Here is a 142,153-nt window from a genome sequence, read left to right on the forward strand (position 1 = left end):
TTAGGCTTTCTCAACAATACAGCAGAGACGTAGACATACACGGGTGAGTACAACAGATAATATTTACTGTGTTTAAACAGTGTAGTGCTGAGTAGTGACACAAAATTGAGCGGTATCCAGATAGAATGTTTCCCTGTTTTCATTTTTGGCTAATAGTACAATAATCTAACCTTTGACATTTTTGCATACGGATATTCTAGAATTATGTATTTACAATATTGTCATTTCAAACTTTCACCTTCAGGTCTCAGTGTGTAGATATGTCTGCTGCCAGCAGTCTCCTATCTGAAGAGCAGTTTCTGTGTCCCATCTGTCTGGACGTGTTCACTAATCCAGTCGCCATACCATGTGGACACAACTTCTGCAAAAACTGTATCACACAGCATTGGGATATTAATGCCCCATGTCAGTGTCCCATGTGTAAAACACGTTTCCAGAGAAGACCTGTGCTGCATGTCAATACTTTCATATCTGAGATGGCTGCTCAGTTCAGAAAGTCAGCTCAGATGAAAGCCAGCAGCTGCCCACACCGATGTGCCAAAGCAGGTGAAGTTCCCTGTGACGTCTGCACTGGGACCAAACTGAAGGCCCTGAAGTCCTGCCTGGTGTGTCTGGTCTCCTACTGTGAGACTCACCTGGAGCCTCATCAGAGAATCACAAGCCTGAGAAGACACAAACTGATCGATCCTGTGGAGAACCTGGAAGGCAGAATGTGTAAGAAGCATGACAGACTGCTGGAGCTGTTCTGCAAGTCTGACCATATGTTTGTATGTCAGTTCTGCACTGAGACAGACCATAAGCTACATCACTTTGTTCCTCTGAAAGAAGAATGTGAAGAAAAGAAAGCTGAGCTGGGGAAGACAGAGGCCTTTATTCGGCAGATGATCCAGGAGAAACAACTGAAGATTCAGGAGATCAAACACTCAGTAAAGCTGAGCAAGGAAGATGCAGACAGAGAGATAGCAGACAGTGTGCGGGTCTTCACTGCTCTGATGCAGTCTGTTGCGAGAGGCCAGGCTGAGCTCACTGACATGATTGAAAAGAAGCAGAAAACAACAGAGAAACAGGCTAAAGGCTTCATCAAAGAGTTGGAACAGGAAATCTCTGAGCTGATGAAGAGAACCACTGAGATGAAGCAGCTCTCACGCACTGAAGACCACCTCCACCTCCTCCAAAGCTTCCCATCCCTGAACACTCCTCCACACACCAAGGACTGGACAGAGGTCAGTGTCCATCGCTCATCATATGAGGGGACTGTGAGGAGAGCTGTGGCTCAGCTGGAGGAGACTCTCAGTAAAGAGATGGAGAAGCTGCTTGAGGCTGAGCTGAAGAGGATCCAGCAGTATGCAGTGGATGTGACTCTGGATCCTCATACAGCACAAACCTATCTCATCTTGTCTGATGATGGGAAACAAGTAAATCATGGTGATGTAGAGGTGAATCTCCCACACCCAGAGAGATTTTCTCCTTGTGCCTGTGTCTTAGGAAAGGAGAGTTTCTCTTCAGGAAGATTTTACTATGAGGTTCAGGTAAAAGGGAAGACTGACTGGGATTTAGGAGTAGCCAGAGGGTCGATCAACAGGAAGGGACAAATCACAGCAAGCCTTGAGAATGGCTACTGGTCTATATGGTTGAGGAATGGAAATGAGTACAAAGCTCTCGCTGGCCCTCGTGTCCTCCTCTCTCTGAAAACGAAGCCTCAGAAGGTGGGGGTGTTTGTGGATTATGAGGAGGGCCTGGTCTCCTTTTATGACGTAGATGCTGCAGCTCTTATCTACTCCTATACTGGCTGCACCATCACTGAGAAACTCTACCCATACTTCAGTCCTGGTCTCAATCATGGTTGTAAAAACTCCACCCCTCTGATCATCTCTCCTGTCAATCACACAGATTAAACTAATCATCAGTTTTTCTCAGACAGGATTCATTATCATTTACGTTAACATATTTACATATACCTTGCTTTTTATCCAGGTAACTTTTATAGCCATTCTGATGTTAAAGAAGTGTAATAAAACTAGAGCTGCAACAATTAATCGATTAGTTGTCAACTATTAAATTAATCGCCAACTATTTTGATAATCGATTAATCGGTTTGAGTAATTTTTAAGAAAAATAAGTCAAAATCCTCTGATTCCAGCTTCTTAAATGTGAATATTTTCTGGTTTCTTTCCTCCTCTATGACAGTAAACTGAATATCTTTGGGTTGTGGACAAAACAAGACATTTGAGGACGTCATCTTGGGCTTTGGGAAACACTGATCCACATTTTTCACCATTTTCTGACATTTTATAGACCAAACAACTAATCGATTAATCGAGAAAATAATCGACAGATTAATCGACAATGAAAATAATCGTTAGTTGCAGCCCTAAATAAAACAGAAAAAACACTTCACAGACTTGTTTTAAGCACATTTGAAGATGATTTTCTTCTTTCAATAGAGCTCTCCAGTGAGAGACGAATTACATAAACTTCCTGTCGGTGAAAAAAACCCAGTAACTACTAATGTATCTTGCCTCTTTACCTTTCTTCTTCTTGACAAAATTATTACATTTTTAACAATAAAAAAAACAATGTTAGTTAATGTTAAACACCAGATTCTGGTTAATATGGTAATTACTGAATTTTCCTTTATATCATGTTTTTCTTTTATGTATGGTATTACTACTTGTTACAGCAAACGCAGGGATCATAAAAACTTCATAGAATCTAATCACTATTGCAGGAATATGAAAACTACCAATGTTCCAATTTCATTGTAACATGTCCAGGTGATTAACTAATAAGGTGTGGTAACTGTCAGAGCATTGTACATATACTGAGCATTTTAATAATTCTACACAATTACTAATGAGCATTTTATTGAAAAAGAAAGAATTCTGCAATCTACAATATGTTTCTCACATGAAAAGAATGTACTGAAACAAATAAAAGCCAATGGAAAGAGCTTGTATGGTTACATGTCTGTTATTATCCTGCATGCTTGAATTATTTAACGTTTGACTGATATCAAAACTTGAAAAATGTCTTTACTTGAAAGGTAATCAACTCATAGAGAACAGAAATTAACCATGTCTATTCCACACTGATAAAACCGACATGTCATAGCTAAGATTAGAAATGCTATCAGGTGTTCGCAGTCATTGTTGCCATGAGCTGTGAGCCTCCAGTATGGCCACCAGGGGGAAGGATCCATCAGCTGATAGTCTCTTTCTGGCTGGCCAGAGGTGTGTGGCTGTATGAGCTGCACAGGAAGAGTGGCAACAATACAGTAGACTAATACTGTGATGACGACTGGGAAATTTTCCTTGCCACGTTCCAGGGAGGTCAGAGGGGTCAATGTAATCATGCTCAAGGCTGACTGAGGAAACCAAGCATAACCAGTTTACCTGTAAGAAGAGGTGGAGCAACACTGAGAAGAAAGGAGTGTTTCAACGTCACATTTCTGAAGTGAAACTTGAAAGTAACTCAGAGCGACGACACTACTGCAGATGAGAAAAGTCTCTTTCTTTCTCTTGAAAGAAAAATAAAACTACGTTCATCAGGCCTTTCTCAAAAATACAGCAGGGTCTTACACAAACACGTGAGTATAGCAGATAATATTTACTGTGTTTAACAGAGAGCAGTGACACACAATTGAGCTGTATCCAGATAGGATGTTTCCCTGTTATCGTTTTGCACTGATGCTTGTCAAATGAAGGTTTCAATGAAGTGCAATTGAAAAATTTAACTAAAATCACTTTTGCTAGTCTTCCAATGATCTACCTTTGATGTTTTGTATGGTAATATTCAAGAATTATGTATTTACACTGCTGACATTTTACACTTCCCCTTCAGGTCTCGGTGTCTAGAGATGTCTGCTGCCAGCAGTCTCCTATCTGAAGAGCAGTTTCGGTGTTCCATCTGTCTGGATGTGTTCACTTATCCAGTCACCATACCATGTGGACACAACTTCTGCAAAAACTGTATCACACAGCATTGGGATATTAATGCCCCATGTCAGTGTCCCATGTGTAAAACGCGTTTCCACAGAAGACCTGTGCTGCATGTCAATACTTTCATATCTGAGATGGCTGCTCAGTTCAGAAAGTCAGCTCAGATGAAAGCCAGCAGCTGCCCAGACCAACGATGTGCCAAACCAGGAGAAGTTCCCTGTGACGTCTGCAGTGGGACCAAATTGAAGGCCCTGAAGTCCTGCCTGGTGTGTCTGGCCTCCTACTGTGAGACTCACCTGGAGCCTCATCAGAGAACCACAAGCCTGAAAAGACATACGCTGATTGATCCTGTGGAGAACCTGGAAGGCAGGATGTGTAAGAAGCATGACAGACCGCTGGAGCTGTTCTGCAAGACTGACCAGATGTGTGTGTGTCTGCTCTGCACTGTTTTAGACCACAAGCTACATGATATTGTTCCTCTGGAAGAAGAATATGAAGGAAAGAAGGCTGAGCTGGGGAAGACAGAGGCTGAAATTTGCCAGATGATCCAGGAGAGGCAACTGAAGATTCAGGAGATCAAACACTCAGTGGAGCTCAGCAAGGAAGATGCAGACAGAGAGATAGCAGACAGTGTGCGGGTCTTCACTGCTCTGATGCAGTCTGTTGAGAGAGGCCAGGCTGAGCTCATTGAGACGATTGAAGAGAAGCAGAAAACAACAGAGAAAAAAGCTGAAGGCTTCATCAAAGAGCTGGAACAGGAAATCTCTGAACTGATGAAGAGAACCGCTGAGGTGGAGCAGCTCTCACGCACTGAAGACCACCTCCACCTCCTCCAAAGCTTCCCATCCCTGAACACTCCTCCACACACCAAGGACTGGACAGAGGTCAGTGTCCATCGCTCATCATATGAGGGGACTGTGAGGAGAGCTGTGGCTCAGCTGGAGGAGACACTCAGGAAAGAGATGGAGAAGCTGCTTGAGGCTGAGCTGAAGAGGGTTCAGCAGTATGCAGTGGATGTGACTCTGGATCCTGATACAGCACTTCCCTCTCTCATCCTGTCTGATGATGGAAAACAAGTAAATTGTGGTGATGTAAAGAAGAATCTCCCGGAAAACCCAGAGAGATTTTCAGTTTGTCCCTGCGTGTTCGGAAAGCAGAGCTTCTCTTCAGGATTTTACTATGAGGTTCAGGTTAAAGGGAAGACTGACTGGGATTTAGGAGTGGCCAGAGGGTCGATCAACAGGAAGGGAAAAATTACACTGAGCCCAAATAATGGCTACTGGACTGTATGCTTGAGGAATGGAAATGAGTACAAAGCTTCTGCTGGCCCTCGTGTCCTCCTCTCTCTGAAAACGAAGCCTCAGAAGGTGGGGGTGTTTGTGGATTATGAGGAGGGTCTGGTCTCCCTTTATGACGTAGATGCTGCAGCTCTCATCTACTCCTATACTGGCTGCACCTTCACTGAGAAACTCTACCCATACTTCTGTCCCGGTAACAATGATGGGGGTAAAAACTCCGCCCCTCTGACCATCTCTCCTGTCCATTACAATGATTAGACTAATCATTTGTTTTTCTCAAGAGGATAAGGATTTACTTGTATTCAAAGTTAGTGTATATATTTTACTATATCTTCAAGTAACTGTTATAGTCATTATAATGTTAAAGGGTTAGGGTTAGTTTTAGGGTTAGGGTTAATTTTATTAAAACAACAACCAAAAAAAAAATCTTTGGGCTCACTTCAAACTGCTTACACACAACTGAACATCAATATGTTATTTCAATGGAGCTCTCCACTGAGAGAGGAATTAGACATCCCAGTTGGTTAAAAAAAATCCAGTAACTAACTTATTTTCTCATTTCTTTACTTTTCTTCTTGGCAAAATTAATGTCTTATCATAAAAAAAAAACAATGTTTGTTAAAGTTAAATACAGGAAACGTTAGACTGGAGATTCTGGTTAATGCTCTCTCATTTATATCTAGTTTTCTTTTATGTATCGTATTACAACTTACTGCTGCAACAGATCAATTTCCACACAGTGATCGTTACAGTTCAACATAATATAATCTAATTTAATAGTTGCAAAATAATGTCATATTGGAAATCAGAAGTATTTCATAAAATCACTTAAACATGTCTAGGTGACAAATTAAAAATGTATTATTTTTGTCATGTTGTACATATTCTGAGAATTATATGTTGACACAATTACTGAAGAGCAGGTTATGAATAAGAAATAATTGTGCAATCTGATAAATTAAAAGATTTTTTCAATAAATATAATCAAATTGAACACTCTTGTATGGTTACATGACATTTACCTGAATGCCTAAATAATTGAGTGATATCAAAGCCAGCTGTTGCTGCTGCCTCCCAATCCATCTGCCTTTTACTTCCATTCAAGGAGGACGAACTACACCGAAGTATGAACGTCAATGGTGGAGCAATATCCTCGCTTCTGGCACCGCGCCATCAAAACACACCTGTCCAAAGCCACACACTGTATGTTGCTATCTGGTCCCTGCAGGCTGCTGCATTGTCTCAAACTGCACCTTCAACATACTTAGTGTGCATTTCAAAGTGTGCTTACTAATCAAGTGTGTGTGTGTGTGTGTGTGTGTGTGTGTGTGTGTGTGTGTGTGTGCGTGTGTGAGAGAGAGAGAGAAAAGAGAGATCCCTACCTGTGGAGCAGCATACAGGTAGAGGACCTGTGGTTCAGTCCTTGTGATAACAGACCAGACCCTTTGCCAGGTCTTGGGGTCGTCACCATACTGCAGGAAGCCACTCATCACAGCGCCACTGGACACTGGGGACGCCTCCATCTGGGAGAGAACACACAGGGAACAACATTTCATATAACACTGGAACAGAGTTACATATTGTTATCACCTCTTTATACTTTTTTCTATCATTTATATCCTTACTATGCTATATTTTATGTTGCCGACGACACCTAATTCCCATTTTCTGTGCATCCATTTTCTGTGCATCATCAATGGGCATCTCCTGGTGTCTTTACTACATCACATCCCCACACTGCAAACAGTCTGAATGTTGACGTCTGCTCTTGTTTATTGGAAATATGTAGAGAAAACAAGTCCACATTGCATGGTGATATGGGCCAACATGGAAATGAGCAAAACAAACTACAACTGCAACACACTAGACGTTTCCAGCATTTAAAGTCTATTATACTATCTGTTGAAGGCTGCTGGTTGCATCTAGTGATGTAGTTGTAAATAAAAAAGGTGGCTAAGCTATGTCCTCAAGTCAGTGACCATCATAAGGTAAACTACCAATAAAAAGCCAAAAAATATATTTTTAGAAAAGCATCCTTCGTTCCCATAAAGAAATAGTTCACCCAAAAATGAAAATTCTGTCATCATCTCCTCCCCCTCATGCCAGTTGAAACACAGGTGAAGTTTGTCCATATAACACACAGGGAGGCTGCAGCACAACTCCATAGCAGCCTTCTCCAAAACAACTGAAGTCAGTGGGGACCAGTTCTTCAGAGTTCCAAAAAGTCCTACAGTATATTTACACCATAATTTAGTGCAAATCTTAACTACAGCTGATTGATTTGCAACAAATAATGGTGTATAGGTCTTTCTATTCACAGTGTGATTGTTTGGCTGTTTTTGTTTTGGAACTCTAAAGAACAGGTCCCCATTGACTTCAGTTGTTTTGGAGAAGGCTACTACGAAGTTGTGCTGGCAACCTCCCTGTGTGTTATATGGACTAACAAATTTCACCTGTGTTTCATTTGGCATGAGGGTGAGTAGATGATGACAGCATTTTCATTTTTGGGCGAACTACTCCTTTAAAAGACTCAATCCTCATAATTTGCATGAGTTTCACTCAATTAATGTCAGCCTAAAAAGGTGAGTTTCCCTGGTTGCATTTGGGAAGCAGCCTCTCATTGTGACTTTCCAGTTAGTGTGAATAAATAAAACTTTAACCTTTTCTTATTTTCTTAGGAAAATCAGAAAAATGACGTTTATCTCCTCTCCTGATTTAAATATTATGTGTACAGAATTGGATATTATATCATTTATTAGGATTTATTGGTATATTTCTGTTGATATGAAAGCTAAACCCTGCTAATGACTCTTGACCTTTAGAAAACACATCGCAGTAGGGACTGTTGTTTGCAGCTCACCTCCAGTATTCCTCTCTTCTTGCCCTCGACTTGCTCCCCTCTGTCCTGGCCCGTCAGGATGGCATAGCAGGCTTTACACACTTTGTTCAGCTTGTTACCGTCGTACTCTAAAGCCGCCTTGTTGTCTGAACACTTCCAACACACCACCTGGGACAGGAGAGGAATATAAGTCACATATAAGTGCTTGTCTCTGGGAGAATAAAGTAAACTCCTAATTAGGCGCCGTACAATAAATAAATAAATAAATAAATAAATTCACAGTCTGTTATTCACACACAGTCTCTCACATACTTATGCATGCTATGTCCCAGGCTGTTTCTTTTGTACTTTATCTGTCCATTTTCATTCTCTCTTTTTAAATCTGATGTTGACTATAGTGTGTTCAGCACATGCCACTCACACAGCCACAGGCTCGGCAGTGATGTCTCCTTCTGGTGAGGGCGTTGAAAGGCTCCTGGCATTTCATACACATGGTTACCTCGTTGTCCCTAATCCAGCGAGGGGCACGGCGGCCAAGCTCCTCTGTCTGCAAAAAAAAACAAAAAAAAAAACGACATGCATGTCAATTATGACCAATCAAAAGACTGCAAAGACGCTGATTCCATACTTTCCCCAGAGCAAATACTCTCCAACTTACTGAGACTTCCACATCCAGCTCCTTCGAAGCCAATTTAAAGGTTTCATTTTTCCTCTGAAATACATCAATGGCTTCCTGAATCACCTGGAGATTAAAAGTTGATTTAGAAAACATGGAGGTGGAACTAATACATCTTTAGATGTATTAGTAACGTTACAGCTGGGCTCTAATGTTGGATAAATTTAATTTATCCAACATTAGATGTGATATATCAAACAAAAAAACTGAAAATATTCTGGTACCTTTATCCACTCATCTCGGTCTTGTTCAGAGCTGGAAAAAGGAAAGAAATGAAAAGTATTTTATTTGATATTAGATTGAATGTGTAAACAACCAAATTGAAAAGGTGTGATCTTTAGGTGGCATCATCAAAACATTAAACATTTCTGGAAGGAGGTGAACGATGGATATTGGGGAGGCTGATACAGATTGAATATATGTGAGAATTAAATAGCCTAAATATACTTTTTAAAATTCAGTATGTATGCAGGTCAGTTGGCATTATAGGGCCTCCACATTTCCATTTGCCTCTTCCTATGCATCCATCCACACACACACACACCTGGCCTGCAGCTCCAGGGTCCTCTCCTTCCCAGAGACCTGGAAGGTGTGTGGGTGGTCTTCGTTGGTGGTCTGCTGCACCTGCATGCCCTCCACCCCGACCCGGGCCCGCACAGTAAAACGCTGCCCCACCAGGCTGAACTTGGGAGTGCAGCACAGCAGGAAGTTGTTGAACTGCAAGGAAAAAGTTAAAGACCAAAGTTTACAGATGGGCTGAATCCAAATGTCCAGACTTCGGCTGCAGGTTACCTTTGTAACCTTAGAATGAGATGATGATAGAGACGTAAAAGGAAAGGAAATAAGAGATGAGGATAAATGCATACAGTTTTGTTTTTTTAAATGTAGGACAGGAGCATATTAGAACAAGTATTACAGTATTACATTATTGAAAGCATTACATTTTGACAGTAACCTTGCCAACTCTGGGGTAAAAAGGAGCTTTGGTCTGACCCAGGGGGCATGCACTTGTAGCTAAGACTCAGTGGAGGAATGTTGCAGTAATGGCCACACCCAACACACACACTAATGCAAGTCAAAGCTCAAATTAATGAGGTAAATATTAGATTCTTTTTTGGGGTTTACGCTTCATTATCTCAACAAAATGCAACAGACATGCAAGTAGTAATGAAAACAGTCATCAAGCCAGTGCTTTAGGAACAAACAACAGAGGCTGCATCGATATCTTTATCTATGATCAGTGGTCTGACCAGGAAGAGGTGTCTCTCCATGGCGGACGTGTTCCTGGCAGCAAGCTTGAGGAGCCGACCTTCCCTCAGAAACTCATTGGCCGGATTGACCACCTCCTCCTCCCCGACCATCTCATAGATCTCCAGCAGCCGCTTCAGGCTCTCCTACAGTCAACAAAAAATAGATAGAAAACTATAAACTCTCCAAATGGAACAAGAATATTAGCATCCACTAAGGCAGCACAATTAGTTCATTCAGAATTTCTGCTGTAGTTTGAAACAGTCAAGATGCTGATATAAGATGCATAAGGTTTAGTAAAATAATTTTGTCCTGCAACTCATTAAGAGTAACAAACCTAATTAAAGCAACATAATTCGATTATCAGTCATAATTGTGCAGTTGTGGCATCCTCAATGAAATAATCCTTTAAAAAAAAAAAAAAAAAGCAATAGCTAAATGGTTGAAAACCAGGACATTAATTAGAATTCATTTGTACAGTGTAACACAGTTACAGTGAGGACTTATCTGACTTAGTAACAAGATGGTAGCATGCAGCTTTGCCAACAATATGCACTTTATACATTGATTTAACAATATATTGCTGTTGTCATGTGAAAACCTCTGAACCCCAATTTTGTTTTGTTGTCAAGCTAAAAACAAGTTTTTTAGTTCCCAAAAAGTCTGCATTTTGGAGATACAAGGTTTTCACCCGACAGCAACAATATGAAGATCGTCTAGTATGTTCATTAAGGCAACGTACAGCTTTGTGTATGGCACTGTTTGAGTGGATGGCTGCCATGGAAATGGTCTGCAAGGATTCTGTGGGAGGAGACAAAAGGAAGAAACTCTTACTGCTTATCACCAACAAAATGAGCTTTCAGAGACAGGCAGGCACTTTAAAGAGGGAAAGAGAGACTTTTAACACCTGACAGACAAACTAAAACCATGCACTTTGGTAGACTAAGCTACGAAAAAGCATATTGAACAAACATATTGATAGTGCACATGATGAATATGTCAATAATATGGTGTTTTCAGCTATAGTCTTTGAGAAAGCGAGTCAAATAACACAGGGACACTGGTTGTCCATCTTTAGCTCTTTAAGGCGGTATTCTTGATTAACACATTCATTTGTGGATATTGAGTGTCCAACTAACTGTGAGCAAGGCTGTAGTCTGGGTTATCCTCAGGCAGTTTCTTCAGGTAATCCCTCAGCAGCATCTCATAGCGAGGAACCCTCTGGACTGGCTCCAACATGTGGTGCTGCAGGGTCAGGCTGCCACACACCTCCTGACTCTAAAGGACAACACCATCAGTCCCACTCAAACCTCTGTATTGTAGTTGCAGAGGAATACAGTAAGTGCTTTGTTATTGATCTGTGCCCAGTTGCATATCTATAGTGAGAAACCTAATACGAATACTCAACATAGATTATTGTTTTATGGTAATTTTAACACTAACATTACTGGTTACAATGGCAATGGATTACATTTTTGAGCTGCATGTTGCATCACTTGGATGGTCTCGGTTCCATCCCACCCATGCCCATCGCTCCCATACACCCAAATTTTGGCCAATGTTGGCCATTTACAGATATAAATTGGTATTTCCCTCAGAGGATGCCCTGATTAAAAGCAGCAGTAAAAACTAAAAGTTCTACAGAAAGCTTAGTAGGCCTATATGATGTTAAATATATTACAGAATTCTGTTCAGTTTTAGATACACTTATGGGTGATATTTGTCAAGCAACAACAACTTTTATTAGTCCAATAACCATTGTAGCACATTTATACAAATGCGATTTGAAAACCAAAATCTGTGCGGTGCCCTTTGGGATATTGGTAACGGACCCCAAACGCCCCCACTAACTGGACACTGCCTTATATCTTAAGTAAATGTATACCTGGACAGTAATACCTGTATGTCCTGGATGATGTTTCTAAAGGCAGGAGAGCGCTCGGTCCAGGTCCTCACCAGCTCCATGGCCTGGTCAAAGTTCCTAATATAGTCGGCATACATCCTCAGAAAGGGGGCGTGCTGCAGCATGACATTACCCAAGCCTGGTTTCTCACACCTAGGTTTGGCGGCAGTGGAAAGGTCAAGGGTCAAATCATGCTAACCAGCTTGGACTGAAAACACTGCCAGCCCGGCTGTAAATATTTAAAGTTCATTTGAATTAGAATCCTTTGGTCTTTACCCTCTTTCCACTTTCAGGCAGATACAGCAGTAGACACCGTCTAGTCTCCCAAGATATATTTCTTCTGCATCTACCATGCATTAATATTGCTGATAATTCTTGGTAACTTCCTTTGACAGTCACCCTACTAAGTAATTGGTATTTAGGTAATACATGAAATAGTAAGTTACCAAGTAATTACAGCAATAACCAAGTATGTTAAACCCACAGCTGCATTACTTATAACACCTCTGGTATTATTATTCAGTTTGTAAATCACAGGTTTCAGGTGGTAACGAGTTTAACAGCTTAATTTCTAAGCAACCAGGCTACACTTTCCTCAAAAATAAGTTTTTGTTCCCCATGGAGTGGGGAACAAAAAGTATAGTAAGTATAGTGAAACTGGATTGTAAAAGGAAGCAACACTTCAATCTATGTATACCACATCCCTTTCCCAATGCAATCTGCTTTATTTACATGGTGCCCATTCATTTGTCATACTCTATGTGTTGGAAACGAAATGGAGGGAAACTCAACAGCAAAATTATCCTTCAACATCATCAAGAAACGAGCAGAGCAGGAGGCCAAATTACCTAAGAAGGTCCAAATCAAAGGATGATACTGAACACTAACTGCAGTTTAAATTGTCACATTGCACGTTGATTTTCATATAGTGAATAATAGCACAGTAAGTACAGATAGTGCATACTGTTAGGATTGTTTAGGTGCCTGTTGTTTATGTTTGTGATATGAACACCCACCAATGGCCTATGCAGTTTTCCAGGTCAGGTAGCAGGAACTGGCTGTGGAAGGAGTGGATGGAGGAAATGTTGGAGAAGATGTTCCTCACCACCTCCAGAGGAAATGAGCCACGACCCGACTCTTCCGTTAGACGTAAGCAGAACACCTGTTTTTGGGGTTCAAGAAACAAGATATGATGATCATGTTTTTGGTTATTCTGCTTCTACCTATGTAATATGCTGTCATTTTCAAGGAAGGAAAGTTTATTTGGCACAGTAGCAATTCCTTCCCATTCTATGCCTCTAGAAGTCGATGTCATGGAAAAAACGTTGATTGCAATGGCAAACTGCAAGGGGAACAGGGGGCATCCTTGTCATACGCTATGCATCAGTGACAAGTATGCTGACCTGAAGCTGTTGGTACAGACACAGGCTAGGAGGGAGGCATATAGTCGTTGAATCCAAGAAACATATCTTGAAAAGCTTTCCGATACCGACTGATAATGACACTGCCAAATTAAATCCCATCTGCTCCTCTGCTATAATATCAGGTAAAACTGTTTCTAATTGATTAGAAAGTTGCCCAAGTAGACAGCTGCAAAGAGTTGCTGGGAGCAAGAAATGTACAATTATGTGGAATGTATCTACGGTAATTGATGATAGTTGTCTATTGACAATATATGCATTTTGATAACCTTTAGATATGACATGGAGCTGCTCTGGATACAGGCAACTTTCAAAATGTGACATTAAATCAACATCTGATGCTCATTTCATCCCATCAAGCCCAAAGCCAACAACACTGACCTGGTCTAGCAGGTGGAGACGAGCCACGTAGGCCCTCTCTGTCTGCAGCAGCTCATTGGCTATCTTGAAAAGTTTCTGCTCTATGCTCTCCTCGTCCTCTCCTCCTCCTCTCTCCTTCCTCTTCTCCTCCTCAGTCTGTTCACTTTTAGACCCCTTCTGAATCCTCCCGTCCTCTGGAGTTGTCTCATTCCATTGGGAGGATGACAAGGACTCAAATCCTGTGGATCTCTCTTCTTTTCCTCTATCACTTACTCCCTTCCCATTTACAGCTGCACACTCTCTTCCCAGCACTATGCCATTAATATGGCCTGGGGAATGCCCTTTGCCATTGCTCATTACATGAGCCACTGCTCCGTTTGTGGTATGATTGATTCTATGACTAGCCAGTGCTTTGATACTCATGGTAGACACACTGCAGTTGACTGATGGCAGTGGTTTCAGTGGAGAACGCTCAGGTTTCTCAATGGAAGGGCTGGGAAAACAAAGTGTATTGGTCATTGTAAAAACAAGTAGTCATTCATAAATTGTTTTTAAATATAGGGTGGTCCTGTAGAATGAGTATGTTTTATGCATGTTACAGAGAGTTATGAGAGTATCCATGGTGCAGAAGTGGAACAAAATGAAAAAACCAACCTGCTCTCATCCAAGTAAATGATCAACTCAGGCACACTGTAAGATTTCCCAGCCCTTCTCTCCTGTCCTTCCATTTTGGGACCAGATTTTTTGTGTTGTCCAAGCCAGGATTTGGGGCTCTTGGCTGGGCTGTAGGTCCCCGTTCTTCCCTGAACAGGGCTGGGGGTCCGCAGCCTTCCTCTGAGAGGGCTGTGGTTTCTTGGGGACAACTTATTAGGGCTGTGCCCTCCTTCCCTGAATGGGCTACAACTTTGAATGCCCCTTTTGGCTGGACCGGGGGTTCCTAAAACTGGACTGCCTGCTGGACTAGGAGTCCCCTGACCATTTCTTGCAGGGCTGATATAGGTTCCAGATACTCCATTCACAAAACCGCTCCCTCCTGCCCTTCCTATAACAGATCTAGGGGACCCTAGACAGTTCCTTCCTGGGCTGATGTGGGAAACAGATACTCCATCGTCTGTACTGTTGGCTCCTATCCCTTCCCTGTTAGGACTCTGGGTTGCCGCTGTGCCATTAACTGGTCCGATTAGTGGTTCTCCTCTAATGGGACTGTGGACTTGATCTTGTCCTGCCTTCAAAGGGCTCTGGAGGTGAGCTGGTTTAGGAGGCACTGCAAGAGGATAAATAAGAGTGTGGTTGGGTAATTTATAATAAAAGTCCATGCAATGTATTGCAAGTATAGACCATAGACAAACATGTTAAGTGAAGACATGCTGTGCTTCTCCACATGCCATAAGTGGGATCTTCATTTAGCACAAATAATAATGCAAGTTGGCCTAGGAGAAATACAATCCAGGAGGATATTTCAATTACAGAAGTGAAATTGAGTAATTGACATGAATGTGTTATGGTGTGGATACTGTACCTCCAAAGAGTTAGACCAAGTTGGACTAGCCAGGGCCAAGTCTCTCACAAGTTATAAAGGAGCGCCTGTTTATTTCAAACTATTCGGTTTGATTTAGGGTGGACAACAGGCTAATGTCGACCAACAATACACCCCAAAGCCCCACACATACTCCAGTGCATTGTGTAGTACCTGCTGATCAGTAGGCTGATATTACTGAATGGTTTAGAAGCCAAGATTAAAAATTAAAAAATGCTGTGCAACATGTGATGGTAAAATTAAACAACCATGCTATACAACAGTGTTTGGCTTATGGTTTGAATCTAAGCTGACGTTTCCATCTAGGCCTACATCACGCTACACTATATAATACAATTAGCATGAGTAGTAATTATCGTCTGGATTGTTTTATGTACTGATTGGACAAAAGGGACTGCCAACCTTGTGGTTTGAAAGGAGATCTCTTGGCCGGGCTTCTTTCATTGGTTCCCTCTCCATTTACTGTGGAGCTCGGCCCTGACCCACACACCCTGTCACAGGCATGACCACAGCTGTACGAGCCACACACACCACTGCTCACTACTGGAAGAAACACACACAGTAAAAGTGATTTAGTGAGTCCCATCATCTATGCTACATGTACATGAAATATCACATTTCTGAGTAACCTGTTTTGCTGAAGAGGGAAACCACATGCACCACTTCTTAAACTGCAACCATTAGAGGGTATGATTCAGAGGTCTTGTTCCTTTTCTGAGCACTCAGCTTTGGCTGACAAATATGTTACATATACACATGCAGAAAACCCATGACCATACTGCACATAGTATCACCAATGTATCATTAACGGCCCACAATACCAGTGTTTCCCTGATAAGAGTTTAGCATGGATGGTCGGACATCTGCCCGAATATTGCCCTGTCTGCTAGGAAAATGTTGAGAAAAAAATTATATCTACCTCTATGCATGTACACACATTCAAGTATAGGACCAGCAGTTAGAAAAATCTCTTAAAAAAACAAAAAAACAACCAACTCTTAATGGCTGGTCAGTAACTACAGTCAATGTACAGTGATCCAGGTAAGGATGCATTTTTGTCCAACAGCCCCACAGATCATTTTGGTTTTGGTTTCATGGTTTCTTTTTGACTAGTTAAATAAAACCAAGGGAAAAATCTGAGTGTGGTTGAGATAATGCCACAAAACATAAGCATAGAATTCACATCACAGTATTCAATGCTGCTCCATTATTCTTGGAAATTTCTCTAAATATAGTCTCCCATGCATTTTGTATGTAAAAAAAAAAACAGAGGTATGGGCGTCCTTGCACCTGATAACTTATTATTTTCAAATTGTGTAACCAGTTCTTTTCTTACCTGAAGTCTTTCCTGAGCTTATTTAAGATTATCCAATACTTGGAGGAGAAAGCAGACATTACCGGCTTACTTATGCTGAAGAGTGACCAAGTTATGTTGGTCATGTGCAGAAGGCTAAAGCCTACTTTCTCAATAGCCTGATACTTCTGCTTTCTCACTTCTGTTTTTTCTGCACACTATCTCTAAGTCTAACCTTTGCCAGGCCTACAAGTTCTGTTATCTTGCTGGACAAGAGAGATTAAAAAAACAAATCAAAAATCACAATCCACTTTCATGAACGCAGAATAGCACCTCAAAGGCTGCATTCAAGACTTGTCTGTTTGAATTAATAGAGTACTGTCACTACCAATTAGCAGCTTCTAGACAGCAGACATACAATATGCCTTTGACTTCTGGGTAAGGCACAAAATCTTAAGAGACACAAAGAGAGAGAGAGAGATGCATGTTAAACGGCTACATGTCAGCAACATTCTGAATTATTCAAAGGCCTTCTACCCTAGAAGTTGAATTTCTAGTGAAATTCTAGTGAAACTTATTGTCTACTGAAACTTTGACCAATAGGAGAATCTATGATTCTCATCTACCTTAGGCAGTGAGATCTGACGTAAATATCAGATCAAGAGTAGAATCAGGAAGGACAGGGGATAAGAAAATTAAAGAAACATGGGGTTACATATGGGTTCACTCACAATGTGCATCTAAAAGTGGGAGTATTTATTGTGTTCTTTTATCTTTATATTTTACTTGATTTGATTCTTTTAATGCAATACATTTAGCTTGTTCTTTATGAATTTTATCTTTTTATCTGTCTTTTATCTGCCTTCTATTTATGTAAAGCACTTTGAGCTGCATGTTGTGTATGAAAGGTGCTACACAAATAAAGGTTATTATTATTATTATCATCCTTGAGTATCTGTTGGTCAAGAATCAGGATGATGAACCGTTGTGAACAGCCACACCGAGCAAAGACGTAATTTGATAACCACACTGTAGTACTAAATGAGACCTGCACATGGCACAAAAGGCCCAAATATCATCATGGACAGCATATCATCAACAGCAGACTGTAGAGCCTGTAAAAAGGTTGGATGAAGATGCCTCTAGAAATAATTTCATATTTTGGCAGTATAGGTCAGGATTAGCAATGAGGAAGATGATGCATCATTGGCAGTCAAGATTAATTTCAATTTTTGCAGGTATATCAAGATCATCCAGTTAGCGAGATAACTGAAACATTACAATTCTCAATGTTTTGCAAAAAATGTCTGTTACTGGATCCAGTGGATATCATGTAGACACAGCAATAGCTAGCCTCTATATAAACAACACTTGAGAAGTTCTGATAACTAAATATATTTAAGCAGAGCAGTCTTGCTTCTTTAAATCCTCTCCTGGTCTAATCTGTCGGTGTTAGTGTCGCTCCATCTCAACATCAGACCAACTGAACATGGAATTATAAGCTTCAATCTGCGTTCAGTGTAGTTTTCAGATGTCAAAGTTTTCACATCCCTCTTGCCAAACCAATGAGGGAGGGGTAATTCACTTCTACAGCTCAACTTTATCAATCAAAGCAAACAGAATGATTCATTAGACAAGTATTGGTTCCATCGGACATGCAGACAGAGTAGGAACAGAATTATAAGCACTGTGATTTCGTAATAATCTGTCACAATACACTTTAGATACATGTCTGTACTTTTCATCTACATTTTGACATTCTGTCCTTTAAATGCATCACACATTTTGTTTCATTTATTATGCTTCACTGTTGCATGTTTCAATAAACTGTACACCAAGCCAAAGAATAATTTCCATTATATTTCTTGTATTAATGGACAGCAGTGTTGAATCCAAACAGTACCATTGGAGCAAGAGAGACCGATACTTCTCCAGTGAAGTAAAATGCCTCCGTGGGGAACAGAAAGTCTTTGTGTGTGGGGTTACAAACGCCGGTCTCAAGACACACTAGGCAAAGTCCAGGCTGAATCAGGGGAAAGAGATTTCACTCCAGTAATCCAACAAGCTAAGACAATTGCTTCATGAAAAAAAAAAAAAATACACACACTACTGACATTCAAAACGTATGCACACCAAGTGGGCTACATACAAAAGCATTATTATCATCATTTGAGCATGTGCAATAGAAACAGAGTGGGGAGCTTAGTTAAAATAGCATTTAAGACTACTGGTGTTAAACCCTACACAAGTCAGTGAAATCTTTGAGAGGCGTGTGGTGAGGAAGGCTGATAGCCCTGATCACCTCTTAGGACTGATGCGCTCTGGGTGATGCTTTAGAGCAGGGGTTCCCCAACTTCTTTCATGTCAAACCACCAAACAGAACAGATCACAGACCCCACATTTAATAAGCCCTAACCCTCTTTTCATGTTAGGTGGGGAGATAACAGCAGTGGGTTTAGTGAAACTTTGACTAAAACACTTGTTATGATAACTTCTAGGGAATTAAATAAAAGTGAAATTAAACTATTCTTCATTTTGTTGGGGCCCCCCTAGAGCCTCCTCAAGGACCCTTGGTGGTCCCGGACCCCACTTTGGGAACCACTGCTTTAGAGGGCCTAAATTCCCCATGGTTTCTTCCATTTCCCCCCCCCCCCCCCCCCAAACTTGTTCTCATTGAGCGTCTAAGGTTGGGGGGGGTTTGTTGTTTTCTTTTATCATTTCATAATGTGGGTGTTGTGAAGCAGTTTGAGACTGTAACTGTGATTAAGGGCTACACAAATAAATTTGAATTGACTAAACTCAAGAATAAAAGAACCAGGGACTAATGTATCGGTGGTGGTTGGTTTGCATGTGTAATAATGTGGCCTCTTGTGCCTGTATACAAGATTTCCACACTCACTTGGACATCAACTTTGAGGACTTTTCAGTGACTTTCAAGATATTGTTTGGTGCATTTCAAAGAAATTCAAAATATTACGACACTTGTTCTTTTTAATGAAGCACACTGATGAATCCAGGTAAAAGCCATTATCCCTTATTGATTTCCCTTATTAAATCTAAACCAATCACAAAGGAGGAGATGCAGATAAAGAGAAACAGATGAGCTAGAGAAGGATTTTTAAGATTTGAGACAATTGAGATTGTTTGGGCTGCAACTCAATATCAGGAAAATTTCCCTAACATTTTGTACATTTAGTGTATGCGCGCTTAAACCCAAAGCCTAACATAAACTCTACAAAACGTTAAGTCGACCATTAGCACAAACCTCCTCCAAAATAAAGGTATCTCACCTGTGTGTGAGGCGTGGCCGTCCGCACCTTTCACCTTCCGTCTCACCGCCACTCGTCTGAACTCCTCTGTCTCGTGGGAGCCGGAGCTCAGAGTCAAGCTATTCCTCTTCTTCAGGTCAAACATGGCGAGAAAGATACCTCACTTACACCGGAGCCTGTGGTCTCTCTGACGGGGAGAGGAGTTGGTCCAGAGACGGAAAAGTGTTTTTGGAGTAATTTTCTGCTGTTCAACAACTCGGTGCGGTGAGCCAACCAACTTCACCATGAACAATTAAGTTGTATGAGAAGCACCGCCCACTATTTAAATCCCCACACGCCCATTGGAGGAGGGACAAACCAATAAACAGGCATATTCACACAATGTCGATATTCTGAAGGTAATATGTGCAAATAATGGCACTTTGACCTGCTTTTAATGTTTAACTGTTTACATGGGCAAGGCAAGTAGTAACAAATTACATTTACTCTCCTTTCTGTAATTGAGTTGCTTTTTGTGTTTTTGAAGTTGGTAATTTTACTTTTACTGTAGATTATGTTTTGTCTTAAATATTGTTGGCTACTTAACCTCATTTTAAATTGTATCCATACTGAATACAAATTATAGGCTTTTCAGAAACTGTCCGTTGTAAAGTGTTGATTCAGGCTTTACTGTGTTTATGCATTTTATTTTGTAGTTTCTTTTTAATTAAGAAAAACGTAGGTTGAACTCTGTCATTTTTGTCCGTTTTGCGTCAAGATCAACAATGTCTGTTTATTAAAAGCAACTCTTAACTTTTTACACCAGTAATTTCACTTGTACTCAAGTAAAATTTCAGCAAACAGACATGCTATCATAGCATTCCCCTATTGACTAGGAGTGATTTATTTCTGTATTTTAATACTCCTAAAATAATGTTTCAAAATAATCCCACTGAATGTTTGGACTGGCTTTTAATGTCTGAACTGGAGGACAGCATTGAGGTGGTGGAGAAAACAAACACATAACATAATTACCCTATTGACAAGGGTTCGTTTATTTTTAATTTGAAAGGCAGGCTCTTAGAAAACAAAAATGGCTGAAACAAATAATATATAATATTGCTGATTGGTGTTTCTCTTCTTCAGTGTCATTTTGTATTGTGTAAATCACCAAGATATACAATCTGCTGCCAGTTCAGCATAGTGATATGAAATTGTGCAAAGAAATAATTACCTTTCACAGTTGAGACTCAGTTACATCAACACATTTCATCCTGATTTCTGACTCCCCCTTGCTAATATAGAGACTAGCTGTAAATGCCTCTTATCAATATCCACAGAAATGTGCCAGAAAGTGCTGATTCATGCCATATGCTCTTGTTTCAGAGCTGATGCAAGGAAGACTGCACTACAACACACTTCCAGATCATTTGCATTTCAATAATACTGTACAGTGAATTCAAGAAAGGAGATATCCCCCCTCATTATGTAAAGCTTACGTATAAATCCACTCACCATCAGCTTTATGCCAGCTATGACAAGTAGAGATTGATCAGAGCTTCAAAACTTTGTGCCTGGCCCGACCTGAAAAACTGTTCAAATTGTTTTCTGTGAGCCCAGATTCAACTCAAATCAAATGATAAATTGCTAGAAACAGTATTTTTCCAAACCCAGGCAATTGAATAAAAAAAAAAATCAGCTCAGCCTCAGATCCTGTTGCGTCTTGCTGGGTTTGGGCACAAACGTCAAGCTCTAATGAGAAGACTGTTGTCACTGAATGTTTGGCAGTTTGTTGAGTGGATCCTAGAAGTGAATCAAGACTAAATTTGTGTTGTGATGCTGCCATATCTTACACTGTTTCCCTGTTGCATGCAGTGAAAAATCTTGGGAGTGGAACTTGGAGTGGTTCGATAACAAAATCCCACTTCACTGCAAAAGAGCACAGAGTTTCTTGACTGTTACCACTACTTCTACAGTTCATCTACACTATTTACTACAACCATCACCGCACTGTAGACTGATCCAAGCATTGTCAAATAAATCTGAGGATATCTTGAATATGGGTCTACTGTCAGCTTCTTGCAGCATTTGATATGATGGTAACAGTCACTCACAACCAGTTTCTGGAATGCATTGTTTGAGCTTGTGCTTGTTCTACAGGGGATAGTATTATTTGTTGTTGTTTTCTTTAACTGGAAAGGTGTATTTTAGATGGGAAAAATACTAAATATGAAAGGGTCAAAAAGATAGGGATGAGTGGTGTGTAAGGCCTTTACAGTTGTGTTAGAAAACATCCTCCTGCAAACACACAAAGTGCAATAGAAATATTCACAAAAAGCAGTGTGACCAGCAGTTCCACAGAATGCACAATCCAGTTTGAGCAAACTCATTGTGCTACGGATGAACTACGACTAAATGTTGAATCACCTTGAATCCAGTGTGATACTGTAAGCGTTTGATTTCAATCTCTTACACGAATTATGAACGCTGAGTCCAGAAGGTCCAGAAGTCACTCTGGGTACGACATCTGCTTAACGCCTAAAATTTAAAACTGCAAATGAAGCTTGCCATAGCAGCTACATAGATGCACAAATACAGATGATCTTTGTGTGAACGGCAAAATAATCTTTGGTGAAAAGCCGTGAAGAAGCATTACATCATAGCAAGCTAGAAACCAGGCCACTGAAATAAAGCCGCCATTATTGTCCGTGAAGCTAAAAACGTTTACAGCCGTACATGCTTTTCAAAATACACACAAGGTCAGTTCATAACATACTTATGGCGCCACATTGAGTGTACAGTGATACATTCAGAAAAGCATACATTTTGTGACTCTTCAAACCAAATAATTACACTTACACACACGATAACCACTTTTCATGACATGAAAGGTTGATTTGATAATTCAAAACACCATAAATGAAGGGATGAATACATGGATAACTAGCTAGGTAGTTCTGGTGATTACTGTGAGTCAGTTACTGAGGCTTTGCTTGCAGCAGCTAGTGTCACATCTCAACCCGAAAGTTAGCCAGGCACTCCCTCTAGAGGCATTGTGGGAGGGTTTTCTTTCCTGGTGAGGTACTGTTCTGGCTTTGCCCTGCAGAAGCCAGTGAGGGGAGGTGGGAGAGGGTGGGGGGAGGGGGGCAGTGTCCTGGGTTGACAGTATCAGGGGTCAGGGGTCGGGGGTCAGTGAGGTTGTTGGTCCAGGGAGATGGAGGGACCAGAGCGGACTGAGGAAGCCAGAGAGGAGGCACTCACGGCAGGCTTCTGTGGAGCAGGCGTGGGGCCGGTGATCCAAGAGGGTCGATACAAAGCTACAGTGGGAGACAGAGAGCAAGGAGAGGGGATATTGTTCCTAGCTATGATTTGAGACCTAAGTATATAGGAATGAGTAAACTGGTATGGTCATGGTAAACACACACACACACACTCACACATACATAGACCAAGGAACCCAGTGACAAGCATAGACACAGACACAGACACACACAAAAAACATACAAACAAAAACACAAAGACAAACAAAACACACACACCCAAGACTCTGTATAAAGCAGGATTGGGGTCACAGATTGAAGTTTTAGTCATAACCTAAGAACATGAACATGAACGCCATGGTCATGAATGAATGAAAAAATAAGTCTTCACCATTTATATTTTATACTTTTTACCAGAGTTCCTTCTTTGCCATTCTAGGTTGCCAGTTAGCTAACATGCACTCTGAAAAACTGTGGTTCTTTGGCTCCGCCCACTGAGGTTTAGCTCCAGAGCAGCTGTGCTGGAGAAACCTTTGTAAAACTAAAACTCCAATCTGTGTTGGTGTCGACTCACTTTCAACTGAATCAATTAAAAATGGAGAGTGAAGCTGCTACACATTGGTTAATGATACAACATGCATTGTCAATTATTTTATCCAAGATTTAAAATATGAGCCTTTTGAAAAAGAAATCTGTTTGCCGAATTGATACTGAGCAGTGAACCCTGGTAAAAGCAGAGGTAAACATCTATCCTGAACCACTTTGGCTGCAGAAGGGACCAGCAGGTGGTCGGACTGAAGCTGCTGTTACCTGTGAAAAGAGCTAAGGAGGCTCTAACTCTCAGCTCTGTGGAGGGTACGAGGAACGGCACTGTGGCAGAAGGCTACTGACAATCTGCAAGAGACTGACACTGTTAGATGGATACATATTGTAAACAACACTACAACAACACAAATCATAATGACTTGTCTGGAAAAAAAAAGAAATAATTAATACTTACCCAAACATCAACAAGCGTAATGGATTTGGTATTTTCAAGTGTCGTCTTGTTTCAGTAATTTGTGACAGTTATCCAAATTGAATAGGGAAACTATTGGCTGGAAACACTGAAAACTGTGTAAGTGTCTCACAAGTCTAAGGAGTGAGGCGATGAATACCACCCAATCACAAAATACAAGGACACACAAAATACTGTTAATTTATACATGATATTTACAGTATATTAACATAACACTGTACAGATTAAGCTTTAAAATACTCAGTATGTACACGTGCATATAAAGTGCTCAAAAAGCAAACAGGCATCTGACACATTCAGTGGTATGACATTAACAGTCTGCCCTGGATGGAGGTTTGAACAGCATGGCATTAGCACAGAGTTGTTGTTTGTGTTTACAGTTTGCTAGGGGTGGAGCTCCCGATATGATCAATGAACCTTGGGCCACGATACAGTAAAACTGTGATTCTTAATATTCCTTGATACATTAAGTATTGTAATGCGATACTGTAAATGCAGATTGGAGTTTTAGTTAGACAAACATTTCTCGGAGGCAGAGCTGCTCTGGAGGCAGAAACAATCTCATTGGTTGAGTTAAACTTCAGTGGGCGGAGCCAGAGAACCACAGTTTTTCTCGCTAAGTAACGTTAGACTGAAGTCCAGTGAAAAAGACAAGAGGTAAGAGAGGAGGAAGCTAATATTATGAAGCCTAGCACTCTTGTTACTAACTGAAAAAAATGCAATTAAACTACCAGTATACTATAAGTTATCTAGGTTAGCTAGTTAGCCTAGCTATCCTTTTTTGAAATTCAAACTAGCTATACTAGCCTATAGCTATTTAAATAAGCTAGTTAGCTAGCCTGCTGACTTTCCAATATCATGAATGCCATGGTCATGAATTAATGAATAAATAAGTTTTTTTTTTTTCATTTTATATTTTTTATTCATATTTTGACCAGAGTTCCAACTTTGCCATTCAAGTTTGGCTGTTTGCTAACTTGCGCTCTGAAAAGCTGTGGTTTTCTTACTCCGCCCACTGAGGTTGAACTCAACCAGTGAGATTATTTCTGCCTCCAGAGCAGCTCTACTGCTAAGAAATGTTTGTATGATGTTTGTTACACCGATGAGAAATGTTTGTTTTATTTGACTACAGTATTAAACTGAAATAATATTATGGCAATTGAGTGTCAACATGATTTACTTAAAGCAAAAAGCCATTTATCAATTACTAGATGAAGTTCAAAGCCTTTCAGAATACTCAAACACCCAATGACTATTTTCTTCTATTTTCAAGAACATCATCATTGAAACATCCTTATGACAACATTCTTTTAAAGCTTTGTAATGGATGACAACATAGCAATACAATATTATACCTCGACATCTGACTGTATCAATACTTTTCATACTGAAATATTTTACCTACATTTAATTTGTAGAGCTGATACAGCTACCATTGCTAGTACACCAGTAACGGATGTCAGGCCAGCCTACCCATTGACTTCAACACATGTGCCTGTTCTTTGAAATCTATATCTGTGGGTTCCTATCCAAGAGAAAGCCCACACAGATGATCCTGAAGCAATGAGCAGCAAAATATGAAACTGCTCTACTGATATTTCAAGCGAAATCTTCGGTGTATTGTGGGGCAGAAAACCACATTTGACAGACTTGAGGTCCTCTTTCAATGGTTGAATTTTAATCTGGTGGAAATTTAGCAAAATAGACCTTGGACAGAGAATGGGTTGATGTTTTCAGTGTGTGTTTGTGTGTGTGTGAGTGTGTGTGTGTGTGTGTGTGTGTGTGTCTTTAGACGGAGTGGGGTATCACAGAGAGGAGATCACACTGGTTTCCTTCCTTTAGCTCAGCCAAAACACAAGTTTCACCCACCAGAGATATCTAATATTGCCATTTCTACCCTGAGCACACTTTCTTTGCTTCACCTCTAACACAAATATAATTTCGCCTGAACTAATAAAACACTGGAAATCCTGTCAAGCTGTCCATGAAGGGAAAAATAACAGGTCAAAGCAAAACTCAGTTTTTCTCAGTAATAACCCTGCAGTATCATCGAGTAGCTGACAGATGACAGCACTAAATAAGATGTGCACAGAGAGGGTGACTAATTAGATTAATCTGATATCAGATGTCCTTCTTAGCACAACCTCCAATTCCGATCAGCTGAGGATGTGTGTTAAATGATAATTAAGCGAACAATTTTCTCCAAGCACTATAAAGGGCCAATTCCAAGCAGAAACGTGTGCAAATCTGACTGTCAATGCAGTGCAGGCCAGGGAGGGACACAATGTGAATGACCATCCAGTCCATCTTTGACTGCATATAAAACATTTGGGATCATATTTCTCTCAGGATGTGCCAGTAAGAAATCATTAATCCAGGCAGTGGCATACAGCAAGTGTAAGGAGGACTCCTGTTTGTCAAATGCCTCCATTCTGCATATAAATCAAAATGTATTAAAGCCACACTGAAAAGATAAATGACTTTTTTGCCTTTTTATCTCATTCTATATATCATACCAAAAAATTATTTGAATGTATTTTTTTTATATCAAAATCTTAACATCCCACCCCTCTGGCCTTCCAATTGGTTAAAACTGCCTTTTCTCTGTAACTGATATGCCATTGGTTTACACTTTATCCCTCCCCACGTTATGTCCTGCCCCAATATCCTGTTTCAACAGGACAAATCGCATTAATTAATCACATTAAGGAAGCAAGATGCTCGCAAAATGCTGTTTCATTGTGACATGAAATGAGAGTGTATCACTTGGTGAAACAATATTGGCTGTTGGGGGATTAAGACACAAAGCTGCAACTGCCTAAGGCAAAGGAAACAAAGGGAGGGGTAGGAAAAAGATGTGGGCCAGTGTTGGCAAAGCCAAATTTCAAAGGAGCCAATCAGAAATCTGTAAAATAAAGATGCCTGTCAAATGTGTTTTGCCCCATTTTGCATATTGAAAAGCATTTGTGTTGTAGGCAAGAGGGTGTGGCCGTCTACAGTATAAGACAAGAGTCAATAGTCACCAGACAATAGTAAAACAGTCTCCATTAATGGGTGAGGAAGGAAAGAAGGCGAGCGGTCATTAAAGGTTCCAATGATGGAAAAGGAAAGAAAGGAAAGTGGACATTGGAGGGATGGAGGAGGGGGAGTGAGCCAGTATTTGGCAAAGCCTGTCTTCTGGACAACACCCAGACAGCGTGGCAGGCCTGCCATCCTCAAGTACCGTCCATCGACAGTAATAGGTATTATCTGGCAACACAGAGTCATTATCCAACCCACTGAGAGCAATCCAGGCCACAAAACAAACACACAAAAACCAAGATCAAAACTTGTGGTGCAGGCGTGGAAAAGGAAAACAAAGGAAAGCCATTCAGAAAAAGGTTTTTGTACAGACGAAGACAATAGTGATCAGCCACAGCAGGCATTGTTATTACACTGTGCAAGTATAGTAGATACTGTAAGGCACACACATACACAGGGAATACGGTATCATGTGTGCAGGACTGGTAGGATCTCAGCTGTGAAGTCGGCCTACAGTTAATGTACACTTGAACTAACCCCTTGCCTTAAGTGTAGTCTAACTAGGGAGATAACACTGTCATGATGCTAGTAGTCGTTCTGATTTGGTTGATAACTCATTCCAGGTTGAATGAGGTGTGTCACATTCCCTGAGTTTGGTGCAGAGCCTTCAGATCATCTGAATACATTCATTCTATGTTGCCGAACGTCTGCAGATGCCCTCAGAGGCACAAGAGGGTGCTACAGTATTAGTGAACCAGTATAACGCTAAAGTCAGTCACAATGGTGAGTCATAATAGTCTTAAATAGCTTCCTCTCCTTCTCAGAGTGTCAGTGTTGGGAAACTGAGTCAGAGATCGGTGGACTTTGTGGGTAAATATGTTGCTTGGACTATAGCCGGATATCGGGAAAAAATATCCAATTCACCGTCATTTGATGTTGAATTCAGTCTTATTTTTCTTAAACAATACTGCAGGGTGAGACAGCAAATTAACTTGTTTCAAGAATTTTCTTTAATCAAATGACATTATGTTGAATGATTTGCCTTATTTGAAGATAATGCTCATCTCATTCCATTGACAGATTGTTTTCACTTGTTTTGAGAAAAAATATAATTTTAAAACTATTAACTACTAACGTTATAAGATTAAATCAGTCAATAATATAATAGAACCTATGTATTGGCCATCCTCTAGTTTGGGATTTGGATCAAGTAATAATAACAGTGAGAGTTGGCAATCTTGTTTTAGAACAAAATATTTTACACAAATTAGAAAAGAAATATGCCAGTCTGTGCTGGTTTCAGATCATTTGTTTATCTACATATTAAGTTGTGTGGGAGCTGGACTAGCTGTCAGCTGGGTCAGGGTGCTGCAGGTCCAAAAGAGGTCAATTACAAATCACTATGAGATTCATACTCTCCTTAAAAAACAAGATCTATTTCTTACTTGAACCACATAGCAGCATTCCTAGAGCTAGTCAGGATTCAGTGTCTTGCTCAACGACACTTCAGCAGGGCACAGGTTTGCTGTAATGGGGAGTTGAACTGGGGTCTTTCAGTTGAAGAACAGCCTCCCTACTCACCATTCTACCCTGCTGCATCTGGGTAAATATAGTGACTATCGCGACTATAGGCAATATGATGGAGGAGTTTGGCCTGTTGAGGATTTCATGTCAGTAGTTTGTCTACTTCAATCAGGTGCAGATAAGGACACTAAATGAGGGGAAAGCAACTTCAGACTATTGAGACACACCCCAGAGTTAACTCCAAGTCATATTGCTTACTTTGCTATGACTAGGCTGCGGGATACAACTGATCCTAAACTGGTCATGTGCCATGTTTGAGTGCTCTCAACCTTCCTTCCTTCCTTTTTTTTGGGATCTAATCACGAATCAAGGTTCTCCTCCGTCTCTTCCATTCTCTTCCAGCACCAGTTCATACTGTATCAGATCAGCAACTTCTCAAATTGAAGGGGAAGGAGGTCTGCAGTATAAGAGCATCCAAACGTGAACATGCATAGCTGAGTATATGGCTATATTAAAGAACCACTGGGTACAGCTAGAGATGGACCAAACGCTAAAGGCTGAGCTGAACCTGGACAGGGAAAGAGAAGACTAGTCATCGCCCAGTGCAGACTCACATTTAGAGAAGTGACTGGAGAAGAAATGCACTGACGGATTCTTTTGCTGGAAATAGTCACCGTGTATCGTCATGTAATCATGTGTCAGACCCCCGTGACTTATAATATACATGCCAATGACTAGTCCTTCATCCCTCGTCCACAGCAGTCACATCACTCAAGCGCGGTGTGTGTTCAAGATCAACATAGAGTGAGAAAAATCAGAATTGTAACATTTGCTGAGCATCCACTGTGATAAGTACCTCATCCACAACTGTGAATACTTGCGCTGAATGACATTTGGTTTACAGTGCTGTGTGTATATATCATAATTATTACCATTTAAAACAGAGTGAATATTACGCTAAATATAGAATTAAGTGTTTAATGTGTTGCGGCCCTCATTCAAACATGTGAAATCAAAGTATCCACCAAACGTCCAGTTAAATGTCTGAATGTCTCTATGTGTTTTGATCACTTCATGCATGTGTGGTGTGGACCTGAAGGGCAAAACTAAATGCTAAAAACCCTCATTAAAAAGTCTCTATTAACGTCCTGTGGACCAATCAGCAGTCTCAGAATAAAAGGAAGGCGGGGCCACTTGTGCTCCTTGTGTCAAATCCCTGAGCAAAGTCACTGAACATTCAAAACCCATTGGCCGAGGCTTAGGCACAGGAAACAGGTAATGGGAAACAGGAAACCACTCTGTCCTCCTCTCTGTGAGCCCCACTCTCGCCGCCCGCCCGGTGACAGAAAGAGAGGCATGATGGGAGCTGCAGTTTTAGTATCAGTAAGGAGCCTGATGGAAATGCCTTCATGTTAGTTAAAAGGCTTATAGGAAATGAAGTTTTGGGGGTCAGTGACGGGGCCGGTGGGAACTGTAGTATCTGGGGTAGAGCGGGCTGTAGTTGGTGGAGTGGCTGTAGCTGGAGGAGGTGCTATAAGAGCTGGAGGGGGTATAGGCAGGAGGGGGGTTGTAGTAGGCGGAGGAGTAGCCGTAAGAGGAAGAGGGGGAGTGAGAGGAGGAGTAAGGGGAGGAGGAGGAAGGAGTATAGAGGGCAGAGGAGCGTGTCAGGCTGGAGAGGGGCCGTGTTCGGGGCGAGGAGCTCCACGTGGGGCGCCTGGGCCCCAGAATAGGTGAACGGTACGGGGAGGAGGGGGCCGAGCCCGGCTGGGTGGGCCTGGTGGCGGCGGCGGTGGGGGCGGCGGTGGAGGCGGCGGTGGAGGTGGCGGCGGTGGTGGCGGAGGGAGACGGATGCGAGTCTGGCACGTAGTGCCTGGAGAGGCCTGAGCTACGGGGCAGAGCGGGGGAGATGTTGAGACTGAAACTCTGGGAGTCGACCACGAACGTCCGGACGCCCAGGGTCCACTGGGAGTGAGCCAGCCTCAGAGGGGTGGACGGCGGGGTCCAGGCCGAGGGAGAGGAGGGGGCCTCCAGAGATGGGGGGCTCCCCGGGACCGAGGGGCCCGCCGGCGGGGCGACCGATGACGGACTGCGAGGGTTTCTGTGGGACGTAGGGGAGGTGAGAGAAGAGGCCAGAACTGCAGCGGCTGCACTGACCGAGGATGGGCTAAGGGGCGTGGCGGAGGGGTCATCAGGGACGCCCGAGGTGGGACTAGTGAGGCCGGAGGGGGGGACGCTACCGGGGGCCATAGCCGAAGAGGCGCCTTGGGTGGAGGCTGAGGCTGGGTGACTTACTTTGGGGGTGCTGGTCTTCATGCGGGTCATCCTGCTCCCGCGGGTGCGGTGGGACAGCTCTTGATCGAAGGCCAAGTCCTCCAGCCGCTGGGTGAGGGCCAGCTTCTGCTGGATGGCCATTCGCAGGAGGGAGTTCAGCGTCTTCTTCTCATCCTCGGCCGCAGCCAGCTGCCTCTGCATCTCATCCAGCTGGGTCACGTACTCGTCACACCTAAAGAGAGGGAAGTTTGAACAGATGGATGAGAGAGAAAGAATATTAAAGAGAGTTGGGAGGGGACGGGTTTGCGAGAAAGAGAGAGATTGTTGGATTGAGACAAAACACAGCTGCAACGCACTGACACATTGACAAATGTGACTCTAGGATAAGTACTATGATTTAATCTGTACTATCTTGAATTCAATTTGAGAGGCCTTGATTTTACAACTTGATCTACTATATTTCAAAAATACAGATGATCCCATTAACATAACATAATATCGCTCAAGCTTATAACTTAAAATGATACTGAAGTATGAATTTAAATAAAATTTTTGTGCCAACAGTCGTCTTTTTCTGGATGGGATCAAGAAAGCTTGTTTGGTAACAGAAGTCTTGTGTCTCGTCTCTAACCTGGTGGCGAACATGGCTCTCAGGGAGGAGAAGGTGGCGGCGTCCTCCTTTAGGGCCTTCAGCTCATTCCTCAGCTTCATCATGGTGTCCGTCACCATGGACTTCTCCATCTCATACTTACTCTTCAGGTTGGCCAGGGCCACCTCTGCCGTCTAGGCGAACACACACACACAATAAAATTGACACACACCCATAGACCAGTCACTGGCAGTGATATTTCATACTCAGAAAAACAAGTTACTTGTAACATTGGTGAGCTAGAAATCTTACTCTACTGCTGCACTCACTGTAAGTTTCTCTCGGTAAGAATATCAGCTAAATTCCTGAAATGTAAATGTAAAATCTCAATAGGATTCGTTCAATAAGACACTCTATTCTTTAAGTGAACCAGAACATTACTTGTAATTCAATGTGCTGCTGTGCCTGGATATCAGTTTGTAAAACCTTCCAGGAATTTATCTTTGCCATTGATCCAGCATCCATTGTGAAGTGTTGAGCCACATAGAGGAAAAACAGTAAAGCTAGTCAAGTGAGAAGAGAACAACATGGGCATGGCTCAGCATTTTTCTTGAGAGCAGCTACTGAACCACAGTAGTTTCAAATGATCTATGAATAATTGTCTGAGTTTACTGCTTCTGAAACTATCCAGCAGCTCCAGTACCTCAGAAGGGAATTGCACTGAATAGATAATGAAACCTTTTATACTCCTAATTTGACAGAATTGAGCTCCCTTGTCTAGAATATATTACTTACATACATGCATTACACTAGTAAAATTATAGTCCTATACTGTGTTTAAGAAAGAAGTAACAGTGGAAGTGCAATTTGGAGTAGGAAAAAATAAATAATTTATTTAAAAGTGAGGCAGAAAATTTTAAAAACCCAGACATGTTCTATAAACAATTAAACTGCTACACGGGACATAAAGACTATACTGTACAAACCTGCCCCTATAACAATCAAACCACATCAGCACAAAACCTGTGCTGGCTGAATCACGTGGCATCATATTCGTCATTTTATTGAGTACAGTGTGTGGATTCCAACCAGCTTGACCAACACTGAAGCATCTATCTATCTATCTATCTATCTATCTATCTATCTATCTATCTATCTATCTATCTATCTATCTATCCTGTTAGTAGTGCACCAATGATGCACACGCACCTTAGGGAGGAGCCGATTGAAAAGGCAATATGAACTAATAGCAATCGGGAAAAAAGGTTCAGGACGGCAACTTGAGTCCTTCAATCATCTTTATTGGCCTACGCGTTTCGGAAAGCGCGTAGTAGGCCAATAAACTGTTGGACACAACCTGACAGTCACATAAACTGCTGGACTCGCTCCCAAAGGGCATCATTAAACCTAACACTGGTGGTCATGTTGTTGTTATGAGAATATGCGTTGATTTCTTTTGTGTATCTGCCGCTGAATAAAACGGAGACAGAATCATCAACCACAAACCACCATCTCATGTGTTCTTACCTCCCAAAGAGACTGAACAATCATTAGAAAGACACCCTTATTAATTATATATAGGTCCAGAATCGCTGAACTTATCCTTTAAGTTAATAACATTTGATTACATCACAAACATACTTGCTGCTTGCATGTCCTCCTCACCTGTTTGTTAGCCTTGAGGACCAGCCTGAGCGTGGCTATCTGTTCTCTCTTGGTGCTGAGCAGAGACTTGAGCTTCAGGATCTCCTCCATGCAGCTCTCCTTGTCCTTGTCCAGCATTGGAGCCAGCTCCCTGGCTGCAGCTCTCTGTCTGGACAACTGCAGCGACCTGTCCACTGCCCGCTGGAGGTGCTTCACCTGTGGGAAGAGAGGAGAGAGGGAGGGGAGAGGATGTGAGGAGGACAGGTATATGAGGCCCAGTGGAGGTGCTTCACCTGGGGAGAGGTGAGGAGGAGAAGGCGACAAGAGGATACAAGAAGAGACTGGTCTACATCCCTCTGAAGGTGCTTCAGAGGAGAGGAGAGAGGAGAAAGGGATAAAGAGAAGGACTGAAGGAGAAAGAGGACAGAGGGATTATGACGTGAAGGAGAAAATCGGCCAAACGGAGAGAGTGATCTCCTGCCCGCTGGAGGGGCTTCACCTGTGGGGGGGGAGGGAATAGAAGAGAGGAGAGATGAAAGAATAGGAGAGGAATGAGAATAGACAGCAGAGAAGAAAAAATACAGGTGTGCATTTTCTAAAGGTGTCACAGCTTAGGAGGGAGGAGAGAGTGACGAGAGAAGAGAGGAGAGGAAAATGGGGAGCAGAGGGAGAGAGGAGACAAGAAAGAGTGAAGGAGGAGAGGGCAGCTAGAAAAAACTCACTCTTTCCACATGCAAACACGTACACATGCGCACACACACATGCACATGCACACACACACTTACACACACAGTGTCGTACCTGGTCTCTGACGATGGCGTTGAGGTTGTAGATGTTCATGGGTTCCCTGCGCAGCTCGCCAACTGGCTCCAGGGCGGGCGAGGACGAGGACGAGGACGATGAAGAGGCACTGATGCTGGGCGAGCCGGTCGGAGGGGTGCGGGGTCCCGGGCTCTGCTGGGACGGGACCTGCACACCCTCCCTGCCTCCCTCCTTCCCCTCCCCCCCGCCCTCCCCGGACAGGGGCTCTTTGGACGGAGACTCCGAGGGGCTCCGCGACTCGCTGGGACTGGAGGCCGCTGAGGTGACGGCGGCCAGGCGTCTGGCGAGGCGCGGCGTGAGGAGAACCCGGCTGTCGTCCGAAGACATGGCTTTGAGGCCGGCGCTGAGGCCCCGGAGCCCCCTGCCTTGCCTGGAAGAAAATAGAGAATAAGGTTTTTTTTTTTTACCTTTATTTGCCCAAGGGATGTTAACTGAGCACATTTGCAAATAGAGCTGCAACGATTAATCAATTCATCGATTAGTTGTCAACTATTAAATTAATCTCCAACTATTCTGATAATCGATTAATCGGTTTGAGTAATTTTTTAAGAAAAATAAGTCAAAATTCTCTGATTCCAGCTTCTTAAATGTGAATATTTTCTGGTTTCTTTACTCCTCTATGACAGTAATCTGAATATCTTTGGGTTGTGGACAAAACAAGACATTTGAGGACGTCATCTTGGGCTTTGGGAAACACTGATCGACATTTTTCACCATTTTCGGACATTTTATAGACCAAACAACTAATCAATTAATCAACAATGAAAATAATCGTTTATTTGCTCTATTTGCAAACCTTTTTTTCCTAACAAGGTTTTTTCATGGGAGTTTCCTTGTATGCATTGAGGGTCTAAGGCTGGTGGTGCCAGGTAGGTTAGACTATATAGATTAGGTAGGCTTTTATGTCTTGCTATAATCTGTTTTTGTGTTTTGCTCTTGCTGATGTTTGTCCTATATCACTCTGTTCTATGGTTGATCGTTGCTCAGTCAGATTTAGCTAGGCTCATTCTCTGTACAGTCCTTTGAGACATGCTTGTGATGACGGGCTATGTAAATAAACAAACTTGAACTTGAACTTGAAGAGCACTTTAATGGTAGGTCATGAGGGAGAGGAGCATTACTCATTCACCTCTTCTTCCGAATTTTCAGAAAAAGTTCAGAAAAACATTATCCAAAAGTAAAGGTTAATACAGTAATGTGTGTGATACTCTACTGATCCCAGAAAGGAAATCCTCTCTTCCGTTGCCTCTCTCCACAGGGAGGGCAGAGTGCACAGTCAGCTACAAAACTGCACAAACTACAAAACTGAGCTGGTAAGGATTCACTGCCTTGCTCAAGGATACTTCAGCTGGGCAGATACTCGCCGACTCTAGGGACTGAGCTATCTTTATCTCCTCCCGTTGAAGGACAGTCTCCCTACACACTACGCCTCGCTGCTGACAGTGGGGGAAAGGCTCTTCCATATGACGCTGCACTTGTGGGCATCCTACTGATAGAACAACAGTCAGACCTGTAGTAGTCCAGCATGACGCGGTTTGGCGTCTCGTTGTTGCACAGACAGACGTGGTGGTAGAGCTGGGCGAGCTCCTCGCTCAGCGTCACCAGCTCGTCCTGAGCCACGTTCAGTGCCCCCTGGCTCTCGGTGGCTGCTGTCTGAGCTGCTTGCATCTCAAACTCCAGGCTAGAAACCTTATAGAATAGAATAGAATAGAATAGAATAACTTCCTCAGAGAGAACTGTAATTTATATGGCATCAAGGTACACAGGTCAGTACATACAGTGATTTTTTTCTCTGTAAAGCATTTTAAATTTGATTTTTTGGAAGTGCTTTATGAATAGATTTGATTTAATTTGAAGATGGGGCACTGCAAAAGAAACGTCACCTTAATACAGGCAGATTACTGTGCACATACTATATATACATTTTGTTGATTAATATACTTTGTACCCAGAAAATAGCTTAATATGTTGACCCAAGCTACGTTTTTTGTTTTGTAAAATAAATAAATCAAGATATCTTTTTGAGAGTGCAGATTACCCCTTATTTTTGGTTCTTATATAAATCAGAGCTCTCTCTCATTCTGTCCCCATAGACAATAAGCTGTCACCATGACATGATTACCTTCTCCCGTCCCTCCCGGCAGCTCTTCTCCAGCCTGGCTACCTGCTCCTCCAGGTCTCGGAGCTGGGCGTCTCCCCGCGGCTTCTCCTCCACCGCTCCCTCCACATACTGAGCCAGCCTCTCCCGCAGGGCTTTCAGCTCCGCCTTGAGCTCCACCACCTCTGTCACAGCCACCCGGTACTTACACTGCAGGATCTCCAGACCCGGCGTCTGGTAGGAAAACATCGGACTTTTTCCCAGTGTCCCGCTCATATCCTCCTCATTTTCTCCCATTTCCTCCACTTCCTCATCCTCCCTGCACTGCTCCATCAGGGCCTCGCGGTGGAGCTGAGAAACCGCGTCGGTGTGGGCCTGCTGGGTGAGGTGGGCCCCTCGGTGCAGGCGGCGGAGGGCGGTGACTTTCTGGCTGAGGCGGAGGGCCCTATCATGCTGCTCGGTCAGGGCCCCCTGGGTGTGGTGGAGCTGAGTCTGGGACTCCTGCAGGTTGCTCATCAGTGCTACTTTCTCTCGCTCAGCCTGGAGGGGGCAGCAGACAGATTGACAGAATTTACTAGAAACATCATATACAGGACTGAAAGAGAACTTTAAAGGAGCCCTACTACAGGATTTCAAATTTTCCTCTATTTGTATACATAATATGATCACAGATGTTTAATGCAGACCTTGTTAAAATTTGATTTTGTTGAGTGGTTAAGTTTAAAGTTATGGATTTGGATTTGGATTTTCAAAAATCTTGGACTTGGTCTTGATTGGCTTCCCTCACTAAACAATTACTAAAAATCCTTCCAATCAGGCAGGTTTGAGTTCAGTTTAATGTTTAATTGATTTATCTTCATAAACCTGCAAGAAATTATTTGTTTTTATTGTGGAAACTGCCACAATAAAAACATAATAATAATCAGAGAGAGGATATTCCATATAAGAATACATTTCTTCCAACTTTCACAAACAAACACAACAGAGAAACCTGATGTCAACAGTCAGATCTAAGATCCTAAACCTAAACACCTTTGAGATACAGTACATTATGAACAATTGATTAGTCAAAACTAGTAGATTGTCTCCACTGAATCAAAAGGCATAATTAACACGATGAAAGGACAATTTGCACTGTTTCCAAATTAGGAAAAGTAGGATACATGGTGGGCACCGCACTTCAAACCAATGTTTCACCCTTTTTCCCTCATCACTGGCTGGCTAAATACTTCAAGTTCCATCGGGTGTAACGAAACTCAACTGTAACACAAATGACGATTCATTAACATTTAAAATTGCCTGGACAGAAGCTGCACTATGCGCCTGAAACCCACCCAACTGGTGACTGGTCGATAGTCTAGTGTGTCAGCCAAGATATAAATAAGCTCCTGCTGCAGCCCAACCTATCAGATGGGGCAAAGAGAGCAGGAAGGGATGGGATTACATCCAGTGGGACTGGCGCATCCAGCACACACTCACACACACACACACACACACTCACACACAGACGTACATGCACGCGTGTGCACACACACAACACAGCTTTGTGATGACTTGAACAAACTGATGCTTTGGTTCTAAGGTTCGAGAAACATCCTGACAGTTGTTGAGCTTTGGGAACATGAGCGAGAGAAAAAAAACCCAGAAGAATGAGTGAGTGAGAGAGTGTGTATGAGAGCGAGAGAGAGAGACAGAGAGTGGGAGAGACAGAGAGAGAGAGAGTGGGAGAGACAGAGAGAGGGGTTACCATATGTCAGCAGCCTTTTATGGGAAATTATTCAAAAGCCTGTACCCTGCATTCACAATGTGAGTGTTTTTTTAAAGGAGCAGGCTGGATTATGAGCCTGACAGACGATGAAACTAGAACGTTTGTGTAATGATTTTGAGATGAATGTAGTTAGATCATCATCCTTTTGATTCCATTGTATTCCATTGAGACTTTCTAAATAAAGCTGTTTCTGAATCGCCACATCGATTTAAACAAACATTCATCTACGTTCATTCATTTATTCATATTACACACGCTTTCCTGGACGCTATCATCCAAAACACCTGAAAGCACTACCAGTGAATAGATTTTTAACATGGGTGGTCTCAGTGGGAATGGAGCCCCTAACCCTAGCGGTGTTAGTGTTAAATCAAATCATCTGTAAGTGATTCGGAGAGCAGACTCGCCTGCATCAGCTGCTGTTTGAGCTTCTGGATCTCCGTCAGGTTCATCTCGCTGAAGAGGTCCGGCCCCTCGGCCTTACGCCCCGATCCCCGGCACTCGCCATTAGCCCTGGGCAGCGACCCTGTGGTTGTCCCTGCTCCCGTCCCGCCTTGGAGGTGGCCGTTACACCTAGTAGAGTAGTGTAGTGTAGAGTAGAGTAGAGAGTATCTTTAATATCCCAAAGCACTTTGTTTCTCAGAAAGCAAGCAGAAAAAATATTTAAAGTGCCAATACTGCAAGATTTTTATGTAAAAATATACCCAATGTGCAAAATTGCCTAGTGCAGCTTTAAACAAATACAAAAGAAAATGTACTATTTATAAGTATCACTAATAACTTAAAATATTTAATTTCATTCCATTAATAACGCTATTAAACTATGTGTCGTTTTGAGATATCCACCATTTTTCAAATGTCAGATATCCCAAATTTGAATAAAAAACATTCAAATACTATTCTATTCTTCACTGGAAGCATCAAAATACCTTGTTGGTTCTTCTACACTAGGTGAGAGTAAAGTGGTGGGCGTGGCTGCGCCGCTGGGTGGGGCCGAGGTGAAGGCCAGGTGGGCGCTGCCGGTGTAGGCCACATCACACAGGCTGAGATGGTGGACCAGCTCCTTGCGAAGGTGGTTCTTCTGCTCGCGCTCGCTCTTCAGGGAGTCCAGCGCCTCCTCCAGCTGGGCCTCCGATATGTCCTTCAAGCGCAGGGCGTCTTCTAATTGGCTGTTGAGGAGTTCTGTCTCCTCCTCCAGCACTTTGATCTCGTGCTTCAGACCTTCGTACTCCACCTGAGCGAGGGATGGCGGGATGGAGGGATGAAGAGATTAAATGGAGAGGAAATGAAGAAGGGTTAGGGTTAGGGCAATATGGGGAAGGATACCAGAATAGTAGAGTCAGTTTAATCTGTGTTTATGTATGCATTAGGGTTAGACGTTCATATTGGTTTTTATTAAATATATCTGCCAGTCAGTGTCGTCCACCACCGACATGATGGAGGTTCCTCCCTGACTACAGTTACATAAAAACAGCCTGTAAAACCTGCAATGAAATTGTATTTTCTTTGCACAATTTATTTCATTTAATTTTCAATAATGTTTGTTGTAAATTCATTCTTCATTTAAAGGCAGTAATGTATCCCAGAGCTTCCCCTACCATTGAAAAAGTGCAGTGGTGCCTTAAAGTGGTGCTAACCCAGAATTTTGTTAGTCTTTGGTTTCAGTGAAGAGTTTTAGTGTTTCAGATGCTTTTCCTCCCTGACAAGAATAAAGTTCTGGGGGAAACACTGAAAACTTGCAATTTTTTAGGTATAAACACGGTCAAATTTAAAGATACTGACTATCAGCGTGAAATATCAGCTATCGGCAGCTTCAGGACACAATTCAGTCAGGATTGGTTTTGGCCTTCAAAAAACATTATCAGTCCAATCCTAGTATACAGCACCTGTACAGTATGTATGCAGGAAGGGTGTATATTTTGTTAGGTAGCTTGGTTTCGTATCATGGTTCAGTATGTGTGTTTAAAGGTGGTAAAAACATATTAACGGTGCAATTTTCTAGTGTTTTTGCTTTTCAAATAATACAAGTATACAAACATTGCACTGACATACTTAGAATGTTGTGGGTGTGACCTCAAGCAAAGGATGTAAACAACAACTTCGGATGAACTTCCAAAAATGTGATTTATTTTGTATTATATAGTCTTTATGCCCATGTGTGTCTACGTGTGTATAAACTGTCTGTACCTGATTCTGTTTGAGCGTTGAGACCAGTTTCTGCAGAGAGATGTTCTCCTCCTCCAGCTCAGTGTAGTCCTGCAGCAGCCGGGCCTCTCGAAACTTATACTCCCTGATCTCCTCCCGCATCCGGCTCCGCTGCAGCTCCAACATCTCATTACTCTGCCGGGACAGTCCCAGGAAAATAGAGACAGAGCCGAGCCATTTCAGGAAATGATTACGATCAGCATGCACATGACTGGGTTATGAGATGTAAACCTGACTTGAGGTTATTGTTGTTACAAGAAAGGGAAGATGGTCTCCTGTATGAGTTTTGTGTATTCTGCTCCTTCATGCTTTAAAACTGAAAGAGCTGGTTTCTCTTGGTGAGTCAAAACTGATAATGAGCTGTCTTTCATTGACTTTGTTTACTCAAGATTTTAATAGACTTGGCCCATGAGTCTGCTGGATAGATACTGGACTACTACCAAGTGGAGCTTATATAGAAAAAATCACTTTGTTCTTTTTTTTATGTGACTTTGATAGCTTTCTTGACCAGGTCTCTCTTAGCAGAGATTCTTCTCAATGGGACTACCTGGTTAAATAAAGTTTAAATAAAATCACTAACATGTTTGACTGGGACTCTTAGCAATGTAATAAGTATATTTCTGCCTAAAGGAAGTTCATTTATTGATTTCAGTGGAAGGTTTTAGATGTCACATGGTCTAAATGCCATTTCAGAGACTGTTTTCATCTTGCCAAGAAAACATTTCCAGGGCGAAGAATATTTGTAGTTCAAAGTGTTTCTGACCTATAGTGGAGTGAATTTGGAGGTTGGTCTGGAAATGTTGGTAGCAGTAACATAAAGGATTATGAAGTGAGACAATGTGACAGAGAGCTCACTGATTCAAATCCCCAGATCATGTAGGAAAATCATCCCCCCCTTGTCACCGGTTTGTGATACAGGGACGCTTAAACAAGTAGTGCTTTAGTGGAGCTGCATGTCTTCCAAAATTGAAATAAAAAAGGGAGATTCCCCCCATGCACATATTTAACATAACATTCTTCCTTTGTTTACATGAAGGGATCCTGATATTCCACAACTGCCCCTTGTGTGATATGATGTCTCCCCCCACTCCTCTTCCTCTCTGGTTTCGGCCCCTAAGTTCCCCAGTTTCCTGACCCACCTCTCTCAGCTCCTGCAGCAGGGCGCTGAGGTGCTCGTTGTCGGCCTGAGTGTTGGCTACGGTGGCCCGGTTGTGCTTGAGCTCCGACTGGAGCTCCAGGAGGCGACCCATGTAGTAGGCCTCCTTGGTGGCAGACTCCTGGAGCAGGGTCTCCTCGTTGGTCTCCCCATCTGCCGCCACCTTACGCTGGGTGGAGTAGGCCTGACCGAACGCCTGGGGGGGCAGGAGAGTTAACACAGGACAGAGAAAAGAAAGGGGTGAGTCATCTTGACAGGATTGGGCGATGCATCGTTTCTTATAACTGACAAAAAATGGTTGTTTCAGTCGAAAAATTATATATATTCATGTTGGAAAAAATGGCCAGTCTTTTTGAAGGCTTTAACAGCAACCTATAATTTGCTTCACTTTCATGCCAGTAATCATTTTGTAAGAGCATGTGTCACTTTTTCTGTGAATGTCACATTTTGGAATGAAACGTTTCCCCATAGCTATAATAAACACATAAAGGGCTCAGTAAGAGACACAACACAATGTCAGAGTCTCTCTTCAAGGATATTTCACCATCAGCCAGCCATGCAGCTCTAGATTTAGCAGCTCTAGCCATATGGTCTGAGACAACGACCTACACCGGTGTGTCCCCTCCCCACACACACACACACACACACACACACACACACACACACACACACACACACACACACACACACACACACACACACACACACACACTCATTTAGCAATGGTGACCCCCCCAGCTGCAGAAAAGTTGTCCCTACTGCTGTAAAAATCTGACACAAAGTCATTATCTAATATGATTACTCATATTTTATTCTATACTTATATGTATATTATTTTTTTCAGAAGCAGCAAGATGTAATTCACATCATCCTCTCCTCACACGATCATATCCTTCCTCTTCACTCAAATTTCTTTCAAAAAAAGAAAAACAAATGCTTTCTACTTCTGTCCTTATCTCTCATTTTATTGCTTTCCCCGACACTTATCCCTCACATCATCACTCTGTGGTCGCAGAAATATTGTCCACTACTTTGGCTCTGACCCTTAAGCTCTTTAATAGCTGCTGCTTGTGATCTAGGAACTGAAATTATTCTACTGTTGCACTCATTATAAGTCACTTTGGATAAGAGCTTCAGCTAAATGGCTGCAATGCAAATGTAAAATGTGGGATGGGTTTATCACTGGATCCCAAACCAAAGCTCCCCTCCCGCTACAAAAGATGTTAGACGAACCACTGCACAGACCATATAACAACTCAGAAAACATCTAATAACCCTGCAGGCAGTTCAGTGTTACGTGACAGTTAAAGATGTAGCCCTGTGAGAGGAGAGAGGAGGGGAACGAGCCAAGACCCAGAGGTCCAAAATGTAAATGGGCTTTAGTGGCCTCGTGATCACTGAGCTGTTACACATAAGCAGCCCGTTCCTAGCTCAGCTGAACGCCAAAGAACGAATTTTATAGAGCTAAAAAATCAATGAGAGGGGCAACGCCAGGCTGAACTTAAAGGAAAATTAAAGCGTAGAAAAAATGTATGGGAAACTTTCTCTCTCTCTCTCCTCTAAATCCCTCACTCTCCTTCTCCTTTCCGCAGAGAAAAGTCAAGTAGATGTCTGATTTTGCTTAGGCTTGTCTTCGGTCACCATGCTGTAATCACACTGCGTAAGCACAACGCACTGTAAGTAGCGCATTTTCCCATAGGGCCACTGTGTAAGTACAGTTTAATGCCAGGCCGCTAGGGATTTAGACCACCCAGGGCTATTCTCCATCCCTCTGTTCACTTGGCCAGTGGTGCGTTCACGACTGAAAACACTCTGGGATGTGTTTAATGAAGTGATTAATGAGCCTCCACTGACAACACAACTAAAAGCATTTTGAGACGTTTTTAGTAATATACACAATATTGTCTCAGGATGATGTACGTTCGTGATATATGTATGCAAATGGGGCTATTTTAAACCACAACAGGTACTTATAATAACCCTAACCAATACATTATCACTCTACTTTCTTGCTGTTAATTCTGTTCTTTTTCATCTTCTCTCTTTACTCCTTCTGTTTTAGATTTTCCCCCTTTTTCCCATTATTTACTTATTATTATTATCAAAAAATAGCTAAATTATTATTATTATTATTAATAAACTTTTTTTCTCCTCTCTCTGTTCTTTTCTAACAAGGGACTTACAGCCTCCTATGTTTTTTTTTGTTGTTGTTGCTTTGTTGTTGTCTTTTCATGTCATGTTTTGTAGCTTAGTATTCTTTTTCTCATTTATCATAATGTGTTAAGCTTGTTATTGTCCATGTCCGTGTCCATATGTACATTTTGTGTGAAATAATGAAAAAAAAAATGATAATGCGAATATGTCCGAGACAAAATATTGGTTCTGCTACCGAATCTCTGCACCCACAATCCCCCGAGAAAACTGGAGAGGAAGCTGGTGATGTATTATATGTGAAGTGAAACCATTTGTTCATGGCCACAGCTCTTCTCATACCAGCCATTACTTTGACACACTACACATAGAGCAACAATAAATACATGCCAACACACGGCAGCACAACGACATTTCCATTCACTAAACATGACAAGGAACCTCATGTTGCAATACGCCATCAAAATGCAACGCTACACACACAAGCACCAATCCAGCTCTACCTACGCTTTCCAAATTAAATCTTAGTTCCAGACAGTATCAGCCTCGATTTTTGTCAAGAGAGAATAATCTAAATGAAATAATATTTCCTCCCTCAGGGCCATTAAGGGCACCAGCACCGGGCTTTAAGTGGGAGTGTGAGAGCTGCTCAGTCAATTTCCTGCTGGCGTGGAGAGGAGAGACAGAGTGGGCCATTCTCCCTGCACCAGTGGAGACAGGAGGAGCCTGGCAGTGCAGAATCAGGTATAAAGACACACACACACACACACACACACACACACACACACACACACACACACACACACACACACACACACACACACACACACTCACACACACATACACCAAGCATCTCTGTCATTTCATTAGCACCAAACCCTATTACCGAGTTTCTCCTGCGGGTTTATATCCTGGCTGGTACCGAAAAGACGTCATGGAAACACAGAGGCTGGCCAAATGATATATTGATCACTGTTTCATTTGGTTCATATCAATATATCGCAATACAAAAATGTGACAATACGTGTCGTGGGGCAGAAAAATGAATCTAGATATTAGCTACATTTTATTCTGCTGTAGTAATCACAAATGAGAAGGCTTGACCATCACAGTTTCCCAAGCTCTCCATTGAAATGATATTATTTGCACTTTGTAATGACATTTTTAAATTGTTGTTTACAATCTAACAGGCCAATGCCATTGCTAGAAAGATTAGTGTCTCAGAAATAAACATAATTCTGCACAGTTGTACTTTGTTGTCATTGAACTTGTATTTATTACATCGTATCGTGTTTGAATCGTATTGTGAATCGTATCGATAAGCATATCGTCCCATCTCTACTCAAGAGGTATAGTGAAGCGAGACACTGCAAAAACAGAGAGAGAGAGGTGGGGATGATACATGACAAAAGTAATAAAAAACATGACTCAAGCTTCATAATGTAGCGAGTTCATGGCATCTATGTTTGCCTGTCAAAGGGTTTTAAAGAGAGATTAGAGAAGTAACTGAGCTCTGAATATACACTTCTACAGAGTAATGAAGTCCAGGGCTGTATTTCAAAATGTAGGGCTCTTCACTTTACAGTGAACATGATGAGGGCCACGCCCACCGCCGTCATATTGAAGGGTATTCCAATCCAAAGTGTGTAAAACTCGCCCCTTCAATTAAGGGCCCTATGTAACAGTCGTTTTCAAAGTGAGCAGGTGATGGTCACTTTGCTCCCACAATTCTTTGCAACGTCACAAGCCTAATCAAGAAAACGACGACAACAATGGCGGCGACCGGCAGCGAACAGTTCACGTACAAGTGTAATCATTAAAATAATTTGTTACCTTATGGGAGTTATGCAGTAGGTTTATAACTTACTCTGAAACCAATAAATGGCCGGTGAAAGCAGTTTATCCCGTGGACAGTGGACAGTCTCACAACACTGATGAGCGTCTGCCTTGTTGACACACATATGTGACGGCCCCGAAAAAAAACCCTACTCCCTGCGGCCCTTCAGAGTTTTAACTACGAAGGGAAGTGACTTCACAGGGTGTAGGGCGCAGGGATTAGCCCTCTGGAATGAAATGCAGCCCAGAGCTGCAGCGCTGCAATGTTATCTTTACCATGGTAACGTTTCAGCACCATGGACAGAGAAAATCCATGGTGAATCCAGTCCCCTGAATCTCTCATTTTCGCTGTCATTCCTATCTGCATAAAGGCAAAACGAGTGAATATGTGGTTAATGAGCAAATATGAATGATAATGTAAATTGTCAGGATTGTAGTTCAGACCCAAAAGCGGAAACACACCAGGCGGAGGCAAGGGTAAAAGTTCAATGGTCTTTACTGATCCAAAACCCAAAGTCCAAGTCCATACTATCCAGGCAACCGTACAAAACAGAGAGCAACGAGAGATTCCAGTAGGCAGATAAAAGGTCATAACAAGTCAGGCTACAAAAACCAGGAAACAGGCTGAAATGACACAGGGAAAAAATCACTGGGACAAACTGGCACATCAAGCTAAATGATAAGTGGAGACAGGTGTGCATAGATGGGCTGGCAGAAGATTGGCTGGCAGAGGAGGCGGAGACAAGGTGGAACAGGTAAACCAATCAATGGAGCTGAAGCAGGAGGGGCTGGAAGTAAGGGAACTGAGCAGAGACACACAGAGCAGAAAAGACAGGCAAAAGGCAACACAAAATAAACTGAATATGGGTCTAAATATGGAATAAATGAGAAAAATCAATGGACCTTGGCTGGATTCCTGACAGTAAATGAGCGATTCAAGGGAATGGATCCCAAGACCAGAAAGAAAACCCAGATTTAAGCAAGAGTTTGATCCAAAACAGAGATAGCATGTGGAAAGGCAGTGGGTGTTTGGCTAAATAATCCAAAGAAGCCTACTAAAAAATGTCATCTCCTCCTCCTATAGATAAATAAAGGCGTTGGTTTATTGCATGGAGTGAGTCAGCGCTATTCTTGGGAAGCCGTTAAGAGGAAGCGTAGGGAGAGAAAGAGAGATTGAGACTCGGAGAGGCACAGTCGCTCTCGGCGCTAACGAACAGATCTCGGTCAAATTAATATTTGAGATGGACTGGAATTGGATTTTGGGGACTGATTGATCTTATCTGGCACCAACAGCTAAACTGCTCTGAAAATGCAAACCTCACCCCAGTCACGACTGAAGCAGACAGGTAGATTTTAAACAGATTTTCAATAATATTTACTGTATATAATATAATACCACACTCAACCTCGCCTACCCATGCCAAGGTTTTGGAAATCTATTTTCAAAGCAACCTATCATACCATATCCAGTGTGTGTGTGTTGTGCCCAGTTTACATCTACATTTTCAAGATCTATTTTAAATTACAAAGAGCTCTTTGGAGCAAGCAGCAGATTGATCCAGGCTTTGTTTGAGGTTTGACAAACTGTCAAGTCCATCAGGGAGCTTTCACAGCAAACAACATTAATTTTTCCTTGTTAATGATTTGTATTTCATTTGCATTTTTTTTGTTGAATTTTTGATAAGGAGTACCTTCTGTTTCTTTTGGCAAGACTACAGCTGGTTTTAGTCAAAACCCTGCTGTGTGTTCATTGTCTGTATTGAAGATTTAATGATCATGTGTGCGCTGCTTTGTAGGGCTGCAACTAATGATTATTTTCATTATTGAATAATCTTTCAGCAATTAATCATTTAGTAAAAAAAATAATGACAAATGCCCATCACAAGTTACCAGAGTCCAAAGTGATTCTTAAAATTGCTTAGCCTACTTAGTCTGACCAGCAGACAAAAAACCCCAAAGTATTCATTTTATAATGATATGAAACGGAGAAAAGGAGCAAATTTTAGCATTTGTGAAGCTGTAACCAGCAAGTGTTTGGTATTTTTACTTGATACATGACTAAAACAATTCAAACGATTAATTTTCTGTCAATCAACTAATCGATTAATCGACTACTCATTTCAGCACTACTGCTTTGTGACCCCAGAACCTGTGAAATCCGTTCAAACCCCAAATCAAAAACGCATGTAGGTCAACGGGAAAATCATCCCATTTCCGCTTTTCTCATTTCCTAGAAAGAAAACCTCTAAAAGGTTTTAACCGGCTAGTAGCAATGTGTTAATCTGCTGCTTGCCTCTGATGTCACTTTGAGACCAGCGTCCTAGTTAGCTGACACAGTGCCTTACTGCCAACTCTGACTTCATCTCCTGTCTCAGACTGAAAGAGACAAGGACGAACACAACAGAGAGAGAGAGAGAGAGAGAGAGAGAGAGAGAGGGGGGGGGGGAACAGAAGAGACACAATGACAAAGAAAAACAGCAAGCAGCAGTTGAAACAGGAATCAGGACCAGAGAAGGAGGCAAAGCGGGAGAGAAAGAGATAGACAGCAAAGAAAGACAGCAAACAGCAGCAACAGAGAGGGGGGGGGGAGAGAGAGAGGGAGAGAGAAAGAGAGAGAGAGAGAGAGAGAGAGAGAGAGAGGGGGAACAGAAGTGGCAGCAATAGAGACAGAAATCAGGAACAGAGAAGGACAAAGAAAGACAGCAGACGGCAGAAACAGAGTGAGAGAGAGAGAGAGAGAGAGAGAGAGAGAGAGAGAGAGAGAGAGTGTGAGAGAGAGAGAGGGGAGACAGGGACAGAGGGAGGGAGCCAGAAAGAAAGAGCATGGATAAAGCGATAGAGCGATAATGAAAACACACAGCGGCCGACTGCAGCAGACAGGGACACAGAGACAGACAGTGTGTCCTACTAGCCCAGTCTCACAGGACCTGGTGGCCGGACAGAGAGAAATGAGCATTGATAGCGGCTGAAGGGATTCATCTCGCTCACACACACACACACACACACACACACACACACACACACAGACACACTTAATTTGCCGCTTCCCAAGCCCTTTCATCACTCTATTTCACCTCCCTCTCTCTACTCCATCTATCTCTCTCCTTTCGCTCTTCATCTATCCCCCCTGTGTCTTCACACCGCCGCTCGCCCGTCAGCATACTAATGCAGCCAGACTGGAGGTTTTCCCATAAAACTGTCTCTGGATAAGGACTTCAGTGTTGGTTTGTGGTGTGAGGACAGCCAGGACAGAGTTTGGTTTCAAAATGAGATAATCGCCATTTGGAGAAAGTGACGCCTGCTCTGACAAAATGGTTGATAGTGCAAAATTAAAACAAATTACAGCAGCTTTTAAAGGGTGATGACATCGTCACATGGTCAAACAGCCATTTGTATGGATGCACTCTGCTTGATTAATCGATTAATCGATTAGTTGTCAACTATTAAATTAATCGCCAACTATTTTCATAATCAATTAATCGGTTTGAGTCATTTTTTTAGAAAAATACGTCAAAATTCTCTGATTCCAGCTTCTTAAATGTGAATATTTTCTGGTTTCTTTACTCCTCTATAACAGTAAACTGAATATTTTTGGGTTGTGGACAAAACAAGACATTTGAGGACGTCATCTTGGGCTTTGGGAAACACTGATCAACATTTTTCACCATTTTCTGACATTTTATAGACCAAACATCTAATCGATTAATCGAGAAAATAATCGTCAGATTAATCGACAATGAAAATAATCGTTAGCTGCAGCCCTATATTAATCTATCCAAAGAAGTGATTCTCAAGATGAGAAACAAACACACCACTCCCCTTGCATATTTCTTTTAATATTTCTTCTACAGCTAACTTTGATGATCAACTTTTTGAGAAATTACGCTTTAGCAGCAAAACTAAAGATTTTAACATGGGTTTATGGCATTTTTACATCAATAGATTGGTTAATTTGTGCCATGTGACACCAATGCAAAATACTAGGTTGGTGCATCATGCAGCCCTTAATTTTAATTTGATCTGTCCAATCCAAACAGGCAGGCAAAGGCAGCCCAGGTTTATCTGTTTCTCTCTCTTTCCTCATCCTCTCAATTTTCACATTTACACCCTTGTTCTCTCTCTTTCTCACCATCTCCCTTCTCTCCAACCTCATTCACACTCTTTATATCTCTCGCTAAGGTTAGACGGTCATCCTGTAGACGGGCTCACAACACGCACAGTAAGAGTGTGAGCACAAACACACACACACACATGCATGCCCTGACACACATACACCAAGTTACCTCTGTCCCCATCGAAGCCAGTTGCATACAATTTACGTTATGTTTTAGGCATTTAGCCGACACTCTTATCCAAAGTGACTTATTATGAGCGAGCAGGAAGGAGGTCAATGTCTTGCTCAAGGACTTTTCGGCAGAATGTTAAAGGGGTCGAACCTGTGATCCTTTGGTAACAATACAGTCTTACTACTTGACCATTCTGCTGCCTGAACAACACTTCCTCAAGCATCAGGCCTACTATCAGAGTCATAGGCGAGGACAGTAAAACCAGCAAACAGAGCAGCATTTATACCACTGAGCTATTTCTGGGCTCTGAAACTGCCAGACTGTGAAGCCTTGTGAATATGTGAATGACTGTAATAATACTGTCAACCACAGTCTAACCACCCTGCAGAATGATGTTATAAATAGGAATTATAAACTGTGTTCCAGCCTAAGGATAAACTGTGTGACATGTCAACTTCCAAATTCGTGTTACGGGTCTATTTTTACCACTGTAGCAAAGTCGAATTGGTTGCAGACTACACTAACAAAGCTTAAACCTTCAAACCTTCACAGAAAAGTTTGCCTGCAGATTCCTACTGCTGCTGTTCCTACTCATTTCACTGCTAACCTCCCACCATGAGGTCTGGTTAGATCGATAGGTGGGACATGCTAAATATCACTGCCAGGTAGCTGACAGTAGGCTGTGTGGATGCCAGTGTGTGTGTGTGTGTGTGTCCCAGGCCCCCGCTGGATGACTGAATGCAGGAGGGCTGCCAGTACTCTGAATCAAGGTCAGTTCACTGCCAATTATGCTGCACTACATGCAGGAAACACACACACACACAAAAGCACACACACGCATCATTATTTAATGGCTATCTCCCTCTCTCTCCATGCAGGTGGTCTAATTTAAAACCCAGGCTAGCAGCAGGCATTCCCTAACCTTTCTAACCCCTTTCTGTCATCTGAAGACAGTTCACAGTGCATACAGGAACTTCCTTCAGTGGCTATAGATACACACAGGTGGGCAGCGTTTACTGTAAAGTTTACATTTGATCAAATCCCTGCTAATGACACATTCTCATATCTCACTCGTTAGAATGACATTTTTTTAAAGAAACAAGACATTTTGTTGCCCTATCATAACGCTATTGTGTATCTGTATGGGTTATGTACACAGTGATTCCAAGAGTTCAGTCGATCAATTTGCAGTTGAAAATGTCTTAAAGTGAAATAAATGTAAGGCAGCAGTGAGGTAACATTGGGAATGTAAGAGCATGCTGTACCAGAGTTATTGATTGGAAAGGAATTCAAATATGTATTGTCTGATATGATTTTGGACAGCTCAATCAATACATGTCAACATGAACAACTGACCGCCTCCCAAAACATGACAACACAGAACCAAGACTCACATCTGTAGTTATGATAGTTAGAATGATAAACAGATTTTTTGTTAAGGAACCAAATTATTTTACAGCACTTTTGGCAACGTATATCAGCACCTTGTTTCAACAGAGCTGAAACACCAATATTCGATGAATATTAATGGTGGAAACTTAAATCTTGATATATGATTATTAGGGATGGGACGATATATCGAAATTGAATATATCGCAATAAAAAATGTGACAATACGTATCGTGGGGCAGAAGAAAAACGAATCGTGATATTAGCTCCATTTTATTCTACTGTAGTAATCACAAATGAGATGCTTGACCATCACAATTTCATAAACTCTCCATCGAAATTTTGTAATGACATTTTTAAATTGTTTACATTCTAGCAAGCCAATGCCATTTCTAGAAAGATTTGTGGCTCAGAAATAAACACAATTCTGCATAGTCAGACTTTGTTGTCTTTGAACTTTTATTTATCCCTAATAATTATACATGAATTAACTGTGCAGCCTTAATCTGAAGTGTCATGACACTTTCCGGAGCTGTTCCATTTACAGTGAATTGGAGACTGACTTAGCAGGCTCAAACAAGTTCTTTTGAGGTTTTACACTTTTTGTTCCCCATGGTGATGCTAACAACACTGAACTAGAAAGTGTGTCCATGACCTTGGAAAATCATCATGTGGCTCTCGTCGTCCCTGGAGCCGCTCCAGAGAGGCTGTTGATGACATCACTGATTACAGCGTGTGTTCAGAGGGGGCCTGAAGACCGAATCGACTAAAAATAAATGAATGCAGAGGCGATTCTGTGTGTGATTTCTGTGATTACAAATTACAGCCCTCGCTCTCTTGTCGCAGATCTACAAAACACTTGTTCATGTTTACAAATCTGAACTGTGTGAGATTCCAAAATGTCTGTTCAGATCTGGGGTGGATTTCCACTTACAGGAATACATTGGCTTTTTTTTTAGCAAAAATGCTTCTTGGTCATTTTGCTGTTGTTTGATGAGAAGATGGCTGGTATTTTCATGTCTTTGGTGCGGTACAATGCATTTTGATGATGCTTCGCTGGCTTTCCAGGCTTTTGTCATTATCCTGCACAGTGGTAAGCTGATCACAGAGTATGTATCCCTTTAAAACTTGTAAAGCAATATGTGTCCTGATTTCAGAGCAAGCCCCTCAAGGAAATAATCTGAGAATTATTGCCTTAATTTGTATGAAAGGAACTATCTCCCCCTCCTCTCTCTCTTTCTTAAGTCTCATGGATCAATATAAACCCTGCAGACATGGGAGAGACAGAGAGTGAGAGAGAGAAAGAGAGAGAGTATCCTCAGTATCCTCTTCTATCTAGGAGAGCGAGACAAACAGAGAGAAAGACAGCAGCAGAGAGAGAGGGAGAGAGAGGCAAAGGGAGGAGGAAAGAGAGAGACACGGAGAGAGGAGAGAGCGGAGTTTGATATAGGATCAGAGAAACACTGCAGTGTTAATGGATGGATGGTTCCCTATTCAAGTGAACAAGGTATTAAATAAGTTTACTAGACAGTAGTTTGTGTTTGTGGACCCAGGAAAAACTGCTGTGTCTTCAATCTGTTCAGTATCTTACATCCTAACCATACTGTGTACTGTTGAAACCTACAACTTTAGTGCATACAGAATCAGAAACACTAACTATAATTCATACTAATGGTTCTGCTTAAGTGGTAATCATAATAATAAAGTGGAGATTTTTTTTTTTTAATTTGGTGACATCTTTCTGCACTGCACTTCCCAGAGATCACCTGTCAATCAAACAGTGTGGGCGGGACTGTTATATCTTCTGTTGATGCAGTTTTAGTTTCTCTCTTCTTTGTCTGTTCAGCCATGGCGGCTATCGCTGCTCATGCTAACTACCCAATTCTTCTTCTTCTGTTTATTCCAAACAAACAGCTGTTCCTGCTGCCAGAAACTTAAAGCGCATCACTTCCTGTGCGCCGCCAGAGGATATTTTCCTGAGAAAGACACTACCAGACACCAATTGTCTAGAACAGCAAATGTAAAAGCTTTCATCAGCTGGGTATAGGTTGAATCACTATTGTGTTTATCAAAGAGTAGCAAAACTGACATTTATTTAGAAATACAAGAATCCTAACATTAGACACTATCTACAATACATGTGCTGTATAATGTAGCATCCACAGCATTAAAAATAAGAACATGCTAAATGACAATTTCAATATACTACAATATACTAATATACTACAACAATATACTTCAGTTTACTATACTGAAGCACAAACACAAATGCTTGTCCAATGTCATGTTGTATACTGTCCAGTGAAGAAGAAATGAAAGAGGAGACGAGAGTCGGTAAGTAATCAAATAATTCCTTACTGACTTCCTTCAGTTCACTCTCCCCCTCTTTGTTTTGGTTTGCTCATAACCTGAGTGTGTGTGTGTGTGTGTGTTTGCGAGGGCGTGAATGTGTGTGTGTGTGTGTGTGTGTGTGTTTGTGAGACAGTGAGTGTGTGTGTCAGCCTGCTAGCTGGGGAATGGTAAGCATCCCTGTCATATCCAGTACAGATCGTGTTATCCTTGTGGGAAGAGACGGAGAAACAATACCTCATACTGCTCACCCCTCCCTCCCTCCCTCCATCCACCTCCACCATCCACCGTCTCTCTCTCTCTCTCTCTCTCTCTCTCTCCCTCTCTCTCTACCCCCCAACCTCCCTTCGATCGCCCTCCGGTGTCCTTTACAGAGGCGGACAGCCAGCCAACGATCTCCCCTTTGCTCCCATTCCATTCTTCTGAAAACAGGAATTAGTAGAGGCGAGAGAGAGAGAGCTTGGGGAAGGAGAGAAGGAGGGATGGAGGAGAGAAAGGAAAAAGGGGAGGGGTGGAGGCAGGAGATGCAGGAGGGAGAGACGGAGGAGGGACAGGGAGGGAGGGGGGATAATCTCGTTTGATTGCGCTTTCTATCACTCCCTTGGCGCAGGCCCTTTGTTTTACTTTCATCCCCTCTTTCCCTCTCCCTCTCTCCATTGTTCTTCCCGCCACTCCCCCTTTCCCTTCTCCATTTCTTCACCCATCATAACACTATCGAAAAGAGAAACATGGAAAAATTATAATTCTGACATGTACAAAGCATAGAAATCCAGGCCCAGGCATGAATGTGTGTTGTATATTTGAATTTTGAATTAGTTAGTAGTAGTTAGTAGTTAATTTTAAATAAAGGGACACCTTCTACAAATGATTGGTAGAAAAAAAAACATAACCATATTTATATTTTAACCATATAACCATTTATTTTGCATAACCATAACTTTGCAGCATATCAAATTATGATTTTTGTTTTGATTGGAAAAATCACAACATTTTACAGACTTGACCATGTATATTTTAGAACTAAGGTATTTTATTTCCCCAAAATGGATATATAGTGTTTTGGAATAGTCCTCTTCATATAAAATGCCATTTCATTTTATATGAAGAGCAGAGAGATGGTAAAGATAAAAAGGTAGAGAAGAAGATGGTAGAGAACATGAATGATGTTGCACCTTCCATTTCATCTCATTTCAAATGTCTCACAGTCTTTGCTAAGGTATAATATCCCCATTTTTCTCTTCAACTAAGTTTTCCCAGCCAATCGTGCTGTGGAGTTTGTTTGTTTTTTAAATGCACACATGCTTTGTGTGTCATTGTTCCCCTGGAGTCGTTCTACCATCTTGCTATACTCAAGCCTATTTTGACCAAAAACTGGTTTACTGTTGGCAGCAGCCCCAGTATATCTCAACGACTATGTGGGAGAGCTCTGATTGCACTGGCAAACCCTTTCACATTTGACAATAGTGGCTGACAGAGGCAGAGAAATCACCAACCCACAGTCCAATCACCATCCCGCCATCAAAAGTACTCAAGGCGTTTGTAATTCAGCGTATGAGAGCCACTGATCCATCCATCCCCTTTACTCCTCTATATATCTTCTTCTCTCTTTTCTCAAAATCCAAACACAGTGAGAGATGATGATGAAAAATGGAGGACTCTTTGCTCAGGAGTCAGTGGGTTTATGTTGGGGAAAATCATGACCTCATATTTAATGAATAATTCACCAAGTCCTCACCACCGTGTGTGTGTGTGTCTGTGTGTGTGAGTGAGTGTGTGTGTGTGTGCATGTGCGCAGACACGTTTGCAGACATGCATCTTCTAGACATCCAGTCTGCCCTTAAGTGCTTGTGAACATGTGGCTCTGTCAGGTTCATAACTCAGCCAGGAGCAGAGGGGTAGAGACCAGCCAGGACGGCCTGCAGTGGAACGCTATAGCTGCTTAGGAGCACAGGTCCAAGGGTTATCTAAAGTTTACAGACCACTGAAGCTATTTTGTAAAGATACACCATGATCCTGGGTTTAAAATGCTTTAATATTCACTTACTGTAAATTACGGAATCAAACTTAGGCTGAGAGTTTGTCAACAAAACAACAGAATTTGACAAAATCACTGATTAATGCTCATATCATTCACTACAATATATAACTGTGAGAGAGGACTTCAGTGTTGATTTAAGTAATACTGAGTTGTCAAATAGCCTTCAGTGTAGTTTTTTGCCAAAAATACTCCTTGACAGCAAAAACTGAGGGATACTTTCCAAGGACTTTGTCATCTTTTAATGCAACCATCATGAGTTTTCTTCCCCAATATCGACAGAGGGATAGGATTTATAACCCACGGGTCGGTCAGGCCCCACTACATCCTAAACCTCGGCGAGCGAGACAGAAAGCTGACTTGGAGTCAGTGTCCGGTGACAACAACTCGGGGAGGGAGGCGTCCCATTGGCTGCCGGCACGCGTGTGACGTAGCAGCGGAGTAACAGAGCATCCCTTGGGCCGGTCCCATTGCAACATTCTGTTTTTAGCCTTGACAGCGCCGCTAATGCACACACTGCATTTTTCATCACCGCTCCGCTCGTCACACCCACTGCTCCCACCACACACGACTACAAAACCTCTCCCACCCCCCCCCCCCACCCCTCTTCCTCCTGTCTGTACTTGCTGCCCTGGCTTTGATGTGCAACCACAAAGCCCTCGCTCCTTTGAAGAAGCCGTTGTTTGTAGATTGGTCGTGAACCCTCGCTGTGACCAAAACCCAGCAAAACAGGACTTAGCGACAGCACTGTGTCTCAAAAGCCTGAATTATGCAGAAAACTACCTCAGAAGCACAGCGGTTACCTGCTCTTCCTGGTTATCACCCTCTTAAAGGTTAAATGTGGAATATTTCTGCTTTACTGAAGCATAGTATGAGTGAAAGTGAAACAAAGTGAACAGCCACGGTGCTACAGTAGATTTCTGCATTCAGAAATACAGGACCGGGCCGAGGCTGTGCGTTTTTGTTGTTGTTTGAAGGCCCTCCTACCACGCCAAAGTCCATTCAAATATCTGGCAATGTTTTTGCCTTACTTATCAGTAAAAAACACACATCGGAAAATATAATTTGAAACTTTATTACTACTCGGTAGGGTCTTCTAAATTCGGCATGTATAAAATCCTCCAAACATCTCAAATAGTAATGGACCGGTCCATTTATGCGCTGGGGAAGTGGTGTTAACTTCACGCACAAAATATAAGTCAGTATTCTCTGTGGGTTCAAGTACTACAGGTATGTAAGAGACAAATTATATATATCTCCAAAATCACTGAACTTATCCTTTAACCCTTAACCTAACCTAACCTAACCCTGAGTCCTAAACCAAACTAGACCCTTAGAGAAGTGAAGACTGGCAGAATGTCCTCACTTTGGAGGATTTTCCTCATCTGTCTATCCTTGTGAGGACATGTGGGCCTCATAAGTACAAAAGAACACAAAAACACACACACACACACACACACACACACACACACACAGTAAGCCACAGTGAGTGTGGAGACATTAACCCCTGTGTTGACCTCTCTGTCTCGTGCCTAACAGGAAGTCTGGTGGCACCGTGTCAATCACGCCAGATGCCAAGGTATTAGTAACAGAGATGCTGCTACAACAGAGGAGGCAGCATGGATAGGATGCTGATATGGGATGGAGTATGGAACAAGCTCATCAAACAGTCAACAAAAACACAGAGGCGGAAAATAACTAATTATGCTGATCCTAATGATTTTGTCTGAAAGATGACCTTGTGAAAACTTCACTTGCATAATTCCTTGACTCATATTTCCACTTGAGTGAAATCTCACTGAAGTAACTGCACTCCTACTAAATATTTCAGCACTCTTTTCACCTGGGCAAAAATACAGTTTCCCAGACAAAGAAAATATTTGACAGAGGAGAGGGAACTACAAACCCTTCTCTTTGGTCAGCAGCCATGATTTATCTTCACAGCCAAGAGATGAAATTGTTTCATCTCCAAAAAAATCTACTCTTCAGAAATGCAGAACATTGTTATTTTCCCACTCACGATTACGCTATTGGCTTTTGAAACAGTGACAAAACCTATTTAGCATATAAAAGGATACACTTTAAATTCACCTACCATCCCAAAAAACACACAGAAAGTTATAATGAGTTGGGAATTATGGAGAGACATGCGAGGTTGGGATTAAAGGGATGGATTAATGTCTATGTTTGATTGATTCATGTAGAAAAATAAAAAGACGCTTAAATATATCTCACACTGTATCATCATCACCTTATCTATTATTCATCTTCCATACTTGAACTGGCGTTGAGCCTAATCACAAACAGCAGAAAGTGGAGATTAAGCTCACTGTACAAATCAATGTAATGAACTCCTGTAGAGCAAGCTAATTAGTAGTGAGCTGTGGCTAGCTCTTTACAGCCCAGTAATGGAGCCGTGTGAGGCTTCCTCCTGCTGTGAAACCCTCAGTTATTAGATTGAACCAGCCAGTCGATGTCACCCAATTAGCTAATGTGTATGACAACAACAAAATGAAGGGCTGAAAGCAACAAAGATGGGGTCTCGAAAATGTCCATCTAACAAATCATCTCATAGTCGGTCTGAAAATCTTGGCAGTGAGATGAGATAACTTTGTTTTCAACGCAGTTTCAGTTATTTTTCTAGAAACAAGAATAAAGTTCTTGAAACTAGGTGGAAAAAGGCATCACTCCACCGACATCAAGAAAATGCCACTGGATTTAATAAAATCCTTGATTCATGTAGATTTGCATTGGATAAAAGTGAAACTATCTCACCCCTTGGCAGATTTTTTTCAATTTTCACTGAGAAGAAGAATAATCTAAGACTGAATACAAGACTAGATGAACTGTTACAATATATTTTTTTCCTAGAGAATTGTGTAACAGTGTTAGTTTAGTCACAATAGATAGATAGATAGATAGATAGATAGATAGATAGATAGATAGATAGATAGACAGATAGATACATAGATAGATAGATAGATAGATAGATAGATAGATAGATAGATAGATAGAGAATTATATTGTGAATGGTACTTATAATCAGAGTTGCTTGCAAGTATGTATGCCTATGAAATAGTAATGTTTCAGTCTACCACACGCTTCAATGTTTAAAGTATGCTGAAGTGAATCATTTATAGAAAAAGCTATTTATATAGAGTTAGACTTGATGCCCTTTCATCCAGCATTCCTCACAGTTGAGCCGAACTCCAACGGAAAACACTTAAAGTGCCTGCTGAGTTTCCGCTAGTGATGGAGGTCTGACCTTATGAGTCGACTCCTGGTGAGGTGGAAAATAAGTTTTGATCTCATTCTTTCATTTCAGTGTAAATACAGGGCTGCAAAAACAAATGATTTTTGAAAACACTTTATTAGTTTAAAAGGTTAGTTTCAATTTGGGAGTGTTTGCAGGTTCTCCTACTGTATATAGCTTAAATCTATTGCAGACAAGCATGTGAAAGGATCTGGTTATGTATCAATTCACTGTTACCTTCAAAAGAGTGTTGCATCATTAATTAAAAACCTCAAAAAAACACAATATTGACAATTTTACTTTTGAAAAGGCTGCAGTTTGTTTTACTCAGGGGGCTGGGTGTCCTCCAGAACAAGGTATTACGGTTCTGTGCAGAATTGCAGTTGCACATTGTAGAAAATCCTTCATTATATTCAAAACAAGTCCAAATTCAGAAAAAAGGCACAATGACAGTGTGAGAAACTGATTTTGTGGATTCACTGCTGTTTTTTTTCTCAATTTTTGCATCTAAGTAAAGCTGCTGTCTCCTTTTGCAAGTAATATTACTGTCTCTTTTATCATCTTTTCCAGTTCATTCTCTATGGAGCTGTGAGGTATGATATGACAAGAAAGGTAGACAGTAGAAACTCTTCTTGGTTATTTCTAACTTTATGGAAGACAGCGACTGCTCACTATAGTGTAGACCAGACTGCCATAGGGCCCAGAAATATCTGAAAGCTAAACTTCAGTGTCATTAGCCTTTTAGTGAAACTAATAAACTAATTTATGAGGTATTACCCCTCTCACCATTTTCCCAAACAGCATGCCTTGCGACAGAGAAGATCAATAGCAGTCAACTGAGACGAAATGAGAGGTATCGTGTTAGCGGTGTTGGAATGGAGACTGGATGAAGATGGTGTGCACAGATAGACGGGTGCAGCCCATGAGAGGTATAGGGGAAGGAGAGAGTTTATAGAAAGGAGAGACAGGAGGGAGACAAAGGGTGGAGGACAGAGAGACAGGAGGCAGGGAGATATGAGGTTAGGAAAGAGAGAAGTGAAGGGGGAAAGAGTAAAGAGCTTCACATCTTCTGAGAATGAGATTTACATATTAGCCTGAAAAGACAATCCCCTGTATTTAATGCAAGACGGCAAAGGTCTCAGTCACGACTCTGCATGTGTTTGCCATATAGCCGTCACATGCGAAGGAGAGAAGCAGAGTGGGAAAGGAGGAGAAACAGGCTTGTAGCTGGGAGATTACTGGTTTTAATGGAAGAATTGGCTGGGAACATGTGGGTGAGGAACGTGAATGGACAACGCTCTCCCCTCCCTCAGCAATTATGTCGAAGTTCCCTTGAGCAAAGCGCTGAACCCCCAACTGCTCCAGTAGAGCTGCAAAGTGGCCAAGAGTGCAAGACTGTTGTAGTACTGGGCAGCTTCCAAGTATGTGTGTGTGTGTGTGTGTGTGTAACCTTCCCTTCTCCGGCAATTACTCCCACAAGCCATTGCTGTAAATAACAATATGTCCTTTGTCAACTTGCCTGTTTAAATAAGGGTTAAAAATACTATTAACACGTCATATGTATTAATTGGGACTGCTGGCTGCTTCCTCGATGTCTCTCAGCCAATATCATGGCTCCTCAGACACACACACACACACACACACACACACACACACACACACTGACCTTCAGCATGTAAACGCGCAGTCAGCTTCTGACTCAACGCCTGTCGGTATTACAGCTAACAAACCGGTGAATTAATGTTGCCATGCATTACCATACATGCAGGAAAATGCTGTTCTCTGATGCATATCGATCGAGAAAAATGAGTTGATCACAAGTCAACCCAGCACAGTTCATTAGCTGAGATTGATTATCGGACTGAGCAGAAGTAAATCACCTCCCAAGGCCGACGGTGAAATAGATTACTGTGCAGACTTACATGAACATGATCGTCAGAAATTGTGCCATAAATTGAGGCTAAATGCACTTTGAATGATGGGAGTTGAAAGGTTGCTTGTTTGATCCCCAGAATCGACAGTGTGCCTACTGCCTGAGTGCTCCTGAGCAAAGGCACCAAACCCCCATGTGCATGCACCAGCCTGCATGGATGGATTACTGAACGGGCCAACCGGGCACAGGCCCACGGGCCCAAGAGCTCAGGGGGGCCACTAAGCCAGAGCCTGATACATGATGATGCTGTCACTAACTTTACATTTACTGCCCAGTCACAGGGCTTAGTCATTTATATCAACACCAATATTCCCCCTATAATAACCTAAACATTTGTTTTGAAGGTGTCACCATAGCACTGTCGAAGTGAGTGTTCCCCTCAGTTTATCTATAGTGCTTTAGCAGTAAAGCGCTGCATTATTGTCCAAAGGCCTCGTAATGTAAAGTCATGGTTTACGAAGACCCCAAAATGTTGTTTTCCACTCTGTCAGAATAGGGCCCACTGAGTAGGTATCTGTGCCCAGGGTAGGGCTGGGCGATATATCCATATTATATCGATATCGTGATATGAGACTAGATATCGTCTTAGATTTTGGATATCGTAATATCGTGATATGGCATAAGTGTTGTCTTTTCCTGGTTTTAACGGCTGCATTACAATAAAGTGATGTAATTTTCTGAACTTACCAGCCTGTTCTAAAACAGGGAAGGAAACCCTGTCTTTGCATTTTATTTTGATCACAGTCTTGTTTTAATAAAAGTGCTTGTGACATCTCACATGTGGCTTTGACTTACAACTGAACATTTAGCCTACTTCGTAGAAAATACCGAGATATATATTGTGTATCGCCATTCAGCCTAAAAATACAGAGATATGATTTTTGGTCCATATCGCCCAGCCCTAGCCCAGGGGCCCTTTGTCTCATAATCCGCCTATGCCAGCCTGCACCGAGGACCTGTATCAGAAACAATTATACTATCATACAAATACTGTGATACCACAACTATCAGGCAGCTGGTTGCAAAAAGTCCCTGTGGCTGTACATCCTTGTAAAACAAAATCAAACATATAGGTAGGTACAGTATAATAGTCTGCAGTCTGACAATTTCTGGTGCTTGAAAAAGTGGTGTTGTTTTTTTTTTTTAAATACAGGGAAAGTTTTCCCTGCTTCACATTTACGCAGTTACATTCGCACCATCCCAGTACAACCAGTGTTTCTCATTCACTTTCCCCACCCGAATTTTCCCAAACCAGTCTGAGGATTCGAACCAGCAGCCTTCCAGTCACAAGCTTGTTTCTCTAACTTCAAGGCTGAGTGACAATATACTGATGCGTGGAAGACAGTCTGCTGTAATCTGGCTGCCATGCGTCACCCATGGCAAATCCAGATTGGTGATGGGTTTGGTCAAATGCCTCATGTAATGTAAAGTGCTTTGACAACTTGGAGTAGCACTTTGCAATGCAATATATTTTGCAAACCATTAATATGGAGGCACTGATAGCCTAATGGATAGACAGTTGAGCTTGTGACCAGAAGGTTGCTTGTTTGAATCCACAATCCATCTGAGGAAATGTGAGTGGTGGAAGTGAATGAGCTTTCTCCTGCCGCAACAAGTATGTCAACAAAGGCCTGTTGTACTGGGCAACTCCCAGGTGTGAGTTTGTGTATATGTGTAATACACCCAGTCCCTGCAACTACTCCCACACGTTGTAAAGTAAAGGGACTCAGTCGATTTGCCATGGTAACTAAGATTTGTAAAATGAGATTTGAAACAATGGCGTACATTGTTTAAGACATGGTCAAGGGAAAAGTGAGAAATTCAGACCTGCTCTTCGCCCACTTCCCTTCATGCAAGGACTTCTACTTTTGACTCTCTACAATACATTTTACTCTAGTATAACTTGAAGTGAGCCATCACTAAATTGTCTGAGAGATTTAGGAATTCAATAATGTCTAAAAGCTTGTTAACCTTGGCTTGTTTACATGTGCAATGCTACTACTGTACCCAAAGTCTTTTGTCCCTGTCAGTCACAAAGTTTACAACCATATGCAGCATCTGAAAATGTCCACACTAAAATATATTCCCTTATGAACTTTTCCATCATTCATAACAGAGTGATAGGCTATCATTACTTCCCCCCCTTTACTTTTGTCATTACCCCTCTAAATAGCAGACTGAGGTTGAATTAGTATCCAAAACTGTGATAACGTACCTAAAATCACACCACAATCTACAATCAAATGTGTTTCCATCATAAAGTTTAAATAAAGTCGAAATATCTTCATTTGTGTGATTTTATTGAGCAAAATGCTGACAAAACATTGGACGTCAACGCTGTCTGGTTTCTAACCGAGTCCTGATTTTTTAAGCTAGGAGAGGACACCAACCGTCAATTTTGTAGGGTGTAGCGTTACGTGTAACGAATTACTGCCAAGAGAGTAGTAAGTAAAGTAACTACATGACGTTTCCAATGGCTAATATAATGTAAAGTAATACCATGAAATGACTTTGCTTTTTATGGTATCAAGCCCTAGCATTAGCCATAACCGTGCTGAACCGACCTCTTGTAACGTTAGCTGCACCAGTTTCTGCCTGAGTCATTTTTGTTGGGTGTAACGGAAAAGGTAATGAGTAACGTAAGGAATTACTTCTCCCAAGAGTAACTTGGTAATTAAAGTAACGAAAGACGTTGCTTTTGAAACGAGTCGTGAGAAATGCATTACTTTTTCGAGTAACGAGTACCAGACTGGTCATAACCCAGCTGAGCGTAACGTTACTTGTAGCTAACTTCGCAAGTTAATTTTGTGGGGTGTAACGGAAAGTTAATGCCTTGTGTAACGAATTACTGCTCCCAGGGAGTAGTTAGTAAGTAAAGTAACGACATTGTTTTTTAAATGAGTCATGACTAGTAATGCGTTACTTCGACACACACTGCTGGTCACTGAGCCCACCTCTTGCAGCTGCTCCAGCTCCAGCCTGAGCGCCTCCTGCTCGGCCTCCAGATCCGCACACTGCTGCTTCAGGGTCTGGTTCTCCTCCAGAACCACCAGCCCGCACTCCGCCGCCCGGATCTTCTCCCGGTTGGCCTCGGCCAGCTCCCGGGTCAGCCGCTCCACCTCGGCCCGGCACTGCTCCACCGTTTCCCCGCATCCTCCTCCTCCCGCGGCCATCGCCCCTCTCTCCCTCCCTCTCCCCGCTCCTCTCCCCTCTCCTCTCCTCCCTGCGTCGGATGAGCAGAGAGCCGCCCCGGAGAGAGAAACAGCTGAGGTAGACAACAAACCCCACCACCTCCCCTCCACGGAATCAAACCAGTGGTTAAAATCGCATGTACAAAAAAATAAATCCGTAAATATCCCTAAAGCGTTTCCATCACCACCAGAGAGAGTCAGCTCCTTCCATTCGATGCACTAAATGATGCAGCTACACACTTCCCGCATCCTTCCCCCTCCCTCTGTATTTCTGCTTATTCACCGGGACCGGGGCGCCATCTCTTCCTACAGCCATGAAGCAAGGCACACTGGCTGCTCTCTCCCATCCTCCTGCAGGCTGACGTCGACCGGAGCAGAGGAGTGAGGGGTCTGTCGGTGGGGTTTGAACCTCAGTGTGACTGTCCCTCCTTTAGATAGGATAAAGCACGGGAGAGCAGGGCTGAATGCGCCCCCTGGAGATGAGACTGCTCACTTTGGAATTACAAAAACAATATTTTTCTCTTTAATATTATTTATAAAATGGACACTCCTCCTCCTCCTCTTCCTTTACTACTACTAGCCTACTAATACTAGCTACTACTACTATTATGCTAATAATAATACTACTAATAATAACAACAATGATAATAATAGGCCTACTACTATTACTGCTACTAACAACAATAATAATAATAATAATAATCTTTATGTCTCTTAAAGTAGTTTACACGGTACTTTACAAAAAACTGGAAGACACATTCAGAAAATTAAACACATCAGAAACAACACAGTATTAACTTAGCCTATTGTTATCATTATCATTATTATTAGGCTATTATTGAGTCAAGACAAAAGACACAGAAACAATGTTACACAACAAAATAAGGACAGAGACAAAAATAACCATGGGGTTGGAAGGAATGGCGGGGTAAAGTTACAATGTCAATAAATAAATAAATAAATACAAAGAATAAAGACTTGCTTTACTAACTCCTACACTGGATGAGGGAAACCAAATGTGTTGTCTTGGCTTGTGGAGGATTTTAAATGTGAGGAGTGTCCTCAACTCTCCAAATGATCGTGGCAAAAAAATATGAAGAAATCTCAACAATGGCTGCGCTCAAAAAGCAAAATCGGCACAAAATGCAACAAAGTGAAGTCCATGACTCAGTTTTCCATCATTGGTACATTCAAACCGCTGCAAAATCAAACAATTTATCCCATGACAAATGAATTCGCCATGCAATATTGGATCAATTCACATGGGAAGAATACATGCCTCATATTTAGATTTTGTCTGAAATATGAGGAAATCATCAACTTTGTTTAGTGGATTTTATTTGTCCTGGACACTAATGATGTGAAATCTTTAGTGTCTTCCTCAGTGACCCTACAAAAAGTCATTCTAATATTCATATAATATCCCTATAGGGATAGTGTGTCTGTGGTACTCAATAATAATGAGTTTATAAAGACTTTATTGTACTGAATGATATTTCTATCCCTTATAGCATCACTATTGTATTAATGCAATATTCCTATAGAAATTTAAACGTTTGCTTTGATATTTGTATAGTATTTTTCTAACATTTATTATCGATTAGGATTACTATTATTGCTTTTCCTAAGATGTGATGTGATAATATAACAGGTGTTACCATTATCCCCCTGTAGAGGGCAGCAATGAACCTGAGCTGCATTCAGCCGTATATTAAATAGAAGAAGAAGAAGTCCGTGATACCGGAAGTGCATTGTCAGTGTTTATATCTCTGCGGTAGCTTAGCCGCGTGTACGTTGCTAGTTAGTTGCAATGTTGTAGCTATTAGCACGCTATTCCTTTGCTGGGAGGGAGAGACCCTTCATTTTATTTGACTAACCAACTTGACTCTCAGTCCTTCACAGTCCAACCGCTACCCAACTGCCAGCCAACGATCATTACTCACCACAACTCTAGCTAGCTTGTGGTCTTAGCTTGCTTGCCGGCTAGCATAAGATAACTGCTAGCATAAGATAACTGCCCAGCTAGCTAGCCGTAGGCGTTCTAGCTAGTTCGTTAAGGTTTCCTCCCTCTTTATAATTCATTGCAGTACGAACCGACTCCTGCTTGGCTAGAAGAGCATGGCTATGAGACAAACACCACTTACCTGCTCAGGTCACACCAGACCTGTAGTGGACCTAGCCTTCAGTGGAATAACTCCCTATGGCTACTTCCTCATCAGTGCCTGCAAGGGTGAGATGGATGAATTATCTGAAATTACTAACTAATTCTAATTAGTCATAATTAATTTAGGCAACCAGTAACCCTTGCTTTTGACATCAGTACTTACTTGTGTGTGTGTGTGTGTGTGTTGGTGGTTTGTTTAGACACCTGTTGATTACAGTATGATGATGGCAACTGCACTAGTTGTCATTCATCAGTACATCTAACTGGAAATACTGTGTGCTCTGACAATACACTGAACCCTCTCTCTGTCTCTCTTAGATGGCAAGCCCATGTTGCGCCAGGGAGACACAGGGGACTGGATAGGAACGTTTCTGGGTCACAAAGGCGCTGTCTGGGGAGCCACTCTGAATACAGATGCCACCAAGGCAGCCACTGCTGCAGCCGATTTCACAGCGTGAGTGGAGAGTCCTCTATAAGAGATCACATTCAAACCTGTGTGTCTGACACAAGGAGCCAAACATTGCCCAATACATGATATACTCAATACATGCTGATCTCCCGCGCTTTCTTTCTTTGCATTGCAGAGAACATGTCAAATGACAATATGTCGTTTTGCCAGTTAAATTTTGACCTGCTTATCACCAGACATAATACAAAATACATATATAATACAAATACAATACATACATCAAAGAACATGATGAGACCTTTTCAGCATTGTTAGGGTCCACTGGTAAAGTTGTCATACATACAGGCAGTATGGACAGTAGGACATTTGTTTTGAAAGATAGCAGAGTCAAAATATGAAGTTCCATAAAATTTAAATACTAAAGCAACTTAAGGAATTTTTTGTGTAAAGCACTTTGCAAACTGATTGTAGGTAAGTGCCATATTAGAGATTGATATTAGTTTTATGCCACTGCAAATGGATTAATTTTACTTAAACTACTTTGCTTTCCAGAAAGGTGTGGGATGCAGTGAGTGGAGATGAGGTCCTCACACTGGCACATAAACACATAGTCAAGTCTGTCACCTTTACTCAGGTAGGTGCGATGGATGGATGTGGATTAAGTGTACAGATCAAGGGCTTGAACCTAGAAGGGTGTAACTGGCATTTTGGGTGAAAATTAGGTCTGTAAAAGCTCTTGAGGAAGTAGTGTAAGTATTTATTTATTTGTGTATGATTTATGTGATGACAGTATTATCAAAAGATATTTAGAACAAATGTAGGTCCACTTTTTGTATTTTGGCTCTCCAGTAAAGTTTGCCGAAACCTACTTACACCCCTCTGGCTCCAAGCCTTCAAAATGTCAACTGTTTTTTTATGCATCTGAATTAGCTTCAAATGGATTTCATCATTCCATATCCTGGTTGTGCTCTAAAGGCCATTTCTGTTAACATCACTGTTCACATCAATTGCAGTTTGGATGGTGAGATTTCTGTTTTAGTCTAGTCTTTTCATTGACCAATGATATTTATATGGATGTTCTGTACACATTTGTGTCAAAACTGTTTGTGTCTCTCTCTTGATTTTTAAAAAAAATTTTGGTCTCAGGATAGCAACTGTCTGCTGACTGCTGGAAACGACAAGGTGCTGCGTATCTACGATCTTAGCAAACCTGAAGCAGGTGAGTGAATGCATCAGCAGAAATGTCCATGATTGGATCTCAGTTATATAAGTCAGTCCTCCTCATCAATACCAGCCTGGCGGTTTTTCCTGAATTCAACAAATATTTCATGAATGGAATAGGGCGGGCTTGACTATTGATTTTGGCTTGACCTGTGCAATGACATACCAGTGATCCATGATTGACTGTAGCTCCTAAAGTACTCTAGACTATACAACAACCTCATTTAAAATCGACAGCCAGTTTTGTAGCTAACTGAACTCTGAAAGAGACAAAAGCACAAACTTATCTAGGTGAAAAACCTTTTGTCTTGCTTCTTAAATCAATGTTCCATCTTTGTGTGTCCTTTAGCACCACAGGAGATCCCAGGCCACACCTCAGCCATAAAGAAAGCCCTGTGGTGTAACAGCGATCAGCAGATCCTCTCTGCTGCTGATGACAAAACCATACGGTCAGTAAAATGGCATCTCTAACTTCCAAATCCCATCTGTGTGGACATTTCCCTATGGCTGACTAGCCTCTGTCTGTAATAGTTAGGGTTTGCTGTTTTGCATATTCTTGCACACTTCTCTGACAATGTGCATAGTAGCAGCTCTAGGAGACTACAGCGAATAATGATAGATATCTATGGCGGACAAGGATCTCAAGATTTTGTGTGTATGCTTGCTTGCATTCGTCTGCTCTCTAATTCAACAGATATGTAAATGCCAGGTCTGAAACATGTGCGTGTGTGTGTTGTGTGTGTCCATCCAGACTGTGGGACAGAAGCTCCATGGAGGCGGTGAAGACGCTGTCGTTTGACACGTCAGTGAGCAGCATGGAGTATATGGCTGACGGAGAGATTCTCGTTATCACATACGGAAAGACCATCGCTTTCTACAACGCCTTGAGGTACACCACAATCCCGCCGCACAGATCTTGGAAACCAAAAGATTTGAATGAAATAGTCAGTGTTTACTCCTCCTTACATCCACTCAATGCCTGGGATGAGAGAGATATTGACACTTAAGACATTTAGCTCCTCCAACGTGACATAAAATAAATGCAACAGCAGAGTTATCTTAAATTCCTAGATTGCCAAAATTACAATTAGCAAATGGGAAAGATTGCAAGGATCAGTGTAACAGTGCCCGGATAATAGATGTAAGAAATATCCAGTATCATCAGAATATTCTTGCATTATTGATGTGTTTTGCTTACTCTAGCCTAGACCTGATAAAGACTGTAGAGGCCCCAGCCTCCATCAACTCAGCATCCCTCCACCCAGAAAAGGACTTCTTTGTGGCTGGAGGAGACGACTTCAAGCTCTACAAATACGACTACAGCACCAAGGAGGAGTTGGGTGAGCAGCCGTGAGAATGACAGGCCACCAAAGCTTTTTCTTAAGGCCCTTGATGTGTTAAGATTGGTTTTACTCCTATTAGAGTGCTATCTTTCAGGCCAGAGGTTAATCCTAGTCATTAGTGGCAGGAAACGTTATGCCTACTGGCCAGAATGGCTGATAAATCCCTAAATTCACCAGCTAAATATGTTTTTTACAATATGATCTAAAATCTCGCTGGTTACCTGCTGAAGTAGCTGTTAGAGTAGGAAAACTCACCAGTCACACTCAAAATTTACCAGCATTTGGCTTGTGGTTTGGGTTAATCTCTCACCCTGGAGATGGGAATAAAGTTTCTAAGAATTGCTGAGGCAAAATCATTTAACTCCATGCATCATTGATTCCTTATGCTACTTTCCTCCTGCCATTGCATGTGGTGTGACGAGTTCCTCTGAGGTGTCACCTGTCAGATCAACCACAAGGCATGTTGGAACAAGATTTATTTGTGACTAGCAGGAATTAGGGAGGCATCATACCAGTCAACCTGCATTTTCTAGAAAAGAAAACACTCTCTAGGAAACAAAGTGGTGGGGGCAATTCTCAGTTGCATGAGGTCCCTGTATAATCCTGTGCAAATAAAAAATAATTAACTTATGCAAACTGCAGCAAATTTTCAATCAAACAGCAGTTGAATAACAGTAGCAATAAACAGTTTTCTTGTTCCAAACATATTTTTGAAGCCAGTAATATGCCCAAAAGAGATGATGCATGTGTTAGAGATGTGACTGATATGGGACATGTAGCTGGTAGGGCAGATAAACTTACCAGACAGTCTTAGTACCATGTGACTGGTGTTGATCTTTTCACCATAAAATGTAACAATTTTAGCAATAAAATCAGAATCAGTCAAAAATGCTGATGACACAAAGACATTAAAATGATTAGGAAGACATTGCCTTGCTGCTTTACTGAGAAATTATAGAATCGATGTTTTTAAAATTCATTATCAAGCTGTGAATTTATTAGCATATAGTTCTATCCCAAATCACAGCACATTTTTCTGCTTCATGATGCATACTGTGACTTTTTTTTTTTGCTTCAAATTGAGATATCCACCATTTGAAACCTGTGACACCTAGTCTTAGAAAATGACTGACAACACAAAATTCAAATAAATTCTCATACTTTTTAAAGGATGCTAGGTATCTTTAGTCCTGGGTTGACAAAAAGAACACTTTTACATACTGGATCGTGTATATTTAAGACATTTGTTTTGAAATATCGAAAGAAATTAACTCTGTTATGTCCTGTCCTGTCCACAGAATCCTACAAAGGCCACTTTGGGCCGGTCCACTGCGTTCGTTTCAGCCCGGACGGCGAGCTCTACGCCAGCGGCTCTGAGGACGGCACACTCCGACTATGGCAGACGGCGGTGGGGAAAACCTACGGCCTATGGAAGTGTGTCCTTCCTGGTAACACTCGAATTCTGAGCGTCCAGCTTCCGCGCTAGGTCATGTAGTGCCTGCTTGGTCACAGGGTTCCCCACACGTCCAGGTCTTGAAAAAGATAGAAGAATATTACTGTTCAGTCCCACTTTAGATAGAAGTACACTTTTTCTGCAGTGTAAGAGCCTCTGTCATCTCAAATTTGTTGATGCAAAGATTAATCTTAATCTACAGAGAGATCTGCTGTAGCGGATCGAGGCGAGGCAATATGACCTGTAACCATAAATCCTTTTGAATGCCAATCAAAATCTTGTAATTTTTTCAAGAAACTGTTTGGAAAAAGCCTGGAAATTTGAAATGAAATCGGTGTAGGAACCTTGTAACCAGGAGCCAATTCAAGACGCTTTGCTTGCTTTCATGCACCAGTAATGTTACGCCACACTGTGGTGTATACAAATATATCTGTGTGCTATTTCTAATTATCTCTTCTTTTTTTTATTCTTTTTTTATCAGAGGACCTGGGGGCAGAGAACTCTGAGCAGCTGTACACCCCGACACCCGAGATCAAGGCCTGAGGAGAAACGAGACGACAAGTGGAAAACGGGACGAGAAGAGGAAAGGAAGAACATGAGGAGACAAGCGGAGGGGGATTCCAGTGTCTTTATACCAGGCCCCAGCAAGGAGCAGAGTTCATTTCAGTGCATCTTCATCGGGAACCGATGTGGATGTTATGATAGGTGTGTCTGTCGTAGGCCAATGCATATCACACACACACACACACACACATACATACACAGAAGCAGTCATATGGGGTAGTATGGGCTACACACACGTACAAACACAGATTGAAGCAGTCTTATAGGTAGTATGGGCTGCAGACACACACACACACACACACTCTCTCACACACACACACACACACACACACAGATTTAGGCAGTGATACAGATAGTTTGGGCTCCAGAGTAAAGCAGTAGACCTGTGAGCGTCCCTGGCTCATCGCTGCCTGCTTCCTCTCTGATCCAGCCCAGTTCTGTCAGCTTGCTCAAATCTGCATTACCCTGCCCCCCCCCCAAAAAAACCCCCCAAAACCCCCATGACACTAGGCTCTGTTTTGGTTTCAACTCAAGATCCCATAATGGGCTGGACCAGGATTTTTATGTTCATTTTATTGATATGAGAATACTCAAGGTTTTTGCACAGGCGGTGCTAAAATTCAAGCGGTTTCTTCTTTTTTTGGAAAATATTGTATTTTCTGCTGTTGTACCGTTTGAGTAACTGTAGTATGTCTCAAAATAAAAAGAAAATATTGTTTTGTGACAACAACGAAAAAGTGGAAAGGGAAGAAATGTCACTGGATTTTTTTTTCCATTTTGTTTTTTATGTCCTCATTTGTGTGTCCAGTGATGAAATAAACAAATGCATTACTGTTTTATTTATAAGTAATGCAGGAAGAACCATTTTGAAGACTGTGGTAGTTTTTTCCCCCCCAAAAAAAATCTGTTTTTTTTTATTGCATTCATGTCAGCTGTGTTTTAACTGGGATAGTAGTAATCAGATGGTTAGAGAGATGGGTTTGTGTGATCAAAGGGTCGTCAGTTTGAATCCCAGACCAGACTGAAAATCTGAGTGGGGAAAGAAAAGGAGAAATACTCTGGAGAAGAAGGAGAAATTCCCTTCCTCAACAGCTACCATCAACGTGCCTTTAACCTCTTAAGGGTGTTTAATATCTGAACAGTTGATTTTAATACAGTCCAGGCCGGGGTGCAGAGGAGGCAGAGGTGGGGACTCGAGCCTCATGACTTGGGACTCGAGTCACAATTTTAATTGCTTGAGACTTGACTTGATGCATGAAGAGAAGACTTGGGACTTGACTTTGACCTGTATGACTTGAAAAGGTTTCTAAAGTCTCGACAAAAGATGTTGTGTTTGTGTAAATTACTTTGATTTAAAGTGAAGAGATTTGTTCCAGCAGACAACTGAATTTAAATTCTGTTTTCTGAATTTGTATGGAATGATTGAATTTATTGAAGTTGAAACTGATTATAGAAATTAAACTCATGATCCTTACCAAGTTTTTATCCTATTAAAACCATATTGCATTGAAAAGTCCTAGATATAAAAAAGATATTAAATTGATACTGCACTCCTGATTTGTTCTGACTTGACGTTCTACATTTAGATTTGAGACTTGACATTAGTGACATGAACTTGACTCTGGCTTGACTTGGTAATCTACATTTAGACTTGAGACTTGTGCCTCAAGACTTGAGACAGTTTTGGGACTCAAGCAAAGTTGACATGGTCACACCTGAGAGTAAGGTAACTCCATCTAAACTCAGTTTGCCCAACATTTAAGCCAACCCTAATCTGAGATAAATCTGTATAATCCATTGAGATGGGGTCTTTAAGGAAAAATAACTACAACACACTTTTCTGAAAATACAGTTGATTTCTGTGTATGTTGGTCATAGTTTGCTTTAACTGGAGGTCTAAAGGGAATAAATGCTCAGCAAATTGTCCTTGGTTAAATAAAGGTTAAAGACATGTTTTAGTCTTTTTTTTAATGGAACACAATGTACAACTTCCCAGCAGGGTCAGTGATTGAACACACAAAGTTCAAGGTTAGGTCAACAACATGTGAACTGTGAACATCATCCACATGAAAGTAAAATAAAATTTAAAAAATAAAGAGATGACAGTTTTTTATAAACACTCACCGAGCACTTTATTAGGAACACCTTACTACTACTGGGTAGGTATCAGCTTTCAGCTCAGTGTCAACCAGCTACCAAAGTGCCATCCTGCCTCCAGGTCGGACGTGTTGCATTCTGAGATGCTTTTCTGCTCACCACCAAACTCTAGAGACTGCTGTGTGTGAAAATCCCAGGAGATCAGCAGTTTCAGAAATACTCAAACCAGCCCGTCTGGCACCAACAGCCACGGTCAAAGCCACTGAGATCACATTTTTTCCCCATTCTGATGCTTGATGTGAACATGAACTGAAGCTGCTGACCTGTATCTGCATGATCTTATGCATTGCACTGCTGCCACATGATTGGCTGAATGGATAATTGCATGAATAAGCAGGTGTACAGGTGTTCCTAATAAAGCGCTCGGTGAGTGTATATAATTATTACAGTTGACAGTGGATTCACTTTTCCTATTATGTAGTTTTAGTGATTCTATAACAATTTGTGATACACCCAAAAGTAGGCTAATTCAGTTTTAGAAACAATGGAGTACACTAATACAATAGAGGAAAAAAAAACAATAAAGATAGAAAGAGAAGACAAGTAACAAAACTTTAATGTTATAATCTAAATACGAGCAGGCGGTTAAGTAAGTAATCAAATAATAAAAACATATTAAAATGAATAAAAACAAATAAGCAAATTAAGAAAGAAAGAGAGAAAGGTGACAGTCAACCAGTGGTTTCGGGAAGAATAATACCGTGATCATGTTATTCAAAATAGAATGACTGGAAAGTGAATCTCAAAGTCATGACGTGTGCTACATTTTCAATAGTTGCGTGCCGGCTCCACCAATGGCGAAGCCCCTTGTAGCATCATTTGCCCAATAGGAGCCGTTTGTCAAGGCAAGGCTCTTCCGGGTCATCCTCCCTCATCAGCAGCGGGCCGGCGGCGTCTAGTTTTCCCTACTGTGTGGCAAAAAAAAAAACGGAGCCCGCACACACACACACACACACACACCGACAAAACCAGCTCCGAAACCAAGTCCACTTCTTCATTCTTCTGAATCACAACACCCGAAGAAGAGGAAGCGAGAACACAAGCAGCCAGCCCGAGTTGAGACGCAGATTGATTTTCTGCCCTCCATATTATTTGCCGTGCGAGTTAAATCCGATAAGAGGCGCTGGTTAGCCATTTTACGCAGAGCAAAGCCTCTCGTCTCCCTCTCGCTCTCTCTCCAAATATTTGATTTTTTTTTTGTGTTGTTATCGAGGCGGCGGCGGCGGCGGCGGCAACAAGGAATCTGTCCCACTACCCGCAGACATGCCGGACTACCTGGACGACCCGTCTGTGCTCACCAAAGACAAGCTGAAGAGCGAGCTCCTGGCGCACAACGTGGAGCTGCCGAGCGGCAACCCGACGAAGGACGTGTATGTGCAGCTTTATCTGAAGAACTTGACCGTGCAGAATAAGAAAAATGCAACTCTGGACGCTTTCTCCAGCGACGAGGAGTTACCGCCGCCCGTGGTGTCCAACAGAAGTCGCTCCTCTGGCAGGGTGAGTTTTTAAATTGTCCGCTGTTTTCGGTTTGTTGCAACAATGCATGGGTTGGAAATTTTGTTGCAAGTTTCTACGATGACTCAAAGTCGGCAATTGGGACTTTTTGAGTGCCATACCTTTGTAGTCATGCGCCTTATTAAGGGGGTTCCCAAAAATATAAAGGCTATGCTTTATACCACAGACCCCCTTTATTAGATATTAATATCTCTCATTGACGCCCCATTTGAGAAGATTTATGTTGTTTTTCTGTATTATAGGTGAGATGAGAACCATATAGGGAGTGCAACATATGCTCAGACTAGTCACCATTCATTCTCTCATTGATAACATATAGTGGAGGAGGAAATAATAATAATAATGATAATGAAATGTAACTATTCCTAATTTTCCCAGGAGCATCTTTAATTCGCTAAAGGGGCATCTGGTGGCCCGCGGACCGCACTTTGGGGACTATTACTTGGGGGAAACCAAGTAAAAGTCCCGTGTCCTTAATTCAATGAATCTGTGGCCAAGCCCGAAACGCTTCAGGCCCACAACCACATTCACACACGTTGTTTCGACTTCCCCTTCCCTCAAGCTGTGGGTAAAAAAAATAAAAGTTTCCCGCTTGGTCCCAGCTTTGCCTTTTTTGCAAGAGAATATTTGATGTTGAAAAATCAAGTTACAGCAAAATGTGGTGTTCCAGACCAATCTGGTGTCACATCTGTAAAGCAATCCGGGTGGGGTCTCTCACCTTCAGGCCGTCAAACATTTGTTTTTAAAATGCAAATGTAATCAGCTTGTATCTCGGGAGCTGTTGAGTTGATGAGTAGAATAATTGCTTTGCTTGTTTTCATGAAATTGCTTTGCTTGTTTTCATGAAATAACACTCCAGGTGTATTTACGGAGACCATTAACCCAGATGAGACTGTGAGAAGACGCCAGATGTTTTGATTTGTGAATGAATGAATGAATGAAGCAGTCCTGCAGCTAGTTGAGTGTTGACTCAGTTGTTGTAGTTGACTGTTGAGGTTGCGTTGCACTTTTTTGCTCTCAGGATCACAAAGTCCTGGACTTTGTATTGGATATTGGTCTCAATTTCTCTAAATTCCTATTCCCCCTCTGTTCTGTTAATAATAATCTGCCTCTTGCCAATGACCACCTGCATAATATTTCAAAAACCTCAACAAACAGGAGCAGGTCACAGATTTTCCTGTGAAGCTTAACTTCTAAAGCTTTTAAACTTTCCATAACACGCCAGAAAGTTGGTTATACTCACAGTAATTACATCTTCAACTATCCTGAGTTATTGCAGACTTGTGTTTGCATATTTTTTTTTATAGAATTATACTGCAGAGAGGAAAGGAAGTCATTCCCATACTAGAGCAATATTGAGTCATCATTAGAGGTGTTCAAAAAGGCAAACATTATTTGTCTTCTGGGAATTTTGATGCATTGTGCTACTTGGCTGCTCATTCTGAACAGAAAATGAATGTATGCCATTATAACTCACCACCAATTTAGTGCATTATTTATTCAGCCCGGAAAAACTGGCGACCTGTTCCAGTCTTGGACTCGGTCTCGACTGCCAGTGGTCTTTATTTTGGACAAGGACAGGTCTGGTCTTGGTTTCGTTTGGGGCGGAGTGGTCCGGACAAATACTTGAGTGATGGGTGTGAACAAAGCAGAACGATTGGTGAATGACAAATTACATGCCAAACAGGCGTATATGGGAAGTTTCAACAGCCGTTTATGGCTCATTGTGTGAGATGACAGTGTAGAGATTTGGCTCATTCACATTCACACACATTCACTGCTGTTTGTGATTTAGAACCACATATTTACAGTTAGTATACGCAGCATTTTGTACATCTGAGAAGAAATTAGCATATGTTTCTGCCTTTTTGAGCTCACCGCTTATTTGTGCGTTTATTCAGCTTTTTAGGTCTGTGGAGTCAAGTTGAGGCTGCCTGACTGGAGCTGTTTGTTTAGTGTGAGGCAACAAAGCTTTCCTGTGAAGTGCAGGTCTCTGTCTATTGTGAGGTGTGGACAGTTGGGGTGATAAATCTTTTATGCGTGTCCCAAAAGTAAATGAATGCTGACAGAAGAGTGGCTGCCGGACAGGAGGAAAGCTGCTCTGCGTTAGCCTCGTCTGGCGATGCGATGCCGTATCTGTGGTTTTTAGGGAGGAAATTTGAATCTCTGAAATGTAAAATAAACATTTGTGATACAGCTTTGGTATCTAAGAGGATTATTGGAGCTCTGGGATACTTAAGCTAGAAAGTAACTATTTGTAAGATGTGGCGTGGTTTAAAGCGCCACTAGGCAACTTTGCACTTTGGCGACCCCAAGTGGCAGCAGGAGATAGCCTACCTGTTTAATAGATAGAACTGCTAATTTTTTACAAAATTTGAAGGACTTTGTTACCCAGAAGTCATGTAACGTGATGTCAGAAAACAGCGCACTCCCTCGAACCTAAATTTATTTTTCTCAGAGGTGGATATGGTGAAATAAAAATCTTTTCCACTGTTAGCCACTGTTGGCGAGTCCAGCTTTCTCTTGATGGAGCTTTGTTTTGTATGTCATCCTTTCATTTAAATTTGTCACTTCTTGTGTGCCAAGACGATGATTTCCTACCAGTGAGTGTCCCTGGCACCTGGAATTAATTTAGGGAAAATAGGGTGAATCTATGGCGTCCGAAGTAGAGGGGATGGGTCACTCTACTCTATTTCAGCCCCGATTTGTGATTTTTGACTGATAAGACAGGTGTATTTTTACGTAAAAATCTTGCCTTGTGCGGCTTTGGGGTTTGAAGGGCTGACCGTGCCTAAGTCTTGATGTGGCTGGTACTGTTATCCTCCTGGGGTTGGTCTCTTTATTGAGGAAATACTTTCTCAGGAAGAGGAATGCGTGCTCAGACTGCCACCAAACAGATGTGTGTGTGTGTGTGTGTGTGTGTGTGTGTGTTTGTTTGTTTGTGTGTCAAAGAGCGAGGGGGCGGGGGAAAAGACACAACTCACACGTGTAATTTGTTTGGCCCTTGGGTTGTAAGGTGCTGTAGTGTAAGGTTGTTTTTCCTGTGAAACCCGATACTCAGGGCATGTCTGAGTGATTATAAGCTCCAGATAGGAGGAGGAGGAGGAGTAGGAGGAGGAGGAGGAGGAGGTGGTCTTTCAACACAAGAATTCATTCCTTGCATACTCCAAATGTACAGACATACTTTAAGTCAGAGCAGCTTTCAAAATACGCATTTCAGGTTCAGAAATACCTTCCGTTTTCATGGTTAAGGATATTTTTTCCCTTGTTTTTTTAAGGGTGTCTATGTTGATAAGATTTGGGTGCAAACTATTTAAGAATGTTGGGATTTACGACAAGTGTTTTCATTTTTGGTGTCTTCCATTACCACTACAGAGTAAACCATGGCAAACCACACATACACTATTCTTACTCAGCCAAGCAGTTTGTCATTTACCCCAAAAAAGACATCTGGCACCACTTGGTTAAAAAATTACATCACCCAGCCTCAGATCCAAGCAGGTCTCGACACGAAACTACTCCATCCAGCCGTTTGTCACTTTTTCCCCCGTACAACTCTTACAGTGTCGGGATCACTAGGTTTGTGCTTTGAGTTTACTCCATGCACTGTTGAAAGTGAATGGGCCCAGGGCCTGGCTATGAGCTCAGGGTCCAGATATGCCTTTAAAGGCCAGGGTGTGGTTTGTAGAGTAGTGAGCATAGACTTTTTTCTTTTTTTTCACTTCTCCCGCTTTCCCCGGGTCTTGGAATGCTGTGATTATGAAACAGCCTGGCTGAGGTCCAGACAAAACCCTACTGAGGGCCCACTGTGAGCCAGACTCATAGTAAGTCAATCCGCCCTCTGTCTGTTTGGCTCGCCCCCCCCCCCCCCCCTCTCTCTCTCTCCATCTCATCACATGCTGTGTGGAATTGATCTGTGGCAGCACCTCACTGTTGAAGTTAGGCATACTGCTTCATTGCATTCCTCACATTTTCCTACTTGGTTTGATGCCAGCTGAAAACTTATAGAAAGCATCTTCAAGCCTAGATTTAGACATTCATTCGGCACACAATTTCCTGCATTGGCAATTCAGTCATTTAGCCTACTTTAAAAATAAGATGCTTCAGCCCAAACATTGGAATTTTTAAATTTGTCTTGTCAAGGTCTAGGTTAGGGCTGGACAATATGGTTGAAATCAATATCACAATAATCATAAGGATTTTTTTTCGATATCGATATATATGACGATATGGCTCACATAAGCGAAATTACGTTAAATAATCAAATTAATGTTCATCATATTGAACTGAATGGTAATGTTTGCTGTGATGTCAAACTAAACTGAAATTTCCACATAATATTCCTACCATACTTCATTTTGTCTGAGTTTCTAAATAAAATTTGCTTGTTCTCATCAGTTTAGACTAGAATTGTGCGTCTCGATATCCCAAAATAACCATATCATCACAATATAATCCCACTGAAAGATGATAAACAATAAAATTGAATTATCGTCCAGCCCTAGTCTAGGTCTGCATCATGTGTGACAGCCAGGTATGCCCACAGCATGCTGCCTCTAAACAAGCACATTTTATGGCTTCAGAGGCAGAACACCCTTTGGCTCTGAGCCACAGTTTTTTTTTTTTTGAGGACACAGTACTTTACTTCAGAGGCAGTTGGCTTCAAAGCGGAATTTCCTGAAGGCTACTCTGCGAGGGGCTGGTGTAGCAGGTTGTTTACTATCTGTGTTCATGGTTGGCCTGCAGCGTTTGGCTGTAAAGTGGACAGTACTGAGCCATTTTTTGAATTATGTCTCTGGCCATCTTTGTCTTCGGAAGCAGAAGGAAACTCCTTCCTCCTCAGGCTAAAGCTGTCCTTTCAAATTGTATGTTTGTGTGCGTGAATGAACATCTCACATGTGCACACATATCTGTTTGGAGCTCATGCATGAAATTAAGCAAGTGTGGAATTTTCTTGTGGAAAAACACTGAGTGCACACACGTTGTTTTCCCTCCTTAACTATTTTTTTTTCTATAGGCAGTCCTGTTCATTGACGGCAATGCCCGTGGGCCTGCTAGTGTACGACCGTTACCTGGTAAACAGGTTTCTGTAACTGTCTGAAAGCTCTGTAAACAAGCTTTCATGTGATAATGAGTGAACCAACCGACTGAAAGTCAAAGGTTCACAACAGAATGTTTGGAGATCAGAAGATGGGCAGGGTGGGACAGTAAAGTGTTAGTTGGGATTTCAGGATGTGAACTGAGCAGCCATCATCTTGTTGACTTTCCTCGTTCCTGCATCCCAGAGACGACAAAAATGCTTTTGAGGTCGGTCAGAAATGGACTTTTCCAGGACAAGAAGGGAAAGATCCTTTTTTTTTTTTTTTTTCTTGCTAGAACCAAGCAATCAAAGTCTCACACATGAACATTGTTATATTGTAGCAGTGCAGTAGCTAAGCATACCAGCACAATCAAGACTAGGGAGAAGCAGCCCACATTTAAAAACAAAAACAGCATAAAAAGTAGCCTGCAAATGTCAGAACTTGCCAAACGCACTGCCTTGGGGTAAAAATAAACCCATGACCCTGACATGTAAGGGCTTAGGCGCTACCTGGCATGAGTTGACATTGCAGTGTTCTTTATTAGTACAATTTATCATTACAGTCCTAACCAAGCTGAACTGTCCTCTGTCCACAGAAAGCCACCAGGAAAACAGACAAGACTCGGCCGGATGACCTGGACGTGACCGAGCTGACTGCCGAGGGCCTGAAGGACGAGCTGCTCAAGTATGGAGTCGACGCAGGGCCGATCGTGGGTGAGTCCGACTCCACACAACGGCAGCAACGAGGTTATATGAGGTTAAGGACTAAGGCAACATCTGTCCTTAGCTCAAAGCTGTGTGACTACGGTTCACACTCGTGGAGGGATTTATCATGTCGGTGCTACACAACCCACACAGGTGATGGAATTTGCAAGTGGCCTTGACATGTTAAATGTTTGCACATGTCTGGCCTGTTTTAGGTATGTTTCTGGAATGAGGTGGTAAATTAGCTTAACTTACACACACCCATACACACACACGCCTCTTATTATAAAACGATATTTCCGTTCGGTTGGACATTTCAGTTTTTGGCATGCATGCCTCCGCAGAAGTCGATGAGCAGTCGACCTCCAGTATTGACTGACCCGGGGATCCGCTGCCACCACTGGTGTTCAGGCCTTTTCCTCAGCTCTCATATCACCAAATACAAACAGACCAAATCACATTGTTAAAAACTAGAACCCTGGAAACAGTGCATGAAATGATTTCACTTGGGTCTGCACTGCTGTGTTTGGATATGTGTGATTTTTAGACTAGGTCTTCCAGTGTCCGATGGTGACTGGTGGCCAGTTGGTTGTTGATCATTTCTGTCAAATTCCCTATAGAGGTTTGTGCACTAAAAAGGGAAAATGTTCTACCAAAGTTAAATATAGGTATGAGTTTGACTATGAAAATAGGCGTTCCGGCTGTGTTGTGTTAATGTCAAATTGGGCTGCCAGTTGCATATGACCTTTTAATAATTAACTCAGTGATTTATAATACAATAAAACCAGTATTAATAAAGGAGTAAAACATCTTAAAGCTACACTGGGCAAGGTTAAGTGTAAAAATGGGTGTGCGTGTGGGGCTGCAGTAGAGAAGAATGTCCCATCCCCACTAATTGAGACCTTGTAGATTTGCTCTATTTAATAATAATACTTTATTTTATTTGCCTAAATAAAATTCTGGTGTCAGTTATGAACACTTCTCCATCCGCAGGAGGTGATGTGAAAACTTAAGAACAAAACACAAACTGTCAAACATCAGTGAGCAGTGCTCCATCCAGAGAAAGCCATTAGATCTTTTCCTCTCTTGTCTCTTTGGTTTCCTCTGGTATAAAGCATCACAGATCGGCCGTGTCGGTAAACATGAGCGAGCTGTGTGCAGTTTACTGACGTCACATTACAGGATTTCTGGGGAATTACAAGTTTTTCAGACCGTTATCTCTCGCTGCCATTTGGAGCTGCCAACATGTGAACTTGCCTTGTGCAGCTTTCATTTCTGTCTTTAACTCCTTAATTACTCCACTCCCTCCCCAGCATCCACCCGTAAGCTCTATGAGAAGAAACTGCAGAAGCTGCTTGACGACGGTCCTCCTCAGGCTCCGGAGCCCCAGGTGGTTCTCACAGAGATCGACGTCAACCACAACGGCAACTCCGACTCCGACCGCTACAGTGACAAGGAGGAAGGTAAGCACCAGCGTTACTACGTCCATATTGAGTCACATGTACAGGTCTACTGGAGAATTAATGTGTATTTCTGTTTGTGTGTCACTGCTGCCATACACCATGATTAAATCACTGCAGCATGTCACATGGTTGACGTTAGCCTTCCTGTGTTTCAGTAGTTGTACGCACATCATGAATTACCTCTCAGCCTTCATGCTTCTTAGGCCCGTAACTTGATTAGCTAAATAATGTACAGTATGTACTACTCGCTTTCTCGACACTTTTCCGTGTCTTGCTTTTCTATGAAGTGCTGTCTTTGGAATGTGGATTGGATTATTTGTAGAGTGCCATTCTGTTACTCAACCATTGATGTTCTTGCCAGAGGAAACCTGGTGTTATTTATGAATGAGACTGCCTCACGAATACACTGGATGGTTGTATAAACAGATTTTCTGTCTAAACCGTGCACTGGCCTGTATTTATTTTCTATCACAAACCTGCATTTTATTATTTGTTCTTTCATTTCATAGTATCCATTTCATTCTGCCCTTATACATGGTGCACACATTTTTTATTGTTCAATATGTTTTCTCTTTTCTTCTCAGTATTTGCTTGAATTGACTGACTATGATTAACAAAGCAAGTGAGGGGTAATGTGTGATTGTACATTGTTTTGGCAGAGGAGACATCAGTGCCAGAACCAGAGCCAGAGGCCGAACCTGAACCCGTGCCTGAACCAGTCCCTGAACCAGCTCCAGTGGCAGAGAGGCCCGTCAGGAGCCGGGGGAAGACGCCCGTCACCATCCGGACACGCAGCAGCCAGCACAACAAGGTAAGACCCAGCTCTCTAGTAGGACGACTTCCAAGTTGATTCCAGTGTGTTATTCGCTCATAAGAAAAAACGATCAGTCGGTCCATAAACCTTCGACTGAGGACAGACCTAATAAAGTGCTTTCCATTAATCCCCAAGGGGAAAAACAGACCCAGTCAGGCTCTGGTGAAGTTTGAGTGAATTTGTTGGTCTGATATGAATGTTGACAATTAGTGAGGGGAATTGATATCTGAATTATCTGCTGATTAAAATTGTCTTTGGTGGCTGAAGATAGATATCTTCTTGGAAAGGAGATTTGGCTCACTGAAACTTTTACTTGGCACAAGCCATTGTCATATTCCTCTCTAGACCAAAGTTTATAATTTTGAAACTCTTTCATTCATGGTAGTTTCTGTAGAGATGTCAGATGTCTACTGTTATTGTGACACCTTAACATTTACTTGTTTGTGCCACATTTAGCTGATTTTACTGGTCCTTTCCTGGAGAAATATGTTGATATAAATTTGATAATTAATAGCCAGAAGCATATATTATATACAGTGGTGTTTAGCCTTTTAAATCTTCAGATTGCAGTGATTTAGATTAACTAACTGCTGCTAGGATCGCCACTATACGCCACATGTTCCAAACGAAGCATCCAGAGAAAGCCTGTTGATGATTTTAATATCTTGAGCAATCTTTCAATGTCTGCCTACACAAGGCTGAGCTACACACAAGGCTGATCTGGAGTGTGTATACCTTCATTTCCAACATGAAGCAGGTACTCTAGGACACAGGCCAGCTGGGCTTGATTAAACCGTTTCCCCCTGACATGGGGAAAGGAAGTGGTTTAGTTTTATTGGACTCGGCGGTCACACCCTGCTCTGTCTGCGCCTGTGTGTCTAGCTTCTCTATCAATCTCGCCCTCTGCATGTCAGAGTCAAAGCACATGACGTGGATTAGCTGTTTTTTCACCAGCTGCTGGATGCTTTTGACTCTTTCACACTCATTTCTCTTCTAGTCTCCAACCCCACCCCTTCCATTTCTTATCTCCACCCGCTCTCTTCTTCCTCTTCCTAAGATCTTTGCAATCCACTCACACACACCCATTTCCATACAATTGTTACTGCACTAGTAAAGCCTGGACAATATATCCCTATCAATGTTCACCATCTCTCTCCATGTAATTTGCACCGTAGATATTAAGAATTTATAGGCGGCATTCAAAGTTAAAAGGTTCCCATTTGTGAGAACCATATAGGCAAATAGGATAGCCATCTAAAACCCTTTTCCAAATGTGAAGGGTGTAATTTAATTGAGTAGGTCTGAAAGTGTTGTGTGTTACTATTTGTTTGCCTCCATGTGCCTTTTCTCCCCTCGTGACTTGGTGATTGCGAGGAGCTCCCCCTGCTGGTGAGATGGTGAACACGCACCTGTTGAGCTGAGTCTGGAGAATAAAAGGCACATGAGAATGCTGGAGGTGTGCCAGTTATAATCTCATACTTGCTTAGGACCAGGTGTTCTGGTAACTTTGGAAGAGGGGCTAGAGGGGTGTGTGTGTGAGTGTGTGTGAGTGTGTGTGAGTGTGTGTGTTTGCTGCCATTCATTCTTATACAGTATGAAAAACAACTTCCACAGACAAATAGCCAGAAATAACCCATCACAGTAAACATAAAACCTTAACTGAAAATACTTTGTGCCAGAATTGAGCGTTTTCGTATCAGTGCGAGCATTCCGAGACCTAATTGGACCAGAGAATATTTCAGGCCCTGTGATTGGATGAGCGAGGCCGGAGGGTGTAGGTGTCATAAAGTGACACAGGATGTAGACAAAACTTTTCACCAATCACTGATATTCAGTGACGCTCTTATTACTGTCAATCACCTGACACTCACAGGAAGAAATGGAAGTCTCTGCCAGGAAATAATCCCTCAAAAACATCTTTTTTTTTTTTTACAAAATTTATTATCACATCCATGTCTTCTCATTTGGGGCATCTTTGTTAGTTGGGACAGCAGTTCATGTCAAGATAGGTTTGGCAGCATAAAGTTTGTATTTTAAAAAGCGAGGGGAAATGTAAAGAAGATGTCGACTGTAGTAAATGCGCTCTAACTCTAAATGGCACCAGTATTCTCCTTTTTTAAAGCGGTGTGTGCTTACTGTGTGCATGCAGACAGACCAACTGCTGGATAAGGAGGAGGAGGAGGAGGATGATGATGAAGAGATGCCTGTCCGGAATGTAAAGCGCAGATCCAGGAGGTTATCCCATAGAGTGGTGCAGACCCTCCCCCCCTGCCTTGACACTGTAATATGACCCACTGATGAAAACACACCGAACACACTGGTGCAAAGTCCCTCACTTCATCCCACACTGTGTTTGCCTGATGAAGAGCTTCTGATCAAACCATTACACCACAAAACACTGCAGCTGACCCCTATTTTGGGGTATCTTTGTCCACTTTTGCACCTAGTTAGCGCATGGCCACAGACAGATAGGTGCATGTGCACACTTCCCACTCTTTCTCTTGATTATGGGATCTGGTGTTTCCTCTCTGTTTATTCAGTGACTGCTCCCTCTGCTGTAAAGTTGCCCCCAGTGCAAGAGAAGAAAATTGGCTGTTATTAAAATCTCTCTGAAAACAGAAAAATCTCTGGACAGTGTTCAAATGTGTCCTTATATCAACAACCAAATATGAGATGCTTTGGAATTGCAGGCAGCTTTGGAGCAGGGACTGGGTTTGGAGCTACACATGTAGGCTATCGCTTATGAATGCAGTTCCTAATTTGATTTATGTATTATATTAGGCCTGCTTGTATCATTCTGACACAGTTTGAAACAAAAACCCAGAAACAAAACACTCAAAGTTTTTACTTGCAAACTGGGTGCTGAATTCTCCAACCTGTATGGAAATAGTCAAGAATCAACAACCGAAATGGAACTTTTTCAGTTGTTTCTCTTCAGAGTGATGGAAAAAAAAAATGCACATCCTAACCTTACACAGCTGTGTCAGAATGAAAATTAAATGAATAAGTATGAAGCATCAGTCTGAAAAAGATCCTGCGCACTGCTCTGACCTCCCATTCACACTTTTGTCGAAAGTCCGACCGGACCAAAACATAAGTGAATATAGTGTTGTATTTGAAGAGAAAAGTGCGGTATATTTTTTATATTGATGCTTTCATCTGTTTTTATTGCTGTAGTTGAAGCGCTGTCATTGATTGTTGGTGATTTCCATAGATAGGGCCTGCACCATGTATGACTGTTCAGGCATCAGTGCTAAATGTGTATTAGGTTTTATAAGGCTGATGAAAAGTCAACTTTGTTATCGACTCCTCCACCAGGATTTGCCTACTCCTGTTATTCCTCACTGCGAGTCAAAGGTCAGTTAGCATCAAGTTAATTTCATTTTCATTCATCCTTCTCTCTGGATGCTTCACCACTAGCTTACAGTTTCTGGCTATCAACACTCTTTATTCTCCACCATCTTTGTGTCCCCTCTCCATCTCCAACTCACATATCAACTCATTTCTGTCTTTTCCATTTTCCTTAGTCCCACTATATCTTGCTTTCTTTGTTCCAGTCTTTAGTTTTTTTCCTTGTACCTTTTCTTTTTCTCTCTGTTTCCCCCCTTCTCTCTTTCTAATTATCTCTTTATCTTCCCACTTTTCTTTCTTTACCTTCTCTCTTTCTTCATCTCTTTGTTTATGTCCCATCAGATAGTACCTAGGGATCTCAGGCCTTTTCTGGCAGACCAGGTCCGGGTGGAGTCTAACAGGAAAGTTCACCACAGGCCGGTCAGTCCAGCTAAGGCTGAATCGCCCTCCGTCTCTTCCAGATCTTGTCAGGTAGCTCTAGGCCATGGGACGGCCGATGGGAGACACTTTGATTGTTTGCTCACTCGCTGGTTTCGATGGGGTCGACTCACTGGTCTGTTGGTTCAAATTTGTGGATATGGTGAAGAAATGGAGTGTTTTCCCTGTAGGGGTCAGATGTTTTCTGTCACCGCTTCTCAAAATGCACCCTGGGTGGGCATGATTGACTTGAATTGGAATTAACAAGGAATGTCTTGTTTTATTATTCACAGTGGTGATTTCAGGGATGATGGTCACAAATGTGGATAGATTCACTGTCACTTGCTCTGTTTTTGTCATGATGGAAAACTAGCAGTCACACCTGGAAGTTTTGAGGCTCTTTGTATTGCGTATTACTTTTCCTGGATCACACTTTGTGCCATTCACTCATTGCCTTGGCTGCCTCAGCGTCCAGCAGGTGAAAGTCCGTCCTATACTGGGAGAGCGAGGTGCGTGGCCCTCATACCGAGGCACCCTCCACCACTGAGGACGACGCCCGTCACCAAGCACCCCGAGGCCCTCAGAGCTCCAGAGAGCCCCCGCTGGAAGGTGCTCTCACTTGACAACTTCTGGGTATAACATGGATATTTTATGGGAGACAGAGAGCCATTTGAACTGGCTGTTGCAAATTCTGAGTTGTGGATACCAAAGAATTTACCTGTGCTGGCCCGTCTATCTTCTGTGTTTCAAACCTCCAGCTCCATGAGGAGGAACTGGGTATTACTCTTCCCAAACTGGTTAAAGCTGCACCTCCTCAGTCAGTCACTCCACTCAACACCACTCTGATAGAGGTTAGGCTCCTCTCTCTGTTCTCATCTGACCTACTCTCACCTGTTAAGGGATCCAAAAGAAGGAACAGTTTGTTAAAAAAGTTAGCTTTACAGGCTGAATATTAATGAATATGGCACATGGTAATGTCATGATTAGCCTGATGGACCGACTTGCGGCCTGTTTCATGCCATATTATCCTCTTTCCTATTATGTTACTCTATATATACCATCCAATACAACAAATACCAGAAATCCTTATTGTTATATATATTAATATCCTTATTTACACAGTTGGTAGACTATTTTCTTGGTCTTGCTGTCCTGCCTGTTATTAAACCAACTGTAGACAATTTATGACATTCTTTGCTAAATCGAATCAAAATTTCGCTGAATTTTAGGGGCGACCGCAGCCAAATTCCCATCTACTTGAGTATTCTTGGCATGCAGAATGTCTGGGAAGGCCTGGTTTATGATGCAGGTTACAGGGAACAATAGGGACAATGCTCTCCTCATGGGCTAATATCACACACTAGTACATATGTTTTGTAAAATTGGTTTTAATGATACTCAGTTATTCTGCTAACCAATGACTGGCCTAATTGCAGCCGTTGTTGCAGGTTTTGCTTTCGTCACTGAGATCTCAATCAAAATTTTTAATCTTTTTTTTTTTTTATCTTGCTATTTATGTCTGTTGGCGTCTCAGGAACTAGAGCCAAATGTTGAATCATCAGTAGCACAGAGCGTCATACCTTTGAGACCAGTTGCTCTGGTGTGTTGAATTTAATTTAAATGAAATCTCACTTACTGTTGAACCAAATCCAATCCACTGTAATATTACAAGATAACTATTAGGACCAGTGATTTTCAAATGTTTTACTGCTTTTCCCTCGTGTTTTCCTATCTTTGTGTATTCCTGAACACATATCTCAGTCAAAGAGCCTGCCAGAGGAACCAAGGCCCCGGCTGGCCGCCAAGCCATCCAGGCCTTCATCCCCTTTGGTTCATCTGACCAAAATCGACCCAGTCACCTTTAGCCCCATGTGCAGCATCTCGCCCATCAAGGATCAGGAATCTCCCTGGTCTCTCTCTGACCAGTTTGAACCTCGGGCCAGTGACGGTGCTGCAGTAGTGGTATTGCTCAAGTTGTCTCTCTTTTGTTTTTTTGTTCTCGCTTTTTTTTTTTTGATGCACACACGCTTGGTTGAAATGACACTCATCTGTGAATGGTGCATTGTTTTTGGCTGGGGGTGGTAACTGAATCTTACAGAGTTGAAACTCACACATTGTATAGTTTAGAACATATGCACGTCGACGATGAATTGGGCATTGTGTGTGTGTGTGTGTGTGTGTGTGTGTGTGCGCAGCTGTTCAAGGTTTCTGCGGGGACAGTTGTGCAACAGCTGAACTGTTGGGTTTTCTAACCTCTCGGCTCGCACGGCACACACACAATCACACACATTGTTTCCTGAGCAGGAGCAGCGTGTGCCTCCAGACGCCCAGCTGCATAAAGGGAGGCAGCAAAAAATCACCCCCTTCCTCTCCACTCTCAGCCCCGTCAAGACACACGGTTGTATAGCCGTGGTCTCCAAGGATCCACGGCTCAAAGAGGTAGCGTTTCCTCTGCAATATGTCTGTCACAAACCAGGGTTTATAGGGTGGTGACTGATTGCTTTTGTCTGTTTGTGTCACATATACACAAGGTGGTTTTGTGGAAAACATGGTGGTTGTCCCATGTTTTTGTTTGAAGTGGTCACATGGGGAGAGCACTGTGGTGTCTGATATCAGGCAGCGAGCCCTCTGGTGGTTGATAAATGCACCTGCAGGTGATTGCAGTCAGAGAAAATTGGAGGCAAAGGTTGGAATTTTCTCTTTGCATCTGAACCTCTTGAGAGTCATGTGGAACAAGGAGTGCAGTGCGTTTTTTTTTTTTTCATGCTTAGGCTTGCCAGTGAGGCGTATTCCTCCTACGTCAATGCTGTTTGCAGTTTGAACCATGTGTGAACAATGTGTGTGTTTGTGTGTCTTGTCCAGGTGGAGAAGATAGCAGCCAGTGAACAGACCCCAAGAGCGGACGAGAGAGATGTTCTGAAGGAGATGTTCCCCAACGACATCAACACCCCAACAGGAATCACGTAAGTAACACACACACATACGAGCACACACCCTATCATAACAGTCCTATAAGATAATCATGGAGCAGGAGAGCGGGTTTGCACTGGAAGAGATGACTGGCACGCAAATGTGTTTAAAAACAGGATGTTAGGTGGGGCATAACACAGTGAGGGATCATTCAAAAGTGTAAACCAATGGAATATCAGTCAGGGAGAGAAAGGCAGTTTTATTTGATGGGAGGGACAGAGGGGCCGGATTGTTAAAAAATCTGTGATTGTTTTATTGGTTCGAATTTATATTCACGTCTCCTGGTGCAGCATGATGTCACCATTAAAGATACTCTGTTTTCCAGGAAGTAATTTCATTGGGACTTTTAAGTTTTAACTCAGACAAAATATACTGATGAAATGCAAAGGTGGAAATGTCTTAATCTGTATCTGCTGCCCTGAATTAAAACTTCTTAATGCATTTGTGTCAGTCATCTCTTTGAGTGCGAACCCTCTCTCCTGGTATATAAGTTTTACAGTTAAGCACACTTTTTTGCCTTGAGCGCAGTCAAAATCTGTTGTTTGTATAATTTTTCCTATGTAGTAAGTTTTTTTTGAGAGGCAAAAATATTTCTCCTCCCTTCTGAAAACACTGAGTTTGTAATCCTTCTCCCCTGTAGCGCCACCTGTCGACGGCCCATCCGAGGCGCAGCCGGTCGCCCCGTGACTTCCAGCGACCTCTGGAACAACGAGAACTTCCTGCTTTCCCCGAAGAGCCTCAAGACGACCAGCTCCTCCTCCTCCTACACGGAGAGCCGCTCTGTCCACAGAGTTACCAACCTGCCCCCCTCTACTCCCTCTTCCTCCTCCTCTTCCTCTACCACCTCCTCCTCCTCCTCCAGGCTAGTATCTGCAGCTCCCCCTACAGGCCAGGCCAAAGCAGCGCGTCGCAGCCTGTCGCTCTGGATAAAGCTGTTCCTGCTGGCTATCGTCGCCGCTTTCCTGTTCTTCGTCTACCAGGCCATGGAGACCAACGCCATCAACCCGTTCGTAGACTCGGATACAGAACAAATCAGCAGCAACAGCGCAGAACCGGTCGCCAGCAAGTAACGCCAGCGAGGAAGTGATTTAGAAAGGAAAAAAAAGACGCCAACCAGCTTCTTTTTTTCTAATTTGTGAATCGGCATTGTAGCCATTTTGTTCACGGGCGCTGTGAAATTCTGATCTACGCCATCGCCCTACGTCCTCCAATGTTTGTTTTGTGTTTCCTTTTTTGTTTCCTCATGTTAAAAAGTCTGTTCAGAGTGAATACGTCAAAGAGTAGCGATGTAGCCGTTTCAGTGACTCCAAGGATCTCCACGACACGTTGTGAAAGGACAGTACCGCGTTCTGTTGTTGGTGTTTTGGTCCATCCTTGACCCTCTTCCCGCCCCTCGCAGTCTGTGAGGCGGAGAGAAACGCCAGCCACTAAACCACGTTCAGAAACACGAGTAAACACAGTAGCTCTGAGATGATTATGTGAACTTACTTTACTTTTATGGTCATGTTCTTTTTATGTAATACTTGCATGGTGTGTGTTTGGATGAGTGTGTGTGCACAGTTGAGAGAAATATTTTTTTTTTCACACTTTGCCTTAGTGTCTGTCTCTGTCAGTTATTAGCAAAACAGCCTTGAAGATGGAATTTGAAACTGTAATTTTTTTTTTTTATCAGACCATCTTTGTTGATGAGACAGGGAGGCTTATTGTAACCCAAATGCATTTAAATCTTCTTAAACCCTACACGCAATATTTTCTTATTTTCTCTTATTTTGAAAGAATGAAATTATGTCCCAGTGTATTCTACTTTAATTATGTATTCACTGTCAGAAATAAATATCCACTCAATAAACTATTATATTGTTACCGTGGCTGGAAGAGCATTTTATTTATGAGGAAGCATTTTTTTTCCCTAGAACTTTGTTTACCAGCCTCGATTTGTTTTTCAAAATTTACACTTCACAGAAACTATTATAAATTACCACTAGCAATTATCCATTCCTGCACTTTCACTGCAGAAAATCCCTTGTCTTTTGATGATCAGTCTACAAAAATCACAAATTATTGCACTTGTACAGCAATAATCAGTCTGATCAAAGCACTGGTCAACCAGGATTGTATCACATTTTCCCCTGCTGTGAAATTTTAAACAAATTCCAAAGTCACTCTAAAACCAAACATGTTTGTTTTCAGTAACAACAGAAAAACGAAAGACAAACCTTGAAGGTGACTGGCATAAAAGGGCTCCACCTAAACTAGGCAATGATGGTTTATTGCCCTATACAATGATGGAAAACGCATTGATCACATTTGATATTTTGTAGTTTTAATAAAACCGTCATGTTTAAAGTAAACATTTTCATGGCTGAATTGGAAACCATCACAGTTAAAAGTCTTTATTCAGGCCTGAATCTTTATCCAGACTGAAGCTTTATCTTTCTCCAAGGGGAAAGAAATGAGCCAAATTCACATTTCCACCACAGTGGACAGTTAAGTCAGTCTTGATCTTAACTATCTTCACTATAAGTTGTGTAACAGGAGCTACAAAGAGTCAAACTGCATTTACTGTAAATCTACAAGTGCTAATGCTTTTGAGTGGTGCAGGAGGTCGTAAGTCTTTGTACCATTTTGGCGTTTTCAGTATTCCAAATGTGAAATTCAGTCCTTACACATCATCTGTGAATTAAGGATCGAAACCATCAGGCATGCAAGACGAGCACAGAGCGCTAATCCTGAACAGCTAAGGGGTTTGTCATCTGCCTACAGGTCACAATGTCAAGAAAAAAGCTGTTTAATTTGCTTCATTGACTACTTTTGTTATAAACGGGAGGGATTTGAGCAGAGTTTGGCTGTCAAACTTGTATCATTCATGTATAAAGTGTCAATGAATAAACTTTGTATCTTGTATGGTGTCATTGTTTTGTGTGTGTATGTGTGTGAGAGAGAGGGAGAGAGAGCTACACTGTCCACCTGTTTCTGATCCTTGTGCCCTCCAACCTCTGACCTCTAAAGTCTGAGATAGGTGACATATTTAAGCTCAGGGTGCACGCTGTGATACAGTGATAGTATATGTGTTTACCAGGTGTGCATCTGAACACCACTTGAATTATTGTTAAACCTTGTTAATTCCAACAAAGGGCATAGGTTTTCCTGGGCAGCTGACATTCAGGTGGGGCGAGGTGGGGCAGTGCATGACGTGACACTATGATCACCTCAGTGAGGAAGGCTTTGCTCTCAGCCTTATTACTGGGCAAAGGACAAAAATAGAAGCAGCTGCCAACAGGTAATCCACTTAGAAGAGTCACTCTCACACTTTCTTTTTCTATGAGAAACCATTGATGTGAGAATTTCTATGAGAATCAATCTTTCTGTCTCTCACATCTCTGTCTTTCTCTTTCTCTCTCTCCGTCTCTGCTCTGTCACACATGCAAGCGTTAGTCAATACAAGTGAGAAAACCAGTCTTTCCTCCATGAAGAGGTCTTTGCTATGCATCAATTGAAGTTCCTTTCATTAAAAAAAAGAAAAGAAAAGTATAGTATTTCTATTTTTATAAACCACTGCACCTAATTATCACAGGCCATTTTTGTGATTGGGCCAGATATATTGATTGACAGCACCGCGGCGTCTTTTACAGGGCAAAAAAGAGAAAGCATCCGCCCACTTTTCTTGGTGACGTCAGGGAAGGACAAATTGATTTACCGCGAGGTCATTCGGCCTCTCTGAGCCGCCGGTTGCAGCACAGTGGAGGCGCCATCTTAAGATACTGACAGAGTGAGTGGAATTATTCAATTAAATACCCAAGATAGACAGTACTGTAACACTTCAGTTTGGCGTACGTAAATTGTGGAGTCGTCATGTCTGTTTACCAGTTTGTTTATATGTTGCATTCTCCTGTGTCCTGTCTGAGCCCTTCCACCTTGCAGCGGTCAAGTTAGCTTAGCTAGCCAGCTAGCATAGCAACGTAGCTTTAGCCAAGAGCCAGTTAGCAAGAGTGCACAGCTATATAGGTAGCCAGGTTTGGCATTTTTAAAGTTCCGCGTTGCTTTACAAAAGGGCAACCACTGTTCACTCGTATGCATTTAGCTGACTAATGTTTCTAAATGTAGCAATATTATGTTCATACAGTTGGAACTTCCTGTCCACATTCATTCAAATGTCAGAACTGAGATAGCCAGCACGTGACATGGGCTCCCTTGGTTCAGGTGTCACTGTGTATGTGTGTCGTATATGTGTGTCTGCGTGTGTGTATTGGGGGTGGGTCAGCCAGCCAGCCTGAGTTAAGTCACAGCTAACGGCTACTGATCTCCGCAGCCCAGCTCCGCCAGGCAGGACATCATGTACCCGACCGCTCTAACGCAGCTGGCCCGGGCCAACCCGTTCAGCGCTCCGCTGTTCTCCCTTCAGAAAGTCGAGGAACCCAAACAGAGCCTACATGGACAGAGTCACCGCAGACTGGCCGCCGCCTCCGCGACCGGTAAGCCACGCAGTCCCCTACGAAGGTGCCGCAGGCTGGCTAGACAAGTGAGCGACAGGCCAACAGCGTTAGCTTAGCCGGCTAGCTCGGCTTGTTGTGGCTAACTTCACTGTACATCTCTACAAATCGTGACAGATATGACGGTTGTTTATGATTAGCTTTGTGGAGATTGTATGCATTCGTTGTACGTTTTAGATAATCGATATGTCCAATGAGGGATGTAAATGTTAAGCCAGTTAGCTGTTAGGCCTTGCCTGTGACAAGCTACCTGTGGAGGACAAGGAAGGGCAAACTAGAGTCTTCCCTTCGCACTGCAGAAACCTGTCTCTGGTATATCACTCCCTGTCGGATGGTGTCTTTTAGGATGAGTGAAAGAATAATTTTATTTAAGGGACAGGCACAAGGTCAGATAATTGCAAACCGATCTAGAAATGTTTTGACCCCTCACTATGAGTTGCTCAGTGCTAGGCAAGAGCTAACCTTTCCTCATTTGGAGTACTTCTCACAGGTTTTATAGGGCTTATGAAGATTAATTGAATGAAACCAGTTCCTCATTGTGGATTTAAGTCCAAGTACCCGTTTCAAGTTCCAGACTATTTGTGCTTTACATATAAAGGGACGGTTGTATTGTGATACAATACTGTAGCAATAAGTTGCATTCATGTTGTAATTAGGGAGTGGATCAAGTTTGGTGAGGTTGGTAGGATATTATAGGGCTTAGCATGGCTTTGTTTTCAAACTAAACAACTGTTACTGGTAGGCGAGTTACACCAGTGGCTGTTGCATAAGACCTAGAATGGGAAATGAACAACCTTCCCCAGGGTATTTGCTTCTCCATTACAGCTTGTAGCCTGTCAGACTTTGAGGTGGATTGGAAGGACGGACCATTTCTTCTGTCCTACTGTCCCGATACTCCTTGGTTTGTCAGAGTAAAGAATCAGTTCGGATTCTACCAATGGGTGGCCATTTAGACACCCAAAGATACCCTCAAAGTTTCCTCCTTTTTAAGCTCATGAATGCCTTGTTTTCAAAGTGTTGCCTGTGTTTCTTCAGAGGGAGACAGTTGTGAGTTCGGCTCTCAGAAGTATCTCGTCCTGTGTGGCTTTGGTGGAATTCTGAGCTGTGGCACCACACACACAGCTGTTGTGCCCCTCGATCTGGTCAAATGCAGAATGCAGGTCTGTCTCCGTTGCTCGGTGCAATTTTTTTTTAACCGACACGCCTCATCCACCCCTAACCGTGTTTTTGTTTGTCTTTTTGGAAATGCATTAATTTGCATGGGATAAACATAGTGACAGCCCGGGTCATGGTGAAGTTGTTGTTGTTTTTGTCATTGTCCACTGATCCCCATGATTTTGATCATAATGTAATGGAGTGATCAACATGGCATGGTAAGTGTGTGATTCTGCACCAGTGTTCCTGTGTGTCTAATGATTCTGCCTGCCTGTTTTATAATGCACACCCCTCCCCCCACTCAATCCAATGCAGAGGACTCATGTAGGTGAAGGTCAGAAGAGACAGAGGGAAAATATGTCCAGAATGTTGACCTTGCTATTTTTGACACCATCAAAGTGTGTCCGTCTCTCAGGATTGCCTGAGTTTATAGTCGCCCTACAAGACATGCAGCACATTGATGCTGACATTGTCAGACTGTCATTGATTGTTCATTAACACACTGCCTGATAGTAAACTGTATAGCCTCAGATTAACCTTCTACTTTACAGGTTGCAATGTCTTGTAGAAAGTCAAAGTACATTGATAAGACATAGGCCTTATGACTATGGTAAGATTAAATACAATTAAGTGGTATGTTTGTGTGGAAAATTAGAATAAAAATCTGCATTTCTTAGTAATCATGTTATTTCATCTTTGAGTTTTTTTCCTTCATAACTGATTACAATCACAAATTATTTAAAGTTCATACTGAAATCATGTGTGTACAATGATTTATCAACCCTTGGTGTGTTCTCCTAATAAATGGTGGCATGTTTGTGGCAGAGCCATATATTATGGAACAGTCCTGTCACTGAAATCAGTCAAAATGTCCAAGGCCTTGATGTTGCCTGGCAACGGAATGAGTCCCGAGGACAAAAAAAAGCTGGGAAATTTCCCCCCTGCAGTGACACAGCTTTTCTACTATGTGGCTTTGGTTTGGTGGTGATTTTTGTCCTGTGTTGCATGTGACCTTGCATGTGGCACGTATGTTGTCCCCTTCTGCCACAGAGGATGTCAGCTGCGACTTTGGCTCCTCAAAGTATTATGCCCTGTGTGGCTTTGGGGGTATCCTGAGCTGCGGCCTCACACACACAGCAGTGGTACCCCTCGACCTTGTCAAGTGCCGTCTGCAGGTTTGTATGGTAGCTAAACCTCACAGTAGCAGCCGGTAGCCGGTCCTCAATGGATAACCTCTTCCAACCTTTCAGCCCCAGTTCCATGTAAGGACTGTGCAAGTTCAAAATATAAACAATTTGAGCGTAAGATTCAATCTTGTAGCTGTACTCCAGAATCTATGCATGTATACCAGTTATTATGGTACTAAAAGGTTGGACATGTATATTCCGTAACAGTCACGCAGTCCTAAATCTATCCAGTCTTTATTAATATCTATATGACATCTGAGTTACAGGCCAGCAAAAAGTATATTTTACAGTTAGACTAGTAATTGGGAAAACTTATTTCCTCAAAAAAGCAATTGTAGTGCACAGTATTATAACGGCACAAGGAAAAACTAACTAAGCAAGTCACTCGCATACTAAAGGCTAGTCATCCCAAAACCCCATAAAGTATTAAGTCTAATCTAAAATTAGCCCAGACCCCCCCAGCCTGCTCATATCTCTGACATTATTCCTCACTCATATCATTTCTCCCCCCTCAGGTGGACCCAGAGAAGTACAAGAGCATTGGCAACGGCTTTTCAGTCACAGTGAGGGAAGATGGTGTCAGAGGCCTGGCCAAGGGCTGGGCTCCCACTTTCATCGGCTACTCCATGCAGGGGCTCTGCAAGTTCGGCTTCTATGAGGTGTTCAAGATCGTCTACAGTGACATGCTGGGAGAGGTGAGTCCAGATGCAGGTTTAGGGTACTGCTTGGGCATTTACCAAGTAAAAATACCAAACGTTTGCTGGTTACAGCTTTACAAATGCAAAGATTTGCTTGCTTTTCTTAGTTTCATATTATAAAATGAACACTTTGCCTTCTGATCAGACCAAGTAAGCAATTGTAAGAATCACTTTGGGCTCTGGTAACTTGTGATGGGCATTATCATTATTTTTTACATTTTGTAGACTAAATGATTAATCTAAAAAATAATCTGTAGATTAATCGATAATGAAAATGATCATTAGTTTCAGCCCTACTCTCTTAACTGTTTGATCTGTGGCTTCACCCAACAGGAGAACACCTACCTCTGGAGGACATCGTTGTACCTGGCTGCCTCTGCCAGCGCAGAGTTCTTCGCTGACATTGCCTTGGCTCCCATGGAGGCTTGCAAAGTCCGCATCCAGACCCAGCCAGGCTACGCCAACACCCTCAGAGAGTGTGCCCCCAAGATGTTCGCAGAGGAGGGGCTCTGGGCGTGAGTGTTGTCCCTTTTTTACAGTTTCCTTATTCAATGACACTTCTGTTGGATACATGGCTGTTGTGGGATCGACCCTGCAACCTCTCTGTTAAGGGACAGTCGATCTAACAACAAGACTACTGTGCCAGTAAATTGAGGGGTTTTATTCCAAAATGCTTTACTACACATTTTGGGTAGTAACATGATGTTTGCTTGTTTATTTAAAAGATACAGATAATTACCTTGTCTAAAATCTAGTTGTTTTTGTAAGTAAGTAGGGCTTCAGATTGCTAATAATTTCAATAATCAACCATGTCGGCAACCATTTTGTCAGTGGGTGTCACATTTCGCATGCATACATAAGGAATCAAACATCACATGATGCGAATGTGGTCCCACCAAAACACTGGTGCAATGTTTAGACCTATGTAAGCAACGCTATAAAACATTACCACACAAGATGCATATTCTAATCAAATATTGAACAAAATATTGAAATGTATATAGTCAGTGAGGGAGTCCAAGTGAGGGAGTGTAGGTGATATACAGACATTTCTCTATTTGTACATACAGTTTTTATAAAAACAGTCAAATGTCATATTCTTGGTTTAGGCCTTGTGGTGTCATTGTGTCCAGTCTGTGAATCCAGTACAGTTCTTGTTGTAGTAATGAGATAGATGACAGTTATGGTTGCACAGGTGGTAATGCCTTTATGGACATCACTTTACCACATTGGATTTCATATCTGCGGAGAACCAGATCAGGCCTGACACCACATGTTTGGTGTACGAACGGCTGCCTAACGTCACACATTTGGTGGTCAGGTGGTTCCCATAAAACACGGCACCTTCCTAGAACACATACCTAAGGGTAATTATAGGTGTGGTCGAGACATTCAGTGCAATTTCACCACAGATAAAACAGATTCCCATAAGGCATTATCACCTGTTCAACTAAAAAAAAAAAAAAAATCTATGCCATCAAATGCTCCTGTGGTAAATCGTACATAGTTAAGACCACTAGAGCCATCAAAACCTGTATCTCTCAACACAGGAGCAGCATCAGGACTGTGGATCAAAGAAGTCCTGATCAAACATGTAAAACTACTAAGGAGAGGGATGGGCACTGACATTTTACAACAAGAACTGTACTGGATTCACAGATTAAACACAATGACACCACAAGGCCTAAACCAAGAATATGACATTTGACCATTTTTATAAAGACTGCATGCAAAAGTGTATCACCTAGAGAACTTTTTGACTTGGATTGGATCTGACCATTGATTTTATATATATTTTCAATATTTGATCAGAATATGTAGGCTATCTTGTGTGGTAATGTTTTCATAATGTTGCCTATTATGTCTAAACAGTGCACTGGTCTTTTGGTGTATGTATTTTATACATACTTTGTGAGCCCACATGAGCATCACACAATGTATGATTCCCTGTGTGCGGGCTTTTCTAGGATGGTAGGCTAAAATCTTTCAGATGAATGTTAATGTAGAGCTGTTCCTATATTAGGTGTTTGTCCAACACGCTCCTTAGATCCACCTCTGGAGGGCGCTCCTGCTCCGGGGCTGCGGTCTCTCTGAGCTGCAGCTCCGGCAGCAGAGCCCCTCGGCAGCTTTCCGGCTGTACAGTTGGAGGTGCTTGAGTCATTGGCGTGTGAGAGCAGTCTACCTGCCCCCCCGCCCACCTGCTGCACTGGCAACCCTCCCCTCCACGGGCCGGGACCTCCCACTGCTGCGAGGCTGGGGGGCGGACACTTGAATCAGGAGAGACAGGAAAGACACGTACTTGGGCGTTTTCAGGTGTTAAAGTTTTGGAATTTGGCAAAAAGTTTTGGGGAAAATGTTTCAGATAGAATAACGACTTAACATTTTACGGAATCATGCAGCTAATGCCATTTCACTTGTTGTGATATTTTATATTGTGAAGCATAATCTTGTGTTATAGTGTAATTTTGGCCCAGTTTAAGGTTCATATTGCCCAGCCGCAATCACAAAACATTTTGACCACTAACTACGTAAAAAAAAAGCTAGTCTAGAAAAATTTAAAATGAAATTTCATTTAAAAATGAAAGGTTTGTAGGAACCCTGTGCCGAATTCCTCATGGATCTCAAGGCTTTCCCCATTTCTTGGCCTCCACCTCTTTCTACTTTAACACAGAAGATGGTTTAGTTCATGTATAAATGCCTTTTCTCTGCTTTCCCGTTTACCCTGAGCCTCCACTTGATGCTCCTTTCCTCACTGCTGTCTCTTTACCTCCCTCCAAACACCAGGTTCTACAAGGGTGTGGTGCCCCTGTGGATGAGGCAGATCCCGTACACCATGATGAAGTTCTCCTGCTTTGAGCGTACCGTAGAGTTGCTGTACAAGTACGTGGTTCCCAAGCCCCGCAGTGAGTGCAGCAAGCCTGAGCAGCTGGTGGTCACCTTCGTGGCCGGTTACATCGGTAAGTAAAACACTGGGGGGGGGGGAATGGAAACAGTTCAGCAACACACTGCTTATCACTGGGTGCTCTGAAAATTAACATGTTGACTATAGTATTTATTTGTATAGCACTTTGAAAAAAGTGCTTTACAAAGGAGTAAATGAAACTAAGATAAATGTCAACAGTAAAGGCAACATAAGCAAGAAGAAGAATGTGTTAATCTTGGTGCAACCCAAGGCCTTTCAATTGTATTTCAGTCACTCTGTTGCTGAAAATTACCGGTGACATGCTTTTTATTAGTATAAGATAAATAGCTGCCAATAACAATCCACTATAAGATTAATCATAATGGAAAAATGGCTTTTATAGCATATAGACATGCACAGATACGGTCTTTCACTGACAAAATGTACTGAACTGAAATATTGGCTGGTAGGGTAATGAGCTGACCCATTACTTTTACTGAACAATACAAACACTATTTTGGTCAATAAACAGAAATTATTATAAACCATTTTTTCTTAGAGATCTGATATGGGCATATGGCAGAAAATCAAGTTGCTTTGATTTGATGTTTTGCACATCTTGCTATTGAATTTAAGTATTGAGGAAATTCTGATCATACCCAATTTTAGTTGTGTAGTGGCCCAATATCCAATTCCAGTATTGACTCATCCTTACTTGCATATGGTATTAAACAATGTGTTAATGTACCTAATTAATTTATCCCATCATTTGGTACCAAAAAAACTCGTACCTGCAGAATACAGATTTCTGATTTTGTTCTGTGTTTTGTTTTCCCCCTCGTCCTGCAGCTGGTGTGTTCTGTGCCATCGTGTCCCACCCTGCTGACTCTGTGGTGTCCGTACTGAACAAGGAGAAGGGCAGCACCGCCGCGCAGGTGCTCAAGAAGCTGGGACCCAAAGGTCTGTATCAAAAAACAAACTCCTGCAGTGACTTGTACAGAGAAGACTACTGTTGTATTAGGTGTTTGTCCAACACGCTCCTTAGATCCACCTCTGGAGGGCGCTCCTGCTCCGGGGCTGCGGTCTCTCTGAGCTGCAGCTCCGGCAGCAGAGCCCCTCGGCAGCTTTCCGGCTGTACAGTTGGAGGTGCTTGAGTCATTGGCGTGTGAGAGCAGTCTACCTGCCCCCCCGCCCACCTGCTGCACTGGCAACCCTCCCCTCCACAGGCCGGGAGCTCCCACTGCTGCGAGGCTGGGGGGGCGGACATGCAATTGATATAATACATCACTAATGCTGCGTTCATGTTATATTGGATGAAGCGGAAGAAGAGGATGACATCGCTTTGCTACAATTTGGGAACATTCACATATTGAACTCATTGGAATGCTCGCATCCCAAATAGTTTTTGTTTATAAATTTAAAATCAACCACAAATTACCTGCAGCAGCAACAACAGTGGGGTTACTTGAACATTTTGTTAATTTTAAGGGCGAGTATCACAATACACACATACACTTCTGGATAAAACTGAAACAAAAACCTACAATATTCTCACTTAAACATTTCAGCTTCAGGTGGTAAAATACGTTGGTTGCTGTTGTTAACCTGTTAACCACATCTGGCAGTGACAGTCATCCAACATGTCCACAGGATGAACGATGCCCCCTTTCTTTATTGTTAGACGGTTTCTTCGTCTTTCTTCTATTGGTTTTCATTTGGTTGGGGGATTAAGAGATACGTTCCTTTCACTTTCATTTCCCTCAAGCGCCGTGTCTCTGCTTACATGAAGAAACACACGTACGCCACTCGTAAAGCAGCCCTACTCGCATGTTTACAGCAATTTTGCAAATGACAACTGCTTAACTTTGTAGAACATAAATTCATACATTTCTATTTTGTACAAAAACATAGATTTTTGTAGAACAGTATGCTCGAATCCAAACCTGAGTAAAGATTTCTACCGGTGTATCGTTTTTACTGGTAGACCGCCAACACCAAGCAGGAGATTTCACAGCCCACAAAAAAAGAACACATTTGGTGCTTTTAATTACAACTAGAAGGCTGATGTTTTCTCAGTCGACAGCTCAGATTATGAATATCAGAGTAAATCTGATATGACATGAATGCAGCATAAGAATAACATTTTCCAGTTTACTGATTTCAACCTTAAATTGTCTGTGATCTCTAATCAGCTGTTTAGTCTGATGCTGAATTCTCAGGCATTTGAGGCTCACATCAAGCATAATGACAAATCTTAAGTGTGGATTGTATGATTTGGTTCAGTGAAAAGACGGGAGGGAATTTGGCTAAGCTGTTATCTCTTTCCTCCTCAGGTGTGTGGAAGGGCCTGGTCGCCCGTATCATCATGATCGGTACCCTGACCGCCCTGCAGTGGTTCATCTACGACTCCGTCAAGGTCTACTTCCGCCTGCCCCGCCCCCCTCCCCCCGAGATGCCAGAGTCCCTCAAGAAGAAGCTCGGCCTGACAGAGTAAACCCGCCCCTCTGCCCCTGCACCCATCCATCTGGGGACCCCCCCACCCCCACCCACCCACCCACCCGTCACTGAGCAGCTTCAGTCTCCAAACAACACACCTGAACCCCCCTGACTTCTGCAGCGCACACAGCTGATTTCTATATTTATGTTCCTCCAGCTCCTGTCGCTCTGTACTGAGCGCAGGGCTGCTACTCATGTATATTTAAAAAAAACAAAAGCAAGAAAGGAGAGAAGAGGGGCTGTCGCTCTTGGCTTGCCAAGGGTCAGGCAGAAAATATCCCTATGTAGAAACACAAGTCTGGTTTTATCAAATCCTGTCATTAGTTATGTGGAAATTCTAATAAAAGAAACTATTCCCTGGAAAAACTTGTGGATTGAATTTTCTTTGAAAATGCTGCAGTTATTTTGCTGTTTGGAAAAAGTTAAGTAAATTAACTGGCTTCTTTAGGATTATCTAGCTGATGTAACCTTTTTCTCCTCGTAATTTAAGCTTATTTTGTGATTCAGTGTGTTTCAATAAAGACAAAAAACTAATTTAGCAGCCACACTTCAGAGTTCTTGCTTTCAATTTTGGTGTGTTCCTGTTTTCCGACACTAGAGGGCGCTCCGACTCCTATGTTTTACTGCTTGGCTTGTTCATAAAGAGCATTGTGGTTGGTTCAGATCATCAGCACTGATGATAACAGGTTAAACAACCCTTATGTAGGATGTTCATTTTTAAGTGGGTCATTTCAGGTAGCTTTTATCTTAGTTTGCATTTCAGTCAATATTTTTTATTTGCATGCATCCACTGTACCTTCCTATTAGTCTAAACCCAGTTTCTGCCAAGATCTTGTATACCCTAACTTACTTATGATGCTGGTAGTAATGGTCTCAGTGTTTTTTGTAAAATATAGGGGCACCGCCATAAAATCACGCAGCGTATATTAAGCCGAGTTTGGAAGCGGGCTGAGCTGCGTGTCTGAGTAATGTATCAGATGTTTAGAAGCAGGAAGGTGAGCAGACCTGAGATCTGCATCATCTAATGGGCCTGAGCCTGGCACAGGTCACAGTAATCCCACAACCCCCGGCTAGATGTTGTGTGTTGTGACGCACAACCTATTGCTGTCATTATAATCCATTTGGTTGCTCATAAAAATGGGTAGTTTGCACCCCGTGGAAGCTTGGCAGCTGTCTTTTGTTAGAAAGAGGATGCATTTCTGTGTGTGTGTCTAACTGGGCCTGCTGACGGTGGAAGGGTTGAAAGGGGTCATGGGAAATGGAGTCCATTTATCTGTTCCCTTTTTGTGACCTTTCTAGACAGTGTGCATTTGAAACAGTAATGGATCACAATGTCACTGCTATTTCACTGAATAAAACATACATGAATGATAAAAATGTCCTTCTAGGTATGCCGGTACTCGAATACGGCTATTGTATGAGTAATTTCTACATTCATTGCTAACACAATTTATAAATATATGTTTGTATATTCATCAGTCCAGTGATTCATTCACTATTGGCTATTGTAATGGAGAAAAACTTCATTAAAAGTGAAAGTCCTGCATTCAAAATTTTATTAAGTGAAAGTATAGACGTATTAGCAGTAAAACGTACTAGTATCAAAGTAAAAGTACTAATTTCGAAGTGCTTTACAACAAGAAAAATAGAGTTTAAAAAGTCATTAAAACATACAAGATAAAGGACTTAAATTAGAAAACACCAGCTAAAAGAAGGAATACTGCGGAAGAGGATGAGGGCCACTCAATAAAATAAAAAACGACTCAATTGTGAGTTTTTTTGTGAGATTCTGACTATATCTCCGAATTCTGACTTTTTTTTTTTACGCTTCTGAGTTTATATCTTAGCAGAATTCCGAGATATAAACTCTGAATCGTGAAATAAAGTCAGAACTCACAGATATAAAGTCACAATTGCGAGAAAAAAAACTCCTAATTGTGTTGTTTTTTATTTTATAGTGGCCCTAATCCTCTTCCGTAGAATACAATGAAATAGAATACAATAAATAATAAAACAAATTAAAATAGAATAGAATAAGTTAAAATAAACACTAAGAGAAGGCCTTTACATAAAAATAGGTTTTAAGAAGTGACTTAGAAGATGATACCGACTTAAACATAAATGTATAGTTTCTCCCCACCTCTGCTGCTGTAACACTGGTGCCTGCACTGCTGTGTTTGGACTGTGTGCTTTATGTGTTGCAGTGTGAAACAAGTCGACCGTCCTAGTTTCAGACCCGATAGCCTATCTGTGACCCACGACAGCATTGTCCTTGTGCCTGACTTCCACAAGGCTGATAATGGCACAGTGTCTGGTTTCTATTTTAAGGCCCCGTCTCTACTGCTGCCGGCCCCTGATGGAAGCAGCTGTGGGCTCCATCAGGGACAGTCAGGCTTCACAATCTATGTTCAGTCCAGTATTAACCATGTTTCCATCACGCTCTGCCAAGCCGCTGCCACAGCGGACAGGCAGGGTGTCATATACACAAATGACACCCATAAACCTCTGACTGCAAAGCTCTTTCAGCAGGGCTCTTTGTGGAAAAAAAAATCATACATCCAGGACTTGCTTTACTTTTTATATTGCTGCAGTTTTGCCTGCTGGTAGGGCTGAACAATATATCTTTTAAATGATAATCTGTATTATTTTGCAAGGTACTTACTTGCAAAATTGCAAAATTTACTGCACGTTTGCATCTTACATCAACATCCTTGTTGATTGTTTATTAAAATATCGCAGCCAAATTCATCAAGCAGTGATTTCGGCATGATTTCTTGGCTTGACAAGATCATAGTTGATTGATTTTATTTTATTCAAGTGCCCTGCATCTATAGGATGTCCAGCCTTCATAGGCTTATTAAACAATGAATACTATGAATTAATTATTCATTTAACAATGAGTTAATGGACACACACTCGCAACACAAGTATTGACTTAAATAGGCCTGTACACAGGAGCATAGACCTATCTAATTAATTTATTCATAGTAATAAATGAGGGCTCTATGATGTCTAATTTTGACCAATGTCACGTCTTAGCCCAAAACAGGCCAATTTTGAGTCCTTTCTCAGCAAACAAGACCTTGGAAGTCCTTGATACCTTCTGAGAGAAGCATATAATACATACATATACATATATAGTGATTGTATTGTTAGTTTTAAGTATACTTAAACTGTTTTTAATGCTGTTTTTATGCAGTAAAGTGCTTTGAGTTATTGAGAAAGCGCTATATAAATAACCTATTATTATCATTATTATTATTGTTCAATGTCCAAGTGAGTGTGGGAGCCCTGCTTGTTTCTCTCTGGTTACATACTGTCTCCACTGTTACAGAGAGAGAGAGGGAGAGAGAGAGAGAGAGAGAGAGAGAGAGAGAGAGAGAGAGAGAGAGAGTGCGAGCGAGAACGGGGGCAAAAGAGACGGCTGTGGCGCATGCGTGACAAAGTGCATTCATCCATGCGCTCAGGCGTCGATCCATTGTTTTTCCACCCCTGTGCTGAGTTTTGGAGGTCACTCTGAAATAGTAGCCAGTGTTCCTGTTGGCTAGCTGGTCACATGAACATGAAGGGGGCCTGACTTGGCTCGGCCTGGGGAATTTGTAGTGGGAGGAATCCGCTCTCCGGCGGCCTGGGAAGTCTCCGGAGTTAGGAGTGTCTTTGCTGTAGAAGTCAACTGTACTGAACTGAACAGGGTCATGTTAAGGACAAGGGTACAACAAGCATACTACATCTGTTGCAGGCGTACTACATCCGCCACACATACAGCTGAACGTTTGCAATGTTTAAAGATGTGTGAAATTTGTAAGCCAGGTCATAGTGCTTTTTATTTATTAAAAATGTCAGATGGTACAGCAGGGAATTGGGAATTAAGGAATGAGTGAAGTAACAGCTGAGTGTACTAAGAGTCAAGTCAAGTGAAGTTTATTTGTATAGTTCAACGGCCACATTATGAGACAACAGATGAACAGGAAACTCCCCAACCTTTGACTCTCAGTGAAAACAAGGAACTACTGCCATGAAAACGGTATTAGGAAACAAATAGAAGGGCATCACAGAGAGGGATGTTACTTGCAGGACGGCCAGCCTGCAAATAAAGATGTCAGTCTCAGCATTTCACTAGAAGGGCTATAGGTGAGAACTATCAGTCTGATTCTCTTTTGGCCCTTAAATGAACTTGAAAACGAACAGAAATCACATTTTCTGCTTCACCTGTTGAGCGAGCGCCACAGTCGTTTCTTACTCTGTGATAGCATGAACTGATACGGCCTACTTCACTTTATATCCCGAGCCTGAGTTACGCAAAGTCAAGTTCGTTATCTATTGATGGAATTTTACTGGACACACGGCCCGTCGAGCTTTAAGGAAAACAATAGGCGCTTTTGTCCGGACGCTTTTGTATGATTGGTGGATCCCCGCCGTCCAGGAGTTCCATGCTCGTTGCTGATTGGCCGGAGGCTCTGACAGCGGTCTGCAGGTCAGGAGGTTGCCCTTGCACAATGTCAGCAAAGTGTAAACACTGGCAGGTCACACACAGACCATTTCACTTCCTTATTGACAGTCAAAACTGCACCGACAGCACCTTGTTTTACTCAATAACTAGAAGCACGCATGCGGTTCTTCGCCTCGCCACTACTGATTATGTAATCTTGCCCTTTATGTGATTCTTTTTCTATTTTTTTTTTTTAAAGGTGCAACATTCAAGCTGTCCTTCCCCTGCTTGTAACCTTTTCTTGGCCTTGCAGGTAAAAGTTGACAGAGGAGGTCAAGGAGAGGTTCAAGTTGAAGTTTAATGCTTGTATTGCTGTTTACATGAAAATAAACCCAAGGAATATTATAAGTATATACAGAAAATAAATTGGAAATAAAGCTACAGCATAGAAGAAACTCATCAAGGTATCTGAAAATGTAGCCACAGTTAAAGGATGTTTTCTGTCTTAAGCTTTTGTAAGAGAAGTTTGTAAGATAGATTTTAAGCATTAAAATACCTATAAAATCAGATAAATACAAATAAAATATCATTATGAATTGAGAGGGATTCACAGATGAAGCTCCTTATGGAAAAGCTATCACAGAAACCTGATCCTCTTGCTACAACGATTTCCAAATATGGTTTCTTGGTTGGATACCAAAAAATACAAGCAGATTGAAGCTTTCAGTCTCTTTCAGAGGGACGAGGCTGAGAACGATTGCACATTTGTTTACTTTGGTTTTGGACACACCTACAGTCATATGGTAAAACTATTCTGATCATGGAATACAGATATTCATTTTGGCACTTTATTTGGTCAAAATGATACAGTAGCTAGGAAAAATGTCAGTCATAATATGTGCCTAAATATGCGTCTTATAGAAGTAGCAATTTCCTGGATACTTTTTTTTTTTTTTACCATTTCTTTTCCATCATCAGGACAATGAGATTGAATGTATCAGAATGGCAATTTAGATAAAAATATTATACTTAAGCCACTGTTATCTGCCTATAATTGTATACTGAGTCATATCTGAAAACAAAGATCATTTTATTTGTGTCCCTAGAGCAGAGAAAAGTCGAATGGGAGTCCTTGTCCTAATGTGAATCAATTAGAGGGTTTGATGGAGAGCGTATGAGCGAGGTCGGCTCGTTACTGATCGTTACTGGTGTGTAAACAGTGTGAAGAAGAGAGGGAGTTTTGGCTTTTCCTCCCACATTAGTGAACACATGCTGCGTACACCAAGGTCTGTCTAGCTCAGGAAACATGCAGCCCAAACACCTTCTTATCTATAGGAAACAAAAGCTACAGCTACACTTTGTGGCCTTGAAGCCGTCAATATCAGCTTCTGCGGTGCTGCTGCACAGAAGCAGCTGTTTCTGCTCCTTTCCCATCAAAATCATTGTTTTTTTGTCAGATGAACTGAAGCATAATCCGATAATCTCAAGAGCCTGTATGGAACCATTTGGTGTGATATGCTTTCCACAAACATGTTTTTACCGGCATAAGCCTTTTCTGTGTCATTGTGTATGAAACAGAGTCACATGTGCCTTCTCAGTATGTGTTTTTTAAAATAGGGCTCAGGGTTTAAATTCGGTTTAAATCTCTAAGCCCAAAACAGAATGTTAGTGGACATGTCCAAGGCTGCCAAACATCAGGACAGTCAGTTTATAAACATACTAAGGTTAGACCGATATATTGATTTGCCGATATATCAGACCGATACTGGCCTTTTATTAAATGTCAGATATTGGCCAGTCAGTATGCAGGTTCCTCCCTGACCACAGCTACATAAAAACAATCTGTAAAACCAATTAAATGTATGCAATGAAATTTAATTTGCAGATTTTATTTATCCATTTAATTGTTCAATAATGCCTTTTGTAAATTAATTATTAGTAGTAATCTATCTGGGTAGTGATCTATCCCAGAATTTCCCTACTATTGAATAGGTGTGGTGGGTCATCCTGTCTTAAAGAGCTGCTAACACTAAAATAATTTCCTCAGTCTGGCCATGCTGGACTAAATGCTGTTTCAGAGGCTTTTCCATCCTGACAAGAATGAAATTCTGGGAGAAATACTGAATGCTTTGCCATAATGATGCCATAATTTTTGGTATGAAAATACAAAAACATAAGCTTCCATAGAAAAATATCAATATTGGCCTTGACAAACCCATATCAGTTGAACCCTAAAACATAGCCAAAACCTCTGATAAGTGCAGCTAAGGCCTGATACTTGTGTAGTTTTGTCTGAAACGGCTTGTTCCATGTAAAAGTCAAAGTGCAGCCTTGAGGATACAGCTTGGTCTTCGCTGACAAAAACAAACATCAGGGGTGTTGAGAATATTGTGAGAAATACCTTGTGTGATTATAAACCATTCTGGATGTTTGTACTTGGAGAGATAGAGAGAGAGAGAGAGAGAGAGAGAGAGAGAGAGAGAGAGAGAGAGAGAGAGAGAGAGAGAGAGAGAGAGAGAGGCAGACAAACAGACAAAGGCAGAGCGAGGCTGCATCCTAGGGGGGCTTTGTGTTATGTAACAGCCGAATAGCCACGCCCCTCTTCCACGGGGCCAATCCAATCCCTTCGTCTGCTGCATGCTCGCCATTCTCCTCACTGCTCACACAATAACCTCACACACACACACTCCTCACACACCGTTCTTTCCCTGCACAAAGGCCCTTCTCGCAGCTGACCGGGCGCCTTTAAGGGATCAGCATCCTCTAACCCCATTGGACGGAGGAGGAGGCGCGACTGCAGCTTCCTATTGGGTACCAGCCTGCCTCATCATCATCCTCCTCATCGTGGTGGTGGTGGTGGTGTGTGTCATGCGTGCAGCATCAGCGGAGGGATGGAGAGAGCAGCATGTGCACATGCATGCGTGGGCCGCCATTGGCTGTTCTCCCTTTTGTTGGAGGAAAGTGAAATACTGGAGAATGCATCCAGTAGTGTGGCTGGGAAAGAGGGAATATGGGAAAAATGAATAGAAATGTCTATTACTGCATATTTTGCTACTATTGTACATTAAATGCATAGTTTTGAAAATAAAGGAGTGAAATCAAAGAGGGAAAGTGTTGAATATTTTGGGAACATTTTGTTCTAGCAGCCATAAAATCACAGTACGTCTCCTGCAGAGGATCTTTTCTGAATAAATGAAGGCAAACAATTTAGATTTATATTTTCAACCTGTCTTCATAGCTGCAGTGGCGTCTGAAACTTAGAAAGGAAGGAAGGAAGGAAGGAAGGGAGAGGCTCAGTGAAGGTGTCTATTGTGTCTCTGTTCACAGACTTCCTCTCTTTCTCAGTGACCCGGTGACCTTTGCACCCATAAAGAACTTGAAGAAAACTTTCACACCTGTTACCTCATCCGACCTCCAGCCCCAGAGCGCATGCTGATAACGTGCGGCACTGTGTGTGAAGTGAACGATTGATAGTTTTGTTATGGAGCAATTCACTAACCTGCCTGATAATGACTATACTGAACGCGATCTGGACGCATAATTACAACACAAACAAGAAGCGTTGAGCTGAAGTTCTCTACTTTAGGGAAGTGATGTGGCTTAGGAGGATGATGCGCCATTTTTTCACTGTACTGTGTGTACAATGTGTCTTTAGGGTGAACATGTTAATATTTAAGGGTATTGAGCTCACATGCATCAGCTTGCATACCCTTGTTTGCTTATTCACAGCAAATCTCCCAGTGTGAATAAGTGTTGATTTTTCAGTGACGATTATTTGGAGTTAACTAGTGTTGATTGGTGAGTTGTTGTCCACTCACACAGCTGATATGGCTGTTCAAATCTATCTAAAAGTGTTAAATTAACTCTGAGGGTGTGGAGTTGTATAAACAAGTGGCATGTTGATTTTAACACTCTCAGAGTTAATTTAACACTGATGATTTTGCTGTGTTGTGTTGTTTTTATCTAACACAACAATAGCATTATTGATCTAAAACCACTGCATGTAACACCATATTATACAGGCTAAACCACATATTAATGCAGATTGTGCAAAGTGCACCGCTGAGTGTAGCTCAGTCAGATTTTATTGACTGGCAATACTTTCCCTGAGGCGTTATGAATGTTTAATTAACAGGTCAAAGTCCATTCATATCTGGGTACAGCCAGATAACGTGTAAATACACCTGACACCTCCTGCTCTAGCAAGAAAACTGCCTTCATGAGCTTTACTGGCCATCATAACCTGCTGCAGCTTAGCTAAAAGTGCTAAAACTATTCATTCATGCTGCCAGCTGGAGCTGCAGCATGTGACCGGTGGGAAATACAAAGGTGGGAAAAGTATTGACTTGTGTTTTTAAAACCTCTCCTAGAAGACCCATGAGAGTTAATGGGATCTCTGTGTGTCACCATGGAAACTCCAGGGGTGGTGGAGAAAGTTTTCTGTCTTTGTTTTGAGTTACACTCCTTATTCATCTTTGCACAGTCTTAAATAGGATACTTCTAATTACATCTCAATATTACATGTATATCCACTTATACCACATTTACTAAATGGTTTTCATAGTTCAGAAAATGAATGAGAATGAATGGAAAAGCCAGTGAAAACCCTACAGGAAAATTACTGGATCCTCATTAAAATCCCATGTTTCATGGGTGCCAAAGAGGAAACTTTCAATGGAAATTTCCCATAAGGGAAACTATATCTTCATATAATGTACTTGAGCATAGATCTATCACTTACTATGATATATAGGTCTACTAGTAATATACTTAATGAATATTTTTATCATGCCACAGTTGGGCACACTCTATCCTGCAAATAAAAAGGTGGGTAAAAAAATTGGTTACGTTTGTGCTTGTGACTGTCTGAAAACTTTCCTGGATAAAAAAAAAAGAAAAAAGAAACAGAGGCATTGAATGTAATCAGCTGCTAGTCTGCAGCTATCAATCATATTTCCCAATCCCAATCCGACAGACACGGCTATATAATGGCATGCAGACGGTCCCCCGGCCTCCTGTACCCCTCCTCACATGTGAACCTAGCGTGGTCACATTGGCAACCCATCCTCCTCTTCCTCCTCCTCCTCCTCTTCCTCCTCCTGTCTGCAACCCGTTCAACTCCACAAGTCTCCATCTCCCTGCCAGCCGGTGAACGCGGTACCGTCTCCTGCCTCCTGTGGACCAAAAAAAAAGGATATTCCCTCTTAGAAATACCTGCAAAAATGTATGTACTCTACCTATATTTGTTCTTTTGGTTTCTTCCTACCGGCTTCGTGCTCTCTCACGGTGATGCGTGCTGATCGCCTCAGCAGCAATGGATGCTCATAGTTGAAATGCGCGCTGCAGGAAACCATTTTCAATTTCTGCGCACTTAAATTTAATGTAATTAAACTGATGCAACGCTTCTTTCGGAAGGTGGTTTCGCGAATTTGCGCGTCGCTGGAGATAAGAAACATTATGAAAAATTAAAAAGAAAATTAAGTGCCAATATGGGTATAATTTCCAGTCTCAATTAGGGTTAATGCCGACTGTACAAAGTGCAGTTAGCTCTTTTACTGCTCATTTAGATCAGCAGGGAGATCAAATGTAACGTTTGTGTCGGGTTGTTTTTTATTATTCGAGCAACTTGGCCGATTAAATCCTATTTCTTTGAGGTGCACTTGACTTGAACGGTGGTTTGTCAAATTTTTTAATCTAATTTTCTCAGCTTTGTAATGTCGCCCAGACAGGAAACACCGAACATCCTGATGAACTCGCCGTGAACTTGAACTTGCGGTAACGACGTAGGCTAATTGGGGTTTTATTCACAGTTATTTATGCGGGGTTTTTTAGGTTTTACAACACTTGGTGCTGTTTCATTTGAGTCTTGTTCTCTCTCTCTCTCTCTCTCTCTCTCTCTCTCTCTCTCTCCATATAAAAGCATCACCAACAGCAAGGGCGATGGAAGGATGGCCAGGCATTTTACATAATTTCACTAAAATAGCAGTGAAAGAGAGAAACGAAGCTACAACAAAATGCCACCTTTAGAAATTGGGCTAGAAATAATTCAGTCCCCGGCATGGCGTGATGATGAATAATTTACTGTAACGTCGTCTTAGAAATAAGACGAGTCGAGAAGATTATGTAATAGGCAATTGATTTTTTAAAGAAGATAAAATGGGGTTAAAGCAAGCTTGGATGATTTCTAAAGGAGGCATTTTGTTGTTCAGCAGTCCTATTGTTTTCTGAGCAACTGCCAACAATAGGACACTCCAGGTCATACAGGCCCAGTGTCCTGTTGTTGTGAACAAAGCCTCCTCCTCTCCCGTTATTTTAACTGTTAATTTGACCTCGATAATCAAATCATATCTTCATACTGTAACTTGTTGACAGCCAATCACAGTTGGAGGACAAAAATGAGCTCACTCTGCTTTTGACCGTGTACCTCGTGCCAACTGGTAACTTAGGTCAGTGTGGTTCCCAAACTGAGGTCCGGGGGCCCTCCAGGGGGTCCTTGAGAGGGTTCCAGGGGGTCCTGAGCAGAATTAGGAATAGTTTAATTTCTGAATTATTTAACTATCTAGAGGTTAGCACAATTAGTGAATGCATACAAATGTCGTTTCACTGTATCTGTGGCTGTATATCTCCCCACCTACAGAAAGGACAGTTATGTAATTCTGTATCATATCTATTAACAAAAATAAATCCTCTTAGATGTCATTCCTTTCACCACATGGTCTGTTGTGTATCTATTTGAGGGTCTTTGACGTGAAAAAGTCAGGGACTCCCTGGTTTCGTTTATATTTACTGTATATATATACATATACTGTATATAGTTTGTCCCATTTGTTGTGAACACTGCCTCCCCTTGCTCTGTTATTTTAAGCGTTCATTTGACCTTGGTATGAAATCATATCTGCGTATTGCGACGTGTTTACTGACAACTGAGCAATGCAGAACAAAAGTAACTCACTCTGATAGTAACCTAGGTCAGTGTGGTTCCCAAAGTGGGGACCAGGGCCCTCCAGGGGTCCTTGAGAGGGTTCCAGGGGGTCCTGAGCAAAATTAGGAATAGCTTAATTTCACACTTGTTTCACTAAGTTAGCACAGTGAGAGAATGCATAAATATAGACAGTCATATAATTCTGTAACACGTCTAATAACAAAACTCCTCTCAGATGGGGTTTCTTTCACTGCAGTTGTATCAATTTTGGGGGTTCTTGACATGAAAAGGTTGGGGAAACTGCGGCCTAGATTATTGTTTGTCCCACAATGAGAGGATGCATAAAAATAACTATTCTGATCATAAATTTCATTGTATCCGTGGCTGTTATTCCCACACCCACAGAAGAGACAGTTCTATAATTTTGTAATTTTATAATTTTTTATAATTTTGTCACATCTAATAGCAAAAATCCTGGGGGTTCATGACATAAAAAAGTTGGAGATGCCCTGTGCTCGGTTATATAGCTCGTCGGTCTCATTGGTTGTGAACAAAGCCTCCCCTTGTGCTGTGATTTTAAATGTCCGTTTGACCTTGATTATGAAACGATACCTGCTTATTGCTATTGCGACGTGTTGACAGAAAACTACGTGACGAGTTCTGTTTATGAGGACGGGTTACAGTGCATGACAACATGAACTCAAGTTGCTTTGACCGGGTTCTTCATACCAGCTACTAACCTCTGTGGCCGGCTAAGCTATTGTTTCTGTTATTAAGTGTTATGACATTGGAAAAATTGAGTTATGTGTTACAGATTATGCAATTCACATAAAATTTGTATCTATTTTGTCCACTAGAAATGATTTACTGGCCTGAGTGCCATGTGTTGACTATGGCTCTGTAAATTGAGAATTTAGTCCTTTTGGCAGAAAAGTGTTTTGTTTTTTTTGTGGATTAGAGAGAGAGAGGGAGAGAGAAAGAGAAAAAAGAGAAAGAGAGAGAGAGTGAGCAGCAGCAGCAGATGGAGGAGGTAGAGGGTTGGTAGGATTAGGGGTGGGGTTAGAGAGACCTGTGTGTGTGTGTGTGAGGGGTGGGGGGTGGGGGCAGAAGGGGGCATTTTCAGGGGGGTCTTAATGTGGAGGGGGGCCTTCAGAGAGGGGAGGCCCAGAGGAGCCTATAAGTTCTAGCAGCACCACTGTGTGTGTGTGTGTGTGTGTGTGATTGAGCTTTTTTGCTTTTTGTATGCTTTCTGCTTATTTTTTTAAGTGAGTCATTTTACTTTTATTATTTTCTTTATTTCTTATTGTATTTCTAGCATGTTTGACATTTTAAATTGCATCCATTAGAGCAGCGGTTCTCAACAAGGGGTCCACGGTCCCCTGTGGGTCAGTGAAGGTACTGCAAAGTCCATGGCTCCACAAGTCAGCAGCTCATTCATTGTCTATGGAGCAGCCTCTGACTTTACATCCCAGTGACATCACAAATTTGAGGGTTCGCCCTTTGATTTCTAACTTTAGGAAAGAGTCATGCAAGTTCACATTGACTGAACTGTCCTGGGGCACAGAAATAATATATGTGATTTCTTAAAATGGGTAGCATTCCCCTTTAAATACACTTTTCATCACTATGTGAAGGCTTGGGAAGCGAGCATTCTTCTCCTCTTCACCACTCAGATGTGAGATGACTCACTGTTGACTTGAATGCATTCTGAAATCCATAACTTTCTACTGCAGCCAAGCCATAATGATCTGGCTGGTTAACTTTGGTCTGCCTCACATATTCTTGCCAGACTTAACAGGTAGAACAGATGACTGCAGGGGAGAGGTGCAAGTTTAATTATTAAAAATTGGAGTTAATGAAAAACATAAAATAGATGGATAGAGTGAATGTAGGGTGACTTGTAAAGTTTCCATCAATGGAAAAGTATTCAACCCTGGTTTGAAGTCTGACCTCAGTTTTGCATTGCATAAGATGATAACTTTGATTATACAACAGGTAGTTCCGACCAAGCAATCTGATTGGTCAACTAGACATTTAGAACGTGATCAAATCAGCATGACAGCACACCTAGCCGTGCTCATCACTAAATATTACTCCGCCATATATTATCATACAATATATTTAAATATAACTCTGTTCAGCCTTGATGTTACCAGATGCTCTGGCATCCTCCGTCAGCTGTGCCGGTGAGTCCGTGACACGGCGCTACTAGCATATATATATAGCATACTAGCAAATACATGTGAAGTTCATGGACGTAGTAGCTAAATCTGTCCATGGAAAAAAAAAATTCTTCTTTTCTTCAGCAGATATCTTAGTTACAACAAGATTGAGCTAGCAAGGCAGTTTTGTGTTTATATGTGTGGTATTTATTCAGTTTGGGAAATCCCACAATCTTAAGCATTAGCTCAAGTTGGCTGGCTGACTCAACAGGGACTAGAAATCGTCTCTGTTGCTAGGTCGTTACTAAGGCTCCGCCTACTTGCTGGAGTAGTAAACTAGGTTCCATTACATAGGAGTCTACTGATTGTTTTCCAGTTATTAGTCAGACCCCATGTATTTCCAGGGAAATGGAGATAACACTAGCAAAAAGTTTTTTATTTTGAGAGCGAATTGCCCCACAATATGAATACATTTTGATTATATCTTTTATTTTGTTGGTAACTGTTGTATAATCGCAATATTACACTCGAGGGTGTGTCTCGTGTAATATTGCTTAATTTAGTAACTTTTACTTTTTACCTTTACTTCTGCATATTTTTACACCTGTAATTTTACTATATTCAAGTATAATTTCAGCAACATAACAGTACTTGATATGTTGGTACTCTTTCCACTCCTATGTATGTTATGTGTGTATTTGTAGGTGTACTCATGTGTCTGCTATGTTTGTGCACGTGTATTTTTGTGTGTTATATGTGTGTGTGTGTGTGTGTGTGTGGCATAGAGTGAAAAACAAAGAGAGACAGAGTGAGTGTGTGTTTCCCTTGCACCTGTGCCACATTTTTGTCTTGGGACTAGATTTTCTGCATCTCTCCTCCATCGTGGTTCCAGATGGGACATCCGGGGGGACTCCTGCTGGACTAAGGGGGGGGGCTTGAGTAGCAGAACAGCTGCCTGTCTGGCTCACAGTTTAGTAGGCGATCCAGGCTTCAATCTAGACTGGTGTGGTGGTCGTCAGCAGCGGTCAGGGCTGGAAGGTTTTCAGTACCAATACTGGTTCCGATTTCAAATTCAGTATCGCTTCTAAAACAATATTTTCTTCAACCTTTCTCAGTTGAATGAGATTATGTAATAGCGCTGATGCTGATAACATGAGCTGATATGTTTGCTCTTCCTGCTCTTATTTTCTTTCTGTTTCTGAAGTAATCATTGAGGTATTGGTATCGATCAACAACCCTATTAAACCTCTGCAGATATATTATAGTCATTTTGCTATAATTCAACTCTGTTGAAGTTTGTCACTGTGCCCTTTTGAAGATAAATGTGATAATTTTTGATAGATTTTTGTCTAAATAATTTTTGACAGTGTGCAAAACTTTGAAAGTGAATTCCTTTCAAAACACAGAGTCAAGTTAATTCCCTGACACTGAATCATCAGAGCACAACAGCATTCTTCTTTGTACATTCCTTCTGCTTTTCCAAGCAGATTTAGTTTAGATTTAGTTGATCTCCCCACTGCAAACAGCCAAAACACCCAAAGACAAGAAGAAAACATGAGTCCTCACTGCAAGAATCTGACAATTGGAAACTTTTCAATACCTTTTCCGTCACCTTTTGATGTAATAAATTCAATACTGACACAAAAAATCACTACAGTGTCATATTTGGGTGTCACTTTTCAACGCCCTGCCCTGCTGCTGGTGCTTTTATCCGGCCACCCGCATCATCAGCCATCCATCAAGAACTCTGTCTTCACATTTCCCTGATAAGCCTCAGGCCCGGAGCCTGATCTTCCTGTATCAGGGGATAACAGCATCACAAATGAAAGCAACTGTCATCACAATCAGTACATGCGGTACAAAAACTGCTGGAAGGATGGACATGACGATAATAAGAACGATATGCCTATGCAGATACATTACGTCTGCACAGGAATCACACAGATCAAAAAACTAACTGTGTGCTTGGCCTAAGCGTAATGATGATAACGTCGTAGAGAGCAAGGAAAAACGATGAGTCGGTCGAACCAAACAATAATAGCCACGATAAGATTAAAGAGTATTTAAAATGGACAGCGAGCGTTTTGTGGTTCGTTGTGATTTCTGGGCTCGATTCCTGCCATGATGTCCCGCTTTCTGCTGCCCATCCGCTCGTCCTCCTGTAAGTTTTGAAGCCTCCGTATCTGGTTTGGCTGGTCGTTCTTTTGCATGTAGGCTGTATTTAATTCGTTCAGCAGCCTACAATCTAGGATGCTGTATTCTGTCTGTGTTTATTGAACTGAATTTGTTATGTAGAGGGCTTTATTTGGTGCATGTTTCCATTGGGGCCTTGTCCTGTATGGAAAGGTCTTTGTGTTTTGTAATTGATTTGTCTTGAGAAACTACTGTATTAGAGCGGTTTATCGTTTTTAGTGCTTGTGTCAGTGGAAATATGTATGAAATCAACCAATATTATAGATTTTTAGGAACATTTAGTGTCTTGTAGGCTACCGCACAAGTTGTATGTGTGTGTGTGTTAGATAGAAAGAGCAAGACTAATGTTTACCCATCACTGAGACAGTGTTTTGACTGGCCCAGCTCCTGGTAATGAGTTCCTTATTGACTACAAACTCCCTCAGTGAAAAGCTCTGTGTCTCTCTGACACTTTGACCTGTGTGTTGTAACACAAAGCCATTTAGTTACAATTCTGGTGTACAATGCTGCAGGGTGATGAACTGTGTGTATATGAGTGAGTGTGTGTTTCAGTTTAGTTTAGTTTAGTTTCTGGTTTCTCACTGGTCATGCAGTTTCTGGAATATCATGGAGTTTGGACAGGGGAAGTCAGGGGATTTGTTAAATCCTCTGGTGAAGTCAGGGAATAACAGGGAATTTTTACAACTGGGTCTCTTCACAGGAATATACCAGAATGCATTAAGCAACTTGTTTCACACACTTATTGCATTAGATGAAGGTTTTTAGGTGGTTTTCCCAGCTGTAGTGGAAACCAGACTGTTTACCCCTATTTGCTATTTTTAATGTAATGATCATCAATTTGTCCTCAGTAGTAAATCTTGTCATCTTAATGGGTTAATTTCATATTCTCAACTTCAAATATGTCTCAATTCAACCCCATGTCCTAAATTATTTATTATTGAAAGTAAAAATTAGGTCTCTTAAACTGCTAAAAATAAGCCTGTCTGTTGTAAAGATTTAGTTCAAAAGTCTGTTATTTCGTTTGTTTTTTATGTATTGTTTTGAGCTATATAATATAATTATTAAAAATAGAAAAATAAAGCACGAAAGAATATTTAAATCATCATCAATCCAGTGGTCTGACTTAGTTATGGAGTAGTCATGCAGTAGTCATGGCATTTTACTTTTTTTTACTACTTACATCAGAACCACAGTGGGAATCCTTTAGTTTGTAGTTCAGTTCATTTTCAAAGTAATCTCAGAGACGAAGCGATAAAATCGATCTTAAAATACAACGATAAAGAAAAACAGAGAGGGAGGAAATTAACAATTTGTACAGGTGAGGAAAACAACCCATAGGTCTGATTAAAATACCTCACACCAAACCAAAAAGTTCAGTAGTACTCCTGTCCTCAGCCTGCCATGCTGTGATCCACATTTAAAAAGGGCCTGACCCAGATATTCCTCTCTCCCTCCTTCCCTCCAGCTCTGATCATGTCGTCGGTGATGCAGAAGCTGATCACCCCGCTGGCCAGCGGACCTGCGGAGCCTCCCAGGAACAAGGTGACGGTGGTGGGGGTGGGCCAGGTGGGCATGGCCTGCGCCGTCAGCATCCTGCTCCGGGTAAGAGCCACAGGGCCTGTAGCCTGTCTTTTCTTACAAAAAACAAGGAGAGACGAAAAAGAAAAGTATTTATTCAAGCTAAGGTGACAATGCATGCATTTTCTGCTGAGGGGCAGAAAATATGGCTATACAAAACATATAGTGGTTCCCCTCTCCTTATTTTTTCCAGTATTTGGTCAATGTGTGTCAATGTGAGTCAGTGGATATGTGGGTAAAAGTGCTTACATAGACACAAAAACAATAATAGAAATAAATCAAAGAGGTGAATAATTAATAAAAAATACTAAAAGTTAATTAAAAACAGGGTTAAAAGATAGCAAAACAAGCAAAATACAACAGGTACAAAAGTAATAATGTTTGTCATAATCTCCTCTCCTCCCCTCTCCTCTCCTCTCCTCTCCTCTCCTCTCCTCTCCTCTCCTCTCCTCTCCTCTCCTCTCCTCTCCTCCCCTCTCCTCTCCTCCCCTCTCCTCTCCTCTCCTCTCTCCCTCCTCTGCAGGACCTGGCTGATGAGCTGGCTCTGGTGGATGTGATGGAGGATCGTCTGAAAGGAGAGGTGATGGACCTGCAGCACGGCAGCCTCTTCCTCAGGACCTCCAAGATAGTCGGGGACAAAGGTTTGGACTCTCCCCGCTCACATAAAAGAGCATTGGACCTGATTTGTCTCATCATTCTCTCAAATATCACTTTACAAATTTGAAGTCACCGCTGAAACATAACTCTTTCATTTATGAATCAGACTAAGTTTTATTGGCCAAGTAAGATAACAACTGTTTTTTGGCAATGGTGGAAATGTCCTACTCAAGTAGAAGTACTGTTACTTTGCTGGTACTTTACATAATGTAAAAAGTAGCTAATTTAAAACTCTAAGAGGATGAGAGGACAGAGTTCAAATAAAGTGCACAAACATACTTTAATTGGCCAATTTATGATTGTCCAATTTATGATGCTTATGAGAGCCACAAAATCTGTACTCTGTAATGAGTGTGATTTAAAATGTAGCTAAGTACAAGCCTATACTTTAGTAAAAATGTGCTTAAGCAAAAGTAAAATTACTGATGTTAAAAAAATACTCAAAAAAGTACAAGTAGGCCTACACACAAAAGCTACTCAATTACAGTAACGTTACTAAATGTAGGCTAATTCGTTATTTCGACCATTGTTTTTTGGCAGTGTTAACTAGCTAATTAGCCAGCAGGCTAATTTAGCAAAGCAACCGATGTTAATGTTAACATGAAACCACTTCTAACACTAATGTTAGCTTTTACTAGATACATCTGTGACACAGTTATCTGTGTCACAGAAACCTACATTTTGGAAACAAATCTACCTTATTAGACCATTCCCTTTTACTTACAATATACTGAACATCCACACCACAACAGTCTTTTCCAGGCATCTCGCTTCTCCTGGCCTGTTTGTGATATATTTAGCCATTATTTGTGCACAGACAATTCTCTAATGGACATTCATGATGCTGCCAGATGTGGTTGTTTGTAGATTTGCGATGCAACTGCAAAGCCTCAATTGGGTCAATTACATTTCAGTTGGGACTTGTCCCTCTCTCCCTTCCCTACCTCTCTTTCCCGCTGTCTCTCCCTCTGTTTCCATCTTTCTCTCTCTCCTTCATCTCTGTCTCTCCACCGTCTTTCTCCCTCCCACCTCTGCCTGTCTCCCTCCATCTCCCCCTCTAATATTTCCTCCCTAATCCATTTCTCTCTCTACTCTGTCACTCCCACTTCCTCTCCACCTCTTTTCCTTCTTTCCTCTCCCTCTCTCTCTCTCTTCCTCTCTCCTTCCCTCCCTTCCTTCCTCTCTCCCTCTCTCTCCCTCCTCCTCCAGACTACGCGGTGACGGCCAACTCCCGCCTGGTGGTGGTGACGGCCGGCGTTCGGCAGCAGGAGGGCGAGAGCCGCCTCAACCTGGTGCAGAGGAACGTCAACGTCTTCAAGATGATCATCCCCCAGATCGTCAAGTACAGTCCCAACTGCACCCTCATCGTGGTCTCCAACCCTGGTACATACACAAATACACATCAACAGTGTTGGGTGCTAACATGTTAACAGTAATATTATCACGTTTCCCAGGAATTACTGTTTCAATTTCAGTGATAATATTGTAGTTACCACTTACCAAAAAAACAAAAAAAGTGGTATATTTTGTAAGCCCCCGCCTCGAAATATCAGATAGAAGTTGAAGTAGAAGAAGAAGAACACACACACACACACACACACACACACACACACACACTCACACACACTTACACACACTGCTGTACACATCCTGAACTATGAATAGGTCTAATGAATTCATGGCCAGTCACCAGATGTAAATACTTTCCATGAGTGTGTGTGTGTGTGTGTGTGTTTTCATGAGTGCATGTGTGCCTGTGTGTGTGTGCACGTTAGTGACCCCTTGGTTTTACTGCTCCCTCCTCAGTCGACGTGCTGACCTATGTGACCTGGAAGCTGAGCGGTCTGCCCAAGCACCGCGTCATCGGCAGCGGGACCAACCTGGACTCGGCCCGCTTCCGCTACCTGATGGCCGAACGCCTCGGCATCCACGCCACCTCCTTCAACGGCTGGGTGCTGGGGGAGCACGGGGACACCAGCGGTGAGTGGACAGAGGAGAATGTGTGTGTGTGTGTGTGTGTGTGTGTGTGTGTGTGTGGGGGGGGGGGGGGGGGGGGGGTAAAAGGCAAGGCCCTGGAAGAGTATTTAAATTCTGGCAGTGTGTAGAGAAAGAGATTAGAGGGAGAGAGGGACACAGGAAGACAAAATGAAAACAAAATAACATTCTACTGTTTCTCCTATTTCCTTACATAGCTCTTTTCTATCATGCATTATCAGTCTAGGGTCACAGGAATATTTGTTAGATATTGTTGTCGAGGCACTGCATTTTCATTTCCCAAGTGAGACATCTCCCATTCAAAATAATGACATCTAATCTTTTAAAATGATCACTGACATGAAAGCAAAACTAACCAGTGAATATCATTGAATTTATTACCTATCTTAAGACCTTTACTCACAAAGTAGAAACATTTTAGAGAGTGGAATCATCTGTGTTTTTGTATATCGAGCAAGGAATTTTTTTTTTTTATTCCATATAATACCATTGGGCTACAGAAGACTTTGTGGAAACCAGTCAAATCCTTTTTAGCTAAATCTGGTATGTGGTATCTGGTATGTATTTCCAATGCCTTTTCTTCCTCTGACCATGAAACAGTTGCGACAGACAACATGCCTGTAATGCTTGTTTGGAATATTAAATAAGGTCACTGTGTATGGCGCTATTTAGTATTAGGCTGGCATGGATGTGAGCATGTGCCCATCTGTCCCAATCTGATGCTAAGCCTCGGCTGTCTGCAGCTTATATGATTGGACATAAGTCGACGCAATTAGTTTCTTTTAACCCAAAAGAATGAAAAGAAAGGACACAGATGTTTTAACTGAGTTGGTTTTACAGGTTTATTAATAGTAGTTTCTAGTGTTAAGGGCTAACCCTAATCCCCAACCCTAGGTAATTTTGCACATTGGCGGCCCCAAATGGCAGTGAGAGGTAACTTTAAATTAGAGCACTTCAATCCCCAAAAATCATGTAAGGTGGTGTTGCTAAACCGCACACAGCACACTCATGTGTACCAACCAGTCTGTGATGCTTCAGAAGAGTTTAGACGAGTTTAGACGAAGAGTTTAGAAGAGTTTAGAAGAGTTTGTATTAGAGAAGTTTTCCTGCCAGCGTCCATACCCGACACCATAATTTAATTTGGGAAAATCTAAGAAATCTACAGCGTTTGGAACGCTCTTCTCTGTTGCAGCCCCACTTTGTGATTTAGGCTGAAAAGGCGGGTGTATTTTTACATAAAAATCTTGCATAGTGCGGCTTTAATTAATTCATTAATTCATTAATGTGTGTGTCTGTATTTATTCCAGTGCCTGTGTGGAGCGGTGCAAACGTGGCGGGAGTGAACCTGCAGAAGCTGAACCCTGAGATCGGAACTGATGGCGATAAGGAACAGTGGAAGGCAACACACAAGGCCGTGGTCGACAGGTATGGCGTGTGTGTGTGTGTGTGTGAGAGAGAGAGAGAGAGAGAGAGAGAGAAAGCAAATGAGAGAGAGAGAGAGAGAGAGAAGTATCAATGGATGATCATGCGAAAAAGCTATGGTTTAACTTACCAAAACTCTTTTAAAGCAATCCAAAAAGGAAGCAATGTCTTCCTAAATATCCATTTCTTATCTAATATCCTGCATTTACAGGCTTTTCATTTCTATAACACAAATATTTATAGTCTCATGTCTTTTGAGTAACTGCTAGACAGAAATAACTGCATAAAATCCCTAACTATTCTTGCTGTGTGATACCTTAAATCCTCCATTAGCACAAATCAAGCTCTTCACTACCCAACTTCCAAAACTATGTAAAAAAGTTGCAACACTGATGGTTTTAGAACTATTTTTAAAGCCTCCCAGAGTTCAGTTCTTCATTCTTGGGACTAAACTCTGTTGCTGAGTAATATTAGCCAACACGCTGCTTATTTCAGGGAACTGTGATCATTATCTGGAAACATTTGCTTTTTCTTTTTTTTTTTTTACACTCTCCCTCATATGACCTCTTGTCAGTTCACATTGCTTTGAGTGACGAGATTCAGAAGGACAAGTGTTGCTTTCATTTCGCTCGCTTAAAAGGAACCAAACCCAGTTCCTACTGAAGTGAATCTACTGAGAAGGATCCAGCTGTTAATGCATTTGTTCAGACAGGGAAACGGTGGTCAGTGATTTGGAGCTTAGTTTATACAAGAACAGAAAATATCTCTCCTGAAAAATCATAATTTTAGCTCTCTAAATCACAAATCTGATCCTTTCATGGCTGTTTAATGGAGATGAATCAGCCTCTTCCTTTTTCCTCCATCACACAGTCAAAAGATCTTTATGCCACAAAGACTTAAACATCCCCAGCCTTAAATCACCAGACAAGTAATATACACATTAATAATACATAACAATAATATTCTCTGTGTCATTATTTAACTTCCTCTCTCATTACCAGGGCTATAAGTAATTTGGAGGCTGCTTTTATCCGCGGCGCTCTACTGTACCATGTGTGATTACATATTTAGTGCAAGTGGCCCCCGGTGGGAATGTAACCTCTAACCCAGGCAGTGTTAATGCAAGCTCTATGCATTAGCTACTTGTCAGCGCCGAGGCTAATGCACGTCAAGGGCTTTTCAGCGGCTAGTAGGTGCTTGCTGCACAGAGCAGAGCGCTGTGAAAGTTGACCACAAGCCTTGGTTCCTATCCACTTAAAATTCAAAAAATACCAACAAGACATCATCTGTTGAAACATTGTCCTTGAGTACTACACCCGTTAATCCACTCACACTAAAACACATATCAAGAGAAAAGGCTTGCTATTAAAACACGCCCCAAACCTTGTTTAGCTCAAGAAAGACTACTAAGTAGTGTGCACAGATATCTGAGTGGTTAAGTCCCTCGCCTCTGGAGCTGCACATTTCCCCTGCTGGCTTTCATTCAACTATTTAGAAAAAAACCAAAACATTTCCATGCACTCCTCCAGGATCACGTCTGCATGTTTACGTTCCAGTCATAAGACCTCTCTCAAGGTCCCGAGCAAAAAAGGTCTCATGACCGAAACATCAACAAAAATAAATGAATGCGAAGGTGATCCTTTGTGTGCAGGAATTTGCTTTTATGTCCGTGGCGTTGGAACTTCAGTGAGACTAATAACCTGCACCCCCAAAGAGAGTGAAATGGTCAAGTAACAGATAATGTAACAACAGCTGGATAATGTAATAACTTGTCAAAATATATTACAAATGTCCCTCTGAATGGAGTGACTTGAAATAGATAGCCTGCATTCTGTTTCTTCTTATTTTATTTTTCTTTCTGTTTTGGCACTCTGATGCTGTAGCATTAGTGCACTCTGAATGGATTGCAAATGTATTAAAATCTCTTAATTTAATAAATTACATCACATGATTACAATAACAGGTGATTGTTACTTCATAAATAAGTGGTGTTACGTATTTATAACAACTGTAGTTACGGCATTGTTCTTGTTGCAATATTAGTCAATATTATTATTACTTAAAAGTATGTTATACCCCTTATAAAGTAATAATCACTGGGTAATGTAATAATATGATGTAATTTATTACATTAACAGGTTTTATTACATTTCAATAAAATTTAAAGATATATTTTATTACATTCTGAGTGAAGCAGCACCTGTTGAAGTAATCCTTGAGTCAGTATTGATCAACAACCTTATCAAACCCTGCAGATTAATTACAGCCATTTTGTGCTAAAACCTTATTTATTGTCCCTTTAATGCTTTTCTGGAAATATAATTGCTTTTTGTTTATACTGGAGGTTGTTTTCCTCATGATGATGACCATGTGGAGGTCATAGTTTCACAGACCTTCACACACACACACTCACACACACACACACACACACACACACACACACACGTATGGGTCTTGATGGAGGGCTGTGTTGTGTTCCAGTGCCTACGAGGTGATCAAGCTGAAGGGCTACACCAACTGGGCCATCGGCCTGAGCGTGGCCGACCTGACCGAGAGCATCATCAAAAACATGAGCCGCGTCCACCCCGTCTCCACCATGGTCAAGGTCAGACAAACACACACACACACACACAGAAATACACACATACAGTCACTCACATGCATACACACAACCCTAAATCCAGTTAAACAGACTGAATAGTTTCACTATTATTGGAAAATGGGTTATTAGCCCATAATAACTCAATCAAACGGTAATGGGACTGTATGTTTCTGTGTGCATGTGTGTGTGTGTGTGTTTGCATATGTGTTTGTCAAGTCGGGTTTATCTCACAAGTGCTTTACAGAAAACAAAGAACTCGATAAAAACAAAAAATAATTCAAACAAAAGATAGAACAAGTATATCACCAACTGTACGAAATGGGGCCAGAGTTTGTGCAAGTGTGTGTGTGTGTGTGTGTGTGTGCCTAAGTGCGCCTACATGCATGTGTTTGAGTTGACATGAGATTGCTTGCTGATAGAAGATGATAGAAGTATGTGGAAGACAGACTGCAAATGTATAAGCTATCATGAACTGGATATAGGTTGAATCACTATTGTATTATAGGAAGTAGAAAAACAGACATTTAGATATATGAAAATGTTGCAGATTATTACTTTGTTACTCCACACAAGGGCAGGAATTTGGAGTTTGTATAAATATCCCTCTTGTTTGTGTCCAAGTTTGTTTGCTCCCTCACCTAACCCTGTGTATACGTGTGTGTGTGATGTGTTTCCCCAGGACATGTACGGCATCGGCGAGGAGGTGTTCCTGTCCCTGCCGTGCGTGCTGAACAGCGGCGGCGTGAGCAGCGTGGTCAACATGACGCTGACCGACGGCGAGGTGGGCCAGCTGAGGAAGAGCGCCGACACGCTGTGGGGCATCCAGAAGGACCTGAAGGACATCTGAGGGGCCCGGCGCAGCCACACACACACACACACACACACGACGTTGAAGAGCCTACATGCGCGTCGCATACAAAACGAGTTCGCGCACAAACTCACACTCCCCTAACGTACGCACACACTCCTCCTTTTTTAACGTCCCTCTCTCTTAGCCGACTCGGTCGCTCTCATTTTAAAGGATAATACCGGTGTTTTTAAATTTGTGCCAATCGTCTAGTTTTCCCCTCTCCTTTATTTTCTTCCTTGTTTGTCTGCCCACAGTCAGCATAGTTGCAGATATCAGTCTTGTTTTCCTTCATTAGAAGCCATTTGCTGCCATTCATTCTTCTACAGTATGAAAAATAACTTCCACAGAGCGAGAGAATCCATCACAGGAAACATGAAGCCAGAATTTGTTTTTGTCAGAGTTTCTGTTCATTATGTCTGAGTTGAGTGTTATGCTCTGATTCCTGTCAATCATCTGACACCCATAGGAAGAAATGGAAGTCTCCTCTGGGAAATAATCCCTCAACATGTCCTCACAAACTTTATTGTCACGTTCATGTCTTTTTATTTGGGGCATCTTATCAGGGGCAGCAGTTATTTTCAAGCTAGATTTGACACCGTAAAGTTTGTATTTTAGAAACGAAAAGGTGTTACAAAATCTAATTATATGCAAAAGGGGCAAATAGGGGCAAATGTAAACTAGACATAGACAGAAGTAAATGGACCATAGCTCTAAATGACACTGGTATTCTCCTTTACAATGAAGCACACCCGCTCCCCAACAACAAGTAGGCTGAAGTTGCTGTGTTATTGTGTTTGTGTAAGAAACCCGGTGTTAGAAGATCTAAGCCGACTTGTGTTACCTTCCATGGATTGTTGTGTTGCCGGTATTTTGGGCCAGGATCAAACAAAACCAAAAAAAAAAGAAAAAGAAAACGTGGCGTTGTGTTCCTCCTCCACTTATTTGTTTGCACTGGAGTCGTTCCTTTCGTTCCCTGTTGGGATTCACAGAGAGAAAGACCCTAAACGTCTGAAGAAAGACCCTAAAAGAAAAAAGAAAGACACTGTTTTCCTCCTACCTTTGTCCAACAATGGTACCCTGTAGCACAAAGACGTCTGCACATGTACATCAACGCACATTCAATGTGAAACCTTGTGTGTGAAGAGGGATTTTTCTTCCCCCCCCCCTGTTTCTTTGGTGTTGTGGGAGGGAGATGGAGAGGCAGGGGAACAGCAGAAACGTCCAGCTTGAGTTGTTTTTTTAAACATCAGTTGTGATTGTCAGACCCGTGTTGTAAATTGTGTTGGAAACAGCGACGTTTAAGTTAATAAATATGAACCTTATGAAGTGTGTGTGTGTGTGTGTTATGTGTTCAGAAATGGCTCAATTAGTGGCTCAGCATGAATTAAAGAGGCACTGCACTGCCCTCTTCTGGTTGGAAGCCACTGGAGAAGCTTATAATTTGCATTTTTTGTAATTTATTTGCATCATTTTGGGTAAAAACTGCACAAGTCAGTATGAGAAAACTCCTCAAGAAACTGATGCTATACATTTTCTTCTTTTCTCACTCTCATTGTGTCAGATTTCATAAGGATTCACGGCCAATATTGGCTAAGTATAAAAGTTTTATTCAGGGAAATATTTTTATATTTAGTAAAAGCCATTTTAACACATATGGAAGAGACTTATAACACATGGACTTGACAAAGCGACCCACTCAAACACTGATTACAACATACGGGACTAAAATCCTCACTGGACGGGAAGTGGACTTCTGCGTCAGGTCGGCACCTCCAGTTCTCGCGGGAAGAGAAAAACAGGCAGCAATTGATTTGTCCTTGGTCTTTTGAGCGCTCTTTTGTGAAGATACCCGTTATAACGCTTTCCGAAGCGCAGCCCAAACGGGTTGAAGTTGAATTTACTCCGCCGGTCGTTGCACAAGAGCTGCCGCTGGTCGTCATTCTCTCTCAGGGAGAAACACAGGTTGGGATCCTCCGCTCCGAAATCACTCGCAGCTCTTCTCTTCACCTCGGAGAGCTGAGGGAAACCTGCAGGGAAAGAGGGAAGAGGGAGGTTACATCTCTCACACCTGCAACTGTAGCCTACCCAACGTGTGCTCCTTTAGTGGCATGCGTTTCCAAAACACTATAGGCTATATATCCATTTGTGATAGGAGAACAGTTAACATCAGCAAGTCTGATAGATAGATAGATGGATAGATAGATAGATAGATAGATAGATAGATAGATAGATAGATAGATAGTTTGCTCCTGTAATAGCATGCATTCCCAAAACACTATAGGCTATATATCCATTTTTGATAGGAGAATAGTTAACATCAGCAAGTCTGATAGATAAATAGATAGATAGATAGACAGATAGATAGTTTGCTCCTGTAATAGCATGCATTCCCAAAACACTATAGGCTATATATCCATTTGGGGAAAAAAAAACACAAAAACATAAACAAAACCTGAAGTCCATCATTCAACATCTTTAAAATATAGAGAACCTAGTCCATAAAAATGTTAGAATTCTGTCAATTGTGGACTTAGCCTATCTACTATCTTTTATAAAATACCATCATTAGTTTTAAATCTCTTTTTTTTTAGTCTTTTTTTTTTGCTAAAGCCTTCAGTTGTTTTCCTTATATGTCATTAAATGTGCAACAGGTGGGGTTAGTTTTGGAATTAGATTTTTTTTTTGTTAAAAAAAAAGTTATCTAGCCCTTAAATATGTGGAATTTGAATTTCTCAAATGATAATAATACAATTTAAAACTATCTTTCAATGAAACCGCGCATAATGTGCTCGGCCATTTGAAAGAAACATCTTCCAAGTTCACAAATGGCTCAATCTGCTCATTTTTGGGGATTTGAAACTGATTCAAAGACACGTTCTTCGGGATTACAGAGAAATAAGTCGTTTTTCCCCTCAAAGCTATAACCTTTACAGACTTTAAAGACTCTTTACCTATCGTGTGTGTCCACTGTGAAGACTCAAAGCCCCGCAGAGATGCTGCAAAACTTCCTCCATCCTGACGAAGAATCAGACCGTAGACCAGGATCAGAGCCAAGATTCTCATTTTTGGGTACATCCAAATGATCCCTGTTTGTATCCAACCAATGCAGCTGAAGGTGTTAATGTTCATCTATTCACCATGTAGTAAAGTGTATACTCAGGGCTTTTTATATTCCCACCAGTGCGACCTGCTGCTCGTCCAGGCGGCAGCCAATCAGAGCCGTTTGCGTCTCCCGGAGCAAATTGCGGCGCTGTCCGCGACTTGTGGTGCTGAAATGCATCATTCATCAGCTCTTCTCGGAAATGTTGACAGTGCCCGCTCACTTTGCTGCTGAAAACATTCATCCATTAGAAAATAAACTGCGTTGCCGCGCGAAAAACCGAATTGTCGCAATGGATCTTACGGGGAATTCACCAACATTTCCCTAAAAAGAAAAAAAGGCGCTATAATTGCGCTATAATCTGTGCATTTGGATTCAATTGCATCGCAACAGCTGCATGGACTGTTGTTTGAGGATGAACAGTGATACTGATAGCTAGATAGATCCAAAATATCCATCTAGAAAAAAAACGAAAGCATAAACAAAACCTGAAGTCCATCATTCAATTTTTTTTAAACTGTAGAGAAACTAGTCCATGAAAGTGTTAGAATGGATGGATGACGTGCATGACATTGTCACTGGGACATGGGGTCCTGTGTAAGCAAAAAGTGTCATTGTATCATTACAAAAAGACAATTACAACCTGGGCATGTGCTCAAAATAGACTTGTGACGATACAGAATCCAAAATATTCATAATACTGAAAGCCTGCACGAGGAGCTGAGACTGACTACAGCAGGATCAGCTTTAAATCACTTACATGTTCACTTAAATCAATAAAACTCCTTTGTACTTAAATTCCTTTTCAGAATTTGACCTACATGTTTCATACTTTTTTCTCCCAGTATTGCTGTTTTTTCAGTTATGGTTCTTTTGTATAACAGGCAATACAAATTAACATCTGTTTTGAAAAGTAATATATAAATAAAGACTATACTCCTACTCCTACTACTACTACTACTACTAATAATAATAATGATAATAACAATAATAATAATAATAATAATAATTATAACAATAATAATAATAAGCGATGAAGATGAACAATACTAATCTTATCATACATTTTAGAAGAATACTTCACACATATCACAGCAAAACTGTCCCTATAGGATTGATAGTGAAGTATGATAAAGTCACTATAAACTCACTATTTAGTACCACAGACACACTATAAGTCCCAATAGGAATATTATAGGAATACTTTAGTAATACCATAGGAGATTAAAAACATCATTCAGTGTATTAAGGTCATTATAAACTCACTATTGAGCCCCACAGACACACAATAATTCCCAATGGGAATATTATAGGAATATCTCCCATTAGGGAACGCTTCCTCTTGTCCTGGTAAATAGACAGACCTGCGTTCATTCATCAAAATTTCGCAACAATGTCCTCAGTTCAGTTGACCAATGTGTTTTCCCGACACGTGCTCACAAACGGCTCTGCCAAAACTTTCACCTTGACATCTGCGGCCCCAGTCTGGTGAACGCAAACTTCCCCTCCTGCTGGCCGGGGGTCAGGCTCAGGAGGCGGGGTGGAAGTCCTTCCCCCTCCCTGGTCTTTTTTTTTTTTTTTTTTTTTATCTTGTCCGGCTGCCTCTGTGAAGGTTCAGTAGCCTGTCAGAGCTCCAGGTTGCACGCGGTGTCGGACCCCCAGACGTCTCAAGATGCCGCTCTCCCGTTCCTTGTCCATGACGTCACTGAGCGGCGTGCTGCCCCAGTGGGAGGAGGACGAGCTGCCTGTGGACGACCTGCTGCTGTTCGAGGTGGCCTGGGAGGTCACCAACAAAGGTCAGTCTGGGGGAAAGAAAAGCTATAGGTTTCCTCTATGATTTATCTCTAGTGTGTTGACGCTTCAGAATTAGTCCACCGGTGTAGGCTTGATGCTTGATTCCCAGACAAATTCATATCACAGATCGATGAAGCTTTAAATAAATTGGGGTCATTGCAGCAGCAGAAAATAGGATACAGACAAGAACAGAGCAGAGTATTGATGATAATACAACAAATAATGGCACTAAAAGATCTATTGAAGATAATGCAATACATGTTTCAATCACTGATGCATCCATATAGATGAGGAGGTGTCTCACTGCAGCTGGGCCCTTAAAATGATCACTATTGCTAATTATTACTTAATTTTTGACCATGCAAATATCTCTATTTTCATGCTAATTACACACACAGGCTGCTCACTGTGGATTGCATTTGTATCTAGATCAGAATCAGCCGTAATGAAGTGGAACGATTAACTAACTCTGAATTAGTTCAGGGTCTGGCTGTTGACCGGAGGCAACCCTGCATGTTTACTTTGAGGAATTGCATAATAACAATAGTAAATGCATTCCATATACCGCATAGTAATAAAATATGGCAAAAACGGCATCACATGTGACATTTTACATGAACACTGAAAGTTTGGCATGTAAAAAAACATTGGATAGTTAGGCTATATTGGTAATTTTTGTGTAAAACTGTGAATCTTTGCCCCTAAAAGAGCAAATATTGAAATACAGTGAGAGTGAAGACAGTATGACGCCGTCTGAAGAGTTAAATATTAAGCTGCAGATAAGTAGTGAATCTGGAAAGTGGAGCAGCTATCACTTTGGCTTCTTAAGTCTCATATGCTTTCAAAAATAAAAGTAAAAGCAGAAAAACAAGCACATGAGTTTGGCAATGAACAAAATGCAACTCAGGGTTACAAGAAGAAACATTAACAGGCTGCATTACACTGTTTCAGACATTTAACTGATTTAACTGTTATCTAGAGCAACTCATGTAAGAGAGAAGGACAAGGAATAAGAGAAATAACAGCTGAGGATTTTTTTTATTTCAAGATAAATGCATTTTAGAGGGCGTTTCCTGTGTGCCTTGACATTTTGATGACATTTGATGACATTTTGATGCCTTGACAGTTTGATCCTGTGGAAAATATGAAAATCATAGCAGTAACAGTTGATTATTGCTTTATTCACCATGAAACCAGTGTGTGGCACCAACTGTCAGTCACATCCTTCTCTTTATTATGTCTGATTGCTTTGTGTTCAATCCATAATCCTGATTTCTTTTTTCATGTATATGTGAAAAGTTCTATTCCAAAAGTTTGGAAAATAAATCATATCCTGTTCATTGTTCACTATCTCTAAAATGCAGAGGATCCAGTCTCTCCAAGTCAACCAAGGGCTTAAGTTATCTGGAATGCTTTAAAAAGTACCACTGATTTAATTTGGGGCTGTATCTTTTTGCAAGAGAATTGTTTTTTTTTAATCAAACAGTATTCTGTGTCTCCTATCTCCTCAATTTACCAAAATTTAAATGACTAAAACACAAGTAATTAATGACTTCTTTCCTGTAATGTTGCAGTGGTTTCCTTCTTTCCTGTAAAGTTTAGTTTTGACTTTATTCATTAGCACCTGCAAACAGGTGTACCGATACAATCTGCTACGTGTTCAGTGAATGCAGTCTGTCCTTTTATACATTTTAACAGAAAAATGAGAATTTCAACAGCCATTTGTAAATGTAAGACTGTATGGTTTATGAGTCTGTGGTTTTCTTATGCTGGTTGTCTTGTGGTTGAACGGTCCAGAGGTTATCTGGCATTCTGCAGTTTTCTCTTATATAACTCCTGTTCTCTGATGCGGTTTAGACGTCACATAGGGCTTTGTGATTGTTGACAGTCCTTCATATAAATATTTGTCTTCTTGGGGTCAAATGTGAGACCATCAGAAACATTTACACGTGTTTCGGTTGGTTACAACATTATAGCAACACTTGTCTGTCTCTGTTTGGTCTGCAGAGTATCACACGCTACACAAAACACCAAAATGCCAACCTCATGTTTAGTGGAGATCCATTTGAGCATTCAGGCTTAACTTAAACAGTGTTGAAAGTACTGAAGTAAATTTGAATAATAAAATAAATGACATTTGCATATGAATCAAAGGTGGTTTGGAAAGAATAGGAGCCCAAAAATGGCAGAGCAAACAAGAAAAAACAGGGGCAGGGTTGCCATGCATGCAAAAAAAAACCCCACTTTAATAGAAGTATTTGTGTCCACATGAACAGAGGTGGCACATCTTCCAAACTCGAGAACAAAAGCAAAGCATGTCACTTTAATAGAAGTAATTGTATTCACATGTTAAGGCATTCATACCTGAACTGTTACTTCTATTAAAGTGATTTTTTTGCATTCAAGGAAGCCCTGCCCCTGTTTTTTCTTATTTGCATATGGCTAAAATAATATCTAAGATTGATTAAACACACCCAAAGCCAGCTATTCAAGCCCATAAGTTAATAGAGAGACTGCACTGGGTGTAAATAACCACCTAAAACTATTTGTCTTAATCCTGGCGAGTCTGTGGTTTGATTGCAGTAGTTGGAAAATATTGGTATAAAGGGAGATCTCAGATGAAGTAAATGGATCTGACTTGAATGTAAATGTACTTGTGAAATAGTTGAGGGAGGCTGATGTTGCACGTTTTCACAATGTGACTTCAGACTTTGTTCCTTACATTCAAATTTCCAAATCAGCAGTTGCACAGAAAATTTAAAATGGACTCTGTAAAAGATCTGTAAAGAAAAAGAGACGTCCTGCTCTTGTTGATCTGTCAGCCATTCATCTTACGGAGAAGAAACCGTCACTGGCAGTGCCCATTTTTCCAGATTGTCTCTCCCTGTTGATGTCAAAGTTCAGCTCGTCATTGATTATCGTCCCCGGCTCTTTGTAGTTGTCAGCCATCTCGACCTGTGGTGGGAGTGTGTTGTAGACAGGGGGCCAAAAGTCAAACACCATGCCTTCCTTTGATCTTTGTAAATTCAGAAAGTCAGGAACGTAGAAGCACTACAATGCGTGAACATGCTCTACGAACCAGTAATCCCTTAAAATAACCTTACATTTTCATGAACTTACATGAATTCACCCCTTAATTCATGCAAAATCTCCTTAAAATTAATTAAAGAAGTTATTAATGGAGGAGACCCCATCGAAACCCCCTTAAAAAAACCTTAATCTTGATTCCTTTACTTTCTAATATAATGAAAAATTCAGGGAGACTGGAACTTTTCATTAATAACTCATTAATAACCCTGTAAACCTGCACAAAAGGCATAAAAAAAACCCTTAATTACTAGTGTCTCCATGAATCAACCCATGAATAAATCCTTTAAAAACACATGATACTAACCTTACTTTACTAACCTTACTGTTATTGTTTATGGATAATTAATGTTTATGTAATTGAGAAATTAAGGACATTTCAGGGATAAAATTAAAGGGTTTGGTTTCATAGTGATGATATGCTAATGAACAGAAAGAATATATTCTGACCCATGGACTGAGCTCTTGGTAAAACAATACCTGCCCCACTTAAACTACAAAGTGTTGAAGACAGACATTTTCAGCTACTGTCTTTATATTTCAACATGCACAATGAACTCTATACTTTGTGATGATTCTCTACGCTCAGTTTCACCCATCTTCACATTATCAGCTCAGATCTTCTGTCTCCTGTTGCTCTGTCTGCAGTCGGAGGAATCTACACCGTGATCCAGACTAAGGCCAAGATAACAGTGGACGAATGGGGGGAGAACTACTGCATGATGGGGCCGTACTTCGAACACAACTTCAAGACCCAGGTGGAGGGGTGTGACCCCCCGAACCCTGCCATCAGGAAGGCCATGGACGCCCTCATCAACAATGGCTGTCAGGTGTGTGAGTGTGTGTGTGTGTGTGTGTGTGTGTGAGAGAGAGAGAGAGAGAGAGAGAGAGAGAGAGAGAGAGAGAGAGAGAGAGAGACAGAGACAGAGAGACAGAGACAGAGAGAGAGAGAGAGAGAGAGAGGAGAAAGAGTGTGTGTCTGTCTGTCTGTGAGCTCCTATAATCTTAACAATGATGGAGGTAAGTGTGTATGTACTTGAGTATATGTGTGTGTGAGTGTGTCAGCCATACCACTTGACTTTTAAGAATATGAATACAAATATGAATGAACTAGTGAGCATCAAGTATTGGTGAATATATGTGGTATTTTATTAAAATATGTTAGCAAAATGTCATTTATAGCAGTCAGTCCTCATTAATATCAAATGAGCATGAAAAATTGTAAATATTAAAATGTTCTTTGATTCATTCTTAATAAAACAACACCAACAACAATACCACTACTTGTACAGCTACTACTACTACAAGTACTACTACTACTACTAGTAATAATACTGCTACTAATGGAAATACTACTACCACTATTACTGATGTTACTACTACTACTAATAATGCTGCTATTACTGCTGCTACTACTAATGATAATAATAATACTGCTACTACTAAAAATACTAATAATGATAATAAACAGACTCAATATCTGATCATCTATACTTTTGTCTCATATTGATCTTGTGATGAGAAATGAGTTCATGGGTTTACAGCAATAAGAATGAATTTCATTCATCCCAACACTTTGGCTGCTGACTGTATACTGAACTGTATTCTCTCACTTTGCTGATTTTTATTTACTAGGCCAGTATAAGCAATATAAAAGAGATGGTACAACCATTTGTGTAATGCTCGTTGCTCACTAGATGGCGTACGTACACTGATGGAAGTAACATATAGTCCAATACAGCCACAAGATGGTAGACATGCACCATCTATGGGTTATGGGCAGCAGAGTGGCCTAGTGCAGTTTTCAGTCAATCACAGTCTGCAGGTTTTCATTCCAACAAAACACTACAGCAGCTGATTTCACTGATTAACACACCTGCAGCCAGACAGGAGGAACCAATCAGTAAAATCAGCTGCTGTAGTGTTTGGTTGGAATGAAAACCTGCAGACTCTCGGGTCCCATGATGACACGATTGAAAACCACTGGCCTGTAAAGGAAAGGCCACAGGTCAGCAGCTTAATAAGTGTATTATTGACTCCTAAAATCGTAATTTTCTTAAAGTAAGTGAAAAAATCTGCCAATGGGGATAGATAATTTCACTTGTTTCCAATGCAAATGAACTTGTTTTAAGAATTTAGTAAAATCAATTGTCATTTTCGTGATTGAGTGCCTTATTCTGACTTGTTTCAAGATATTGACGCGCATTTCCAGAAGATTATGCAAAACTGCATTGGAAGCAAGTGGAGTTACCTCACCTCAGTGGCAGAATTTTTCTCTTGGTTTAAGAAAAATAAGATTTGATGGCTGAATATGAGACTAAATGACTCGTTAAGATGGATGTTTTTTGCAATGTGCTCCCCCACTTGTTCGCTCTGGATAAAAGCACCAGCTATAAAATGTACAACATTACCAAGTCAAGGGCCTATAACGTTATGCCTGTTTGAGCTGCATATATTGGGTCTATTTTTTTGCATTTATGTATTCAATAAATTGGTATGTATTCAGCATATTGGAATTTGAAAGTGTACAGATCTGCCAAAATTATTAGATAAAATTAGATAAAATGTTCTTATTTCTTCACTGAGTGGGTTGTATGTGTCAATGTTGTGTTGCAGGTTCATTTTGGCCGCTGGCTGATTGAAGGCAGCCCCTATGTGATCCTGTTTGACATCGGTTCAGCAGCCTGGAACCTGGACCGCTGGAAGGGCGACCTGTGGGACACCTGCAGCATCGGCCTGCCCTTCCACGACCGGGAGGCCAACGACTCGCTCATCCTCGGCTCGCTGATCGCCTGGTTCTTCAAAGAGGTCGGTTCACTTTCACTCTGTTATGTTTTAATAGGCTGGATGTAAAGTTTGACAACAATTTATGCCAAAGGTTTTGCACCATTTGACACTTTCAAATAAATTCCATACCTGTTAAATGAATCAGCTACCCAACACTGATGCTCGTACATGCTCAGTGGGTTTCTGTGGTCATGGAAAAGTCCTGGAATTTGAAAACTGTTTTCCAAGCCGGGAGAAGCTTTGGAAAATGATGTACTGTATTGTCACCTTTGAAGGAATTATAACCCAAATAACCTGATTAAATAAGTTCTGTGTAATAGTTTTATCTAAACTTCAGTAGAAGGAACGCAAATGTAAACAAGCCTTGGAGACACATTAAAGCTACACATAGGCAAGATCTTATGTAAAAAATTGCCTAGTGCAGCTTTAACAATTCAGTATAACGTGAACTGATGTAATCACAGGAAATTTCCAACTTCTGCTCAAGCTGCCTCATCTGTTTGGTTCCCAGTTAACAGACCAACTCGGAGACAAGCCCAATGTCATCGCCCACTTCCACGAGTGGCAGGCCGGAGCCGGACTCATCCTCTCCCGCTCCCGGAAGATTCCCATGGCAACGGTGTTCACCACCCACGCCACCCTGCTGGGCCGATACCTCTGCGCCGGGAGTGTCGACTTCTACAACAACCTGGACAAGGTGTGTGTGTGTGTGTGTGTGTGTGAGGGAGGGGTTTCTGGACGGGACGTTTGATGCGTAGACACACTTGCATATGTATCGTTGCTGTCAAAACCTCGTATCGTTTAAGTGTCAACTTTTCAGGAGCGAATAAAAAGCCTAGTTTTTAGCTTGGTGACAATGCATTTTTGAGTTTATCCAATTAGTTTTGAAAGGTTTTCATCAGCCCAAGAGGTGGAAAAATGTTTTTGTTTCAAATGTTTTTATTGTGAAGCATCATCTTCATACAGTAAAGTAGTGACATTCCACATGCTTCTTTTAAACAAACCAACAAACAATACAATACAAAAGCTCAGGCACCTAACATACTGTACATTCATAACACAGACACACACATATACTCATATACATTCATACATTCTCAAATAAAGATACATTCATCAAAAAATTCATTTCGAAGAATTTTCTCAACCCAACTGAGGTGAAAACATGAAAATCACCAAAATCAGAGGTACAAGGTTTCCATGTGATGACAGCATTATTCTGGATACACACACAAACATGTGAAAAAGACACACACACACACACACACACACACACACACACACACACACACACACACACATATACAAACAAACACATGCTCACTCCCTATCGCTCTCTGTTTCCAGCACACACACAAACACACACACACACACACACACACACACACACACCAAACCTCAGAATCATTTTCACATTAAAAGCTTCTGCCTTCTTACAGTTACTTAGAGCATCATTAGCGAAGTTGTGTAGCGTCAGGAAGGGTCAGTCTTTGACCACTGATGTTTGTAATTGGACCTCCTTTGCTCACAACCTAAAGGTCAGCGTGAACCTAAAGGCCACTCGCTCGCCGGCTGGATAATTGACGGACTTTGGTTTTCACACAAGAAGGTGTTCTGAACATGAAGCCCGAACATGAAGTCAGAAGGCACTTGAAATCTATTTTATCTACAAAATCATATTATATCATATGCATTTTTAGCTTTGTTGACTAGTTAGGGTTGGGTAGCGTTGATTGACATGTACCGGGATTACAACCATTTACCTTCTTACAAATAACTAGAATCCATTACTGATACTGTAAAATAACATTGAAATCAGATTGCAGATACTTTATGAATAGACTATGGTAGAGTTAGATCAATATTGGCCTTTAATTAAATATTAGATATCATATTAGTCTGTCATGTTGTCCGTCTCCGATAAGATGGAGGTGCCTTCCTGACCACAGCCACATGAAAACAGGCTGTAAAATAAAATTGTTTTATTTCTGTCTTTCTTTCTTTTCTTTCTTTATTCATTTAAATGTTTGTTTGTTTAGTTCTTCATTTAAAGGCCTGATGTATGCCAGAGTTTCCCCTACTGCTGAATAGGTGGGATGAGTCACCCTGTCTTACTGTAAAGAGCTGCTGAGCTTAAAGTGGAGAGTTTTAGTGTCCCATGATGCTCTAAATGCTGTTTCAGAGGCTTTTCCACCCTGACAAGAATACAGTTCTGGGGGAAACACTGAATACAGGCATGAAAATGGTTAAATTTCAATTAATATCAGCAGAAAATAAAATATTGGCTGTTGGTGACTTCAATTTAAAAATATCATGGTATCGGCCTTCAAAAACCATAGATCACTCTAATTTTAGACTACGTAACATAGTTTTACTTTACAAACTGATGGTTGGTTTGTCCATTTGCATTTTCATTTAATTTTCTTTCTTCAACAGTATGTATTTCCTACTTCAGCAATCCATTTTACTCATATAGGTTAGACACACACATGAAAAATCTGAATCAATGAAATCATTAACTCTTACACCTTTAGCCTCTCTGTATGTTGCAGTTCAACATCGACAAGGAAGCGGGCGAGAGGCAGATCTACCATCGCTACTGCCTGGAGAGAGCGGCCGTCCACTGCGCTCACGTCTTCACCACCGTGTCCCAGATCACCGCTGTGGAGGCCAACCACATGCTGCACAGGAAGCCAGGTGGGGAAGGCTTTCACTGCTGCACCTCAGCATGCGATTGTCCTCACAAAATGTATGTGTCGGGGTCAATTTATGAATTAACTGATCAATTCTGATTCAACAGAGAAATTGGAATTGAAATTGGAATTTGAAAACACCTACAGGGAACTGAATTTAATTCAATTCTGTGAAAGTTTTTTTGTTTTTTCTTATCATATATCTGAGATTACACATAGTTTTATATATATTATCAATACTGAATATCAGAAAATGTTAAAGGGACCTTTCAGGTGGTATTTGATGGATAACATGTCATTGTAATCCATACATTATGATTGAATGTATTTGATTTGTTTACCTGTCTTTTAGTTGATTTATAATGTTTAATTTATAATGTTTAGCAAGTCAAGACAAACTCTCTTAGAAGTGGAATTTCATGGAATTCAATAGATTTCAATTGTGTTTCCTGTCATTCTAATGAAATTCCAATTCTGTTTCTTTAGAGCTGGGTGACATTCCAATTCCAATTCCATTTCCAGGAATTGGAATTGGAATTTACCATGCATTTTCAATTCAATTCACAAATGTCCCCAACCCTGCTCTATGGTATATATTTTGGTGATTTGTTCGGTGTTTCATTGCGGTTTTATGCGGTTTTATTGTTTGTTTTTGCTGCAAACCCTGTCTTCAGATCAAAGATCCCTTACAGCAGTGGTTCTCAACGTGAGGTCTGGGGACCACCAGGGGTCCAGCAAATTGATAAATTGTTAAATTTCATCAGTGAACACAATTAGAGAATGTAGAAGAAGACTATTTTGATCATAGTTTCACTGTTATCTCTCTACCTACAATACACATCATCATGGAATTTCTTGACAAAATCATATCGAAATATTCTCAGATTTGGGTCTGAGAGACAAAATCTCATCAAATGGAGGTCTGTGGCCCCAATGTGTACTAAATTAGGCGTCCTTGATATGAAAAAGTTTGAGAATCACTGCTTTACAGGACAAATGTTTGTGCCGAATTGTTCATCTGCTGCCATTAAAACTCCTCTGTTTCTGTGTTGATGGTGCAGATGTGATAACCCCGAATGGGCTGAACGTGAAGAAGTTCTCGGCCATGCATGAGTTTCAGAACCTGCACTCCACCAGCAAGGCCCGCATCCAGGAGTTTGTCAGAGGACACTTCTATGGGTGGGTGGGGCTTATTACCTCTGGTACTCATCTACATGTAGTTTACACTTTTCTCAAACACAGGAGGCAATTCACTCCATCTTATAATGTCATCAAAAGCAGGCTTGTTTACTAGAGTTTGACCAATATGGGTCTTTGAAGGCTGATACCGATACTTATAGACTGAAGTCACTGATAGCTGATATTTTGTGCCAATATTCAATATCTATGTTTGACCATTTCCATGCCAAAAAATTACAAGTATTCCTATTCAATGGTAGGGTAAACTCTGGGATACATCAAACCAATTTAAGTACATTTAATTTATAAAAACAGTAATTTAACAATGAAACTAATAAGATGTGAAGTAAAATGTGTAAAGAAAATACAGTTTCATGTCAGGTTTTACAGACTGTTTTTATGTAGCTGTGGTCAGAGAGAAACCTCCATCATATCGGAAGTGGATGGCATGACTGGCTGACATCCAGTATTAAATAAAAGGCCAATATCGACCCAGTGTATATTGGTCAATATATACCCTAGTGTCTCTATCTTCAATATAGCAGATAACATGACAGACTAGATACAGATCGACATGGGATAAGCATT

At 41.6% G+C, this 142,153-nt stretch overlaps 10 protein-coding genes and 2 non-coding genes across 21 annotated transcripts in view; 9 read left to right on the forward strand and 3 right to left on the reverse strand.

The window, feature by feature from the left end:
- The first annotated feature begins 6 nt into the window (after window positions 1-6).
- On the forward strand, window positions 7-2,949 carry LOC139659484 (E3 ubiquitin-protein ligase TRIM21-like). The gene is made up of 2 exons (XM_071537772.1): window positions 7-43; window positions 245-2,949. Exon 2 carries the CDS (start codon window positions 261-263, stop codon window positions 1,893-1,895), a length of 1,635 nt encoding a protein of 544 aa, XP_071393873.1. The 5' UTR covers window positions 7-43; window positions 245-260; the 3' UTR covers window positions 1,896-2,949.
- A 549-nt stretch (window positions 2,950-3,498) lies between these two features.
- Window positions 3,499-6,163, forward strand: LOC139659483 (E3 ubiquitin-protein ligase TRIM21-like). The gene is made up of 2 exons (XM_071537771.1): window positions 3,499-3,586; window positions 3,841-6,163. The coding sequence occupies exon 2, from the start codon at window positions 3,857-3,859 to the stop codon at window positions 5,492-5,494; it is 1,638 nt and encodes a 545-aa protein (XP_071393872.1). The 5' UTR covers window positions 3,499-3,586; window positions 3,841-3,856; the 3' UTR covers window positions 5,495-6,163.
- Window positions 6,164-6,447: 284 nt separating this feature from the next.
- Window positions 6,448-19,928, reverse strand: LOC139659476 (FYVE, RhoGEF and PH domain-containing protein 4-like). Its single transcript, XM_071537761.1, has 16 exons — window positions 19,805-19,928; window positions 15,623-15,763; window positions 14,338-14,947; window positions 13,705-14,176; window positions 12,919-13,064; window positions 11,899-12,055; window positions 11,139-11,277; window positions 10,742-10,800; window positions 10,002-10,145; window positions 9,296-9,468; window positions 8,976-9,006; window positions 8,734-8,817; window positions 8,497-8,622; window positions 8,097-8,243; window positions 6,619-6,759; window positions 6,448-6,483 (listed from the first exon to the last, which is right to left on the reverse strand). The coding sequence occupies exons 1-16, from the start codon at window positions 19,926-19,928 to the stop codon at window positions 6,448-6,450; spliced, it is 2,730 nt and encodes a 909-aa protein (XP_071393862.1).
- Window positions 19,929-30,034: 10,106 nt separating this feature from the next.
- Window positions 30,035-63,543, reverse strand: LOC139659485 (protein bicaudal D homolog 1-like). 6 transcript variants are annotated; one of them, XM_071537778.1, is made up of 15 exons: window positions 63,325-63,543; window positions 41,122-41,334; window positions 39,965-40,117; window positions 38,707-39,011; window positions 38,185-38,350; window positions 36,433-36,549; window positions 36,026-36,360; window positions 35,422-35,592; window positions 33,891-34,281; window positions 33,111-33,305; window positions 31,488-31,639; window positions 30,823-31,088; window positions 30,432-30,729; window positions 30,228-30,359; window positions 30,035-30,101 (listed from the first exon to the last, which is right to left on the reverse strand). In XM_071537778.1, the coding sequence occupies exons 1-15, from the start codon at window positions 63,541-63,543 to the stop codon at window positions 30,035-30,037; spliced, it is 3,180 nt and encodes a 1,059-aa protein (XP_071393879.1). The 6 variants fall into 6 exon arrangements, with proteins under 6 accessions (XP_071393879.1, XP_071393878.1, XP_071393877.1 ...); XM_071537777.1 differs by having other exon boundaries at window positions 30,035-31,088; window positions 35,422-35,600; window positions 36,034-36,333; window positions 36,403-36,549; window positions 38,185-38,290; XM_071537776.1 differs by having other exon boundaries at window positions 30,035-31,088; window positions 35,422-35,600; window positions 36,034-36,324; window positions 36,403-36,549.
- A 1,777-nt stretch (window positions 63,544-65,320) lies between these two features.
- On the forward strand, window positions 65,321-73,179 carry strap (serine/threonine kinase receptor associated protein). Of its 2 annotated transcripts, XM_071537782.1 has the most exons (10): window positions 65,321-65,791; window positions 66,044-66,179; window positions 66,687-66,768; window positions 67,281-67,353; window positions 67,705-67,804; window positions 68,107-68,244; window positions 68,559-68,695; window positions 69,121-69,156; window positions 69,997-70,146; window positions 70,633-73,179. In XM_071537782.1, the coding sequence occupies exons 1-10, from the start codon at window positions 65,680-65,682 to the stop codon at window positions 70,692-70,694; spliced, it is 1,026 nt and encodes a 341-aa protein (XP_071393883.1). In that variant the 5' UTR covers window positions 65,321-65,679; the 3' UTR covers window positions 70,695-73,179. The 2 variants fall into 2 exon arrangements, with proteins under 2 accessions (XP_071393883.1, XP_071393884.1); XM_071537783.1 differs by lacking the exon at window positions 69,121-69,156 and having other exon boundaries at window positions 70,633-73,175.
- Window positions 73,180-73,844: 665 nt separating this feature from the next.
- tmpoa (thymopoietin a) lies at window positions 73,845-92,061 on the forward strand. Of its 3 annotated transcripts, none has more exons than XM_071537767.1 (6): window positions 73,847-74,369; window positions 80,064-80,181; window positions 81,486-81,635; window positions 82,319-82,446; window positions 89,080-89,180; window positions 89,828-92,061. In XM_071537767.1, the coding sequence occupies exons 1-6, from the start codon at window positions 74,136-74,138 to the stop codon at window positions 90,255-90,257; spliced, it is 1,161 nt and encodes a 386-aa protein (XP_071393868.1). In that variant the 5' UTR covers window positions 73,847-74,135; the 3' UTR covers window positions 90,258-92,061. The 3 variants fall into 3 exon arrangements, with proteins under 3 accessions (XP_071393869.1, XP_071393868.1, XP_071393867.1); XM_071537766.1 differs by having other exon boundaries at window positions 73,853-74,369; window positions 82,295-82,446; XM_071537768.1 differs by lacking the exon at window positions 81,486-81,635 and having other exon boundaries at window positions 73,845-74,369.
- Window positions 92,062-92,893: 832 nt separating this feature from the next.
- On the forward strand, window positions 92,894-102,630 carry slc25a3a (solute carrier family 25 member 3a). Of its 2 annotated transcripts, none has more exons than XM_071537770.1 (8): window positions 92,894-92,956; window positions 93,497-93,659; window positions 94,713-94,837; window positions 96,535-96,714; window positions 97,051-97,232; window positions 99,502-99,674; window positions 100,469-100,579; window positions 101,953-102,630. In XM_071537770.1, exons 2-8 carry the CDS (start codon window positions 93,521-93,523, stop codon window positions 102,111-102,113), a joined length of 1,071 nt encoding a protein of 356 aa, XP_071393871.1. In that variant the 5' UTR covers window positions 92,894-92,956; window positions 93,497-93,520; the 3' UTR covers window positions 102,114-102,630. The 2 variants fall into 2 exon arrangements, with proteins under 2 accessions (XP_071393871.1, XP_071393870.1); XM_071537769.1 differs by lacking the exon at window positions 94,713-94,837 and adding an exon at window positions 95,883-96,007 and having other exon boundaries at window positions 101,953-102,627.
- Window positions 98,751-98,986, forward strand: LOC139659490 (small nucleolar RNA SNORA53). Its single transcript, XR_011696231.1, has one exon. It is a non-coding gene; the product is annotated as a small nucleolar RNA SNORA53 (small nucleolar RNA).
- Window positions 100,651-100,887, forward strand: LOC139659491 (small nucleolar RNA SNORA53). Its single transcript, XR_011696232.1, has one exon. It is a non-coding gene; the product is annotated as a small nucleolar RNA SNORA53 (small nucleolar RNA).
- An 8,943-nt stretch (window positions 102,631-111,573) lies between the features above and the next one.
- On the forward strand, window positions 111,574-128,247 carry LOC139659478 (L-lactate dehydrogenase B chain). The gene is made up of 8 exons (XM_071537762.1): window positions 111,574-111,768; window positions 119,287-119,423; window positions 119,923-120,040; window positions 121,266-121,439; window positions 121,863-122,036; window positions 123,359-123,476; window positions 125,955-126,078; window positions 126,755-128,247. The coding sequence occupies exons 2-8, from the start codon at window positions 119,295-119,297 to the stop codon at window positions 126,920-126,922; spliced, it is 1,005 nt and encodes a 334-aa protein (XP_071393863.1). The 5' UTR covers window positions 111,574-111,768; window positions 119,287-119,294; the 3' UTR covers window positions 126,923-128,247.
- A 296-nt stretch (window positions 128,248-128,543) lies between these two features.
- On the reverse strand, window positions 128,544-130,000 carry kiss2 (kisspeptin 2). The gene is made up of 2 exons (XM_071537784.1): window positions 129,877-130,000; window positions 128,544-128,952 (listed from the first exon to the last, which is right to left on the reverse strand). Exons 1-2 carry the CDS (start codon window positions 129,998-130,000, stop codon window positions 128,684-128,686), a joined length of 393 nt encoding a protein of 130 aa, XP_071393885.1. The 3' UTR covers window positions 128,544-128,683.
- A 1,697-nt stretch (window positions 130,001-131,697) lies between these two features.
- gys2 (glycogen synthase 2) overlaps window positions 131,698-142,153 on the forward strand; it is a 19,046-nt gene continuing 8,590 nt past the window's right edge. The window contains exons 1-6 of the mRNA XM_071537763.1: window positions 131,698-131,821; window positions 135,555-135,736; window positions 137,523-137,714; window positions 138,205-138,390; window positions 140,246-140,390; window positions 141,448-141,565. Of these exons, the coding sequence (XP_071393864.1) occupies window positions 131,698-131,821; window positions 135,555-135,736; window positions 137,523-137,714; window positions 138,205-138,390; window positions 140,246-140,390; window positions 141,448-141,565 (947 nt within the window). The remainder of the gene's footprint in view (window positions 131,822-135,554; window positions 135,737-137,522; window positions 137,715-138,204; window positions 138,391-140,245; window positions 140,391-141,447; window positions 141,566-142,153) is intronic.

Source organism: Centroberyx affinis, unplaced genomic scaffold (genome assembly GCF_046629955.1).
Source record: "Centroberyx affinis isolate AG114_WGS23_722 - 3 ecotype Tasmania unplaced genomic scaffold, CSIRO-AGI_Caff_v1 ptg003122l_1, whole genome shotgun sequence".
In the NCBI taxonomy this organism is placed as follows: domain Eukaryota; kingdom Metazoa; phylum Chordata; class Actinopteri; order Beryciformes; family Berycidae; genus Centroberyx; species Centroberyx affinis.

Excerpts from the sequence above, each read along its gene's own strand:
- LOC139659484 (XM_071537772.1), top strand. The coding sequence starts at position 261 with ATGTCTGCTGCCAGCAGTCTCCTATCTGAAGAGCAGTTTCTGTGTCCC.
- LOC139659483 (XM_071537771.1), top strand. The coding sequence starts at position 3,857 with ATGTCTGCTGCCAGCAGTCTCCTATCTGAAGAGCAGTTTCGGTGTTCC.
- LOC139659476 (XM_071537761.1), bottom strand. The coding sequence starts at position 19,928 with ATGTTTGACCTGAAGAAGAGGAATAGCTTGACTCTGAGCTCCGGCTCC. Across the intron at positions 15,764-19,804 it reads CGGCCACGCCTCACACACAG|TAGTGAGCAGTGGTGTGTGT; the intron begins GTGAGATACCTT and ends TGTTTCTTCCAG. Across the intron at positions 13,065-13,704 it reads GTCTCCACCTGCTAGACCAG|GTGTTCTGCTTACGTCTAAC; the intron begins GTCAGTGTTGTT and ends CCCCAAAAACAG.
- LOC139659485 (XM_071537773.1), bottom strand. The coding sequence starts at position 63,543 with ATGGCCGCGGGAGGAGGAGGATGCGGGGAAACGGTGGAGCAGTGCCGG. Across the intron at positions 34,282-35,421 it reads GTCATGCTGGACTACTACAG|GCAAGGCAGGGGGCTCCGGG; the intron begins GTCTGACTGTTG and ends ATTTTCTTCCAG. Across the intron at positions 31,640-33,110 it reads TCCTCAAGGCTAACAAACAG|ACGGCAGAGGTGGCCCTGGC; the intron begins GTGAGGAGGACA and ends GTGTTCGCCTAG.
- strap (XM_071537782.1), top strand. The coding sequence starts at position 65,680 with ATGGCTATGAGACAAACACCACTTACCTGCTCAGGTCACACCAGACCT. Across the intron at positions 67,354-67,704 it reads TCTTAGCAAACCTGAAGCAG|CACCACAGGAGATCCCAGGC; the intron begins GTGAGTGAATGC and ends TGTGTCCTTTAG. Across the intron at positions 67,805-68,106 it reads GCTGATGACAAAACCATACG|ACTGTGGGACAGAAGCTCCA; the intron begins GTCAGTAAAATG and ends GTGTCCATCCAG.
- tmpoa (XM_071537766.1), top strand. The coding sequence starts at position 74,136 with ATGCCGGACTACCTGGACGACCCGTCTGTGCTCACCAAAGACAAGCTG. Across the intron at positions 80,182-81,485 it reads CGACGCAGGGCCGATCGTGG|CATCCACCCGTAAGCTCTAT; the intron begins GTGAGTCCGACT and ends CTCCCTCCCCAG. Across the intron at positions 89,181-89,827 it reads AACACCCCAACAGGAATCAC|CGCCACCTGTCGACGGCCCA; the intron begins GTAAGTAACACA and ends TCTCCCCTGTAG.
- slc25a3a (XM_071537770.1), top strand. The coding sequence starts at position 93,521 with ATGTACCCGACCGCTCTAACGCAGCTGGCCCGGGCCAACCCGTTCAGC. Across the intron at positions 94,838-96,534 it reads TGGTCAAATGCAGAATGCAG|GTGGACCCAGAGAAGTACAA; the intron begins GTCTGTCTCCGT and ends CTCCCCCCTCAG. Across the intron at positions 97,233-99,501 it reads GCAGAGGAGGGGCTCTGGGC|GTTCTACAAGGGTGTGGTGC; the intron begins GTGAGTGTTGTC and ends TCCAAACACCAG.
- LOC139659478 (XM_071537762.1), top strand. The coding sequence starts at position 119,295 with ATGTCGTCGGTGATGCAGAAGCTGATCACCCCGCTGGCCAGCGGACCT. Across the intron at positions 121,440-121,862 it reads CATCGTGGTCTCCAACCCTG|TCGACGTGCTGACCTATGTG; the intron begins GTACATACACAA and ends CTCCCTCCTCAG. Across the intron at positions 122,037-123,358 it reads GGAGCACGGGGACACCAGCG|TGCCTGTGTGGAGCGGTGCA; the intron begins GTGAGTGGACAG and ends TATTTATTCCAG.
- kiss2 (XM_071537784.1), bottom strand. The coding sequence starts at position 130,000 with ATGTACCCAAAAATGAGAATCTTGGCTCTGATCCTGGTCTACGGTCTG. Across the intron at positions 128,953-129,876 it reads ACAGTGGACACACACGATAG|GTTTCCCTCAGCTCTCCGAG; the intron begins GTAAAGAGTCTT and ends CTTTCCCTGCAG.